Below are 144179 nucleotides of genomic sequence, written 5' to 3'. Positions count from 1 at the left end.
GGTGTTGGTTGAAAAATCAGGAAACACCTCAAAATTTCACCAAGTACGTTTGGAGAATGGCATCCAGATCAGAGAAAGGAGAGTAGCAGGTGAGGTGGGGTTCAATGGAAATCCATGCAAAACTGGTGAAATGCTGCCCCGCTCGCTCGTCGCCGAATGTAAAATACTGCTTAATGGCAGAGGCTTCAAGAAGTAGACGATGCGATGATCGTTTTTCAAATAAGTAGGTTTATTCTTCAGGTACAATCAGCATAACACGGGAGCACAGCTGTCCTGGTAGAAGTCCAACTGCTGAATGCTAGATCCAGCAGTTGGAGTTCTAAGGACAACAGAATCACGAGCGATGCACCTTTGAAAGTAAACATACCTGAAGGTGCACACGCCGTGGAATACTATGTGACAAAGCATGAATGAGTAATGAACATAAAAGAAGAACAACACAAAGTGATACATGGGGAAAAGCAGCTCATTGCACTGAGACTGCACTGTAGGAAAAACCGCTAACGAAGGAGTGTTCAAGAGCTTGAGGACAATAATAAGTTCATTAAAAAAAAGAAATAAATGTCTCAAAATGAGCCAGAGAGTATTAGTGAGACCCCCCTCACAGAAAACTCCCTTATGAACCTCTTTAGGAGTCAATTAAAGTCCTCCTTAAAGGAGGCAGTAGAAGAAGCTCTTATTAAAAGAATAAGAGATATTCCTGAAGAAGATACAGCTCTTTCCTCTGGAGAAGACGAAGCCCCTAGAAAAGGCGGTAATGTCTTGAAAAAATTGAAGCATCTTGAGCCTCATTGTAGCCTGCCCGCTAGAGGTGACCGAATTTTACCTATTGGTAGCCTGTGCGCTACAGATGGACCAGGTGCCCCGAGCGGCACAAAGAGAATGAGTGCCTTAATGGCACAAAAAGTACAGGTGTCCTTCGCGGCACACAGAGACCAGGTGTCCTGCGTGACACGAGATATCACCCCTACTGAGGATGATATTAATTATTTATCCCCAATCGAAATGGATGACGAGGCTGATGAATACATTTTCGATCCTCTGGAAACATTTGATAATGGCTTCCTTGATGACCTTCTTGTTTGAGACAGGAAGGGACATTCGTAAGGGTTTTGAATGCTGCCTTAAGCAGTGTCACGATAAACTCTTAGATACACTAGGTCCCCTCGCTAGAATTTTGGATCTGGCAGAGGAATCCTCTATGAATGGCACACTGGTTAACACCGAACTCCTTTGAGGATGGAGTCAACATGCTGTTTTCCTCCTTGGAAATGCCAATGCTAGCCTTACTTCTGAAAGACGAAGGGCCATTTTAATGCGCATGAATTCCAAGTTAGGGGACCTGGCAAATAAAGACATTCAGGGAGACCCGAATGAACTACTCTTCGGGGAAACATTTGTTAAATCCCTTGGCAAATACATATCTACTTTCTCCGCATTCAGCAAAGCCCAAACCAACATGAGGCGAATGTTCGGGTGTAGAGTTTTTGGTAGGGTTGACAGGGCAGGACCGGCTGCCAGCCGCGTATACAATAGGTCCTCTTTCTACTATCAGAACCAACGCGGATATGGGAGATATTTCCGTGGAAACAATACCTTCTTACCTCGAGGCTGTGGCAACCGGGGAAGATTCCAAGGCCAAGGACATCAAGGTAAGGATCCTTTCTCCTGGTTCTTCCCTCCCAAAGGTAGGGGGAAGGCTCTCTTTTTAGTCAGAATTGGTCAACAATTACCAACGATGCTTGGGTATTAGAAACAGTAAGAGATTTCAAAATAGATTTTATTACTACCCCTTTCCAGACTTTCCAACCCAGAGACTCAGGAACAATCAGTTCCGGTGGATGCAGAAGTGAGTCAAATGCTAGCCAAAGGGGTGATTTACATTGTCTCAAACATTGGCCCCGGGTTTGTGAGTACAGTTTTTCTCGTCAAGAAAAAAGAATAGGGTTGGCGTCCCGTAATAAATGTAAAGAATTTAAACACCTTTCTTGTGTACAGACACTTCAAGATGGAGGGTATCCATCTTTTGAAAGACATCCTCCAACAGAAGGATTGGCTCATAAAACTAGATCTGAAGGATGTATATTTTACAATCCCTATGGATCCCGAATCTCAAAAATACCTAAGGATTATATGGAGAGGTGTTACCTACCAGTTTCGTTGTCTCCCCATCGGCCTCTCTTCAGCACCTTGGTTCTTCACCAAGATGTAAATTGATACTTGTATAGCGCACTACTCACCCGCAAGGGTCTCAAGGCGCTTGTACGAATACCGCTGGGGAACCCATCCTGGCTTTCCCTGTGAGGTGTCCACTCCTGGGCACCCCCAAGGTGGAGGCCAGGTATCCTTAGCGTTGTGGGGGCCGTTGTGGAGATTAAGCAAGCTATTGCCCAGAGTTGCAGAGTGGGACTCCATGATTGGAATAGGCACCGAGGCGAGAATTGTCAGGTCCGTGGAATTTTGAGCCCAAGACCCGCTGAGGCGGGGAATTGAACCCTGGTCCCGGGCCAGACCCCTGCATCAGGGTCTGCCGCTCTAACCATTGAGCCACACTTCTCCACGAAGATCGTGAGACCAGTGGTTGCCTCTCTAAGAAGAAGAGGAGTTTGTCTAATTATCTACCTAGACGACATCGTACTGATGTCTCAAAGCCAGGAAGAGCTAATAATTCACAAGAAATGGACAGTGATCTTCTATAGAATTTAGGTTTCATCATCAACATAGAGAAATCTGTCATGACTCCTTAGCAAAGAATGGAATTCCTAGGTTTCCAAGTAAACACATGCTTGGCCAAATTACAACTTCCCTCAAAAAAATTATCAAAGATAAAGAAGGAAGTTTCTTATGTTTTATCCAAAGACACAGTGAGTTTGAGGGAACTAGCAAGAGTAGTAGGTCTCTTATCCTCATCCATTCAAGCAATCTCGCCAGGTCCACTTCACTACTGGGCCCTTCAGAGACTAAAATCTTTAGGCCTGAGGAAGGGTCTTTGGTACTCAGACAGCGTTCCCCTGTCTCCGGAGGTGCGAGAGGATCTCTTATGGTGGCAGAACAACCTAGACAGTTGGAATGGGAAAGCAATATTCGTAAATACTCTGGATTCACACACTGGAATCGGATGCAAGCAACTTAGGCTGGGGTGCCAGACTAGGAAAGATAGAAACAGGGGGGAAATGGTCCCAAGAAGAACTCCCTTTACACCTAAATTGTTTAGAGATGTTGGCGAGCTTGAATGTCCTAATGAGCTTCAAGTCACTTCTAAAAAACAGCGTAATTCTAATCAAACTGGACAATTTTACGTCCGTCTCCTACATCAACCGCGTGGGAGGAGCAAGGTCAAGAATTCTGGCAGACCTAGACAAGAAGATTTGGTACTTCTGCTGGAGTCAGAGAATACTCCTTAGAACAGAATTCATCCTGGACCATCTAAACACAAGGGCAGATTGTAATTCGAGATTCCTAAGGGACTTGAGCAATTGGAGACTGAACCCTCTAGTCTTTCACCGAATTCAAGATCTATGGGGCCCCTTCGAGATAGAGCTTTTTGCCAGCATACTGACCTTCCAGATAGATCAGTACTTCAGTTGGAGACCAGATCCCCTAGCATCTGCAGTGGACGCTCTTCTCCATCCTTGGAACACACTGAGTTGCTATGCCTTCCCTCCCTTCGCATTAATTCAGAGAGTTCTCTTGAAAGTTCGAATGGAGCGTTGCCACATTGTTCTAATTACTCCCTTTTGGAATTCTCAAATATGGTTTCCCAGTGTGATGGAATTGGCGGTAGAAGTACCACACCTTATCCCAGGGAATTTAGACCTTCTCCAGGGCCTAGAAGGAGAGGTACATCCTCTTCTCTTAGAGGGAAACATGAACCTTCTTGCCTGGAAGATTTCAGGGGTTCAAGAAGATATTCGGGCCTTTCAGGAGAGGCTAAAAGCCTTCTGGATGAGTCATGGGCTCCGGGAACAAGGAGAAGATACATCAGTGCTTGGAAATAATGGTGTAGTTGGTGCCTGGCTCGGGATATGGATCTTGTGGATGCACCTGTAGTAGAAGTAGCTAATTACTTAGCGGACCTTTTTAATTCAGGGCTATGTTATTGAACAGTGAATTGTTATTGATCAGTAATTTCTGCAGGGCATTCCTTATTAAAGGATTTTTCTATTGGTACCGACCCCTTAATACGTAGAGTGATGAATGGAATTAAACTTAAACGTCCTCCTAAGCTCAAATATGATTCCTTATGGAACGTAAACCTTATTTTCGACCTTTTTTCTTTATGGCCAGATAATTGCTTCCTTACGGGTAAACAATTATCCATTAAACTAACTACACTACTTTGCCTAATATCTTTTAGAAGGGTGTCTGATGGTAAAGCGTTAGAGATATGTAACAGAATTTATTACCTGGATGGGGTATTATTTGAAATATGGAAAAGGACCAAGACCATGTCTGAGAATATTTTCTACCCATATTTTTTAAATTGTCCCAAACTTTGTGTGGTAAGTTGTATGAAGGTGTATGAACAAGAAAATGATTGCTTTTAGACCTTGCAATGAAAGTCAACTACTGATTTATTTTGTCAAGCCCTATAAGGCTGTCTCTTTTGCTAGCATTTTGAGATGGGTCAGACTAGTAATGTCAGAAGCAGTTATAGATTTATCCATGTTCGACGCACACTCTTCCTGTGGCGCTATGGCCAGTAAGGTTTTCTGGGGTGGAGGATCCCTTTCAAATATCCTTAAAGCAGCTGATTGGTCAAATGCTTCCACTTTCGATACATTTTACCTTAAACCTGTAGAACATGTAAGCAGTATTGCATTGAATAGCTTTGAACTTGCATAATGTAGCCTTCGGTCTTTTAATGAAATGACGATTCTCCAATTATCATACAGAGAAAAACTTGATTTCATTAAAGGCAACGGAGGCTGACATTATCCCTCCCACCACTCCCTGGTGGATGGTTTGTTTTAAACATGTTTTATTGTCAGCAGTGTTCTTTTATGCTATTATACCTTTTAATACCATATTGACTTTATTCTTTTTGCCGTACATGGAAACGAGTATTACTTGCATTCCTTACTCTCTTTCAGATTCAGCTTGATTATAAAGTCCATAACACCGTTTTATTTGGAAGACGTTTGAACCTACAGTTACTTTACCTTTCGCAGCTCTAAGAGGAAGATAATTGGTTACCATGGCGCTTTGTTATGCTGTTTGGAATGTTTTACTTATGATGTATTTGTTACACTTTAAAGGGCTGCATGTCTAGGCAGCAATAAAAGTTATTGAATAATGTCAGCCTCCGTTGTCTTTAATGAAATTATGATTCTCTCTGTATGATAATTGGAGAATCGTCATTCTCTCCTGACTGTGGTGCCAATAACATCCTGATTTAAGACACCTGCAGAGCATGTATTGCTAAGAGCTGGTGACGACTCACTCCAAGAAGACTGTAACCAATTGGACCAGTCACATTGGTCTCCCTGAGTCTCTGAAGTTTCCTCAAGGAGGCCGCCTGTACATTAGAGAGATAGACAAGACTCCTCTGGTTCTTCCATCCCTTATCATCAAGAAAAGCTAAGCCTGTGCTCCCTTTTTTGATCTGCACTGGAGAGTAAAACTTAAAAGAGCCTTTACACACTTTTCTTAGTTTTTTAATCAACATCCAGTTACCAATTTGCAGATCCATGCTTTTTTAACTTTAATCTGCATCAAATTGTTCTTTCACTGTACCCTGCTTCTGCATCACGAGTGACTCAACAGAAACATTACTAGTTCCAACATCCTTCGAAGCAACCTTGCACCTTAACCATTCAGGAAATAGGCTAGTGTGCACTTTCCTGCCTCTGTGCAGGGTAAATGGTGGAACACCTGTGTTGCTGTGGGGTGTGATGTTGTAGTTCTAAATGTTGATGCTAAATTTTGATGTTAACAATCTCTTGCACATCCTGCCCTAAAGAAAGTGCTGTCTGAACTCCCTCTTTCACTATTCTGTTCACCCTCTCAACTAAACCCTTTGAGGATAGGGTATACAGAGCCACCTTAATGTGCTGTACGTCATTAAGATCTAGAAATGTAAGCATTTTATGAGACAACAAATGTTTGCCATTGTCCGTAACAATTGCTGTTTGCGAACCTTCCAGTGCAAATGCTTGTTCCAGAAACCTAATTGCATTCCCTGTCCTAGGGGCATCACAAAACAGATGATACATACACTTGCAATGATAATCTATCACCAAAAATAAGTAGCTGTTGTTGCTGGGTAATACCTCATACGGTATAAAAATATCCATGCCAACTTTGTCACATGGGTTCTCTGGAAATGGAACCGGTGAGGAAGTGTATCAGTTGTTTTCAACTTCTTATCAGACATGAAGGACTCAACACGTACAGTCCACGGATATGACTGAGTCTGCCTATTCATCATGCTCAACGAGAGAGGATACTTTTGTAAAGAAGGTGGAGCTAAGGTTGCAATTGATCCATTCCGGTTGCAATCTCCCTCTTTAATCAGTCAGTCCAGTTCACCCCTCACTGACGCACTGCATACAACATCCCTGTATACACTAGGGAAATCTAAGGAGTATCCTCTGTTTCAGAAACTGAACCCTAAGGCAAGCTTAGTACAGGCTGGGATAGTGCCAAGTTCGCAAGAGTTACCAAATCCAGGTCAGACTCAGGTGGTGACTACACCCGACCTACCATTGTCAGCAATCAATCATGGAATTTTAAAGCGCGGTACTTACCTGTGAGGGTCTCAAGGCGCTGGAGGTGTGGGGGGAGGGTGCAGCTCCGGGTCCGCCGAAAAGCCAGGTCTTGAGGCTCTCCCTAAAGATGTGCAGCGTAGGGGAGCGTCTGATGTTGACTGGGAGCTTGTTCCAGGCCTTAGCCGTGACGTAGGAGAAGGATCTTCTACCCACTGTGGTTCATTGACGAACCATCAATGTCACCTTCGAATCAGGCACTTTCCCCGACGACTGGAAACGTGCAGAAGTTAAGCCCCTCCTCAAGGAACCCTCTGCAGACCCCACGGACCTAAAAAACTACCGACCCATATCTCTCTTTCCCTTCGCAGCCAAAGTCACCGAGAAGTCACCATCCTCTACTCTTCCCAATCTGGATTCCGCAGCAACCACAGTACCGAGACCGCCCTCCTCGCCACCACTGACAGCATCCGCATGCTACTCGACCAGGGACACACCGCGGCCCTCATCCTCCTAGACCTCTCCGCATCCTTCAACAACGTTTCTCATCGCACCCTTGCAGCCAGACTTCACGACGCAGGGATACAAGGAACCGCCCTCGACTGAATCCGATCCTTTCTCTCCGCCAGAACCCAGAGGATCAGACTCCCTTCCTCTCAGAACCCACCGATATCAGCTGCAGAGTACCCCAAGGCTCCTCACTCAGCCCACGCTCTTCAACATCTACATGGCCACCTTCGCCGCCATCGTCAGACAGCATGGGCTCAGCATTGTATCCTACGCCAACGAACCCAGCTCATTCTCTCACTCATGAAGAATCTCGAAGACACCAGATTCTGCTTCCAGCAAGGAATGAAGAACGTGGCAGCCTGGATGAAAGAACGCTGCTTGAAGCTCAACTCAGAGAAGACCAAAGTTCTCATCCTCAGATTCTGCAACTCTACCTGGGACAACATCTGTTGACCCTCCATCCTCGGGAATCCACCCACTCCCACTGACTACGCACGCAACCTCAGCATCATCCTCAACTTCTCCCTCTCCATGAACCGCCGGATCAACGCCGTCGCCTCCACCAGCTTCAACTGCCTGCGCATCCTCCGCAAAACCTTCAAGTGGATCCCCCCCTGACTGCAGAAAGACCGTCGCCCATGCACTCATAACCAGCAGACTGGACTACGGCAACGCCCTGTACACCAGAATTAACAAGACCCTACTACACAGACTCCAGACCATCCAGAAAGCCGCTGCCAGACTCGTCCACGGAACGCCGCGTCACGAACACATGACCCAACACCTGCGAGACCTCCACTGGCTCCCCGTCAAGAAAAGGGTCACCTTCAAACTCCTCACCCACGCCTACAAATTCCTCTACATCAGACCCAAATACCTCAACGAGAGAGTATCCTTCCACGTACCCAAGAGGAACCTCTGCTCCGCTGACCTGTCAGTGGCAGAGGTCCCCCGCATCAACAGGACGGGCGGGAGAGCTTTCTCTTACATCGCAACCAAGACCTTGAACAAGCTCCCTGTGAACATCAGACGCTCACCAACCCTGCACACCTTCAGGAAGGACCTCAAGACCTGGCTCTTTGACTGATCCAGAGCTGTCCCCCCCTCCCTCGAGCGCCTTGAGACCCTCACGGGTGAGTAGTGAGCTATAGAAACCCCTGATTGATTGATTGATTGATTGATTGATTGAGGACAGATTTAAAAGATTCGATAAGAACATTCTCCCGGAATTAAACAAACTACGTCAGTTTGAAACTAAAGTGGAGGTGATGAAAAATCACTCATGACGTAGTAACATAAGATTTATTGGTATTCCAGAAGGAAGCGAGACGCAGGGGAAGATTCAGAGTGTTCCCCAGCTGATGAATCTTCTCACTAAGAAATGTATATTGCCAACAGGACCAAATGATTGATCTATTATGAGAGCACACAGGGTTCTGGCCCAGCGTTCAACGGACGCCAAGTACTCAGGGACGATATTAGTGAGCTTTGCCGATTTCCGCATTAAAGAACTGATCCTGGCCCCAGCAATCCGTCAAATCTTTCGCTATTTTTGATAACGCCCACATGAGTTTTTTCAGATCTAGCCTTAGTGACATCCCGGCGCCATAAAGCATTTCAGGGTCTGATTCAAGAATTTGAGCTGCTGGGGGGCGGGGGGGGGGGCTATGTCTTGGGCCCAAGTGCCCCACCATGGTACCAATGGGTAGAAGGAGGGTGAGGGGCTGGCAGATGGGGGGGTCCTCCAGCTTTGGAGAGGGGGTTGGGGTGGCAAACAAAAAATGAGTAGGGCAGGAGCAAACTTTGTACGAAATATTCTCTGGGACACATTCTAGGGACATTCTTAGGAATTGGGGGTAAGGTGCCACTAAAGGGTGGTCCAGATTTAGGAGAAGAAAAATAAATTAGGTGACACAAAGTATAAAAATAATTAGATGTAATGTGAACGGGCTGCTGAATCCACATAAATGCTGTGCTCTTCTTAATTGCTAGCATCTTTCTCCCTAGAAGTAATGTTCCTGCAGGAAACTCATCTGAGGACCGGCATCCTCAAGACACGTCTACCAACAAAAAACATACATCCTTATTTTTCCTCAGCGAATGTAGCGGTGCACGGGGTGGGAATTATATTCAAAATTTGACACTGGATACTTCCAACAAGGCAAATTGACAAGTAAAGCCAAAAACTGCAAAATGAATTACTATAAAACAGATTTTATGTTAACTGATCTGTGGAGTGTGGGGCATCCTGGTTTCTCCCAGTTTACCTGCTATTCTTCTAGACATAGGACTGCATCACTTTTGGATTTTACCTTGGTAGATAAGAGATTGGCTAATGGTAAGACAGATATTAGCTAATTCTTTCTCAGACCATTCTATAGTCTCCATTACGCTAACTCCAGGGATCATTCCAAAAAATAAATCGAGGTGGAAGTTCGATAAATTTCTGCTAGAGGATTTGACTTGGCAAAAGGAGACAAGAATTTTTGTTCAGGAATTTTTTCAAATTAACGAAAATCACTGCTCCAATCTTCATGGCTTGGGAGTCATTTAAAGCCGCCTGTAGGGGACACGTTATTTCGTACAAAGCTAGGATAAGTAGACATCGCATGCAAAAAGTTGTGGGACTGCAGGTCGCACGGACTACAAAATATTTATGAAAGTTTGGCCAATGAGAATTGTTCCAGGTGCCCAACAGCTAGCTGATCCACATTGATTAAAACGGTTTCCTTCCGGAAAGGTTCATGGCTACTAATACTCATTGTTTAATTCAAGCCATTGATTGCTTTTCGGCTAATCAGGTCAAGGCTGCAAGACTTATGCTGGATGCCGAAAGGGCTTTTGACCTAGTTGACTGGCATTCCCTATTTCTTTATTCTGGAAAGCTCGTATTTCCACATCAGCTGATGGCTATGGTGAAAGAATCATATAATCAGGCAGAGGCCAAAATTATAATAAATGGAAAGGAAGCTGGGTTGGTCAACAAAATCGGGATACTCTGAGACCCCGGCATGTTCTACCACACCCTATTAGATACCTTGGTATTTTTGTAACAAATAAATATGCTCAATGTGCCCATTAAATAATGGAAATATGCTGTCTAAAGTAAAAAGAAATTATTAGATAAATGGACTCTTTTGAATCTATCACTAATAGGACGTATTTCAATGATAAAAGTGTCAATACTGCCACTATTCTTATTTCTTTTAATTAACCTTCCCCTTAAAATTCCTGGTTCCTACTTTAAAGAATTGGATGAAATGATTCGAAAGTTTGTCTGGACCAACAAGCAACCTAGGGTAAAATTAGCTATACTTCAATTAGATATAGCACAGTGTGGTTTAACACTACCACATTTTATGATATACCATCAGGCCTCTCTGGTTAATTTGACAATACAATTAGCCAAAACAAATCTGGTTTATGATAATTGTTTATTAAATCATATGGTAAATGAGAGTGCAATCAAGTTACCAGTTTTTTTTACGGTCAGCAAAACTTCCAAAAAGAATTAGATATTAGGTCTTATTACTCATCCCCTTTGGTTTTGCTTTGTTCGCCCTAAGTTGGCAGGGTATGCCCAGACGTGGGTCCCTTGCTCACTTTGCCACTGGTTTCATGCTAGCCTGGCTGATGACGGCTGATTAGCCAGAAACCAGTCCCAGGATGCTTGTTTCCAGTCCAGGGAAGACATGGCTTGGCAGTTCGGGCTGGACTGTTCCCATGAGGGACAGGGTCAGACTGATTTGCATATGGCCATGTCTGAACTGGGGTGGCGGAGTGAGCTAAAGAATGGTGATGGATTAAACATAGATCAGTTGACTGGGGGTGAGTGCTTGCAATGTTCAACACTCCATCCATCATCCCCTTTGGTTTTGCATAAGGTCTTTTTAGCCTTATCAGTATGAATCCAGCTCTTTTTAAGATATTGAGATATACCAGCATATCATGCCTCTATCCCTATCCAAAACAGTGTGGTGGGGGGTTTAATGTTGTCCAGGGGGCTATACGACTTATGGCAAGATCTAGGTTTTGAACAGCTTGGGAATTTTTATAATCATGATAGATTAATCACATGGGAAATTATAACAGCACAAGATGGCAATCAAAGTGTTTCTTTGTGGATGAGTTTTTGCCTAACACAATTATGCTCTGCTGAGTGAACCAGCACGTCAGGTCATCAGGCAAATGGTAAATAGGATGGTGGGTGTGGGATCCTGGTATTATTTACTGCACTAGCAGGATAATGGGGATAAATGTATTACGGTGTGGCTTCAGAAAATTCATAATGTGACAGAATGTACATTTAATATAAAAGAGTGGCAGCAGCTTAGTGAGATGGGTCACATAGCACTGCAAGGGGCTAACTTCAAGAGAATTAATTTTCTATCCAGATGGATAGCATACTATATGCCATTGCGATTCTACAAATTGTTTACAACAATGGGTAATCAATGTTTTAGATGTGAAAAGCTGGAAGAAGGTGGCTGGGTGCATACTTTTTTTTAATGTATTTTTGGAAATATATTATTGTAACTACTAGTCGCTTTATGTCTATAACAATTTTTCTGTCTTGCATGGTGATTTTATTTGGCTTTTCAGGCGAGGTAAGATGTTTAAAAAAATATCAGCAGTATTTTATATCAATTCCTATAACAGTGGCAAGGTCACTCATTTTACAGAACTGAAGAACAAATATACAACCGACGATCGGGCACCGGATCATCAAGATGTGTAGGACCAATACATTTGAGGAGGCTTATGCAAAGAGGGTGGGTGCCGCTGTAAGATTCAGAGTGACATGGGCACATTTTTCCTCACACTTTATAAAGTAATGCATTCTGTTGTAAGCAGATTGTACCGATGTATGTAATTACTCTTGCACTTTTGTAATCAATAGGTTGCTAACCGTGAATGCACTTTATCAATTGTTATGTTAGCTGTGATCAAATTTATGCAGGGCTGTTTCGGGGTTCTGATATTTTAGTAATTACTATGCTGCTAGACGTATTTGCACTTTAAAGATTTCTCTCTTATGCTGCTATAGGTAATGGATTTTTATTCTTGCTGGTACAGTTATAGTACTGTATTCTGAGGGGAAAAAATGTTTTTTTAAACCATGTTGAAATTGCACAATGTAAAGTAGTGATTAATGTACCGCACTTACTCATGGGAAGACTTGATTTATATTAGTAGTGTGCCATGGTTTGGTGTCGATGGTTTCTAGGAACTTTAGCTGAGATATGCTATTATCGATATGTTGCACTTTTGATTATTTATACGATAGGTATTATTTATTTTCCTGTAATGTTGCACTTTGTTCTGCTTCAATAAAAAATAAAAAATGAGCCACTCAACACAACTATCAACCATGGACTTGACTTGTGTTTCTAAGGAAGGCCATTAATAATACTGCTTGAGGAGCTTACATGTCATGGTGACACGCAAGTATCCTTGATGTGCGGCCATAATTATGTCTTTCCTCAAGCCCTACAGCAGGATGAACAGATCATGACGCCATGTCATTTACCGCAGATAACTCAGTGGCAACTTGAAAAAAACTTTTCAACTCACCAGACAACTGTCTGCCTTCAGGCCAACCTTCTGTTATGAAGCTCTAGACTAAGCTTGGAGTCTATTGCATAAGCTTCCTGCCAAGCCTTTTCAGTAAAAGGAGCACACTCGACAGCAGCATCCAGTGCAGCCACTACATATTCACTGTTCTCTAACCCATCATGATTCTGCTCCTCTTCTAATGCCATACCCGATAGACAGTTGGGCAAGACATTTTTTTCTCCGAGCAAGTGTTTGATGTTAAAATGATACTCCTGTAATTTAGACAGCAACTGCACCAGTCTTGCTTTGGCTTTGCCTGCTCCACTACCACTTGAAATGTGCGTAAGTGGTTTGTGATCAGTAAAACTCTCGACCCTGAATGTAGGTCCTGAATTTGTGTATGGCCCAGATGCAGGCAAGTGCCTTGCGTTCTGTTGTGCTGTAATGTGTCTCAGCTGGTCTCAACATTCTAGAAGCGAAGGCTATGGAGTGTTCTTACCTACCACCCATTGTCCAAAAACAGCTTTCAGACCAGTTAAACTTGAATCAACACTGATGAAACACTTGCAATCATCCTGGAATGGGCGTAACGCAGGAGCAACAGCAATCAAGTTCTTATTTTTGTCAAATGTCTCAGACAGTTCGCCTCTCCATTTGAATTTTGCACCCTTCCACAACAAGGCTTGCAAAGGCTCTACCATCTGTGAATATCCATGTACAAAACGGCAGTACGCTGCTATACCCAAAAATGAGCGGTGAGCATCCCGATCTTTGGGGGGGAGCAGCATTACGAATGGTCTTGATCAAGGAAATCTTCGGTTTGATACCATCAAGTGGGATCGTGTACCCTAAATACTCGAGATTTTGTTTGGCAAATTTATATGTGTCCTGCCTTATCGTCATTCCTGCATTGGACAAAACAGAGAGTACTTTATGCAAAGTTGCATTATGTGCCTCCCAACTGATAGCAAAAACCAGTATGTCATCCTGGTGTGCTTTAACCCGAGATATGTCCTCCAAAAGATTGTCCATGAGTTTTTGAAAGACGCTAGCTGTCGAAGCAAGGCCAAAGCAAATTTTAAGATATTTAAAAACTCCAAACGGGATGACAAAAGTAGTACGTTTTTGTGACTGCTTCGAGCGGTATTTGGTGGTATTGCGAGTGCAAGTCAGTGATGGAAAAGAATTTGGCTAGCAACTCTTGTATTTTTAGGAAAGGGTGGCAGACAATCAGGATATTCTTGTTTAAGGAGCGCAAGTCAACGCAAAACATGACGTATGACCTCCTCAGATTTCTTCCTCGCCACCATGATGGGAGAAATCCGCTCTGAAGAGATGCACTGTGCTATGATACCTTCAGAACACAAATGTTTTTGTACAGATTTAAGTTCATCTCTTGCACTCAGCGACAGAGGACGTACCTTGGGGACAATGGCTGGGCCCCTGATTTGAGGTGAATTTGGTGTTCAAAACCCTTGATGGTCCCCATCTTGTCAGTAAACACTCTAGGAAAATGGTTAAAAATACTTTCAATGTCTGTGGCACATAAACCCTCTTCAACACACACCACATAGAGATCATCATCCATATAACCTGTAGGAAGATCACCAAATATTATGAGATTCTCAGTCCTATTTTAGCCAAATCTTGCCACCCGATGATATTGCACACTTTCATGGATACATACACTTTCAACGATGTGCCTACATAAACATTCCACCTGGACATAAAATACCCCAGAATATCTATCTCAGGTTTGCTTTGGCGTTTACATCCGTCTGTTTCAGCTTGATCTTACTATGCCATTTGTCATGAAATGTGACATCTGACAGTATGCTAATAGGCGATCCAGAGTCAGCTATAACATGAATCTCTATATCGCCTATTACCACAGTACACCAGGTCTCCTTGACTTTGCTGGAATCAAAGAGAATTACATTCAACGGTTAGTATGGCATTGTAGGAAAGTGGGGTTCTGTTGCAGCAACCCCCCACATTTTTTTGTCAGGTTTATGATGCACTTTGCCTTGATGTGTCCTGGGTCCCTGCCAATCAGGTTCCCAGGGCCTGTGTTCTTTCCCTTAGACTGTAGCTTTGTACTCACAATTGGCACATCTCTGGCTACAGGTAAGCCCTTGTAAAAGGTACCATGGGTACCAAGGGCACTGTGACCAGGCAAGGCTTCTAAGGGTTGCATCACCTATTGTGCCATCCTTAGAGACCCTGCACCTTAACACCGACACACTGCAATAGCAGGCTTCGTGTTTTGGTGCAGAGAAAAGTGAAGAGTTGACCTGGCACACATCCCTGTGTGCCATGCCTGCAACCCACAGCCGGGAGCCTAGGTAAGTCACCCCTCTAACAGGGTGCACGAGCCCACAGGTGAGGGTACAGTTGCATGAGCACTGTACCCTTACAGTGTCTTAAGTTCATTTTAACCCCTTCAGCGCGGCGCGGATTTCCGCGCCACTGTGGAAATATGGATTTTTCTGGTCAGTTATGTCCCCTATCTTGGACCCCAACGGTTTCATGTATAAATCACAAGTACATGTATGTTCCCTCCAGTTCCAGTTATGAAGACGCAAACACATGTGCGTCCGCCGCCAACATGTCCTCTTTCAGATCCGCCATGAATGGGCCGGATATTCCATTCCTGAGTACGAAAGGCCACCGGCTTTATATGGTTCACTTATGACATTTTACAGTCCAGGCAAGTAGGCCCTGATTCTGCCATCAAGCCTTTTCTTGCCTTCTGCCTCTGAAAGCTTCAGTCTGAGCTCGCATCTGTATCCATGAACTTTGTCCTCATTCTCTGCGCAGCTAACGGTGCCTGACGTCAGCCTGTTGCCTGCCAAAAACTGTATTTCACCTTCGAAATTATCTGCTCCGCTCCCTACCCAATGCATTCCTGTCTAGTAGTTTAAGTAAACATTCTTCCAGCTACCGAGCAAAGGGCCCGGCTTCTCTGTCTTTATGCAAGTAATTCATAGCCCTGTTCTATGGAAGATTTCTGCCCCGCATCTAGTGTAGACACTTAGACGCTTGTACACGCACTCACAGTCAGTATAGTCAGTATAGAATAAGATTCTACTCTAAGAGACTTCTCTTTTGGATAACATAGTTCTTTAAACATAGGATGTTAGATATGATTTGGGATTAGGTTGACTTGACCCTCCAGACTTCTGTCGCCACATGTAGAGCTAAATGTCAAGTCCCCTTCACCCCCTAGTTGCACGTCAATCACACGTCATGCTGCTGCGCGCGCATTTCTGCCAAGTATTTCTGCTGACATTGCGAAATTCTTTCATGGTACCACCCTATTATGACATCATACTTGATGACGTTCTCTAGTTACACCCAGTTACACCCACTTTTGCTACGCATGTATGTTTTATCTTTACTATCAATTGTTACGCCTCCTCCATTTGTTTCACTGTAATGCCTATTGTATAAAAATGATTACCTGTCAATAAAGTAACGGTCTTCACTTCCTGAACCTTCGTGGTGATGGAATATGGAGCTCCTCAATTTAAATTGATTCTGGAATAAAGCCCGTTCCGAACCTCTAATACCACGGATTCTGCCTCTTATTTTACTGAGCTATTGTTATAGATTTTCCGCATCAAATTAAGTCCCGGTAATTAAATTATTTACCACATAAATGGCGCCCGAACAGGGACACTTTCTCATCTCACGCGCCGGAGGTGCGTTGCAGGCCCGGTCTCCTGTCACAGCTGGACGGACAACAACGCGTACCCACAGGATTTCCTGTATCTCCCTCCTGCCGAGCGGGGGTAACTGAGGCTGCGATCAACACCCAGACGAGGCGGTGAGAAGTGCGAAGTATCCCGACCAGAGCTTAGCTGAGAGAGCAAGATCCGAGGTATACAGAGGCCCACCAGTTTTCCGAAGTTTCCGAAGTTCCGAGTCGAGTCCAGTCCGGTTCAAGTTCAGTTCAGTTCCGAGGCCTTCCGTTCCGAGCTACCCGGTGAGTACCATTATCGGGGAGGCGTTCTGACGTGCACATAGGTTGTGCCGGTCAAGACGGGTTTGGGTACACAAATCCGGTCTGCACTGTGTCAGCAGTGTATCTGTACTGTTTAGCAGTATATCAAGTATGTCTAGTATATAATTCAGATTTACCTAGTTAGTATCGAGTATTATGCTTAGTGACTAGTTCCCTAAAAGACCATCATTGTTTATTCATTAAATGTTAAATGTTAAAATGTTTTAAATACGTTCTGTATATTGTGGTGTGAATGACTGTTCATTATTGTGTTTTATGGTATTAAACGTGTTCAAAATTAGGTATCAGATCAGTTCTCAATATGCCGCTCTTTTCGAAATTAAGACAGATCAAAACCAGAAAAGAGGTACTCGAAGAAGCAGTTCCCATTCCTCCTAGGGACACTCCAGGGTACTTCATGTATCATAAACATGGCCTAGACGCCATATTATTTCTTGATCTATGGGTAGACTACACCAAGGAATTACCAGAAAGTCAGAAGTGGCCCGCAGCTGGGACCTGGGATGCAGATTGCATTATGAAAGTAGAAGAAGAATTATGGAAAAGGAAAGCTAGACAGTCACAGAAAGATGCCATTGAATTATGGCGTAAAGAATCATACAGACGTACAGAAAAAGCGCTCAGACAGGAAGAGAAAAGTAAGGAGAATTCAAATAAAGTTCGAGAAAGTGTATTAATTGAAGAAGGTACTCGAGTAAAGTCAGAACAAACAGACAGACAAAGAAATGCCCTTGTGAATGGTATGTATCCTCTTCTGGCCGAAGGACTACCTAAGGCTACTCCGGAAATACCAAAAGACTTGCCACCCCCATTGTTTCCGATAAAAGCACATCCCAAAGGGCATCCCAGAACCGCAGAAGATGTTTTTCTTTCCTCTTATTTAGACGACGCAGCTCCCGAGTATGCTAATGCTGCGCCACATAGATCGCCTGCCGAGGGGGTTCAACGCCAAGACCCTCCTCCGTCTGTACCTCTGCAACAGCAAACTCCGACACAAGTTCCGGCAAGCACATCTGTTTCTACATCCGCATCCACACCTATGGTTGCTATATCCCGTTCAACGAATCCTTTCACATCCAGCACCCCAGGTGGTGCTACCGGAGGTACATCAAGCATTTTTTCTACGCCACCCAGAACAAATAAACTTTCCTTTCAAGAATTAGCCCACCAACGTACGCCCAAACTAGTAACTCCCAACACGCTCAAGGAACTTCTAATAGACTGTAGATATGACCCTGTGCCCGGAAAAGGGGACGAAATGATGCTGGCATCATTACGTATCCGACGAGCTGCAATATATTTAGGGAAGCTACCAGGAATGACTGCACATTTAGAAAATATATATCATTTTGTTCAATCAGGGCGAGATCCTGAGAGTATTAACAGAGCCATGGAGTACCAAAAGGTGGAAATACAGGGGGAACTGTTACGTTTCCTCATAAACTGTGCGATCAGAAATCAAGATCAACCAGGGGTAAATCCGGAAGAAATGCAGATTCTTACCACATGGGGTAAGAATATATCAGAGGGGAGACATGATAAACGATCATGCATAGTAGCTATGAGCCGAAAGATCCGCAAAGAAATAGAACGAATACACAAGGAAAGATTAGCAGTAGACGAACCAGAACAAATCGAGGACGAGGAAGAATTAGAACTGCCCACAGGACAGTTAGAAACCATGGCCTATGTAGGTAGAGGAAGATCTTGCAATAATACTAGATGCTTTACTGATCCGATATGTCCGATACGTCCAGATAATAACAGAAAATTCCAAACTCCTATAATAAATATAAGGTCCCCCGAACATTCATTCCAAGCCGCTGACAAATTACTCCGAGAACGAAGGGGTTATCATATACTCGATTCTATGGACGAACAAGAATTAGCCAGGTCAGCCGTACACTGGGTTGATAGTCCTGGAAAATATGGTGATGATACACTAGTACATACGTTTTTGAACCTCGCCCCAGATGAACAGCGTTTAGCTGGTATCTATATGATTCAACAACTCCTTATATTATATAAAAGCCAACACTCTGATCCTGGCCCCTTACCTGATATATTGACTGAATTACTCACGAATAAATGGAGAGGTTCCGGTACTAAGTTAATTAGAGAAATACTAGAATCTAGAAGACAGTATATTCTTTTTGTATGTCCTGAACATGTCTCACTGCCCATCAAGGAAAGAACGACGTATTACATGGATAGACAGAATCCCTTACGCGAAGTGCACCCGATAAAGGGTGATGACAATGAGTTTAAACGTGTGTTTGTATACATACCCATATCCAAAATAGAACTATTAGAAATGAAGAAAGTGGTACCCAGTCATGATAAAGACCCAGCGGGTTTCCATCGTGAAATTAAAGATATGTTACTCATGGGAGAATATACCTACCCCGACATTATGACAATATTGAAGGTATTAATGCCTGCGGGCATTTACGAAAAACTCAAGGAAAAGGATTGGGAGGTGGGAGACCAGAAGATAGATTGGACAGCATTAGAAAACGAAGAAAAAGCTCGAGGTCCAGGTTCAGGGCTCGGGGACAAGACCAAAGCACTACCAGGTCTACTAGTACAGGTACTGCCACGTTTATTAACTACGAAAAAGGAAGACTGGGGTGCAATCTCAGCCTGTAAACAAAAATCAGATGAAGACACTAGTGATTTCTATTCCCGATTTGAGAAATGTTTTGGTATAAATAGTGGAATAAAAGCAAGTAGCGAGTCGTATCCACACCTGTTTGTGACAAAATTGGTTGAAAATGCCTTGCCCCAAGTTAAGAATAGAATATTGAAGTTCGAGAGTACCTGGCAAGGTAACACTCCGTCACAAATGTTACAAATGCTACAGTACCATCACAATAGAATTAGAGAAGAACAAGAACATGAACATAGACGCATGAAAGACACGAAAATGAAAATGCTAGTTTCCCAGACAGTGCCAGTTGACGGTCATAAGAAGGGTATAACACAGTCCAGTGGCTCAACAGGTCCTGTGAAAGGGACGTGCAACTATTGTAAACAGCCAGGTCATTATGTACACGATTGTCCAGTTTTAAAACATAATATTGCCATAGGTAACGCAAAAGAAAGACCACGACCACTTAGACAGGATCAGAATGAACAAGGAACTCCGCAGCATGCACAGTCCATGCCAGCTCCGCAACAGTCTATGCCAGCTCCACCACCGCAGCCTATTGCTGCCACACAAACAACGACCCGACAGATGTATCAGACCGCACAGTATGACTATCCTGATTATCAACGATACTCATGAAACAGCCTAGAGAGGGAAGTTGGCTTACCCCTTATTGAGGTCCCTGTAGATCAAGAAGGACCTTATGTACACAGTGAACTATTAGGTCAAGATAGAAAATTCTTACTTGATACAGGGGCAAGCCGAACAACAATAAAACGTAGTGAAGTTCCAGGGGCACCCCTCTCAGGCACACAGAATATTTCCCTTGGCTTTTCAGGAAAACCTATCATTAACGAAGTAACACAGCCTCTTCCACTTACGATTGGTCCCTTGACACGAACTACAGATTTATTGCTTACTAAATCATGTCCAGAAAACTTGTTAGGTATAAAAACTTTGAAAGCTCTAGGAGCTATTATATGTTGTTCTCCGGAAGGAGTAAGATTATTTTTACGTGATTTCAAAGGGCACTACGTGTCCCGAGACATGGATCACCGATTACAGACTTTACCGACACATTTATGGGCACAAGGCCCTACAGATGTTGGTTGCATGAACATTACACCATATCGAGTCACACTAAAGGCAGGAGTGGTACTTCCACGAATGCGACAATACAAGTTACCCCCAGATGCTGTAGTGGCTTTACTACAAATCATTGACGAGCTTATTACCCAAGGAGTGGTTGTGGAAACTGACTCCAATATATGTAATTCACCGATAATTCCGATTCTTAAACGAACCGACCCAACAGCCCCGCCAGTATATCGATTGGTTATTGATCTGCGCGAATTAAATAAATGCATAGTACCACAATACCCCGTAGTCCCAGACATTTCTTCATTACTGACAGCCATTGATTCCGAAGCAACATTCTTTACTGTAATTGATCTCAAGAATGCCTTCTTCAGCGTCCCAATAGATCCGGAAAGCCAATACTTGTTCGGATTTAGTTTAAATGGACGAAGCTTTAAATTCACACGCGCACCTCAAGGATTCACAGAAAGCCCCAGCATTTATAGCCAAGCACTGAAACGAGAACTCGACAGTATCCACATGCCAGTCAACACTGCCCTGCTTCAATATGTCGATGATCTGCTGATCACCGCTAGAAGCGAACCTGAATGTGAGAAAGCCTCACTGACGGTATTACAATTTTTGGCCGAAAAGGGGCACAAGGTGTCCCCTTCTAAGCTGCAATTCTGTGTCCAGCGAGTTGTTTACCTTGGTCACTCGCTGTCCAAGGAGGGAAGGCAGCTTACATCAGATCGCATCCAGTTAATTGCAAATATGCCGATACCCAAGACACAAAAGGAGGTGCGGGCTTTCATAGGCCTCACTTCATATTGTAGGCAGTGGATCCCTCAGTATGCATTTCTAGCAAAACCCCTCATTCAATTGACAACACAGGAGGCAGCCACATCGACTGTTCTCCCTTGGACTCAGGAACATACACAAGCTTTTGAAAGCCTAAAGAAAGCCTTATGCCAAGCACCTGTTTTAGCAACACCATGTTACAATAAACAGTTTACACTCTTCGTTACAGAACGCGAAGGTACTGCCTTGTCAGTACTCACACAGGAACAAGCAGGATCACACAAACCATGTGCTTATTTTTCTAGTACATTAGATCCCGTAGCTCAGGCTTTGCCTGCGTGCCTGAAATCAGTGGCAGCAACAGCCTTAGCAATCAGACAAAGCGATGCCATAGTATTAGGACATCCATTGACAGTACAAGTACCACATGCAGTAGAGGTTCTCTTGAACCGCACACAAACACAACATTTGACTATAGCACGACTCACTGGTTACGAATTAACATTGTTTCAGCCACATATAGAAATCAGACGTTGTAGTACATTGAATCCTGCCACACTGTTACCTATAAATGGAACAGACCCACTTGCACATGATTGTATTGAAGTTATCACTATCACGACGAAACCCAGACAAGATTTGACAGACGTCCCATTGTCAGACCCAGACCTGACGTTGTATGTAGATGGTTCATGTATGAGAACAGGTACAGGAGAGCTAGTGGCCGCTTACGCAGTCACAACAGACACTGAAATCATTGAAACAAATTGCATAAATACCTTGTCCGCTCAAGCAGCAGAGCTCATCGCTCTGACACAAGCCTGTATTCAAGCAACAAATAAAAAAGTCAACATATACACTGATTCACGTTATGCATTCGGAGTTGTACATGACTTCGGCGTGCTGTGGCGAGAGAGAGGTTATTTAACTTCTCACGGTGCCCACATTCAGCACGGACCCCTTATTCATGCCTTATTAGATGCAATACATCTACCCACTGCAATATCAATTATGAAATGTAAAGCTCATACGAAAGTTACTGATATCATTTCTCAAGGCAATGATCTAGCTGACAGAACAGCTAAACAGACTGCTCAAACTCAAACATCCGACATGACAAAGACAATAGTCCCGACACCAACACATTGCATGATGGTTAAGGATCCCGCTCTTGACGTAATCGACATACAGACACATGCTACACCAGACGAAATAAAGAAATGGACTGAGTTAGGAGGGATCCAAACGGATCAAGGATGGATGACGAAGGAAAAATCTGTGTGGTTCCTTCCTGATTCAATGGTCCAAGTCGTTATTAACACTGTACATAGTCCAGCACATCTAGGAGAAAAAGCTATGCTAGACAGCATCCAACACATTTGGTTCAACAAACATTTACGAGCAGCAGCTAAACAAAAAGTCCGTACCTGTATGATCTGTTGTCAGTTTAACCCAGGAAAAAGCATTCCCGTAGAACAGGGTGGATTTCAGCCTCCTGATCACCCTTTTGAAGTCCTCCAGATGGATTATATCCAGATGGAACGATGTCGAGGATTCAAATATGTTCTCGTAGTTGTCTGTGCTCTTTCCCGTTGGACAGAGGCATACCCGGTTTCAGATTACACTGCCCCGACTACTGCCAAACAGTTAGTTCGAGAATTCTTCCCACGGTACGGTTTACCACGTGCTGTCTACTCAGATAATGGCCAGCCGTTCTCATCCGAACTAATGAAACACGTTTCACTTTTGTTAGGCTATCAGTGGAAATTTCACTGTGTCCGACACCCCGAGGCAGCAGGTCTCGTGGAACGACATAACCAGACCCTGAAAATTAGATTGTCCAAAATATGTAGAGAGAAAGGTGTCGACTGGGTAGTAGCCTTACCCGTTGCACTCTTTTACATGAGAATGGTAGCACACTCTCGAACAGGGCTATCCCCTTATGAGGTGATCTTCGGTAGACCACCAAATATGTGGGGGACGCCTATACCACGCAAAATAACTGATGTTGACTGTAATATGCTGACAGATTACTTGGCTTCCTTGATGTCTGCACTACAATCTTGTTGTTCACAGGTAGCTGCAGCCTTTCCCGACAACACAGAGGTGAAACCCCATGACGTAATTCCAGGGGATTTGGTTTTAGTGAGGAGCTTTGATCGGAAGTCTCAGCTGGATCCTAGGTGGAAGTCGCCTCAACTCGTATTGCTAACGACGAGGACAGCCGTAAAGATCGAAGGACGAAAAGGCTGGATACATTCAAGTCATATCAAGAAATTTCATGGACTACCGTCAGACGTAAACGACACACCTTGCGTGTCTTCCCCGAGTGACTCAAAACTTCCTTTGGTTGAACTGAATAACCACGAACTATATAAACTAAAACTTAGGTCTAACAAGTCAGGCAATTTGATTGTTTAAGTCCTCTCCAAGGTGAATCGGTCGAATTTGTCTCTGACATGTATCCCTTAGACCTGTATAGAGAAAGAAACAGAAGGATAAAGTTGAAACGACATGCGTTCTGTAAATCACTGCGTAGTCATTGCACAGTGACGTTATTAATTTTGTTTTTCTTAAGTCTTTTAGTAATTACTGCAAGTATATTGTTGCACACATATTATCCTATTTCTAGACATGTTTATAATGTTACTGCTGAACATTCTTTTAGTGAATTACCTCCGCATGAATTGTCCTATAGATTTGCGCTGCGCAATAACACTTTTATTAGTATGTTACATCATTCCCATCAGGTTAGCAATGCTACAAATTGTTGGATATGTGGCCGACTCCCTCCCTATCAGAACTATAAAGGAATTCTACCTCTCTTTCCATACCCGTTCACACACAACGGCTCCTGTGGAGCATGGTTTAGTTTAATTAATTCCCTAGATTCGAATTCTGCAGTTTACCAGGATAACTGGGTATGGGGAAACCTGAACTTAGTTTTACTCAAAGTCTGCCACCCCAACAAGGAGGGACTTCCCAAAAGAACAGGAACTGATCTAGAAAATGAAGTATATGGATTAGGTAATTTTACGCTCACTCTCATGATCTTGAATGTCGAATCCGAAGCTACTCCAATTTTGCCCGCCATGTCAGTATTTCCAGTTAAAGGTGAATTATGTGTAAGAAAGAATGGTTCCATACATATGGGCCATAGTAGATGCACCACTGTAATAGAATTTAGTGATCAAGGCAAGTCTACATTTAGAGCTTCCCGCCATTCCTACTTCATATGTGGTCAGACGGCACACATACGTTTGCCACTAGATTGGGATGGTACCTGCTACATCGGATTCCTTTTGCCACCTGTTTTCCTAGCTCCTCCTGATTATCACAGAAATACTCATTTAGTACACAATAGAGAAAGGAGAGATCTCCCAATAGTCGATTACACTGAGACAGCATGGGAAAAATACACAGATTTCAATAAAGGTCTCTTTCCCTATATAGGTACAGTTACCAATAGTAAGCTGATACGTAGATTAACCAGAACCCTTGAAGCAGTAGTGAACGAAACTATTTCCGCCTTAGGCAATTTAACAGAAGAGCAGTCTGCTATGCGGATTGTTGTGCTTCAAAATCGTCTTGTCCTTGACGTCATCCTGGCCGATAGGGGCGGAGCTTGTAGGGTCATCGGATCAAGTTGTTGCATTTTCATACCAGAAAATTCGCCATCTGTATATAAAGCCATATCTCGCCTTCATAAGATTGTAAGCCAGATACACCAGAATCCAGGCACCTGGACTTGGTCCGGTTGGTTTTGGAGTGTATTATCTACCTTTGGATGGAAGGTCCTATCCTTCCTAGGTATTGGCTTTCTCATACTATTCAGTTGCTGTCTATGCCTACAATGTGGACCAGCGATCTGTGGTCTGTGTGCCACATCGTGTATTCCACCACCAAGATTTCATTCATCACGGAAGAAGAAAGAAGAACAAATGATGCTATATGAACAGATCGATGGATTAATGAAGATTGATATCTCTTGACGGGCAAGTAGGGGACAAGGAGGGAATGTGGAAATATGGATTTTTCTGGTCAGTTATGTCCCCTATCTTGGACCCCAACGGTTTCATGTATAAATCACAAGTACATGTATGTTCCCTCCAGTTCCAGTTATGAAGACGCAAACACATGTGCGTCCGCCGCCAACATGTCCTCTTTCAGATCCGCCATGAATGGGCCGGATATTCCATTCCTGAGTACGAAAGGCCACCGGCTTTATATGGTTCACTTATGACATTTTACAGTCCAGGCAAGTAGGCCCTGATTCTGCCATCAAGCCTTTTCTTGCCTTCTGCCTCTGAAAGCTTCAGTCTGAGCTCGCATCTGTATCCATGAACTTTGTCCTCATTCTCTGCGCAGCTAACGGTGCCTGACATCAGCCTGTTGCCTGCCAAAAACTGTATTTCACCTTCGAAATTATCTGCTCCGCTCCCTACCCAATGCATTCCTGTCTAGTAGTTTAAGTAAACATTCTTCCAGCTACCGAGCAAAGGGCCCGGCTTCTCTGTCTTTATGCAAGTAATTCATAGCCCTGTTCTATGGAAGATTTCTGCCCCGCATCTAGTGTAGACACTTAGACGCTTGTACACGCACTCACAGTCAGTATAGTCAGTATAGAATAAGATTCTACTCTAAGAGACTTCTCTTTTGGATAACATAGTTCTTTAAACATAGGATGTTAGATATGATTTGGGATTAGGTTGACTTGACCCTCCAGACTTCTGTCGCCACATGTAGAGCTAAATGTCAAGTCCCCTTCACCCCCTAGTTGCACGTCAATCACACGTCATGCTGCTGCGCGCGCATTTCTGCCAAGTATTTCTGCTGACATTGCGAAATTCTTTCATGGTACCACCCTATTATGACATCATACTTGATGACGTTCTCTAGTTACACCCAGTTACACCCACTTTTGCTACGCATGTATGTTTTATCTTTACTATCAATTGTTACGCCTCCTCCATTTGTTTCACTGTAATGCCTATTGTATAAAAATGATTACCTGTCAATAAAGTAACGGTCTTCACTTCCTGAACCTTCGTGGTGATGGAATATGGAGCTCCTCAATTTAAATTGATTCTGGAATAAAGCCCGTTCCGAACCTCTAATACCACGGATTCTGCCTCTTATTTTACTGAGCTATTGTTATAGATTTTCCGCATCAAATTAAGTCCCGGTAATTAAATTATTTACCACACCACGCTGAAGGTTCCGTGCGCGGGCGGGGCCATGACGGAACGGTTCCGTCATGCGCACAGCGCAACCGACGTGCATGACGGAACCGTTCCGTCATGCGCGTCGAACGGGTTAAGACATTGTAAGTGCTGTAAAGCCTAACAAAATATATTGTCTGGGAGTTGGCCATTACAAACCACCACCAGACAGGATTTTGGAGCCTGGATAGAGGCCCTCCACTCTCTGGGTCCAGAAAGAAAGCCCATCCTGGGCAGAGGTGCCAGGCCTCCTCCCCAGGAATGGGCAGGGCCCACAAAGGGGAAGCTTCAAAGGCTTGTCGCATTTGTAAGCTGTCCCTGCCTTTTGCTTTCCCCAGCAAATGGCTCCCACCGATTCTGAGCCCCACTTTGGGTGGGAAAATCAGTGGAAAACCAAGTTAGGAGGAGAGGTAGGCGAGATTAAGCACACATCTCAGTCCCCTCCATCTTGAAGATGAGGGGACCCAGCCGAACAGAGAGGCTAATGACCCCCTCCCATTGGAGGGTGACGTAGGGGGTGTACTCACCCCAAGTAAAGGACCTATTGCTCCCCAACTACACACCCCAGTAAATGCCCCTAAATTTAGCATTTTGGGGCGACCTTGAACCTTACCTCCTCAGATTCCTGCAATCTACGAAGAAGGATGGAAGAAGTTGCACAGCTGAGGATTCCGTAGAGAAGAACTGACTTGACCTCAGCCCTACCGGCCTGTCTGCGGTTTCCAGAGATCCTGCACCAAAAGTTGACTTGTCCTGCAGATAGCAACCTCCAGAACCCCTGGGGGAACTGGCTGCCTTCCACAAAGACCGGATCTCCTGCGAACAGCAGCTCTATTCAGAAGAGAATTGCAAAAACAGGCCCTAAGCCTGCTGAGTTCGAAGAAACATGATGCCTGGAATCACCACTGCACCCGTTGCCTACAGATGGAATCCAAGTGGCCTACCGGTCCCAGCAAGGTCCCCCTGCGCTCCAAAGTCCAAGGGTTGATCCCTTCAGGACTCCCTGACGTCGCCTGCAGCCTCTGCAGGGTGAACCCCCCTACCTCGAGTGGCTCTGTTAGGTGAAATCTGACCTCAAAAGGCACCCCTGCATCCTGCGCCCTGGAAAAGAGAACCTGAGGTGCACCTATGTCCCTGAGCCCTCCAACTTAGCTGCCCAGCTGTTGGTTCCTCCCGGAAGCCTTCCTGGACTGAGCCTGCAGCCAAGATCCAAAACCGTCAACCTCCATAGGTTTGCATTGGGCTCCCGACACCTCCTAAGCACCCTGCACCAGGCCGTCCCTGCACCAATGGTGGTGTGGACTTAGTGCCAGCCTGGGAGCCCCTTTGCCCTGACCTTAAACCTAGGAGCTTGGCTCCCAAGACCGAGTGGCCTGCCCGTGAGCAGCCCCCAACCAAAGTACCCCCTAGCCCCATTTGCTAACATTGGGCCTCTGCACTCGGTTGCCCTAATGCCACTGGTGGTGCAATCTGAGTGCCTAACTGGACCTTGGTGAACCTTGTCCTAACCCCGAAAAACTAATCTTGCAGTTTGTTTACTTACCTGCTAACCAATAGCCTTTTTTTCCTCATATGAACCAATGTTACGAGTTTATGTTCCTAAAAACGTGTTGATCTGTGTTTTGTATGAAAACAAAGTAACTGTGCTTCAAACCAAAAAGTGTCTTGCTTACCTTTGTATAGTAAGATCCACGGTGTGATATCTATGCATATCACCCTGAGTAGTCTATGTAATCCAAAAGTAATCTAAAAGTACTCTAAAGTAATTTCTATGTATTTTAAACAGTTTCAAAGCAAATACAATCTTGTAACGATTGCAATTTCAACCACAACTGCAATTTCTTGTAAAGTTTTGCATTTGAAAGTATATTTCACCTACCTGTGCCAAGTCCTGCTTGGTTCTACAAATAAAACATAAGTATACCTTTTTTATACTTATCATATTGGTCTGGATTCAGTCTTTGAGTGTATGCCATCAGTCTTGATTGAGTGAATAAAATAAATGCATAACGCACCCTCCTGATAAACCTAACTGCTCGACCACACTACCACAAAGAGAGCTGTTAGTGAATATCTAATTTAGCCTCTGCTATACCTCTGGAGATCCCCTGATTTCTGTGCACACTCTACCTTACTTTGGTATAGTATATAGTAAACTCACACAGAGGAACCACATTTTGGGAACTCTTCTGGCTGCACAGCCAAGTCCTGGACAACATGAATCCAATAAACCAAGTATTAAATTCTTCTTCTTTGTACTACTTATTTATATCGTACTTTTTAACCACTTTTTCAGTCTTCTACTCAATTTATGTTACTCATTCGTGTGTTGTACTGCAATGATGACACAAACAAGAAAGGAATGTACGTTTCCACAGGCCACGACTTTATTAACAACACCCAATGCATTTCGGGAATAACTATTCCCTTCGTCAGGGGTATCGTGACAAGAATCCAGTTTAAAATGCCACCATTTAAAAAAAACGCTGAATCGTATCCGTTGAACTCTTAACTCCACTGTGCCTCCCCATAACTGTGGTGTGCCAAAGCACACTTCTTTATTCGAACGAAACCCTCATAGTATATACGTAGCCAGCTTCCTACAGACATTATTCAGCTTACAACATGCCTTAGGGAACCGCTGGACTTTAAAGCGGTATAATTTACTATTCCAACTCTAGTCTGCTCAACAAGCAACTTTCCCTTAGGCATGTTGTAGTAACGATATGTGTGGTAAAGGAATGCATTGTAAAGACAAATTCGTTATAACGCCTGTGTAAAGGCAGAGCGCGGTTGGTGCCGTGTTGTAACTGCTGATTCCCTTTCCGCACACTTCTGCAGAAACAGACACCTCTATAATGTTGACTGGGGTAAATCTTTTGCTGCGTTTACATATTGTCTGAAAATGGCCCATCTTTTTGCATAGCGGACATCTTGTCCCAGTGGCAGGACAACTGGCGCGGTTGCCAATGTGAGTTTTAGACCTGCACCTAAAACAAACCATAATGCCTTTTTTTAAAGATTGTTACCCTTCCCTGTTGACTATATGTACAATATTGACAGTGTCTTCCAAGTCCTCTGCAGTCACATTCAAGGCGTTAACAGAATGCTCATCAATAAATTGCATTTGTTGAGATCATTTAGCATTCGATGCCCTTTGCCAGGTCAATAGTTTTCAACAACGTGGGGTTCCTGTAGCTGAGTAGCCTTTCTTATTTTTTTTTGGAAAAGCATGAAAATAGAAACTGGTCTCTGATATACGTGTCACTACTTGCCTCAAACTCACAAGTAGTTGCTAGAACCCTTAAGGCTGACACATATTCTTCTACACCCTCATCTGTGCTCTGCTACCTTTAAAGGAGTTACGTCTCTCGAGCATTATGCTTGGTTCCTCAGCATATTGCTTACTCATGAGTGCCAATGCCCCTTTGTAGCAGTCCCAATAGTCATTGTCACCAGAGTCTCCCAGTGGCAAAGGAATAGTTGGGAGGTTATCAAAGACTTGTTGTGCTGCAAAGCCAATGCAGCTGTACAAAATTGCTACTCTACATCCTGGAGCAAATTTTGCTGCGTCAATGGCTACCAGGTAGTTTAAAACAATTGTACCCACTAACACAACTGAATGCTGGGTAAGCCTGGATGCTGCAGGAAGGGAGGCGGCTGCGCGATATGCTGTGCTGTAGCCGTGTGTAAGGCAGTGAAACAGCAATAGTGTGATTGAGGAATGAAAAGAAGAAATTAATTGTTGTCCTCTTATGTGCTTGAATCAATGAACATAAGACAACCAACAAGCCATGACGTGATTGAGGTTTGATAAAACACGTCAGGTGCTGTTTAATCGACTTACACAGAACATCGTTAGTGGGGCGTAATGGGGCAGCCAGTCCGTGCTGTGCGTCTTGCCTTGCCAGAGACACACGGAGCATGAAAGTGTCTGTTGTTACGAGTACCCATGCACGTCACTTGCCCCGGGGATAAAAGAGCGCACGTCACTTGCCCCGGTGACAAAAGACGCACTGAAGCGGCGCACTGCCTGAGCCCCGGTTGCTTTGGAAACAATGAAGGAGGTTCTCCTCGCACTGCGACTCACTTCCAAAGTGTCTGTTGCTCTGGAAACGATTAGGGAGGTTCTCCTTGCGCTGCCTCATCGTCAGTTCACATCATCAGCTTACCGCTTACATGCATCAGCTACCAGCAACGTCCTTGCCTTCTACAAATGCCAAGCACCGTGTCAGCAAGACACCTGCTGTTGCGACAGTGTGCTGGTGCGGTCAACACTCATGTGGAGAACTCCAATTCCTTAACAAGAACTGGCGAATGAGCGTTTCTCAGTGATCCCGCCTGCAGTGGGGCTGACTTCCTACGGCGCTGACTTCACAGGATCGAAAAACAAGGTTTGTGGGTGTATACTCTTTAGCTGATTTGGGTTCCGCTCGTAGTCAAGATGTGTTAAAGGATCAACAGGAGCCAGGATGCCATTTGTAGGCTTATTAAGAGTAATCCATACACCCACAACCAGGAGCTTCGAGCATTTGCAAAGTACACCAGACAATTGACTAACGTTGCTGTGAACCCTGCAGGCACTGTTCAACTCCCGAGTGTGGAACACAACACAACACAAAAGATAACAAGGCGGCCTCACTCTACAATGTCGCATGAGGATGTGCCTAACTACAACGACTGGTTGTGTTGCTTCCTCACATTGGTGTACCTAGTGGTACAGCAGTCGTCGCTGCTGAAGCAGAAATCCTGTTCTCATCTAGAAAGCTGCAACTGCCAAAGACAAGTACCCATTTGAAATTAGCCCAGAGACGCAGCTGTTGAAAATGAGCAACTGCCTGGAATTGGCCTTGAGTCTGTAACTGTTTAAGATCAATACCCATCTGATCCTGGCATGGATGCTGCATCTGCCGGAGGTAAGAGCCAATTGAACAGGCCTGCTACTCAACACCCAACGACCCAAGTTCAGAACAAGGCCGCCACTGCAGTCGTGCATCACCAGAACTGGTGCTGAAGGTGCAGGTACAATTAGTACGATGACACACCTGCCAGTGCAGCACAGGTTGCATCTCTGTGAGTAGGCAAAGCAGGGCTTGAACTGCTCACATAGAGGAAAATCTGTCAGGAGAACACTAACTGTTGCCAGTGTGTTTTGAAAAGATTTGTTTGAAATGGTCTACAAATTATCCATTAGGTAATTGCTGTTGACTTGCACCAGTGACTAATCCATGTCAATTCTTGTACTTTTGAATATGTCACAGTAGACACTGGGAGAACTTCCTAGAATTGGGAGAGCGGAGGATAGTGAGGCTGTGGGTATTGCAGGAGATGTACCCAGGGGCCGAAATGCGGAGTTTGAACATAATGAGCATGGGAGTTTCTCCCTTATGGAAGTTAAGAATGCAATCACATACCTCCAAATTGGTAAAGCCCCCAGGCTTGATAGACTATCTGGAGATCTTTATAAATCTGAACCCAATATCTGGGGCCCCCTGCTGTTTTTAATGCTATTAAACGCGGAGTTCCCATACCAGATACATGGCAGGGTGCTGAAATTATCTACATATATAAAAAAGAGGATAAAGAGGACCCTGCAAAACAGTTCGACTGCAACAGGCTCTACGGGCTAATAATGAGAAGGCGCTGGAGGCAGCAAGGGCATGGGAGGCCATAGTGGTAGCGTTACAAATGCCCGAGGCAGACTCCGACGTAAGCTCGGTCCTGGAGGCCCAGGAGGGATCGCCATGAATCATAAGTGCAGTAGGGAAATCCGGGGCATGCCCTGTGGTGCAGTTGCAGAATTGGAATGATTGGTGATTAGGATGTACTGTCCCCCTGTAATTGTGTTAAGTATACCAGACGGCTTAGTGGTTCTCACATTTATGAGCGACGAGTAGTTAGGGCACACCGATGGTAGGGAAGGGAACTGGATGTGGGTTGGCTTATTATTTATTATGTTATTCTGATGACAGGACGTTATTGCTACATGATTAATAGTAGCACCTGGAAGTTTTTATTTATTTATTTTTATTGGCATTTTAAAGATATACAATGTCCAAACAGGTAAAATAAACACACAGACTGTAGTACAACAACATCCATCATCCAGTTATTGCATATTGTCAGTGTTACCAGTAATTAACATTTACTTCAATTAAACTACTGTGCACAACTAATCAGTTTGGTACCTTTGTAGAAAGTCAATCAGGTATGTCCAATAGTCCCTGGGTTTGGCTCCAGTAGGCATCTCCTCCTCGTATGTTTGTAGGGCGTCTTTACAATACGTCATATCCTGAATCCACTGTCTGCCTTTTTGAATCTCTTTACTATCCCAACACATCGAGATCCTTCGCTTTGCTAGCAACTGAGCAACTATGCAAAATTTGCGCTTAGTAGCGCGTACCCCTTGAACAATGCGAATGGTGCATTCAAAATTAATATCCACCATTTTCCCCAATATCTTCATAACGTTTATCCAGTAATCATTCACTGTTGTGCAATACCATGCAAGGTGTATAAAATCAACCCCATCCGCCTTGCAGCGTTTACACTTCGCATCTGTGCGTAGACCATATGCACATAGCCTGGCTGGTGTATAGTACGTTTGGTGTAAATATTTATAATGCACCATACGCAAATTACCGTTTGGCGTGAGCATACCAGTTAGGGTGCATGTCATGGCCCATTCCTCCTCCGTAAGTGGGTCATCTAGGACCTTATTCCACTTCCCCAGCGCGTTATACGTCTTGTCAGCTATGTCCTCCTGCAATTTAACATATAGTTTAGAGACCATGTGTGCATTGCTAGGAGTAGTAAGTATCAACTGTAATGCTGACAGCTGTGGTGGCTCCGCAGGGTAAGATGGGTATAATTTTTTGATCGCACTCTGCAGTCAATAATACGTGAAACGAAACAATAGTATTTGATTACTGATGTATGTAATGTCATTTGGTGCTCTAAAAATACCATTATTATAAAGGTCCCCCATTTTATCTACGCCTACCTGTTTCAGCAAATTCAGGCCTACCTCTTCTTGATTGACTGACAATTCTGGGTGGTGAGTCAGTGGTAATGCCGGAGCATATAGTGGGAGTCTAGTCTGCGTGCTAACCTACCCATCCTGTGCCAGGCAGCGTTTGTCGTGTCTATAGTGTTTATATCTCGATTATGGAGAGGGGGCCTACGATGACTTATGATAGCAGTTAATGGTATTGGTAGCGCGTCCCCTTCTTCATTTACTACATGTGTGATGTATGGGACAGTATGATACCAATAGTGTGCAAATTGCGCTTGTGCACATAAGTAAAGCAGAAAGTCCGGGACTGTAAAACCACCACGTGAGTATGGTAATGTGAGAGCGCGCAATTTAATACGGGCCTGCTTACCTGCCCATATCAGACGTGTCACCATTGTAGTCAGTCGTTTAAAAACCGCTGCTGGGGAAGTGATAGGGATGTTATTGAAAATATATAAAAAATGTAGGTAGTACGACCATTTTAACAATTGCCAGACGATCAGCTAATGTTAAAGGTAGTTGAATCCACCGTCCTATTTTATCCTCCATGGCGCTAATCGCCCTGCCATAGTTCATACGGATCACTACCTCTGGATCCCGGTGATACCAGACACTTAAATACTTAACTGGGTCTGATTGCCATTCTAGTGGGAAATCAGTCTGATGTGGAAGCGTTGAGTCCGTTAACGGTATTATGAGGGATTTGGACCAGTTAATTTGAAGCCCTGAGTGGTGACCGAAGCGAATATATTCCCTCAGCAGAGGGGCCAAATAATTCTCGGGATCCCGCACATATAGCATCATATCATCTGGATATATGTAATGGTCGTTGTGGAAATTGAAGTGCCGAACAATGATGTCCCTGCCTTATTTTACAAGCTAGTGGCTCAAGTGCTATCGCAAAGAGCAAAGGGGACAGCGGGCAAACTTGCCTCATCCCCCTTGCAATCGGAATGGCGTCTGATATATAGTTGTTAACTTTAATTTGTACTGTAGGCGCGGTATATAGTATTTGCACCCATAGTAAAAAAATATGTGGGAATCCCATTCTTCGTAACACAGTATGTAGATATGGCCATTCGATGGAATCAAATGCTTTTGCAGCAACTAATAGAATCGCAGCTGCTTTAGTGCTGGGGATTAAGTAATGCGAGAGTGCAAATAATGTTCTGGGTCGTTGCTCTAGTTGGGATAAACCCTGACTGATCTGGTAATATCAGTCTGGTCATCAGGGGTTGCAATCTGGTGGCCAGAATTTTGGCCAATATCTTAGTGTCTACATTTATAAGAGACAGTGGTCTATAGGATTTGCAATACTCTGGATCTATGTTTGGTTTTAAGAAGGCGATGAGCATGGCTTCTCTCAACGTCGGCGGCAACAGTTGTTTGTCATGTGCATCACCGTACATTTCAACCAGATAGGGCGCTAATTGATCTGCAAATGACTTATATAAAATTCACAGGTGAACCCATCAGGGCCAGGTGCTTTTCCATTAGGGAGTGATTTAATGATTTCCGTGACCTCCTCTACCGTTATTGGCAAGGACAAATATTCCCTATGGGTATCAGACAGCCATGCTATCGCCACATCCTCCAAGTATTTCATGACCTCAGAAGGTGTGGCCGTGGTCCGCGCAGCATACAGTTCCCCATCTGTTCTCATGATCTCCCGCAATATTCCCTGCGCATCTTGCTGTAACTCCCCATTCATATCCCTGACCGCCAGTACTGCTTGTGGTGGTCGACCGGTACAAATCTTGGATGCCAACACCCTTCCCGGTCTACCCCCTTCTCCATATGAACGTGCTATTTGTCGTTTTGTAACATACTTCAGCTCTTCCTCTGTATATGATTGATATTCCGATAGCACAACCCTAATGTCACCTAATATTTTTGCATTTTGTGTATTCTCATATTCCCGCTCTAGTGTTTTTAGTGTGGTTTCCTGTTTGTTAAGCTGTTGACGTAAGTCCTTTAGAATACCAGCGTTGGTGCTGATACATACTCCCCTAATTGTAGCTTTAAAAGCTTCCCAGAGTGAGCCAGGATCCTCAGTGTTGGGTTTATTTAACTCAAAATATTCAGTGATAGCCTGACTAATGGTGTCAGTGTATACTGAGTCCAACAACGCTTTCGAATTAAACCTCCAGGCGTAAGGTGGAGGTATATAGTGTGGCATGTTAATAGAAAGCAACACTGGATTGTGATCAGATAATGTTCTGGGCAGGTGACTCACAGCCCGCGTCCACAACAGTGCATCATTAGTACCTAACCAGTAGTCTATACAAGACCAGCTGTTATGGGCCGCTGTGGTGTGTGTGGCCTCCCTCCTACCTGGATTTCGGGTTCTCCAAATGTCATGGAGGTGTGCTTCACTCATAATATTTTGCAATACCCCCACTGCCCTCCGATGTGGCTCTTTAGAAGTGTTCGATCTGTCAAGGCTGTCAAACAGAGCAATATTAAAATCTCCACCACAGAATATAGCCATGCCCGTCAAGTCATTTATTTTATGCCAGAGTGTACAATAGAAGTCTGGGTCATCCACGTTTGGGCCATAGATATTGATTAATGCTATTCGCTGACCCCTAAGTCGCCCCGTGATAATAACATAGCGCCCCAGATCATCAGTTATAGTACTATCTACGTGGAGTTGCGTTCCCTTTTTAATCAAAATGAGGACCCCTCTGGAGTAGGAGAAGTATGATGACCTATATATTGCCTCCGCCCATTTGCGCCCAATGTGATTGATAGAACTAGGAGCAAGGTGTGTTTCCTGAAGGAGGGTGATGTCAATGTGTAGCCTGTCATGGTATGCAAATATTTGCCGGATTTTTTTCGGGTTATTAAGCCCTCTGACATTCCAAATAATCATATTTAAGTGAGCTAGCTGTAGCCTATTTGCGGACATCGTTAAATAGTAAAATATATCCTAAATTATTTGCAATTTCCACATCTTGTGCATCTCATGTTGCTTAGTAAAATCCCGGCAACAACAATCATGTGAAAGTCCGCGAGGTTTCTCAAGCACAATAGTCTGTATAACAGCTTCCAACTTCGCTCCCCCCACCCCCCACCCACTTCAGCACCCCAACCATGCCAAAGACAAACCCCTAGTGTAGAAAACAACATAACACAACCACTTCTTGGGGAACACCCGCCTGGGGGTACCGCCAAGTGCACACAACTCCATCCATCAAAGTGGATGTGGTCAGGTATACGTTATGCATGCAGATCTAATCTTTTCCGAAAATGTATCAAGTGGCACAATACCGCCGAATTACTGTACATATCTGAGGGCTATATGATGTAGAGTAAGGATCTGTGACCAACTGCCTAGGCTGACACAGTTCATAGCACTGTTTAGACTAAATAGACAAGTGTCCAGTGACAGCAGGGATCCCGAGGCACAGCAAATTACTCCAAGGAAATAGAAACGCAGTGTCCATGATCTCCACCAAAAACAGAACCTTATATGCATGGTATATACATTACCCCCTGGTGTACGCAGCGTCTCTGTGCGCCAACATGAATATATTGTCTAGTCGCAGTTCAATCAACCTCCTCTATTTTGCTTTTTGAAAATCCAGTGAGTCCATCTGGTTGGCATCAGTATCATACAAACATTACAGCTGGCTTCGGTGCAATGTACAGGACGAGCGACAGGGTTGGACCCACAGTGTAACCTGTTCATACCTTATACATCGTAATTCCTGACCCTCCATCTCAAGAATAGTGTTAAGATTAGACTCATTCAGAATCTTGGGTCTGTACAGCTTGCTTTCGCTCCTTACGTTGGCCAATCATCTTCTTAATGAAGTCTTGCGCTGCCTTTGGAGAGTGGAGAACCGTAGAGCGTCCATCATGTGTCACCTTCAGCCGAGCTGGATAGAGCATTGCATACTCCACTCCCAGTTCTCTCAGTTTCTTTTTCGCCGGATTAAAGTCCTTGCGTGCTAGTTGAACCGTCATTGTAATGTCTGGGTAAAACGCCAGTGTGTTGCCCTGGTAGGTTATCTGCTGTTTTTCTCGTGCCATATGCAAGATGGCATCACGATCCCTATAATTAAGGATCCGGGCAACTATGGGTCTCGGCGTGGCGCCTGGTGGGGATCTTGGGGCCAAGGATCTATTTGCACGTTCTACTATGAGGACCGTCGAGAAATGATTAGCACCAAACACCTCACGGAGCATGTCCTCCACATATGTCTCCATCCGTCCCGTGTTTGTGGATTCTGGAATTCCCGCAATTCTGATTTTATTGCGACGGGACCTCGCTTCCAAGTCCTCCGCCTTGTTTTTAAGGACCTCTAAGACTTTCTCCATATCCGTGCACTTTCGAGTTGTGGCATGTGACTCATCCTCCACTGTAGCGATACGCTTCTCGGCCTCATCAAGAAGTTCCCCTTGCTTATCTAGTTTTGCCGACATGTTGTCAACTCGGTGAGTGAGGGAATCCAGTTTGCCATTGATGTCCTGCAAACTTTGTTGTATCGCCTTAAGAACCTGTGCCATTACGCTGCTTGTCGCCTTTCCCACTTCCAATTCGGTGTACGAGAGAGCCGTTGCACCTTTGGCTTGTCGTTTCATTTCAAATGGTAATTTTGACTGTTGCTTGTCCGGCTTGCCATGATTACAATAACCAACCCTAACGATGTCGACGCAGGATGCCGTATAATACCACAGATGGAGTGGTATTTTGCCCTGTTGCTCCACTATTCAGTTCCCTGCATCCCCAGTCCTCGGCGCCACCCACAGAGTAATCGCAATAATATGCGCCACACAGCACAGCCCTCCGGTGATAACCGTTGTTAGCAGCAGTCAATATCATATTGCCTCAGTTTTAATCCACCACCTCAGACTTACAGAGTGCCCAATATATTCTGCAGCCCTCTATTAGCAGGTCACAGGGCCTCTATATGGAACAGCGCCTTGTCACGACATGCGTAGCATAGCAATCCGATAGCTCTGGACAGCAGGACACAGTCTGTTGAGTGGGGCCCATCAATGCTGTAAGGTATAGATGCTAGGCTTTACCCACTCACTCTTTCCATGTGCGGTGGCAGCAGCATTCACAATGCAGTCGTAATAGGATTAGCACACTTTGAACTTAACAGCGCTGATTAGGTACATTCCGTACCTTTCCTGGCGATCTTATACCCCTCATCAAAACATTGGTGCCTTTCGGGCGCTTTAGGTGAGGTTGGAGGGATAGGCGCCATCATGGACGAGACCCACGCTTTTCGCGGTCAGCGTCCCAGGTGTTGCACGCTGGTCGTCGAGCTTAGCCACTCCTTATATTAATGGCAACGGGACGTACGCGCAGCGGACGAGCGCAGCGGGCGCGCCGGTGGCGCGCCGAAGGCGCGCTTAAGGCAAGCCCGTCTGAGCCCGTCAGCACTAAGTCAGTGCGCAAGGCGAGCCACTCTGCCGGTCAATACTCGTGTGAGCCAAACGTCATATATTACTCTGGCGATTATTTGAAATCACTTAGACCCAATTCGTGCCCATCTCATAGTGTCAAGGGGGGAAATGATATGTGGAACCATACATGTGGTGCTTGTGGGTTCAGGTTAACGCCAGTGCACCGTTCGTTGGTTGGGACCATTAGGTCAGTCAATCCTGAGACTATTAGTGCTTGTCTTATTAATGCTAGATCAGTAAAAGAACACTATGTGGATGTGGCTGACCTGATCATAGGTAATGGCTTAGACCTCCTGTTTGTTACCGAGACTTGGCTGGATACCTCTTGTAACCCAATTGTGGCTTTGGCAACTCCTGCGGGTTTTAAAATCTCTCGGCTTGATCGCCCTGTAGGTAGAGGTGGGGGCTTGGCCATTTTTTATAGGGACTGCTGGTCACTGGTCAGTGAATCTTGTACTCCTTGGGGAGACTGTGAGGTCCTGAACTTTCACTTTGGGGGGCTCCCTGATCTACAGACCAACAGGCTCAGCCAGGGCCTTCCCAGAGTCCTGTGGTGATGCACTAGCTGAGCGTGCTCTGCGCTTCTCTAAGTTTGTGCTTCTTGGCGACCTTAATCTCCATCTGGAGCAATTTGAGCTGACCGACTCTGCGGTGTTTTTGGATTTTCTCAATCTGACTAACCTTTCCCAATGGGTCATGGATCCCACCCATGTCGGTGGTCATACTCTGGATATTATCTGCTCCAACTTCCCTATTTTAGTGGTGAAGCCAAGGCCAGTTGCCTGGTCTGATCACTTTCCTTTATTATTCTCTTGGGACACTAATAACTCGTGACGCTCCGCTAATCGTTATCGACCCCCTGTTACTAGGAAAGTGGATCCTGGGAGGTTTAGGAGCTCTTTGGCAGCCTCTCGCCCTTCTTGGCAGGGGGACTTGGTAGCAAATGTGTCCCAGTTCACTGACTGGCTCTCAAATTCGATCGAGACATTGTCAGTTTCATGTCGACAAAGGCTGAGAAGAGAGTCCCCATCTAAGCCCTGGTTTACACCAGAGCTGAGGATTTTAAAACATGAATGCAAATTACTGGAGAGAGCCTGGCGTGCCAGTGGATACTGTGCTACGGCCAAACGTGCCCTCAGAACTAAACAAAAACAGTATTACACGTCCATTGGGTTGGCCAAAGGGAAGTACTACTCTGAGCGCATCGAGAGGGCCAATAATAATCCTAAAGAAATTTTTGTTATTGTACAAAATTTTGTCGCCTACTGCCCAGGTGATAGTGACACCGTCCTCGGAGTCCTGGTGCAACTCGCTTGCCTATTCTTTTAGGGATAAAATAGTTAGCATTCAGGAGACGTTTTCGAACCCCCTGGAGATGAGTGTCGGCTCCACAGTGGTCCCGCTAAGGGGCAATACAGCTCCTTCCTTCTCTGTATTTAGCCCGATTGATCTTCCTGGCTCTTTTAAGATCCTTAGGGCTTTAAAGTCTGGCTCGCCTAAAGATCCATGCGCCGCAAGACTGTTGTCGGATGTGGCAGCTACCATTAATTTAGAAGTCAACTATTTGATTAACAAATCGTTGTCTGAGGCGCTAGTTCCACCGGGTTGGAAGCAGGCGCTGATTCTCCCTCTTCTGAAGACATCTCTTGACCCGTGCCTTCCTGAGAATTATCGCCCTATCTCACTCTTGCCTAGTTTGGCTAAAGTCTGTGAGAGGGTGGTCACGACTCAGCTGACTGAGTTCATAGAGAGCGCTGGTTTGCTTCACCCGGCCCAATCCGGATTCCGTGCCTCTCATAGCACTGAGCTTGCCCTTCTTGAGGTGACAGAGGCAATCCGTGATTGTTTGGATGCCGGTGGGAAAGCGGCTTTGGTGATGTTAGATCTCTCAGCCGCTTTCGACGCCGTGCCCCACTCTCTGCTCCTGGATCGTCTATCGGCTATAGGCATTGGCGGCTCTGCCCTGCAGTGGCTCCGGTCTTTTTTGGAGTGTAGGTCTCAACAGGTTTGGATTCCTCCTTGCGTCTCCGTTCAACTGCAAATGACTACGGGTGTTCCGCAGGGCTCATCCCTTAGCCCCCTGTTATTCAACATCTATATGACCCCACTGGTTTATCTGGCGGAGTCTTTGGGGGCAAGAGTGATGGCCTATGCGGACGACACTCAGCTCTTGTTTTGTTGCAGCCCAGGATATTTGGTCAAGAAACTGCAGGTGGTCCAGAATGCAGCTGCTAGACTTCTCCTTGGCACGGGCTCTAGGTGTAGCGTTAGTTTCCAGCTGCACTCTCTGCACTGGCTCCCAGTGGAGTCTCGTTTGAAATTTAAGATGCTCTCCATTGTGCATAGGGCCCTTTATGGTCTGGGTCCGTGTTATTTGCGTAAGAGGTTTGTCTTCTACACACCCGGGAGGACACTGCGTTCATCTGCTCAGTTTCTGATCCAGACCACTAGGTTTAATCGCCAAAGAATGGGCGGGAACTCCTTCGGCCGTAAAGCAGGCTTTGCTTGGAACTCCCTGCCTGTAGTGCTTCGGGCTACCCAGGACCCTCATCTGTTTAAAAGTAATTTAAAAACCGTGCTTTTTTAGCCTGTTGGGTTTTTGCCTTTCTTCTTCCTCTTGTCATGAGTTTAGCGCCGGGACACTTCCGAGTAGCTGCACGCTTTATAAATTAAAGATAAACATAACATAACATAACATCCACATTTTAGGAGGGTGGCGCCGTGAGTATGATTCCTGCAGCACGCTCACAACACAGGGCAGGGCAGGTTCCGCATGTATATATAATATGTATCTACGCTTTAAACACAATTCAGTGGCATGACCATTAACAAAACTACACATCCATATGACTCCTATGTCGCCATGTGTTTGCAGAGTGCACTACTTAGTGGCCAAGAGCAGCAGTTGGCGCCGTTATTATAATCCGCTATTTTGTGCTTGCGTTTTGTTTTCTCCTTTCTTGCATGGCACTCGCGCATAGCGTGGATACTCACAGTGCGTACCGGTGTGTTGAGTTGTCAGCTGCCTCCCCGTGGATGCGCTCGTGCAAGAGTAGTAACTGTCCCCGGTGCCCTTCGTTGATGTGCCTGAAGCTTGAGTAGCACCGGAGTGGCCGTACCTCAGGGCGCCGCCATCTTGCGCATACCAAACGTCGCTTCGCGGCAAAACCGCAAGTATGCCCATTCCTGCTGCTACGATGCGTGACAGGCTTCAGAGCTCCCGCATCTTATGCCCAAAGCATTCCGATCATCATTCTTGCCAGTAGCGGTCGATTTCAGATCCGCAATCCGGTCTTTAAGGCCAATGACCGAACCTGACCGGTGGAGCTGTCTCAATAGTCAGCCATTCCGCAGTGCGCCCTCTAGCGGCCCCCCGGACCTGGACGTTTAAATGATTGCAAAATGTTATTGCGCAAGTAGCGGGAGGGAGATAACTTCTAAGCCCATAGCATATAAAATTCCCTGATTGTACTGACGGGGGCCCTGAGAAAATTGACCAACGATGTAACAAGGATGCTATGCACTGAATCTTAAATTGCTGTATTAATAGCCAGATGTTATTTGGAAAATCAATATTTTTTTAAAAAGAGGACCCTGCAAACTATAGGCCTATTAGCCTTATAGATGTGGCTCAGAACATTTTCAGCAAATTAATTTTAACTCTTATTCAAGATTGGGCAGAGGACAACAATATTATCTCGCATTTGCAGGCAGGGTTTCGAGTTGCCACTAGCACTTTAGACCAAGTATTTCATTTTTTAATGCTTATATGGAAAGAGGTCACACTCAAGAAAGGTCATCTCTACATAGTATTTGTTGACCTGAAAACCGCTTTTGATTCCATTGAGCGCACCCGGTTCTGGACCACCCTGAGGGACATGGGACTTCCCCATGCCCTACTCCACCTTTTAACCAGGTTGCACAAGGATAATTATGCCAGAGTCGGATGGAATCAAGATGGGAGTCAGTCTGGAATTGTTTTAATTAGGAAAGGAGTACGCCAGGGGTGCGTGTTAGCTCCAACCATGTTCACCTTTAACATGAATGAGCTCATAATGAGCTATATGACTTAGGTGGTGACCCACCGAAGTTGGGTGATAAGCAAACACCTGCGCTTTTGTTTGCTGACAACACACTACTTATATCCAAAACCCCAAAGGGCATCCAAAATGTTCTAACTAAATTCTCAAAAGCGTGTGAATCTAGGGGGTTTGAAAATCAACTGTCTCAAAACCAAGTATCAACCCCTACAAATCTGCCAAGGGGAAAGTACTGTTGGAAGGATAACTCCTAGAGCAGGTTAAAGCCTTCGATTACTTAGGCGTTAGAATCAGCGAGAACCTGGCATGGTCCCCCCAAATTCTGAAAAGTTTACGGTGCAATTGTTAAAAGAGCCAAACTCTCAGCCTTTCGCCCAGTTTCCCCTGCAATAAAGTTACATAGGGCAAAAGAATTGTGCGCAGCACTCTATGGGGCACAACTCTGGGGCTTAGAGGACACTAAACAATTAGAAGTTGACGAAAATAATTTCTTAAGAGCTCTTCTAAACGTTCCAAAGAATACTCCCCTATTACCACTACGCACTGATCTTGGATTAAAATCAATCTCCCATTGTGCTGGCCTGAAGGTACTTATGTTTTTGGTGAGACTGTGGAGCAGCAAAACTCAAATACCCGTAAAAGATGCTGTGGAAGAATTGCTGTCCATACAAAGGAAATCAGGTCTCTTGCCCTGGTTCGGGAAGGTCAAGGGGTGGCTCAAAAAAATAGGGATGAGTACCCTTTGGGATGACCCTCGCGCCATATCAAGAAAAATGCATTCCTCGACTAAAAACAATGTATTGGAATTTTATTAATACAGGTTGTAATGAACTAAGGTCACCAGGCATTTTAACAACGCAATTTTTAAATGTTAAAAGTTGTTCCAAATTTGAAATGTATATGGATGATGTAGAACCCCCTCAAGCACGTGCATTTTATATTCAGTTTAGATTTGACTCCCTACCCCTAAACGCTGTGAGAAGTAAATGTTTGAACTCCATTTTTACCTCAATGTGCTTGTCCTGTAACTCTGCCAACGAAACCATCGCTCATTATCTTTTCTTTTGCCCTGCTTATGCTACATTGAGGAAAAAATGAATTGTTCCCGCATGCCATGTGCTGTCCTTTTCTTGCCACGCAGATGCTCTGCGTGTTTTTACTTTGGACACCACTAAATGGCTTATTTTTACTTTATCCAGATACCGCCTAGGTGGTTAAAAAAACTCTTACCACCGGGATGGGAGATATTCTAAGGGATAGCCATGATTGAAGCCCTGTGTAGTATGCTAGATATTTTAGACATCTTTTTAACAAATATTTGCTTTTGTATGATTGTAACTCATTCTGCACTAAAATCAAGATGGGTGATACAAGTTGCTATATTCTTTTTAAACAATCTTTTATCTGTTTGTTCTTAAAATCCTTCCACTGATTATTACCTATTTATATTTGCCGTATTTTATGTATGATATGTATGTATGATCTTGTTATTGATCGAATAATAAATATATATATAATATGAGATGTATGATCAGATACTGGAGTCATGAATCCACAGCCTGCTGGGAACTACCTCCTCCTGCTACAACTTCTTTCAACCAATTTTAGAGGTCACCCCACCCTACCTCTCCTTGGAATAGTATGTATTAATCCTTGGACCGTTGGAGTACCTATCCCCAAGCATGATTTGAAAAATAGGAGAAAACAGGCTCCCAGGCACTAACCCTCTTTTTAGATCTGTTTATACAGTCTTAATCTACCACTACGCTTTACTGACTTTAGCCAACTCAAGACAAGATGGTGAAGTCTTGGAGACCCAATTAATGCAGATTTCCCTACCTTCTATCATTATTAAACTAAGAAGCAATTGGTCTTGCAGTTTCCTTCTCTTACCTTTAAATTCGAATTAATCTGTAACCCTAAATATGATCAAAGTTAGGCTTACCTCTATTCTTTCTTTTGTAACTGCTGTCAAAAACTTACCCACATCTCGCCAATAGGCTTGAATCCCAGGACATTGCCAGAACATGTGTACATCATCCGCTCTCTCCAAATCACACTTGGGCAACGTTTAATTTTCTTTTCTCTCATTTTAGATAGTTTATTTGGGGACCAGTAAGCCCTGTGTAGAATAAACAGATGATTTCTTAACGGTGCGTATCTAACAAAAGACCAAAGTGTAACCATGAATACTTGCCAGAGAGATGTTAAATCATCTGCAGTTAGATCTTCTTTCCACTCTTCTTCTGGAAGTGTATTAGGACCATCTTCTTGAACCAACATCCAGTACCATTTAGCCACCTCTTTTTTGCAGATTACTGCTACAAATTACTTCCTCCCAGTCTGTTATAAGTCCCACATTCGATTGGTCTCTGGCCAAGCTCACCAATTGCAGATATTTGAACCTGGGCGACCCATTATTTGTTTTTTTTCTTAGATAGTCCCAAGCTATTAAGGTGTCCTTGTCCATAATCTGACCCCATTTCTGTATTCTCTCGTACATTAATGGGGTAGCTAACGAATCTTAAAGACAGAGTGGAGTACCTGGGACTCTCTAAATTGGAGCCATTTTGCTATAGTATGACATTCTTAGAATTCTTCTAACCTGAATCCATAATGTACATGCTGCTGTTAGCACTCTTTTTTGCTAAACACATTTTTATTGATTTTACAAAAGAAATATACCAGCCATTCAGCACGACCCCATGAATGTCCAGGATTACATAGAGGAATATGTGCACCCCACCCCAGACAGTATTAAAACACAATTTCTTAAAAAAGGAACAGTCCCCTTTTTATGATTAGACCCCCCCCCCCAGCCATTTCCCCCAGACTGCGATATTTCTTGGGACACCCACAAGCTTCATACATAACTTTCTCTTGTGTGGCACACCAGTCCATCCCAGTCCGCCATCGCCCGACACTCGGGGGTTCAGGGCGTCTCCAGGAGACCGCGATGTCTCTTTTGGCGACCACCATAGCTGTAGTCAAAAACACCTTCTCATTCCAAGACCCATCCAGCACCATCAGTGATGCCCAAGAGCGTGTGTTTGGGGTCGTGTGGGACCTCCCACCCCAGGATTTCGGTGAGTTCTTCTTCAATTTCCTACCAGAACCGCGCCAGGCGGGGGCATGCCCACACCATATGCAGGAAGTCGGCCGGGATGTGACTGCACCTAGTACAGGCTGGGGTCGAACTGAACCCTGCCCGATGGAGGCGCTCCGTGGTGAGGTATACACTATGTAAATAATAGAGCTGCACCAGGCGCAGCCTAGCGGATTCGGTGACTGTTCTAGGAGTCATGGGGGCGTCACACCAGTCTTCCTCCTCCATGAGGCTAACCCAGTCCTCCCAACGAGCCCGCAATCAGTCTAAGGAAGTAGATGTGTTATTGATCAGTGAACGATAAATACGGGAGATGCCTCCCCTCCCCAGGTCCCCAAACATTATCTGCGCTTCGGGTGGGCTGTGATCAGGCAGCCGTGTGCCTTGCCTGTTTTAAGGTGTGTATGAAGGGCGTGCCGCAGTTGTAAATGCCTAAAAAATTGTGTTGGGTGCAGGAGTATCTATTCTGAAGGTCTCCGAAGGAGCGCATGTAATCCCCCCCCCACCCACACTTCCCCCAATTGTGAAATACCGATTAGGTCCCATGCCCTGAAGCCTTGCAGCTCAGTAACGTCTTTGAGCCAGGTCCCTTGCCACAAGGGTGTACACTGGGTTAGTGCGTGTGTCCATTTAGTGTGCCGCAGAGCAGCCCGCCAGGCCAATAACACGGTACGCGTCACCTCTGGTAGGGAAGAAGGAATAGGGGCCCCGTAAACATGGAGTAAATCCTGGCAAGGCCCAACTCTCCCAGTTCGAGTCTGTACGCCGGGTCAGACCAACCCCCGTTCAACCAGTCGTGTATGGAGAGAAGACGCGTGGCGTGATAATATAAGTATAGATGAGTCATTCCTAGACCCCCATCAAACGGAGGGATCCGCAGGTTTTTAGCGCCAGGCGGGACCTACCCTTTCCCCACAAAAACTTGTAGATCATACCATCCAATTCACAGAACCAAGTTGTAGAAAAACACATAGGGGTGTTTTGAAGAACAGAATAAGGAAGCGGGGAAACGCCATCATTTTAAAAAGAGCCACCCTCCCCATGGGGTTGAGGGGAAGCGACTGCCATTTCTGAAGGTCTGCCTTGGCACGTTTCACCAGGGGATTAACATTGAGGGCCCAGCTCAGCTCAGGGAGCAAGGTCATACATATCCCCAGGTATTTAAAGGATTGGCGGCACAGGGATATATCAGATTGCCAGTCGAAGCATTCCCGGGATAAGTGGAGGGGAACCAGCACCGACTTGTCGGGGTACAACCGGAGGCCTGAGGCCCGCTCGAAGGAATGCAGAATGCGAAGACAATGGGGACCAGACCGGGCGGGGTCTGCCAAGTAGATGAGGACATCGTCCGCATAGAGAGCAATTTTATCTGGTTCGTTATGAGGCCATTCCCATCCCCGCATGTGTCCACACGACCGCACCAGGGACGCCAAGGGCTCCATCACCAAGGCAAAGAGCAGAGGGGATAGAGGACAGCCTTGCCTCGTTCCCCTGCGAATAGATATGGGCTCCGATAGGACCCCATTCACTAGGACCCGGGTTCGCGGGAGAACACAGAGAAACTTAACCATGGCCCGGAACCGGGACCGAGCCCCATCCATTCCAAAACATCCCCAAGAAACCCCCAGTCCACCGAGTCAAAGGCCTTCTCAACGTCTACAATGAGAATCACCAGATATGGAGTGAGAAGATGACGGTGGACCAAAGCAGACTGCAGTCGACGAAGACCATGCCGGGTGCCACGTGAGGGCATGAACCCACATTGGACGTGATGAACCAGCGTGGACAGGAGAGGTTTGAGCCGCTGGGCGAGGATTGTGGCAAACAGTTTGACATCGGTGTTGATGAGTGAGATAGGGCGGTAGTCGGCATAGCGTGACGATGGCGGTTGGGATTTAGGCAGAACCACAATGGTGGCCATATCCGTCTCCAGGGGGAAGGAGCCTTTTTCCACTGCTCCCTGATATAGACCCGCAAGATGTGGGACCAGAATGTCCCGATAATGCACATAGTATTCCTGGGATAAACCATCTGGACCCGGTGTCTTGCCAGAGGAAAAAAGGCCAATCACCTCCCCAATCTCCTCACGGGTGATGGGGCGGTGATTTGTTCCAACTGGGCCCGACATTGAATTTTGAGCTGGCCCTTAGCGACCCCTGTAATCGTGGCCTTGCCCGCCGCCCACAGGGTCCCGGGGAGGAAACAGACCCTTCATTAGCAAGTTGAAGTTCCCACCCCACTACCCTCCGAAACTCCTTATCCTGGAGGAACCAGGCGTTTAGCCTCCATGTTTGCCGAACGAAAGCAGGGGGGGGGGGACCCGTATGGAGCATCACCGGAGAGTGGTCAGAAAGACCCCGGAGGAGGAGTAAGGCATCTTGGATCAGCAGGCAGTCAGTCGATGGGAAGAAGATGGCATCTATGCGTGCCTGTGTATGGTGTGCTGCCGAGGTGTGTGTAAATTGTTGGTGTGGGTGCCATACACGCCAGGCATCACATAAGCCCAAGTATTCAGCCTAAGTCATCAGCTGTTATGCTTGTGCAATCCTACTGGTGGATGGATGACCAGTCGTATCAAGGTCTGGTGAGGAGACCACATTAAAGTCGCCCCCAAGGAATGTGGGACCCAGGGGTAAGGATGCCAAGAGATCGGCAGATTTGGCGAGGGTTGCCGTCAACATAGACGGAGGAGAATAAAGTGACACAAGGTTGAGAGGGTTACCATGTAGCGTGCCACTAAGGGCCACAAAAGTGTCCTGGGCATCAAGAGTCGTCTGGACAGTCACTAAGGGAAGGGAGCGTTTCACCAGAATCGCCACCCCTCGGGAGCCATGAGTGAACCCCGAATGCCAAACCCTGTTATATCCGTAGCGTACTAGAAAGGGACAGTGGTTACCCAACAAGTGTGTCTTTTGCAATAGCAAAATGTCCACCCCTAAGCGCTGTGCATAGCGCAAAACAGCCATGCGTTTGAAACGATCTAAAAGGCCATTCACATTCCAGGACATGATGCATAGGGAGGTGCTTAACGAAGGTGTGTCAGGCATGTGAGTGGCCGGAACTGTCTGATAGTGGGTACACAGTGGGGGACGAGAAAACAAACACAGACTTCAACTTACTGAGCAAGATGTCTGTAGGGAATGTTATCTGTCTCACTAGGCGCATATCAGGGTGTGTTGTGAGTGCTGGCGTGATGAAACGAAGGAACAAAAAGAACAAGGTTAAACAAATAACTCGAGGCAACGGTCCAACTCGAGGCAACGGTCCTGCCCCCCCAACCTACACTACAATAACCAATGAGTGAACAGCCAAACTACAATGCTTGGAAATGGAAAAACGTGGAGGACCCCCTCATACCAGGATGTGCCAAGTCGAGTCCATCGGAAAGGAAGAAATGTTTTGAGTTTTTGAGCACGACCCCTGGCGGAGCCAAGCCCGGCAGGCAGAGACAAGTTCAAGCATGGTCTTTCAGGAGCATCGGGCTACGGGAGAGGTCCGTGTCCGGGAGATCAGGCAGGGAAGATTGGGGCAATGCACCCCCATGGTCCAGGCGCCCAGATGAACCAGAGCGCCTCCCAGCCGAGGCCCCATCCGAGAGCAATATTGGTTGTCGGGGAGATTGCTCCAGCGGGGAATCCGACCGGGCCCGCCTCTGTCCATGACGTCTGCGGGAGCGGTGACGTTGGGGCAGAGGAGCAACAGGCGCGGACCAGACAGGTCCCCCCTCACCTCCCCCCAGGAGCAAGGGCTGGTCAGCAATGCACAGGGGGTGCTCCTCCGTCGCCCAGGCCTCATTAAGAGTGTCAAAGAACAGGGTCTTATTAGCGAACACCACTTGAAGGCGTGCCGGGAAAAGGAGCCGATACTGGATATTGAGTGCCCTCAGCCTTTGTTTAACTTCACCAAAGGAACGTCGCTGACCCTGAACCTCACGGGTTTAATCCGGGAAGATCATGATTGCATGGTTTTCGTAGTGGAGCCGCTGCTGTCTGCGAGCTTCACCTTGGATGGCATCATGATCCTTGAAATTGAGGATCCGCCTTATGACTGATCTTGAGGCCGCGCCTGTTGGTGGCCTTGGGGCGAGAGATCGGTGGGCCCGCTCAATCGCGAACCATGTAGAGAGGGAGCCCTCAGGGACCCACTACCTTAACCATTTCTCCAGGAAGTCCACCGTGCGGCTCTGCTCCGATCCCTTCGGAAATCCCACCAGGCGGAGATTGTTGCGCCGGGACCTGTTTTCTGCGTTCTCCGCACGGCGGTGCAGTTCCTGCGTGCACGATTGGAGAGTATCCACCTGCCCCTTGTGTTGCTGAACATCATCCTCGACTGTGGAGATCCGGGTTTCAGTTTCCTTGATCAGCGCCACGGCGTTTCGGAGGTCTTGCCGCATAAGTCATGTCCACGCGCACTTCCGCAATCTTGCCTTCAACCGATGTCTGTGAAGCTTGGATGGCCTGCAAGATGGTGGACAAGTCCGCGGATGTTAGGGTCTCCTGATCCACAGCCCCCCCAGTCGCCCCCACCTCCGAGGTGGCAAAGCGATCCATTTTTGTTTGGGTGGCAGGGTTCTTCGATGACCTGTCCGTTTTGCCCATGATGGTACGCTGGGGAGCAGCAGACAAACCCGGCAGCAGGGGACCAACAGACCTCCCAAGGCAGGCCGGAATCAAGCAGGAGGGGCAGCCAGTGCGCGGACAGGGCCCAGGTCAAATCGCTGCCGCCGGATACATGCCGCCGAGTCCGCCACCCCGGATGAGGCGACCCCACAGGAGTGAGCGAGGGAGAGGGGAGCGAGAAAGGAAAAAGAAGAGTCCAGACCCAGGGCTACCCCCGGACCCCCGCCCGCCCGGGCCACCTCACACCTGGCAGGGCAATAGCAAGTGAATTAGCAGGCAGCCTCACCCCCCCTAGGGCAGCAGTTCAATAGGTGCGATACAATTCCGGCCCAACAGAAGAGCCTCCGCACCACAAGAGGCACTGGACAGGGGGCCTCCAGCGAGGTCCCCTCACACAATATTGCACCGCTGGAAGTGCGCGGCCAACAAGCCCTAATTCGTGACTCCCTGGCCGCTGGTGTGGCCAGGGAGAGTGCCAGGAAGGATAATGATCCAAAGGAGGCCCCCCTCCTGCCCTGCACCAACCCCGTTCCCAGCGATGGTGACCAGGGCCAAAAGCGTGTGGAGGGCACACTCTGTTACCCCCGTGGCTCCAGTAATGCGGCCGAAGGGGGGGGCGATGCGGACGGCACTCAGCCCAGGGGGGGCGTCAGGCCAGACACAAGGCCACACGGGGCCAGCTCCCACCTCCGTCATCCCTCTGCGCGCGTAGGGCCCCTATGCAACTGTCCCGGACCCCCGCCGCTGGGACTCACCCGCTCCGGAGCTCTTCTCACTCGGCCTCGGGACGGTCAGGGCTCCCTCAGAGGATGCGAGGCTGCAGCCGCGTTCGTCCGCCTCCTTTTCCGCTGCCCGATGCGGCAGCCGATGGCGCGGCTGTGCCACTGAAGTCTCGGGCACGATCCGGGCCGCACTGCCGAGGCACCACGCACCGGGCCCGCCTCTACCAGCCTCGATAAGGGATCACCAGAGGGAGGGGAGCCTCCCGGGGCCGGCTCACGCCCCCGTCAGAATCCACGACCAAGGCGCCCCCGCTCACCCAAGGTCCAGGCGCGGAGCCGGGCAAAACACTCCAGGAAGGACGGCGCCGCAGTCAGCAGAGGGGAGCCGCCATCTGGGGAGCGAAACGCAGTGTGCCAGCTTGCTGAAACAGGACGACACCATGGAAGTTCTGCACTCCCGGGCTCAGCCAGAGCCGCCGCGCCAGGTACACAGCTGATGTTAAGGTCGGATGGCTTGAAATAAAGAAGTATTACGGGCGGATGGCGGAGGGGTCCGGAAGCTCTCTCAGAGTGCGTCCACCATTTTGGCTCAGCAAGCCACGCCCCGCTGTTAGCACTCTTAATCGTACCTTTTTGAAGTATTTAGGATGCCCAAATTTAAATAGGAAGTTGTTTCCTTGTTCTGCCCAATCTTTTGTTAAAGCACTGTAGCCGGTGTGCATCTGTTGGTAATTCTTCATTAGCAGTGATCTAATTTGTTTTTATTGAAAGGTCCAGCAGTCCAGCTAGAAATCTGGAAGGGCTATTCTTCCTTAAAGTATTTTCTTGCGCAGCTTTTTCCAGGCAATTCTTGCACCTTTATTATTATCCCATATAAAACTGCTCTCGTCCCCTTGTATCTTCTTGGGCCACTTAGTCTTAAAGTGTAGGGGTAGCGCATTAAATATAAAAGTAAACTTTATTAAGATCATCATTTTGACCAGGTTTGTCCTTCCTAAAATGGATAAGGGGAGATGGGACCATTGCTTTAATAGTCTTTTAGCTTCCCTCATGAGTCTAGTAGAGTTTACTTGGCCCATATCTTCCAATTGTTTAACCACTTGGACTCCTAAATACCTGATTTCCTTTTTTCCAGATAAGCAGCCACTGGTATGTTCCATGACATTACCTCTGTTTTTCCTTCATTGACCATGTACCCAGCTACATTCCCAAAGTCTTTCAAAATGATAGGGAATGCGCCGTTAAGATCTTTTGTGTAAATGAGCAGATCATCTGCATATAGAGCCTCCTTCTTAACCCAATCCTGGGGGAAACAACCTTTACAACGCAGTCATTACATCGCACTACCTTTACATAGCAGTCATTACATCACAACATCCTTCACATCGTACTTCATTACAACGCAGCCATTACATCGCATGTCACTACAACTCATGTTATTACAACGCATGTCACTACAACGCAGGCATTACATCCCAAGTCATTACAATGCATACCCTTACACTATCCAACACTTACCCTACTGTTGCACTCGCTGGAGTTAGAAAGTAATTGTTACCCCTATACTATCCAACACTTACCTTAAATGCGATGTAATGGTATGTGTTGTAAAGGTATAATGCGATGTAATAGAATGCGTTGTAAAGGAAGTTTCTGAAAATGCCATGTAATGGCATGCGATGTACAAGAATGCATTGTAAAGGATGTTGCGATGTAAAAACTACATTGTAAAGGCATGCATTGTAAATGTATGCATTGTAACGTCATACATTCCAATCCTGTTATTGGAATGGTAAAATTCTCTGCTCACCCCTAATTCTTGCGAGAGGCTCAATGTACAGATTAAATAATAAGGGAGACAAGGGGCTGCCTTGGCGAATACCTCTACCTATTTATCAGCTGAGAAGTAAGTGAGCCATTAACTAGAATCCTCACAGAGAGGAGTCTATATATATATTTTTTTTTTTTTTTTTTTTTTTTTGGAAAACCTTTATTTAACAGTATGTGCAGACAAATACGGGCCTACAACCCTCAGGCCGGCCTCGACATAAAAAAAGGGCACATCAGCAAGCAATTATACGATTCAGCAGCATATCAGTACAAGCACAAATAGACCAGATTACGTTATACACAATTGTGCCGCCGAGCGCAGGATGATGAGGTTTAAGTTTTATAAAGTTTTGAAATAAGTCCATAGCAACAGGTCTGGAAGGATCCGAATCAGAGCAATGCAGTTAGGACTATAGTGGGCAACGATCATCAGAAGAGTCAGCAAGCATTATCCGTAAGGTAATCAATCGCACTCAATAAAATCAGGATAGAAAAGAAGCATATCACATGACGATCCCCAAGCACTACCCACAAGTTCCCAATCCTCCCCCCGACCCAAGAAATAAGAAAGGAGAGAACAAACGGGAAAGGTAAAGAATAGAAAGGGAGAAGAGAAAGAGAGAAAAGAAAGAAAGAAAAAGGAGGCCCATAGAAAAAAAAAAAACAACAAGGAAATATACCCCCCACCCTACACGCATGCAGAGGCTACGGCCTACCCCCCCTAGCAGTGTGTCTGTCGCCCCAAAAGAGTACCCGAAATGTAGGAGAAGAGAAAGAGAAGAAAAAGAAAAAGAATGTCACGGTTGATCGGAGGAGGGCCAAGGATCTATTCAATACAAGCAAAATCGTTACCCGCGGTCACCCAACCCCAGGCCCCGACCTAACACCCTGCTAAATGTACCTCCAACAGTCACAAGTCCCAGTCCCAGCCATATACGTATCAATGTGCAACAAGAAAAACCCCCTTCCTCAGCCTTGGCCCCTTCGAATCTGCAGTCCAACAGAGTCCAATTGCAGTACAGCCAACCTGGACGGGATGGGCCACCGTGGAGTCCGTTGCAGCAATCGAGGGGTAAGAGACCAGTCAAACTGGAGCGAAGCTCGATAGTAAAGGACCACAGAATGCGCCACTGCTATGCGGTGGCTAGCACAACAGGGAGCAGGACGATGCATAAATCCCAGAGTAGCGGCCGGCCGATGTACAGGAAGCAAGTCCAGGAGGACGCTCAGAGACGTGGCACCAAAGGACAGAGGAGATGGGCAAAACGGCGGCTGAGGCACAAGCTCCGGCCATACCAAGGGAGCAGGATTGTCAGACTCCTCCAGGGCAGAGCCGAGGAGTACCGCAGCGGGCACTGGGACACGTCCCCCCGTCACCGCCACATACCTCAACTCGGGTGATCCACCGACAGTCGACTGAAGATGTGGCGTAACATGCCGCACTGGAGAATCATCATGGCCAGCTGAAAAAGTCCGATCAAACCGGTCCTCCAAACCAGTGGCAGAGTCGCGGAAGGCCAACCACCTATATATATTTTTAATTGCATTTTGGAACTTATTCCCAAGCCCATTTTGTCCTATGACTGCATGTAAGAAAGGCCAGCTCACCCTATCGAAAGCCTTTGCGGCGTCGACTGTCATGATTGCTAATGGGAGATCTTTAGCTATAGCTAAGTCTATAGCACACACTAAATCATGGACTAAATCGTGTAGCTGTCTGTTCTTCATAAACCATTTTTGGGATATATTAATCTGTTCTCCCATTACTATATCCAGTCTTTTGGCCAAAATATTTGTATATAATTTATAATCATTATCGAGTAAAGATATTGGCCTATATGACTCACATTTTTGGGGACTTTAGTTTGGTTTTAAAATTAAAGTCATTATAGCTTCATTCAATGTTTCTGGAACAGGAACTTCATATATGTATATAGTGTTAAAGTAGTCCGTACTAGGGTGATTTCCTCTGCCAGAACTTTATATAGTTCATTTGGTATTCCGTCTGGCCGTGGAGCTTTCCCCTTTTTTAAACCTGTAATTGCTTTAAACATTTCTTAAGGACTAATTTGTTTATTAAGATATTCCTATTCATCCTGAGCTAGCTTTTGTAAGGGATCCTTTTACAGCCAATCATGAATCTTGTCTATCTCTGGCTAAGGAATCTTCCCTACATAAATTTTAGAAAAAGCAGGTGAACTCTTTCCCAATGTCCTGATCATCTTGATGTGGTTCACCAGTTTCCTCCAGCACTACCTCTTTAATTGAGCTTCTGATCATGTCACCCCTTGTCTTCCAGGCCAGCAATCTACCACACCCCTCACCATATTCATAGTGTGCTAATTTGCCGGCATCCCATTTTGTTTGTACTATCTCTTCCAAATGTTCAGTTAGCTCGTTTTTGACTTCATCAATCTGCCTTTGTTTGTTTGTTACTATGACAGTATTGTCTGTCTTATGCAGGTCTCTATTTAATGCAGTCATTTTTGTCTCCGTCTCTTTCATTTTGTTGTTAATTTCTCTCCTCCTGTGTGCTGCATAGTTAATCAACCTTTCTCGAATAAAGGCTTTATAACCATTACATATTACTCTTAAAGGGGCAGAGTCCCTATTTAGCTCAAAGAATTCTAAGGTATTATGCTTCAGATTACTTTTTATCTCCTGCTCCTCTAATAAGGACCTATCCATTGTCCATCTGGACCGAGCCAGGCCACTTTCGAGGGATAGCTCCAACTTTACTGCAGAATGGTCTGAGAGATGTTCTGGAAGGTGGATAACTTCTGTAATCTATACTTGAAGCCTGGCCATATTTCTTGTTATAATGTGCATATTCTTTATTCTTAACAGCTTTATAACTCCACTGATCTATCAAGCCCCAATTTTTCATTGAAATGTGGATAAACTCCCTCATTTTGAGTGTATTAACCGTCGGTCTTGGGGAGGATTTATCCAATTTAGGGTCCAATACTACATTGAAATCTCCTCCCATTATGATAACATTCCCGCTATCTAACAACTGTTGGAAAATGTCTTGAAGCGGGATTGGGTCATCAATATTTGGACCATAATAACTTATAAGATAATATATGATATTATTAACTCTAACCGTGACGGTTAACCATCTCCCTTTAGGATTTGAAGTAGTCATTATTTTAGCTTGGCAGGAGTTTTTTTTTAGCAAAATAGCCACTCCTTTCACGTTGCAATTTTGATTTGTAAATGCAAATTGGCTAATCCATCTATGGCACTTTATTATCTCTTCCCATTCTTCCTGACGTAGGTGTGTCTCTTGTAAGAATATGATGTCATTCTTTGATTGTTTTAAAAATTAAAGAACTCTCCTTCTGCCTGGTACCCTTAGGCCATTTGTGTTCAATGTTAAAATCTTCAGGCTGTGCATCTTATTTGTTACTGTTTCCAGCCATTCCAACTCCTAGCACCTTCATTTTATACTCATTTGTCACATATGAGGAGTGTATATATTTTTTTAGATTTTCTCCCACTTGCTCCCCACCCAGTGCCTACCTTTCCTACTCTTTATAGCCAATGTGTAACCCCTCCCCCCTAAACCAACCCTCTCTCACCCAGGGGTATCTTCCCTTTGACCACACTGGGCAGTTCAGCATGCCCATCAGCTCTCATCTCTCCGGGATCAATGTGTATCCTTGATTTGTCGCTGGACAATTTATCTAATGATGCATTTTTAATTTGCCTCATTAAACGCTCAGCTTTTATATTGTAAATGTTATTATTCCACATTATTCCTAGTGTCGCTGGTAATTTCAATTGGACAGTGGCTCCTAGTGATTTGAGTTCTTGCATGAGTTTACCTAATTCCCATTGTCGGTTTTGAGTTTCTTTCGCTAAGTCAGAGCAAATGCGAATAGTCCAGTAATCTTTTGTGTGTGAGCCTACTTTCAAAGCTTCCGAGAGTATCAATTCTTTGATCAAGTAGGTATTGAAATTTATAAGGATTTTCCTAGGCTTGTCTCTATTGAGATTTCTTCTAAAGGGGTCCCTGTGATCTCGCTGTATATCCTGTTGAAGATCTAATGTGTGTGTTGCCGTTATCAGTTCTTTTATCAGATTTACAATGAAGTCCTTCAAGTTTCCTCCTTTTTCCCCCCCTAGAATATTAAGAACCCTTAGATTATACCTTCTTGAGTGGTTCTCTAAAGCTTCTATCTTCTCTTTAAGTGCTTTCTCACCCACTTTAAGGTTTTGTATCTACATGCTATTACTAATTACTTCATCTTTCATAACCTCTATAGATGTTTCCATATTGCTGATTCTTTCAGTCAGGTCTGTTAATTTAAGTTCAAGTGTCTCACAAGCCTCACAGATTTTTGCTTGATTTGCTTCTGAGTTTGCTAATTAATTTTTAATCTCTTCTGAAATCGTGAGTAGAAGACCTCCGATAGCTTCCTGATTCACGGGTGGTGATAATTTACCCTCTTCCACTTGGGGTGGAGTTGGCCCCGAGTCCAATGTGTTTATATGGCTTACTACCTCTTCAGACAAAACCTGAAACCTGTTTACTAGAGGCAAATCCGTTATCGCCCCGCCCTCATGGTGATTCATAAGGGTACAAGTGACTGAACCAGAGGTTATACCGTTGGGTACTTTCTCAGTCTCCCACACTTCAAAAAAAGATCTTAGTGAGGGTGTGATTTTTATTTTCCCTCCAGAGGTGTCTGTTGCACTCCTAGAATTACCAACTCTTGTTTTTACCAGAGTAAACAGGGGTTGACCTCTAATAGGCCCACTTATTGCAGGTGTCGAGACCTGTGTTGTGGGTATGATTATTGGAGGGGACCCATTCACCTCTCCCACTTCCCCCATTCTTAACTGTGAGGAATGTAAATCCACTCGGGAATACCTCAAAGTGTATCTATTTTTCCCTTGGGGTCTTACTTCAGTAATAAATGTTGCCTCGTGCCGTCCATTTTCTTCCTCTGGGCTTTTTTTGCGACGGGGGATCTCCCCTGCACCTTAGGTTTTGCTCCCGACTCTGATAACCTTTTACGGCTCATATGAGAAGGTCTCTTGCTGCACGGGCTGCAGTGTCACGTTTTTGCTGACACAGCTTCCTTATCCCCGGAGGTGGATCTGCGCCACTGCCCGCCGATCCCAACTCACCTGCCTGGCGGCCAGGAATGTATGTCGTTACAACGAATTCCGTTGCAACGCATGCCTTTACCACGCATGCGTTACAGCAGAATGATTTTTCCTCGCACAATCTTTACCACTAATATTCCTTTACCACGCATACTTGCATGGTAATGGAATACTCTTGGTAAAGGTTATACCCCTCCCCTGTACCCTTCCCCCAATACTTTTTATAATTACCCCTGCCCGTTACCCTCAATTAATATATATATATTTTAAATTTTTATTTCCCTTACCTCTTCACGTCGTCTCTTCGTCCTTCCTTCATGACTGACGTTATACGTCATTTCCTTTCACTTAAAACGACGTCGATTTCCTCTACTTCCCCACGTTATTTTTTTATTTATTTTTTTATGTGGGGGAACCCCTGCCCCCCCTTCTTTTCTCTTTTTTTGGGGGGAGACCCCCCCAAGCCCCCTTTCTTTCTTATTTTTGCCTTTAACTCACGTCTTCAACAAGCTGAAAACACACCTTAGAAAGTAAAAAAGGACTACACTACTGACGTTAACGCAGGACGTAGCAACGTAGAAGACGATGAAGATGGAAGAAGACTTGCGTGGTAAAGACGATCGTGGAAGAAGAACGTGTGGTGAAGACGTCTAAGAGGTAAGTGTTGCGTAGTAAATGTTCCTCGTTGTAACGCCATGGTGGTAAAGGATGTTTCCCGAGCAGCCCCTGCCACAGTGAACCAACTCCTGAGACCCGAAAAATCCTCCGAAACAACGTGCAGGTAAGTGTGCGCCCCAGAGAGACGAGAAGCTCACAGCCTGCTCTCATTAGCCGACCGCCATGTTCCCCGCCGATCTCCCGAGCCTCTCGTCCCCATTGAAGTTTCTAGTATTTTCTTTTGCTGCAAGATCAAAGTACTGTCTTTCAACTAAAAAAAATAAGCATCGGGCTGAACAATATGTTCTTGTGTCTTTTGGTTGCCTGCTGAGTTCTGAGCTCTGCTGCCACCACACAGCTGCATCTCTAAGACGCCTTTGGCTGCTTTCTACCTAAAAGCCAAGAATGGATGGAGTTAACTTGCCATAGGACAAGATTGAAATGGTGTAGGGATGGTATCTGTTATTAGTTCATTGACCGGTGTCGGTAAGAAACTAATTTCCAGTGTCATTCTTAATGTGGATAGAAGGGAGTAGGACTTGAAACCGGTGGGGAAACCAGTCTTCCTTGTGTGCTGCATTTGGTTCTGGATTCTTTTGTACTGGAGTGTATGGTACTTACTTAATGAGATCTACTTTATTTCAAGGCTCTAGGGGCCATATGCGCTCATTTCTGGTTGCAAAATACTGATCACAGTGTGCGACCAGTTAAGATTTTGAATAACTGACCTATGTGCTAATAGATGGGTTCTTCCAAATCCACATCGCAGGGGGTCGGAACCCTACCTACCTCATGCATATAAATAAGTTAGGTCTCAAATTCCAACTCTCTATAAATGAAGGTCATCATGGGTATGGCCGTACCTCAGGGAACTCCACTGATTTTCTGTCTTGAAAAGATGCCAGTTCAAGCTCCTGACCCATGCATATAAGGCCCTACACAACTGCGGACCCGCCTACTTGAACCACCTGAACTTCCATCAATCCACCAGATACCTCCGCAAATCCTTTCTCTAATCCTCATCCCGGCAAAAGACGTTGCAAGTGCGAAGGACGCTCCTCCTACCTAGCAGGGAAGACATGGAATGAGCTACCCTTTTATCTACAGACCTCCCCATCTCATGCAGAGTTCCGAACGTTCCTGAAGACCTGGCTATACAGCTAATCAACTGGACCCTGCCAGCGCCTCGATACAATCACAGGTGACAAGAAGCAAATCTACTGATTTGTTTATTTAGGGAGAGTGGCCTGCTGCAGTCAGCAGATCTCAATGCCTGTGATTGCTTTTTAATAATGCAAACTTTTTTTAAATGCAGCCTGTTTTCGGTTAAGGAAATGGATTCCATTTAAAAAGAAGAGTATTATGTTTTATTGTTCGTTAAAAAAGAGGCAGTGGTCCTGAATATTTTACTTTGACAATAGGGAATGCATCCCTAAGGGAAAGTTTCCTTCTTGTAAATGAGTTACCATGTTGATAAAATAGCAAAGTTTTGCAAGCTGATTTTCGTTGCAAATCATTGACACATTACATACCGACTCGGTATTTGGAAGAGATGCCTACATAACAGCCCTTCTAAATACAGAATTGGTATTTAGTCGGGATCCCATTTTAGGAGTTTCTGACTCACAAAATGGGATTAGTAAATGAGAAAAAGCATCTTAACTGTCACAAACTCCAATTTGTGTGGGTTTACGTCTGTTAAAATGCGTAGTACAACTGGCCTATAGTCTCTTCTTGCACCTTGATCCAGTTTTCGTAGAAAGGAAAGCTCAGCATTCCGTCGCTGGAACTCAAGGCTGTGCCTGAGTATGAGTGCAACTTCAGGAAACAATGGAAGCTGGCTCTGTGGGAGCCAGCTCCTCAAATCTTCCTCACACATGGCAAACGCTCCTTGAAACTAGGGCAATACAGTCAAAACTGTTACGCTATGACCTTAAAAAGCAACTACTCTGCTAATAACCAACTCAAACTCTGAATGCGTGAAAAGGATCCATCTTGCGATGGAGTTACGGTTGGACCCACTGCAGAGTCCAAAGTAGAACCTTAGAGACTGTTTCTAATCTTAATAGCTAAACAGAAAATTATTTGATGAAGTTGGAACACAAGATGGTGATTCGTTGAGGTCTGACACTAAGGTTGGGACATGGTCTCTTGGCCTGGTAGAATTAAATATGTATGTCCTGTTTCTGGAGTGTTGTCTTTTGCTGAAAACCTGTGCTAGTTGAGACTTTTTTCAACTTTATTAAAAGTATATTAAAACTGGCAAAAAATAAAAAAAAATAACAATGTGTAATAAGTATACATGCATTCTTGCAGAATGTAGAGTGCTAATCTGATAACCTCTGGCAAGTCCCCGGCCCCAGGTTTTCATGGGGATAGGATATTTATTTATCTAATCCCAGATTAGTGGTGGGAAAAGATTAGTTAAATTGTGAATGAACTGTTTTTAAGCTAAATGTTTTGACTAAAGACATCAAACTCATTTTAATTATTTACATTGGCTAAAAACATCCTGATCCATTTCTGGTCTTTTCACCGTCCTGCAAAAGTTCTAGAAGTTGAAATGTCACAAGGTTGTTCTATGATTAATTTAGATATACCCCAGTGGAATGTCCCTCTAGTCTAACACATAGTCTAATTGCTTCTTCTTTTGTCTTTGTTTTACAGCTTTGAAAATCAAGTCTCTTTCTTTGGACAAGGGTACATTATTAACCAAACAAGGTTCAAGACTTCTTATCCCTTGCCACTATGAGACAGACAGCAAGGATCACCCTACTGAGCTGGCGGTGGAGTGGGGTGTGGTGAAAGATTCATACAAATGGTACACCCCTGTGATCCGGGTTATTGACTCGTTTGTGGAGCCATTACCCCAGCCCGACACTTACAGTGCGAGAGCTCAGATGTTCCTATCCCTACTCCCCCTGGGCAACTGTTCTCTTGTCATCAACCCTGTTTTTGCACACGACAGCGGCATATACCAAGTAAAGATGTACTTTGGTGGGCAGCTTTATGATAAGTCGCCAAGTATCCACGTCCAAGTTCTCAAAAATGACGAAAACTTTGGTAAGTGCTTTTCACTTTTTTCCAAACACAAGATGGGCACTTAAGATGCACTTTATCTGGAACTTCCAATGGTAAATGGTAAGAACTGTTGCAAAAACAATGTACAGTTCAAGCTGTTCTTCACCATTTGCTCTGCTTATTATTATAATGAAGCCAGAATTTATTCCTCAGAAGCAATCACAATTCTGATGTTTTTCTCCTTTTCTATGCTCTTATTTTCTTGTTGAGTGAACATCGGCAATGAAGCAGAACTGATGACCTGCTTTTTGATTGGAGAGCATGTAGTGCCTACCTATTAATTTAGAAAAATTATTGTTTATTAGACTTTCCATTCATAAAAGAATTATTAAAACAAGGCAGTTAAATGCCTATTTTAAAACACAATTCTATTCTGAACCATAATATGCCTAAAAATAAAATCAGTATTCCTTTCCTAATTGTGTTAAAAAAGAAAGCCACAACAAGTACAATTCTCTCAGTTCCCATATCTAACCGTTATTCAAATGCCCCCTTCAAATTTCTTAATCTAACGATGTAAAAAGGTATCGGTTTAAAATAGGTTTTCCTTGTGACTCATGCAAAAGGACAAAAATGTAGTAAATGAGCTGGATCAGATGGACAAAGTCTTTCACAGTGGCAGGGTAAAATACTTCTCCAAAGAGTTGCATTATAACAGTTCTGACAAACTCCAAGGAGAAACCTTAGCAAGTGGTTTTGAAGTTGGGGATTGAAAGCCAACCTCTTTATAGATGCTATAAATGCTTGGTCCACCATATACGATCTCTTATTAGCCAAATATTTCACATTATTCGTATTAATTCATACTGCATGTCCTTTGCTTATTCTCTGATAGCCAAAGCTCACATCTTATTTTTGTGACAGTGAAGATATGTTTTTCATTATTCTTTTACACAGCCGAAATTATGCTGCAGCAGATCTTTAAATCATGCAATCATGTGCCGGACTACTGTTATTAGAGCTTGTTAAAGATACCAGGATTTTTTGCCTCACAATTGTAAGCATTTTTGTAAGGAGCATAATACCAATGAAAGACACATATCCTACACGCAACCCTGTTTTAATCTATTGTCTACATGATTTTGCTTATTCGATCACTGTTGCTATCCAGTTTCGCTTGAGCCCATATCTTAGAATGAAATTCAATTAAAAACGCTAAAAGAGCACTAGGAATCCCATCAGTCAATCAAGGATTTATAAAGCACGGCAAATCACCTCTGAGGATCTCTAGGCCCTGGACTTGCTGACTGCTTCATGGTGATCTGTTAAATCGAACAGCCAGGTCTTGAGTCCTTTCCTGAATTCCATGATTGATGAGGCAGTTCTGAAGTGCTGGAGAAGGACTTTTCAATCTTTTACTGCCAGGTTTGAAAAGGAGCACCCTCCGCTGCTGCTTCAGTGGATCCGGGAGGTGTCTGCAAGGGAGAGGGAGGCGGATTGTAGGTGTTTAGTTGGTTGGTGAAAGTGGTATGTTGATGTATGCTGGTCCTTCATTGTGCAGGGCTTTGTATGTGTGGGTCAACATCTTGAACTGGCATCTCTTCTGGATCAGGAGCCAGTATAGCTTCTTGAGGTGGGGTGTAATGTGGATTCGTCTTGGGAGGTTGAGGATGAGCCTTGCAACTGAGATTTGTATTGTCTGTAGTCTCTTTAGGAGGTGGGCACTGATTCCTATGTAGAGTGTTTTTCCGTTGATGTTGAGTCCTTGCGATCTGATGGTATCGGCCATGCATGTGTTGATGAGGGGGGGGGGCTCAGGGACGATCCTTGGGGAACACGGAAGATGATCGTCCTGGGTTCCGAGGTGAACAGGGCGAGACGTATGCTCTGGGTTCTTCCGGTGAGGTCTGAGGTGACTCATTTGAGGGCGTCTCCCTGGATTCCGGTGTGGTGGAGTCTGTTGTTCAAGATGTGATGGGAGGCGTTGTCAAAGATGGCTGACAGGTCCAGGAGGATGAGGACTGCTGTTGTGTTGTGGTCCAGGAGAGCCCTGGTGTCTTTGGCGGTTATGATCAGGGCTGTCTCAGTGCTGTGGTTGGCTCAAAATTCAAAGTGAGAGGAGTTCAGGAGATTGTTGTGTTCCAGGTGTTCAGTGAGTTGCTGGTTGATTGCCTTCCCGAGAACTTTAGCTGGAAAAGGTGCCATTAGTTCTTTGATTCTGCTAGGTTGGCGGATGATTTCTTCAAGAGGGCCTTCACTTCAGCATGTTTCCAGTCCTCAGGAAAGGAGGCCAAGGTGATGGAGACATTCATGCCTTTCTTGAGCTTGTAGCCAATCGTCTTGCTCCAGAGGTTGAAGATGTGGTGGGATTGGGGTCCGTGGTGCTCCAGAGTGCACGGATTTCATGATGGAAACAGCCTTAGACCACAAGGTGTTCCGCTTCACCATATGAAATGATAAAAAAGAAAATACAAGCACAGCATCCCTCCTACAAACATATTGCTCATGACTTAATGCAAAAGAAAAATGTGATGGGTGGTTGATTGCTTTTGCCTAAAGCCCACTTGCTCTTGTGGGATAACATCGTGAACGTTTGCCCAATATCCAGAATGCAGGACCACTTTTTAATTTTTTTTTAGAAATCATATCAAGCAGAGAAATGAGCTGGTGGTCAGCAGGGATGTTAACCTTAATCCACCTCTCCTCTTTAATATAAGGGTGATTAGTGATCTGGAATCTTTTTCGAAGCCGCAGTTTGCTCATAATGAGTAGACCAAAGTCTGTCCAGGCTGCAGGGTCCTTTTTGTGGTCAACAGTACATACACCATCTTGCCAAAAGTTCTACTGATCTCATTCTGAGAATTAACCCTTTTCTTTCAGATTCACTGTAATTGAGTGTTTCACCAAAAATGGGTGTAGTTATGACTGGATTACCACATGCTGCAGTAGGATGTGTAACAACAAGGCTAAGTGTGGTTTCCACTGCCAGTTCAAAATACAAGGGTCCTTGTTTGCTCCTGTCTGATAAGTTCCTTTTGAAACGAGATTGCAGAATTGTTTTGTCTTATTTTACTGAAGAGTTCTAATCATGTGGACTCAAGTCTGATCCCTAGACTTTTCTTTTTTTTTTTCCTCAGTAGTGTTTGTTCTTTTTAAGCTCGGCACAATAGCTGCATAAGCATGGTCAGATTCCCCTCTTAAGTAGGTTGTGAATGCTCTTTGAACCTTACAACTAATCCTTCTAGGGTCAGAGTCGAGCCACTTTGAGGAGAAACTTGATGTTTTAACACGGACAAGAAACCATTCCGAAAATTAATTAACGAATTACATTTTATTCGGGGATGGTGAAATATGTTGTTGATCAGCCTTTAATTCGTTACATGTTTGTTCCAATTTTTTTTAAATTTTTATTATTCAGCCCTTTATTTTGGCCTGATTTATGAATTCCAGTTCTTGCCACCTTCTGCGATAGTTCCAACATGCAGCTTATTGGAAGGTGATTAGTACCCACCCAGTCAAGAACTTTGAATGACAACAAAAAGGTTTGTGAAGACACAAATGTCAATGTAGTTATAATCAATGGGATAGTAACAACACTTTTAATAAAAGTTTTATGTGCCTGATGATCATTACTAAACAAGTGTTTAACGTTACCAATCTTAAATTATTGAAACATTTCTCCAGCTTTGCTCCTAGTCTGCACAGCTGGTCTATTGAGTAACGAGGACGAGGAAGATTTTCCTCATAAGTTCATGTGTTAATGTTAACAGTTTTCTCACCCAATAAAAAAGTACTCATGGGGACTTACAGTGAAGTTCGGAAATATAGTCTTCAACTTTAATTAGGAATGTTCTAAAAGGTGTATTGCAATTGAAATAATCATTAATATACATTGTTAAATTATTTCAATTATGTATAAGGATTGCTAGAAAATCACAAATCTAAACTGGTAAATTAGTAAATTAATCAACAATGTAAGGCCACCAAAGGGGCGTCCTTCAACACTAGGGACTCCAGGCTTCCAAAAGCTGCAGAAGATGGGAACTGAGGGCCTGATTCACAAAAGTAAACTTCCACTTTAGTGCAAGCCTCATGACAAATGAATGTTACGAGTAGTATCTTTACAACTGCGTATCTTTTTATGTGCAGAGACTTCGCACTCGTAAGATACTCGTCATGACCTGAGATTTTAATCTTGCTTCCTTGTCTCTTACAACATGACAATATAACAAATTCTCAAGGGAATAGTGATTTTGAATCATGAAGACCAACCCACCTGTTAAAATCATGAACATTCCATGCATCTATATTTATACAGTCGGAAATTGTTTGTGTTTCAAAATTTGACCCTGGTTAGAATTGATAAAATGTTATGCAAGTTTGTTAGTGTGGCTTGAGTTGCTCACAGACCTTTTTTCTAGACGGCAACTCAGGCTGTTATAATCTAGAGCACTGTGCTTGTTAGTGGCCTTTACTTGGGAAATGCTAACACTTAGAAATATACCTAAGAACAAAGAGCCTTCCCTACTGGGTGTCTGTTCAATGGCAACATTGATATTTGCCGAGACACATGTTATTACACAAAGGCCATTACTTATAAGAGAATTCATTATTTATTAAAACTGAATTGTAAACTAACTTTGAGAAAAAGTCTGGTCTAGTCCATTGCTTGCCATTTATATCCAAAGCAAAGCTCATGCTGTTTAAATTTTCAGATGACGTGTCGGCAAGATGGACATTATTATTACTATTAGTATTATTATTGTCGATATAAAACAATTTAGTAGCCGCTAAGGACCCACTACCCTATGTACTGATTGATAATTCTTGGCAGAATGCCCTGCTTGACTTTTTTAGAGCTGTGAAGGTTGCAATATTCACTCTTCCAAGCCAATTTAGCTTTCGAAAACAAGTGCCCTCTGGGTCACGTATTAATTAGAAACATCAGACATGCATTTGTGCCACATAGCAGTGCCCATTTCTTTGTTTATCTTGAATGACAGGTTCAATATAGTGTATCTTTGGAAAGAGCTGTAGACTCAACTCTTTAAAGAACACATTATCACAATGCATTAACCGTCCACAACCCAGCATCCTCTTCTGTTACTCCAGGACTTTGAGCGTGTCTTTGTCCTGCATACCTTTTGGCTAGTTTCACACTATAGAAATACCATATACATACATATACATTTTATTCATAAAACAACGGAATATCTTAGGATCGTCAGTGCTTGGTCTTCATTTTTCAGTATTTTTGCCATTGCAATATTTATTTATTATCTGCATTTTGCACTTTGCTCTGGATCTATTTTCTTGGAATAGAGGGTGGGAAACACTTACAACAGCGTGTATTCAGTGTTGGGACGGTTGTCCCTTTGTTTTCTTCACATGTTCTTGGTGCTTCCCTTCCATATCTTCTTACGATTCTCACTGCTCACCTACACCATCTGCTGCTCACAACTTCTAGTTACACCTTGCTGCCTTGATAATCGATGAGTTGGAATATAAGTGCAAAGATAAATACAAAAGGGAAGAAAATGTATGCATTTGGGGATGTTGAAGACCGAGATTATCTGTCCATTAATCTGTAAATGAAAGAGCTGCTCATTCATTTGCAGATTTATGAGCACTATCTTTTTATTTTAAATTGTTTTTATTGAGTTTTTCAAGCAGGAATTGAACTTCATACAACAAGGAATATTGCCATCTTACAACATGCATTTTTAAGCAGTAGGTGCTATCTGTGCCCATGTCTAACATTCATGTCTGTCGCCCACAGTATCGTAAATCATCACATAAGCCACCAGGTCATCACCTTGTAAGTCATCACATAAGCCACCAGAAGGTCATCACCTTGGAGGTCATCACATAAGCCACCAGACGGTCATCACATGGTAGTTCATCACATAGTTCATCACATAAGCTACTAGAATGTCATAACTGTGTAGATCATCACATAAGCCACCAGAAGGCCATCACCTTGTAGCTCATCCCAAAAGCCACCAGCAGGTCAGCACCTTGTAGGTCATCACATAAGCCACTAGAAGGTCATCACCTTGTAGTTCATCACATAAGCCACCAGAATGTCATAACTGTGTAGTTCATCATATAAGCCACCAGAAATTCATCACAGTGTAGTTTATCACATACCACCAGAATGTCATAACCGTGTAGATCATCACATAAGCCACCTGAAGGTCATCACCTTGTAGTTCATCCCAAAAGCCACCAGCAGGTCAGCACCTTATAGATCATCACATAAGCCCCAGAACGTCATCACTTTCTAGGTCATCACATAAGCCAGAAGAGGGTCATCACCTTGTAGGTCATAACATAAGCCCCAAAACGTCATCACCTTGCAGGTCATCACATAAGCCACCAGAAGGTCAGCAGCTTGTACGTCATCACATAAGCCACCAGAATTTCATCACCTTGTAGGTCATCACATAAGCCACCAGAAGGTCAGCACCTTGTACGTCATCACATAAGCCACCAGAAGGCCATCACCTTGTAGCTCATCCCAAAGGCCACCAGAATTTCATCACCTTGTAGGTCATCACATAAGTCACCAGAAGGTCATCACTGTGTAGGTCATCACATAAGCCACCATAAAGTGATCACCTTGTGGGTCATCACATAAGCCACCAGCAGGTCAGCACCTTGTACGTCATCACATAAGCCACCAGAAGGCCATCACCTTGTAGGTCATCACATAAGCCACCTAAATTTTATCACCTTGTAGGTCATCACATAAGCCACCAGAAGGTCATCATCGTATAGGTCATCACATAAGCCACCAGAAGTTCATCACTTTGTAGGTCATCACATAAGCCGGCAGAAGTTCTTCACCTTGTACGTCATCACATAATTCACCAAAAGGTCATCACCTTGTAAGTCATCACATAAGCCATTAGAAGGTCATCACCTTGTAGTTCATCACATAAGCCACCAGAAGGTCATTACATAAGCCACTAGAAGGCTATCACCTTGTAGGTCATCACATAAGCCCCAGAAGGTCATCACCGAGTAGGTCATCACATGAGCCACCATAAAGTGATCACATTGTAGGTCATCAGATAAGCCACCAGAAGGTCATCACCTTGTAGGTCATCACATAAGCCGTCAGAAGTTCTTCACCTTGTACGTCATCACATAATCCACCAAAAGGTCATCACCTTGTAGGTCATTACATAAGCCACTAGAAGGCCATCACCTTGTAGGTCATCACATAAGCCCCCAGAAGGTCATCACCGAGTAGGTCATCACATGAGCCACCATAAAGTGATCACCTTGTAGGCTATGACATAAGCCCCCAGAATGTCATTACCGTGTAGGTCTATAATAAATACTTTATTGTGTAGTTAATTAAAACCATTACAATTTTTAACATAACATACATCAAGTGTGACAGCATTCTTCTTTACACGTTGAGTTGTGCAAATGTGCAGGTTCATTCGATCTTCTTAAATTAAGGCCTAAATACATCTAAAACCAAGTCAATGGAGGGGCGTGGCCAAGATGGTGAGCAGGTAAGACGTGACTCGTTCATCTCCCCGCTCCCGTCCGCCCGCCGTGTAGCTCCCCGGCGCCGTTGAAACACTGTAGACCCCTGACAGCGGAGGGGAAGAGTGCGGTAATCTGGGAGAGTGCTTTGGGACAGAAAACGGATGAGGAAACGGTCCGATTCAGCAAGACTCGGCGACAGAGCCCCGTGAGCCAAAATGGCGGCACAGGCTGAGCCTTAGGGACCTATTTTCTGGGGTTGTTTGTGATGCAGCCAACCATAAATATTTAAGTGGATTATAACCTTGCGGTAAATGCTAACTTTAAAACAGCTGCATAGAAACATGTTGTGTTTGGTGTCAAACACCTTGGAATCATACCTCCACACCAGTAACTGGTGTGGGAGGTATGATTCCTCCCTTGTGGAACCACTACTGTGGGTCACGGGGCTACCCGGTACCAGCTTTCTCGACCTGGGCATCACAAAATGGATGCTGCCAGCCACAGACATGAGTCTGTCCTCCTGCTGCTGAGCCAAGCTCGAGCAGGAGAAGGCTTGACAATAGGTTTCCTGTCACAGGTAGATGTGACCACCTCCCAGACAGGATTTATTGTATTGGGGCTGGGTGGGTGCACTCTGAGTGTTTGAGGTCTTCACTGGGGGCACATTTGGTGTCCCTGTGCATAGTCCAGTTCTAACTGGTTGCAGGAGCCATTGGCTCCTGCTCTGGCGCGAAACTGGACGAAGGACATGGGTGTAGCCACCCCTCTGTCCTGACCCTCCCATAGGTAGGTCCCCAGAGTTTGTCCCACCCCTTCCTTGGGTATAAAGTAGAAACTCTGACTACAGGACTTTAGATTTTACCTGGACTAAACTCTACTACCGAAACCAAGTACTTTGACGATCTACACTACGCTGGATGACTGAAGAATCTCCCTTGGATTAAAGGAGTTACTCCCCTGCAAGGCAGGCACCTTTAACGCATCTGACTGGTTTGCATCTCCCGAGCTCCTGAGGACTCCGAAGATTTCTGCAACACAGGAGGTGGGTTCCCGAGCATCCCGGAGGTCGATCAGTTCTCTCAGCAATCCTGAGACCTGTATCCCTCTAGGGGACTGTGCAACCCGAACCCCTGTGCACCATGTACTTTTGAAGCAGCATATGCTTTTCGACAATCCTTGAGGCTGTGCTTTGGGCTACTTGTAGTCCGGACCCCGAGCAGTAATTCCACCGAAGATTTTTCGGCCTACACTTCACGAGTGTTCCGTGGGCTGGTATTATGTGATTCAGCTCGAGGTCCCTTCGCAATCCATGGTCCGTTGGCCTGTCGGTCACTCTGAAGGTAACTTTGACTTTCAGTGGGCTTTCCTGGTTGCTCCAGACGTGCCCTGACTCTCCAATGCTTGGAGAGTCCCCAGGACCTTGCTGGTCCTCACCGAAGCTTTCTTACTATGCCTGCGTGGGTTGCAGTTGCCAAGGCTTGTTGGTGTTTCATCCGGACTCTGACCCCCCCCAGCACTCGACATCCTTCGTGGGACAGCTCACCTCCGGACTTTATTCGTCGTCTCCTGGTCCCCCTGGCTGCAGAGTCAAGCTTCACCTCTTCTCACTTGAAACACCCGACATTGGTGGGCATTCGTCTATCGTGCCCCTGGTCACTGTGAAGTGACCCAGACTCTGTCCCCTCTGCTTTCAGGTTCTTCTCACCTGGGATCCAGGCTTGGATCCCACAGGACGCTTTTCATCTTCCCGGCAGCAGCACTTTTTCACATCATGCCATTGAAAACGACAAAGGTTTCCGACATCACTTGACCCCTATGCACCTGGCTCCTCTGGGATAGGTAACACGGGTATCTCTATACTCTCAAGGGTGCTGGCCTTTAGAACCTTAAAGTCCTCTCCGAAGTGTCCTTAATCTTTAAAATTCCAACCGCGACTTTCCCATAGGATTGTACACTGTACCCGTTCTCTGTGGGTCCCCTGTGTTACTACTTTGGTTGGTTCCTTGGTACTGTGTCTAATTAAGTCGTGGTTGTTATACCACTTTTTTAGTATATGGTTCGGTCTCCACCTGGAGCCCGCTGTGTATTGTGCTATTTTCTGTCATTCTAATGATTTAATATTGTGTGCATCGTGCTCTAATCTCTTAAAGAGGTTAGTAGAGAGTGTTTAGTAATAAATACATATATTTTATATATCTCTTGTGTGGTTCTCCTTTCATTTAGTCATTCAGGAGGTTCTGATCTGGTAAAACAAGCTGCTTTACATTCCTTCAAGACTTGGCCTGAAGGCTGCTCTCCATAGCTACCACTAGGATAGCTTTCAATAAAGGTTGTCTTTAACCTAATCATCAATAAGGGTTGTTTGGACTGGTACAAGGTGCCCACTTTAATTAGTGGTCAGCATATACCAGGCCAACTTCTCACACGAGAGGTCACGATCGTGCAGCCGCAGACAGCGAGACTAGAGAGCTCCGGTCCATGAGAAGACAGAGGTGAGAGCCCCGGCGGTCCTTCAAGCGAATGTTTTAATTGGCCAACCCCAATCCAGAACTGTGCCTTGCTAGGCACCGCACTTGGCGTAGGGAGACCTGGCAACACTGCAGTGAGGATATGGGGTTCACTGCGTACATTGCTAAGTTAGCGTAAGTTAGTATATGCTTGGCAGCCATGTTGCCGCTTTTGCACACATTTCTACATGACTTTGTTTTGTCAAATCATCTGCTTATGCCTGCTCACATGGGAACCATCTGCCTGTCACATTTCTTGCTGAACTCTGTGATCTTCGTCTGCACAGCGTGTTCAAGGTCAAAAAACAATGTGCTCTGTTAATCTGCTTTGGTCAGTTCCACGCATGTTAGACATAATACTACCACAGCTGTACTACTTAAAATCGAGTGCTTTTAATATGGGATTGCAGGCATGTTGGGCACTTGCAGAAAACCTTTCCGAGGAGAAGAGCTGTGTTAGTCCGGAGATGTAAATCTTTGCATCTAAACCTGGAGGTATGGGGTCCCCCTGACAAAGCCCAGAGGTCTCTATAATTATAATAAACTAGTTCCTAGCACGAGGAGGGTGGCAAGGCACATTAGGCCTTTTTTCCACTAGCTTTATAAAATGATATCCCCGTTCATATCTTATGGAATTGTAACAATGCTCACTAAATTGAGTTTATGCATTTTGCTGCTAGTGTTGGCTTGTGTACTGCATTATAGAGCATGTTAGTTAAAATTAACATTTTAAACTAAACTCTGTCTCTGATTACTTATGTTTTGGACAAGTATGAGTGAGTTAGCGAAAGAGTGTTCTTGCTCCCGCGGTTACTGAGAGAGTCTGAGTTGCATGTTCCAGGATGTCTAATCATTGGTTGCTTCGCTGTAGTACGGAGAACGAATGAGACACTATAGCTAGTTGGATTGGGGTTCCGGGCACTAAGGTGGGCAGTTGGTACACCACTATACACCGAGGTCCTGGTTTCTTGCGTGTGGTTCTGTATATGTGCAGAATCCCTGCAACAACACCAGGGGTACTGGAGGGAGACCGGACCGAGAGCCTCACACAGCAGCTGACAGCGTGTGGCGCTACATCCACGCAGGGACATGCAACGACCAAGGTGAGAGCCCCGGTGTTCCCTCAGGCACTCGGAAGGCCCGCACCAGGAGCTGCACACTACTCAAGGCCGTGCCTAACGAAGGGAGCTCCGGCAATAACAGAGGCGCAGGAAGGGGACCTGAACGAGGCCCCGTTCATCAACAGGCGGCACGCGATGATACAACCGCAAAGCAAGTGACGATGCGACTGGAGGGCCACGGGGCGTGAGTACAGGAGGAACGAGTAGATTGGACAACTGCCTGGCAACAAAAAGCTATTCAGCGCCGCAGTAGAAGTGATACGATCCAAAAGGTCCAACTACTACACAGCGGGCCTGTACGGTACTTGGCTGTAACAAGCTAGTTATTACATTGGCCCCAAGACGTAAGCAGTGCAGAGCGGGCATACAGCAAGTAGGTGGCGAGGGCTATCCAGAGCGCAGAATTTACCTCCCACAGACCCGGAAAAAGGGCCCATTAACTATATGAGACTGGGCGCAAAAGAGAGAGGGCTGAAGAGGACGGCTGACCTCCGAAGAAGACGAGCTCATAACAGAGCAATCAATAGAGGTGGGTGCTGATCTACCACCGGCCTAGCATAACGGAACAGGGACTGCACGGACCACGATTCGCGGCGTGAGTGCTAGCCCGGCACAACCTGCCAAGGAACGGCGTAGATTTAGACCACCACACGTGGCGAGGCTCACCAGCACGTATAGAGCCAGCGACAAAGCCTGAGCTAGAAAGACTGAGGAGGAGCGGCTGCTCAAGTATATTCTCCAGGCAGAGAGCGACAGGGCTTTGGATCATCACACGTGTCTTGCAGGAAGGCCCATGTGATCGTGCCGCAGCTTCATATACCTAGCCGTAGCCTGGTAATGACTACAACCCGGGGAAAGGACGACAGAAACGTGAAGGATATGTTCACTAAGATGGCTGGGGTAAGTGACGGAGATGGCCGCGCCTCACCAACTACACCAGGAGGGCAGGAGATGGAGAATCTGGAGGAACCAGTCACGCGGGCATTTCGAGCACAATTATTCTCGACCCTGCGTGGAGACTAAAAAGACTTCTCTAACGAGATGAAAGAGGTACGGCGAGATATGGATGCGGTGGGAGAGAGTGGCCACACTGGAAGAACATGAACAGACTCTCACGAAGAAGTGGAGCAGCTACAGCAAGAAGTGATCCGCCTCCAGGCACAACAAATAGAGATCCAGGCCCATGCAGAAGATTTAGAAAATCGCTCCTGTAGAAACAACATACGAGTGAAAGGAGTACCTCCCAAAGAAGAAGGCACAGACCTCACTCAGTATATTCAAGGCCTCTTTCATCATATACTGCAGGTGTCTCAAGACTTTGACATCAAAATCGACTGAGCCCACAGTGTAGGTTGGCAGAGGAGGGCGCTGGCACCTCCCCCAGACATCTTGGCATATCTACCGAACTTTCAACTCAAGGAACTCATTCTACGACAAGCAAGAGATACACAACCACTAACATATCAAGGGCATGCATTCGCCCTATACCACGACCTGGCCAGTTACGACACACCTGCGCAACCAAGGTATTTCCTACTCTTGGGGCCATCCCTTTCTCATCGTCTTCAAATGGGACGGCAAACTGCAGCAAATCAGATCGCTACAGGAAGCATGCCGTGTTCTGGGCATTGAGAACCCTCAGCAAGTCGAACCCGCAAATGGAGATCAAAAGAGACAGCGGGAGTGGTGGCGTCGAGTGGGGGGATGGAGTTTGTCGGAGGCACCGTTGAAGCCGAACTTAGACACCATAGCACAGGAACGTTGTTAGATTTGGGGGTCTCTAGTTGGCAGAGGTAGGTACCGTTGACCAAATAGGGGCCCTTGCGTCTAGTCAGGTTAAGCGGGTACACTCCTAAAATAACCCCTGCTCACCCCCTTGGTAGCTTGGCACGAGCAGACAGGCTTATCTCAGAGGCAATGTGTAAAGCATTTGTGAACACATACAGTAACCCAGTGACAACACTACAGAAGGACACCACACAAGTTGTAGTATAAAAATAAGTATTCTTTATATAGTTTTAACACAAGACCATAAACGACAAAAATCCACAATACTGTACTTAAAATGGTAGAATTAGCTTAGTTCTCTTTAGATGTTAAAATGCGACACTTTGGGTTCAATGTACCTTTGGATGCGTAACGCTATACAACGAAAGTGTTGCAGGGAAAGTGATGCGTCGGTTCCTTACACGCAGCAACGGTGATGCGTCGGTTTCTTACTGCGCTTCCGTGGCAGTGCGACCCGCAACGCCGTGATGCGATGAAGATCCGGTGCGATGAAACAAAGATGGCGTGTTCTTCTTGATGCGACACGATGCGTGCATGCCCGACGGCCATGCGGCGACTCAACGATTCTTCTGAGCTGCGACAGGCCCTGCGACACGCTTCTCCAGTGATGCAAGACTCTTCGGCGATGCGACAGCTGCAGCAGCGACACCCAGGGCCGGACTGGGAACTGAAATCAGCCCTGGCAAAATTTGGCAGACCAGCCCCCCGTCAAATTTGGCAGACCAGCCCCCGTCCAGCGTGTAGCGAGCGAGCGCAGCGAGCGAGCCCGACCGCTACTAAGGGGGTTTTGGGGGGGTTCTCCCCCCAAGAAAATTTTGGAAAACAACCGACCAAAATGGTGAATTTTACAGCACATTTTTCATTACATATTCAATTGTATCAACTTTCAAACCACAGTAAATAGTAGATGATGACCTTCAAGAGCACCAGGTTACGCACCCAGTCATATGTACCCATAGACATTCTTTCAGAGAGCACCAAAAATAGGCACGAGTAGTAAATCAGAGAGAAATAAAAGTGAGACCAGCCCCCACATGGTGTGTAGCGAGCAAGCGCAGTGAGCAACCACTATTAGGGGGAGTTTGGGGGGGTTGAACTTGTCCCCCCCACACAAGAAATTTGGGAGACAGAAAGGCCAAAAAAAAAAGTATTTTTCAACACATTTTTCATTACATATTGGATTGTATTAACTTTTAAAGCATAGTAAATGATTACCTTAAGGAGCACCAAGATACACAGTCATAAAACACAGACATTACTACAGAGAACACTAAAAAATGAAATGTCGAGCACAAAACATGAATTTAAATATAACCAATTTATTCTTCATATAAAATAGCATAAAGACATTTAAAAACGCACTTAACTTCAAACAATTGTGCCAGAAACTATGGAAATAGCACACATAAGCACCCAAGCCAGAAAGCATGTAAACGTCACATATAACCACCCAGGCTGCCAAAGACATGGAAATGTCTCAAATGGCACCCTGGCCAGAAAGCATGAAAAATTAACCCAAAAGCCCTGTCCTTGACATGACACATGTGGCAGTTGAGACCCGGAGGTATCATAGCGCTTTACATGAGGAATATCACTCGAGTGGGTGGCACAATAAGTGTTGCAAGCCCACTAGCAGCATTTCATGTACAGTGCCTCCCTGGGTATATGCAGAACCACATTTCTTGGGACTTACAAGTAAATTAAATTTGCCAATTCAGTGTCAGCCAATTTTACCATGTTTGAAAGGAAAGAGTGCAAGCACTTTAGTACTGGTTAGCGGATGGTGGTAAAGTGCACTGAGCCCTAAGAGCCAACAAAAATGGCCATTTTTGATGTAATAAAGCAGATCAAACCGGATTTTAATTTGGAGGAATCTGAGGCCAACAAGGACTTAGCTAACCATGTCTCAGCAGTCAGTATGAACAATATGTATCTAAAAACATTTTACATGTGCTGATGGCGCTGGGACTTTCTGTAGCTTCTCATTTTACGCCCAGCTGTTTCAACGTCTACAATGTGCGCATCTGTAATTCACATGCAAACAGTGAACGGTCATTGGGGTGTGGGCAACATGCCGGAAGATATCGACTGGCTTCACAAGCTGTACCACACCCTGATCATGGAGAAGATCTCAGCTACAGTAAACCACCAGCCACAACAGTTTGAGAAACAGTGGGGCCCCTGCTTGAATTTTCTCACAAATGCATTTTGAGAACTCTTGCCTGAAATATCTACGAGTGCTGCACCTCACAGGCCAGTGTTACTGTGCAATGGACCTGCTCCTAAAGGGCAAAATGGATCCTTTATCAAGCTTATGAGTGAACAGAGGGAAGAAGTGGTAAAACCTTGCGTAGGCCTCTGATGATCAGATGGCAGTTCGAGGCCTCTTTATTAACATGTGACTCCAGACTCAGCTTCTCATTGAAGCTGACCCCCAAGTTACGCACTGTCTTCACAGGGACCAGAGGTGTGTCCAGGGGAAGAGACCAAAAATTAGAAGGCAGAGCCTGCGGCACTTTGCCCACTGCACAGTGCAGAATCTCAGTTTTAGCACTATTAAATTGCAAAGCATTATTTTTCAGCCAAGACACCATTTCTGGCATACATTTGTGAAAAATAGTTAAGGAGTCCGCATGATACCCCTCCAGGGAAACAATCAGTTGCGTGTCATCAGCATAGTTGACCGCCCTTATCTCTCCTTAGTCTTACAAGGTACAGTAAAACACACTCTCTTTCTAAATGTTATCAATCTAAAAAAGTGCTTTTCTTCCATGTAATGTCCCTTTGATGGGAAGAGGAGGTTTCTAAGGTGGGAGTATCTAGCAAGTGACTCTACTCGGGCTCCCTCTGTGCGAACCTTCAGGGAGAAACCCTCTCCATTACTACCTCCACCTGACCCCTGACTGTGCAGCGCACTCCCTTACAGATTTGATGATCCACTTTCCTACCACCCCTCTACATTACACCTTATCTCACAGCTGACCTTGGGACCCAGCCCCATATCAGCCACCATTCAGTTCCAATTTCATTATTCCCAGTAAAAACAAAAGTAAAATCACCTTCAAATTTGAAACATTGAATATAGCAGTAAATGTAATCAGCATGCATGTTAAAGTATGCTCTACAGTTGTCCTAATCACATGACTGTTAATTAAATAAACAAAAACAGAAAGGCCCTGACAGGGCCGGCTTTAGTGCTGGTACAAAAGTCTTTTTGACCTCTTTCTCTGTAGATAACTTACCAACCACCCTCCAACAGTGCTCTTCATCTCTCCGTAGCCACTCCCCCTCATGGCCTCCTCCTCAGACTCCCTAACTACCGCCCTCCACCAGTGCCCCTCATGTAAATGTAAATGTAAATGTAAATGTCAAGGTACTTATAGAGCGCACTGTCACCAGACGGCCACCTTGCGGTGTCGCCTTTGCGGTTTCCTGGCGCTGATACTCATACCGCTGTGGAACCCCTCCTGGCTTTCCCTGTGAAGTGGCCACTCCTGGGCACCCCCAGGGTGAAGCCAGGCATCCTTAGCGCTGTTGGGGCCGGTGTGGAGGCTAAGCAAGCTATTGCCCAGAGTTGCAGCGTGGGGCCCGTGATTAGAATAGGCACCGAGGCGAGAATAGACAGGTCCGAGGAAATTGAGCCCGAGCCCCGCCGAGGCGGGAATTGAACCCTGGTCCCTGACCAGAACTCTGCTTCAGGGTCTGCCGCTCTAACCATTGAGCCACACTCCTCCACTGTCTGTAGTTTCCCCTCCATCCCGTGACCACCTCCTCGGATTCCCTCACTGCTCCCTTCACTAGCGCCCCTCATCTCTCTGTAGTTCCCCCCCCTACCCCGTGACCTCCTCCTCGGATTCCCTCACTGCCACACCCACCAATGCCCCTCATCTCTCTGTAGTTCTCTTCCAGCCTGTGACCCACCTCCTCCTCAGATTCCCTCACTGCCACCCTCCACTATTGCCCCTCATCGCTCTGTAGTTCCCCCTGCCCCATGACATCCTCGTTGGCTTCCCTCACTGCCACCCTCCATTAGTACCCCTCATCTCTCCTGTAGTTCCCCCACCTCATGACCTCCACCTCGGTTTCCCTCACTGCCACTCTCCACTAGTGCCCCTCAGCTCTCTGTAGATCCCCCCCACCCCGTGACCTCCTCCTCTGACTCCCTCACTGCCACCCTCCCTCACTGTCTGCCACCCACACCCTTCATCTCTCCGTAGCTCCCCCCACCCCATGACCTCTTTCTGGTATTCCCTCACTGCCACCCTCCACTAGTGCCCCTTATCTCTCCGTTGCCCCTCTCTCATACCCATTCCATTCGTTGTATAGCACTACTCATATCAGTGTAAGGTGTCACAGTACTTTACATAACAGCAGCACACATTATACAGAGACAATAAATCAAAATCAGTTTACGCGAAATGTCACATAAACTAATGAGGATTACAAGGTGTAGAAATCACTTCATCCATTCTGGTGGGCAGTATATTTTACGGGGGGTTGGTCGGGACTCGGAGAAGCACAAAGTCAGGATTTAAAGAGTACTCCAGTGGTCAGGGTTGGCTTTACTGATAAAAATGTATAACTGCCCAAACAAGCTCTTATTAGTAACATTAGAATAATGAAAGAATGGAGAAGTTCTAACTACATCACAACACAAAAAAGCGAAGTTTGTATGCAGTTTTTTAATGACAGTTCATTGGTCACTGTCTTATGTTAACTTCTGAACTGCAAGTAACACAAGGATATCTGTGACAGAGGTAGTAACCCACTGAGCTATTCCCATAAAATTCAGTTTATCTGCATTTACGAACTACCAACCGACAAATGGTTGCTCTGCAGCAGGATCGTAAATCACAAGTTAACAGTTTTTATTGTTGTTGTACATCGGTGGCAGATTCACTGCGACTGCGAGGGCTAAGGAGGCTCATGTTTGGTGGGCCTGGCCCACCCTCTAGAACCGGGCCTGGTAGGTAGTGGTGCAGCCTGCTAGCATAGCCGGAGTCTTGCTCGCAGCCTCAGGCACAGGCAGGCCTGGCAGCCTGAGCCAGCCAGTGGCTGGCTCAGGCGGCCAGGCCTGCCTGTGCCTGAGGCTGTGAGCAAGACTCCGGCTATGCTAGCAGGCTGCACCACTACCTACCAGGCAATGGCATCGCCGCTGTGTTGTCCGCCCCCTGGCCCCTGCTCACGAACAGCAAGGAGGCCTGCCTGCAGTGCTCAGTGATCTAAATGCCTTGCCTGGCTGGCTCTAATCTAAGTAAATCCACAATCCAGACTCAGGCCAGGGGCCCCCAGGGTGCTAGTGCGCTGCGCTGACCGGCCGGGCATCAATAAAAAATAAGGGATAGGCCAAGGAAGGCCCTGGGCCGGGCGGGAAAGCAAGGCCTATACGCTATACCCTTTGTTTAATCCCGGCCCGGCCCACAGTAGTGCCAAACAAATACCATTCAATTTGCCAACCAATGCCATGCATGCCATGTAGACACTGTCACAGTGTCACTGACTCACCTCGGCGGGTGGCGGGCGACGAGTCGACGGCGGACAGTCGGTGTACTAGTGAGGGAGGGACAGGTGTCACAGCAGCAGACAGAGGCTAGAATTAATTTAGAAATAAATTATGGGGTGCCCGTGCCTCTTTCCCTCAGTAGTCTCTGTCTTGTTCTTAGTGGCTGGCTGTTGTGTGTTGGTCTCTGGATTCTGGAATGCTCCTTGGTTGGGCCGGGGTCACGCGCACTTTTTATTGTGTCCGCCAATGCGCATGTCACCAGGCCGCCCCACCCTAAGGTGGGGGTGGGTTGAACTGACACCGCGGTCTGCGCACACGCGCGGGCTGGCGCAGGAGGAGATTTCTGCGACTGCGCGCTGTGCGCCCGAGTGACGACCCACCCACCCACCCCCTAATACTAATGCATTGCAGGTCAGGTGATATAAATAATAAAATTATTGCAGCAGGCGAAGGCAAGTGATGATGACAGTGAACTCTGACTGGTGATGAATAAAATTGTGCTTTTTGCAGACTGTCCCGCACCCACGCGGAGTGAGGAGAGACATGACGTGACACACAGAGAGTCGATCAGAGTAGTGATTTCCATCTTAGTAACGCCGTCGGACCAAAAAATCGGCCCCAACATTGAAACCGGCCCCCTGCCAAAAAACCGACCCCCACCCCTGGCAGCCTACCGGGGGATTGCCCGGTGCCCGGCATTGCCAGTCCGGGCCTGTTTGCTATATCGATTCACATTGATCACGTAGCAGGCACAAAGGGCAAAGTACAGGGCGTGTACATAAAATTAAAATGGAGGACAGCTGTTATTTGGCATCCACTTGTACACAGCCCACTTTTTTATCCTCCTGTTTTTAAGACATATATCTCCATCATTTTTAGACCTGTGCTAAGATATGAAATTACTTATTAGCAGGGGCCCTTTTAATAATGGCATGGGAAATTTTCCGGACCAGCCTAGTGGCAGACACAAAAATTGATCAGAGTTTCTGTACAATCTCAGCGAGTGTAGTCAACGGTCATTTACACATTCTGGTCATAAATGCGTTGACTTGGTTTTATGTTTGAAATGTGTTTATTAGAATTTTCAATATTGGAAAGTAAAAAAAAGGCATAAGCAATACAGTGCACGGCAATTTACACTCCGCATGTGATCTTGTACCTATATAGTCAAATTGCATTTTTAACATAATGCACAAATTAAACAGTTCCGATGTACCATTTGTATTGCATTATGTCCTATCTCTATCTCCTTGCAGTAAACCAATAACTTTAACTCCCCACCCCCCCCACTTTCCGGTAGTCCCATAGTCCTATCTATTGCTTCCCGTTCCTGTGACGTTGGTGTCTCATACTAATCGGTTTGTAGGCGGTTGCTGTTCTCTCCCTAGGTCGGACAGTCGCAGTACTCTTAAATATTTGGGCTGGGTGATTTCTGTGGAAAGCAGTTTTAGAAATGGGCTCCAAACTTTCTTAAAGGAATCGTCGGTGTTGTCTAAGGTTGTCCAAATTCGTTCCATCCCCAAGACATGCCATATCCTGTGTAACCACCCCACATATGTGAGAGAGGTAGATGACCCCCAGTGTGTCAGTATATTCTGCAAGCCCCATCTGTTGTCCTCTTATGCCTTTGAGTAGATATGTGATTGGGTTAGGGAGGCCTAGAACTACATTCACTGGAAGCCTCGGAATCTGCATATCTAAGTAATTAGTAAGTAACAGACACTCCCACAGTAAGTGTATTAGTGTTCCCTCCTCATCACAACCTCTCCAGCAGGTAGGGCTCCTGTTCGGATTACCCCTATGGAGGCGGGCCGGCGTAAGGTACCAGTATGTAGATATTTTCAGACCTGTTTCAATACTGGCCACGTTGCGAGCTGTGTGTTTTGTTCTGTAATAAATCCCTTCCCAGTCTTTTTGTGTAAGATCACCACCCAGTTCTCTACCCCACCTCTTCTGACTCGGTATGGCTGTGGACAATGCCGAATCATGTCGTACATTTCTGAAATCAACCCTTTATCAGTTTATTTAGCGAGTAGCCATTTTTCGTATCAGGTCAGTCGACAGCTTGCCTGATCACTCATCCCCGTTTGAAGTACCCAGTGCCTTAGTTGCATATATCGCAGACGTTCCGACTCTGGGATCCCAAACTCTAGTTTTGGAAGGTCTTGTCACATTCATGTCACCAATAAAAAGACGCATTCTTTTTTGTCATTTCTCGTAACAGTATACTGACCCTAGCAAAATCTTGTATGTATCTAGAACAGTAACTGGCCATTCCAAAAACTGATCATAACATAGAAATGGGGGACTGGCAGTAGACAACCCTTGCACTTTAACTGGATTAGGTTTCATACCCCTATCGGAAAATACATGGCCAAAGAATTTCAAGTTTTTCTTGTGGAATTCACATTTGTCAGCATTTAGAGTTAAACCTGCATCGTTCAGCAAACGACATACTTGTATAAGATCTCTGTCATTCTCTTTCTGTGTGGCTTCGAAAACTAATATGTCATCGCTATAGTTAAATGCATTTACTAAAGGCTGTATGATACGTCGAATGATGTCTTGAAAAAGTTCTGCAGTAAAGGATACACCAATACTCAATTGCTTGTAGTGAAACTGATCAATATACGTGCAAAAGGTTGTAATGTACCTGGACTTTTCTTTAAGCTCCCATTGGTAATAATCTTTATTCAAGTCAAGTCGAGAGAAGTACTTCACTCCATTCAGTTGAGTTATCATATCGGCAATGTGCGGGCCTGGATATCTCTCATTCAGTGCCTTGTTGGCCTGGCACATGTCAATGCATATTCGTACATCCCCTTCAATGTCTCTTTTAGGCACTACTACAGTGGGAGAAACCCATGTCGTTGGACTAGTGGAGCGTTCAATGATGTTATGTTTAAGCATTGAATTAAGTTCCTTTTCAACATTCTCTTGCGAATGAACGCAATTTGTATGAGTCTTTGTGCAACAGGTCGAACATTCTCATTTATATGTAACTTCAATTTAATTGTTATGAGTTTTCCTAACCCGGGAAATAATGAAGGAAATCGACTTACAATTTCATGATGGGTGTTTATATTGTAGTTCGCTGATATCGGTTCCATAAAAGCAGCAGTGTTAAAACAGGCAGTTGAAGCTGTTCCATGAAGCAAATGAATAGGTGCTGGTACCATAGTTTTCTTATATTTTATCATAGCTACAAACAAACCTTGACTCTTTAAGAGTGTGCGTCAGTCCATTTGTATACTTTAGTCTTTGACTTTGGAAGATGAGGTAAAGGAGATAACTCTTGATACGTCTCCTCAGGCATGATATTTATCGATGCAGCACTGTCAATTATGAATGGTATAGAACACCCATTTATCTTTAGATTGAATTTCGGAAAATGTTTGAATGTTTGTGGAGCCATTTTGTGTCAGTTTTTCATCACTTTAAATTTTTCCTCACATTCGACTAGTCCCACATGTGCATGCATTTCAGAAGTAAACCTCAACATTGCACAATTGTCATTGGCACTTTCACTAGAAACTGATACTGGGGAACTCTTTGTCGATGATTTAGACGACGATTGAGTTCGTTTGCTGTGGATTTGCCTCAGTTGGTATGACCGTTTGGCCTTGTGGGAGCGTGTCGAATATCGCTGAGATAGCGTTTGGTCTGCCAATTTGTCTTCACTCTGTTACACACTCGCTTTTCACTTTGCCTTGCAAGTTGTCACAAAATGGTTTGCTTTACCACAGCTGATGTTTATTTGTCCGATTGCAAGACATCTGCCTTCATGTGGAAATGAGAGTCCACATCTATTACACGTTTTCTTCTTCTGTGGAGAAATCACCTTGTGTCACTCAGCCTTATGCTTTGATCTGCTCTTCATGTTCATGATTGACACACTGTGGGTGCCTCCGGCCTCCATGTCAGCGATCGTGAATGCACCATCTGCATCCGGCGTTGGATGCCGATGGTGCATTCACGATACTGATCCTATCGTGGAATGGGATGGGGGTATTGGTACCCCTACGCCTATTGGAAGCTTACATAAATGCTTGTTAGATTGGATGCAGAATGCCACATTAGACTGTGTGTACAAAATCTTAGCTCTCTCTGTCTTGTTGACATACTCAACTCTATCTTAAACAGTAATTAGGATTCAGTTTTATCATTTGTCATCATTTTGTGTTGGCAGACATTGGATAATTGAAAGCAATGCCCATAATGTTTTTTTGAATTGAGACCAATTGGGTGGCATCGTGCTGATTGGGTTTTTCGAAACGGGCAAGGAATATTTAACTAGGGGTTTGATAGCATTCCGGTGGTATGTGTGCAGTTGAAAACTGGAGAGTCCAGCAGAAAACAGAGAAGTTGTGAAGTAAGTTATTGAAATGTTGTAGAATCAGCATCAATTGAGTAATTATTTTTCATTTGTGAGTTGTTTTGTTATGTATTTGGACTGCATTATTGGGTTCTATTTAAAGACTGGTGGTTTTATTAATATGGACTGTTTGACGCATTTGGAAGTATTGCATTTACAGCGGAAAAAGGGTACTGAATGAATTATATAGTTTGAGTTGGGAACTGATGGTAATGGAGGGAAACTGATATTGATTAACTAGATTTAATGTTAAGTTATTGAGACAATATGTGGAGTATTATGTAGATATACAATTTTTTTTTTTTTTTAATATTTTTATTGGGTTTATCAACAAAACAGAAAAACAAACACCACTCGTATAGTGCAAGGCATGGCATACAGGGGTTACAAGGTACCGGAGCAATGACAGTACCGGTGTCACAGAGAGAAATAAACAGCCCAATGACAACACACCATCGCTCCCTTCCCCGCCCATCTCCAGCAGTGGAGCCATTAATCCTGGTCACTGAGATCCGAGTCCGCTGCATCCGGTGGGGGCTCACAGATATTTCCCCGGTATACATTCCATCCACCCCAGACCTGGGACCACTTCTTGGGGCACCCTCTATGGACATACACAGTTTTTTCGGTCACCATTACAAGGTCCATATCTCGGATCCACTGCGTCAGGGTAGGCCCCAGCCCCGATCCCCATTTCTGGGCTATGTTACGCTTTGCGAGCATGAGTCCCAAAGTCACCCAAAGCTGGGTCACCTTCTTGTGGTCCGTCTGTTCCCAGACATTAAGGAGGCACAGCCGAGGTTCCGGCAGCGTGGGAATTTTTGTTACCTGGGAGAGAATACGCAACACCCCTTTCCAATACGTCGCCACGACAGGGCACTCCCAGAGGGTATGCAAGAAGGTCCCCTCGTGGCCACAGTTCCTGAGACACAGCGGGGACTCCACCCGGTGGAGTCTGAATAGGAGGGTGCGGGTGTAGTATGTGCGGTGCAAAATTTTGAGTTGGACCAGTCTGAGCTTGGAAGACATGCCCACCTCCCTGGGGGATGAGAGCGCGGAATTCCAGTCCGTCTCATCAAATTCTCCAAGTTCTGCCTCCCACTTCCCCTTGAGGGCGGAAAAAGGGTCGGGGCGGTTATTTAGTATCTTCCGGTACGTTAGGGACGTCGCCCTCTGGAGCAGATGCTCCATGAGGGTAGATATACAATTTTAACATAACAAATAATGTTAAGTGGACTAAATAGAGTTATACAATATACAATTATGGTGGCATTGAATAAGGCTAAATGCAAACAGGAGTATCATTTTCATTGAAGAGAATGGACTGTTTCCATCATTGGTTTAGTGAAAATATGGTGAGCAGCTTTGTTATGATTCTATAATAAAGACTGTAGTGTAAGACTGACAAAAAACAAAATTGTAGGTGCCCTCTTTTTCATTTCTCTTTTGTCTAATTTTGCTTCTGTTGGATGGTACTCATAAAGTCTATTGAGAATTACAAAGAAGAGACCTGGTTTCCTATAGTTTGAGTGAAGTGGATATTGTCCCAGTGTAGGACAGCCATGTTTGTTGCATATTGAAGGTAAGAAGGCAACTTTGAATTGATAATAAATATCTTTGTTGGGTATACATAAAAGGATTAAAATATTAAGAAAATTGAGCAGATTAGATCAATTTTACAATACTGGTAACATGACATAGGGTGGAGTGTGCATATGGATCTATATTTATGGAAAATATCAAGGTACAAGATATAATTGGAAATCCTATAAAATGCACCTTTTGGTGCTTAACATCCTTAGAATGTATATAAATATCGGGCATGTGTGTTTCTGGTCACACTTGATGAATTATGTTTTTCCCTATCAATCTTTCTACAGCCCTGAATAAGCAGCATGTAGACTAGCCCTAAACACTTGTTGGCTGTATTGTTGCAGTGGTCAAGTGGGCTAATCAGTTGGGATCAATAACTACCCATTTAATTGAAAAAGAATATCACTTAAATTTGTGTATTTTTAATTTAGTGTTTTAATTGATCAATGAGCCTAGCAACTTATGAAGAGTTTTTAGCATTGGTTGTAAATACATTTATTGATTGTAAATGAATTGTGTCAAGTGAAATGACTGTTCTTTACTTATTGATTCAAAATGAATTGTGTGACATGAGTTAATGAATTAGATAAATACAAAATGTAATTGTATTGCATCTTTTGATTCTGCACCTATGGGTAAAATGTATTGTTACAGTGGAAATTAATAGTGGCGTAGTGTTAAATATAAAGTTAAACTTTTAAGGAATTTATGTTTTCAAGATGATAATTCTTCAGAATTAGAGGAATCTACATTTCTAAGAAAAGATTTACTTCCTTACAGACGTTCTGTTAAGGAATATCAGGTACATGGCCATTCAACACACACTAGTCAAAGTTCTCTGGTTTACCGACCATGTCTGCTGTGGGTGGCTCTGTATTGCCAACCAGGAAAGTAATGAGCAGTGGTGTGCCCATGCACCCTTTGCAGTCAGTCTGGCTCGATAGTCCGGAGGTGTTTTTCTCCTTCTTGACAGGGTGTTTTCTGGTGTTATTAGTACTCGTCTTGTTTGCATTGTGCATTCGTCTCTTGACGCGGTTGTTGAATGAATACTCAGACTATGTGCGTGCTTCTACAGAACTCTGATTGTGGCTCCTCCACAATCTCCTGCCCATCTCTGGTGGTTCAGTGTGGATGCTGAAAATGTATCTCCCGATCCTGGCTGTTTGACACCTGAAATCCCTTGCCATGTTTTACCAATTGGGTTAGAGACATTTCAGCTTAGAATTTCTATGACATCATCTCAAATCAACATGGCTTGAATTACATCATGTTATATTTCCTCTCACATTTAAAGTTTTTCTATTTAAATGTCTCTAGAATGTAATTCAGTGTGTCACACCTCGCTCTGTGTTGGTTGCTTGCTCTGGATTCTCCTGGAGCGTCTTGTTCTTGCTGCATCTGTTGTTTATGTTGCCTGTATTGGGCCACTTGCCTGAAATTCCAAAGGTTTTTCCTGCTCTTAGTTTTCATCTGAAAACTGGAGTTCATCCTGCCTGCATGTCTCTTACTCTCTGGCTTCAAAGTTAACATGTCATTTGGAGAAAGAAACAAATGAGAATAGCTGGCTGTCACTTCTTTGAATCAAGAGAAGAAATACAACTTTAACTTCAAAAGGACTAGCTATTGACACTTTCTTTATATTAATTAATGCAGTTATGTTTACCTTAGGGACTATATTGAATGCAGAATATTGCATCCTCTCTTTGATAGTGTTAAGGAGATATGTGGAAGTGTCATTCTTATCCTTATTCAGTTTAGAACCTGTTGTACATGAGAAGCTCTCTTTGATACCCTCTACTTTTGGGATACTTACTTCAGGATTAGTTGACAGAACCAAAAGGTCACCTCCATGTGGAGCGCTCCTCAGAGTGCATGCCAGTAATCCATTGTTTAAGGTAAATTACATGGGTGGGAGTGGGCAGCAGTGCCTGATACTCGGGTAGAGATATGTATGAAGAAAGGATGCGTTGAAATGCAGAAGGAGGTGCAGAGAGTGGTAAGATAGAAAGGAGGTTGTTATAGGGAAGAATTGACAGAGATCGAGACAGAGGTAGTGAGAAAGGAGTAAGTTGGTGGTGAAAGGTGAGGTAGAGGGAGCAGAGGTAGAAAGAGAGTGGAAATGGATAGATGAGGTAGCAGAAAAATAGGTCAACTTAATTGTCAGAAAGAGGGACAAATTGAGAGGGAAATGTGGATAGAGCAATGCTCAGGTGAAAGTAGTAAGATAGAGAGAGAAATGAGGTAGAGAAGTCAGCTAGACAGAGGGTTACATTTAGAGCTGAGAGGTAGAGAAATGTGTGATGTAGAGAGATTAGAGCAAGAGAGAGGTAGTAAAGAGAGCAATGAGATTGAGAGATAGGTGAAGCAGATGGTAGATACAGCGTTGTGAGGTGAAAGCAGAAGTGAGGCGCAGTGAGGGGTGAGATAGAGAGAGACATTTGAGGTAGAGCAAGGGGGCATGCTATGTTAGTTTATTTGTTTAGCGTTCTATTGCAAAGCTTCTTGTGCTGAATAGATGTTGAGGTAAGGACATAGAGGCCGTGAGAGATGTAGAGAGCGATGGGGTTGAAAAAGCTGAAACAGACATAGGTGAGGTAGAGAAAGTTAAAATAGAGAAAATAGGAGTAGGTACATAAAATGTCTAGCTAGAGGGTGAGGTAAAGAAAGGATGCTGCAGTACCTGAGGAGAACTAAGGAGTAAGACATGAGACAGCACGCTTATTTTCTAATTTAATTGCTATGAATGCAATGTTGTAGATTGGAGTGGTGTAGAGTACGGTGGCAAAAACTACAGTGGCGAAGAGTACAGTGGTGCATAGCAGAATGGGGTAGAGTGCACTGAAATAGAGTAGAGAGGCATAGATTGAAGTGGCGTAGACTGCAGTGTCAGAGTGCGGTGGTGCGCAATAAATTAGAGTGGCGTAGGGTGTATTGGCATAGAGTGCAGAAGAGTGGTGTAGAGTGGTGCAGTGTTGAGTGCCGTGGCATAGAGTAAAGTGGTGAAGAGTAGACTAGCATAGAGTTCCCTGGCAGAGAGATCTTAAAGAGACAATTAGTTATGGATTTCTCACCTTAGAATTAACCCCAGATGTCAGACTGAATCTGGAGAATTTTTCTTCAGCAGTACTCCTGCACGTTGTTAGGTGGCGTTGGTTGACTCCGCTTTGGTTGATGGCATCGTGGTCGCCGGAATGACGTTGCAGCATCTACTTAGACACCGCCCCTGTGCGCTGACGTCAGTTCTTTCTTTTTCTGCACCAGCCAGCGCAGATCAGGAGAGAGCAGTACCTCAAGTCACTTTTTGACTCTCTTTTTGCGACTTTTTGTCGACGTCTTTTCGAGTCGTTCAACTCCTGGTGCACGCAGAGATGTCCCGTCCTCAAACCGGCTTCAAGGTTTGCGACTCCTGTCGCAAATTGATGTCGGTAATGGACCCGCACCTTGTGTACCTTTGGTGTTTGGAGCGCGACCACGACCCAAAGTCGTGCTCTGACTGCTAGGCCAGTCTTTGCGAGAGCGGTCCTGAAAGCTTTTCGAGGCCCGGTAAGTAGTCCGCTCCACGCCGCTCGAGGTCCCAGTGGAGAGGGAGGTGGCGGGACCGGTCGCGGAGTCATCACCACCATTCCTTGTCGAAGTCTTCGTCTTCGGGTAACTCGAAGCACAAAAAGAAGGTGAAGAAGCACCGTTGCTCTTTGCGTTCTCCCCATCTGTTGGCCGATGCAACGCGTGTTGAAGAAGGTAGTCATCCAGCTCTGCCCACGGAGCATGTTGGGTCGACTCCGAGCCTCCCTCCCTTCCAGGGAGCCGGGGCGGTCCCCACCCAACTTCTTAGCTTTTACGAAGCCCTCCATTTGATCTTTGGGCAGCCCGATGCATCTTCTGGCCCAGCGGACTCGGCTGGAGGCTCTAGGCCTTGGATGCCGGCGACTTCGGCTCTGGCACCACAGGTCCCCCAGGGATCCAGGCCTGGATCCGGATCGGCACCGGTCGACCTCGTGACACCTCTGGTGCCGTATCCAGTGACGACACCTCTGCCTCCTACGACACCGCTTGCGTCTCCTGCCGACATCGACCCCAGCCTCCCCCTTGATGTGGACACAGAGCCGGACAGGCGCCGACCGGTACATTTGTACCACTGATCTCCCCTGGTGTTCCCTATTGCCCTGAGTGGCTACCAGAGGAGGGTGAGGAGAACTGTGAGGGGTCTGTGGACCCTCTGGCAGACCAGTTAGAAGAACCGGACTGGAGAGAGGAGTTGGGTGAAGCCAGTGGTCTGGACACCTCCCCAGACTTTGGCATGCTATCTCCTCCTACCGTGGCTACGGAGGAGGGTCCGTCATACGCAGTGGTGTTGCGTAGGGTGGCTGAGGCCTTAAATCTTGAGCTTCCTATGGTGGCGTTCAGGCCTGACCTTCTGACCGAGGTGCTTCAACCGGCAGCAGCCTCCTCGGAGCCCCTGCTGCCGTTTAATGAGGCCCTCACAGACATCCTTTTGAGCAGTTGGTCCAAGCCCAACACAGGGGCTCCTGTGGATAGGATGATTGCTCGACGCCACAGCCTGGCCCTAGGCGACTTCGTATTCCTCTCCCAGCACCCCACCCTTGAGAGCTTGGTGGCCCAAGCCTCGACTTCCAAGGGCGCATTCCCTACTTCACCACCTGATAGGGAATCCAAGAAGCTGGACCACCTTGGGAAGAAGATGTTTTCTTCCTCCAGCTGCGGTCGGTGAACACTGCATGTCTCTTGGGCTGTTACTCGGTAAAGGATTACACTCGGTATAGGATTTGGTCGCGCAGGTGCTGCCATAGTACCCGGAGTAGGCCTGGGCCATGCTCTCCCGTGCAGTTGCCGTAGGGAGAGACGCAGCGAAGTTCACCATAAGATGTGGGCTGGACACCGCCGACTCATTAGGCAGACCGATTTCCATGTCAGTAGCACTGAGACGCTACGCCGGATTGAGGTCCACTGGCTCTTCGGGTGATGTCCAAGCTACGCTTTTGGACATGCCTGTTGATGGCTGTTGCTTGTTTGGCGATGAGGCAGACAACGGGCTCGAGCGCTTTAAGGATTCCAGGGCTACGGCCAGATCCTTGGGCCTCACTTCCACCTCCTACCCAGCGCAGTCTGCTTTTTGCCCCTTTCATGGCTACGGAAGGGGTGCCCCGCCACGTTCCGCCGAGAGCAACAGACCTGCACAAGCTGTCCAGCCACTGTACAGCCGGGGACATGGATCCCACCGTTGTGGGTCCGGGTGCCAGCGGGCGGGCCAGTCCACTAGCGCCCCCTCTGCATAATTCTCCAAGCCCTCCTAGTCCGACCTTTCATGGCCACCATTCACCAGTGGGCGGCAGGATCCGCCATCACCTCCCTCACTGGCAAACCATCACGTCGGACAGGTGGGTTTTGCAGATAGTCCGAAGGGGCTACTTCCTCCCCTTCGAGACTTCCCCTCCATCCATGCCACCTCAAATCCATTGCATGTCAGAGGATCACTTGGCCCTTCTCCAACAGGAAGTTACGGTTCTCTTGGCCAAAGGAGCCTTCAAGTGAGTTCCTGCCTCAGATGTAGGTCTTGGTTGTTATTCCCACTACTTTCTGGTGCCCAAGAAGGACAAAGGTCTGCGTCCTATCGTGGATCTCAGGAACGTCAACCACTTCCTCCGGAAGGACAAGTTCAAAATGTTGACACTGGCTCAGGTACTGTCTGGCCTCGACCCTGGGTACTGGATGGTAGCGTTTGACTTGCAGTATGCATATTTTCACATCCCCATCCTGCCTGCCCATCAGCATTAACTACAGTTCACGGTAGGCCATGAGCACTTTCAGTTCACCATGCTCCCATTTGGCCTTACCAACGTCCCTCGGGTGTTCACGAGTGATGGCGGTGGTCGCAGCTCATCTGCGCAGATCAGGGGTTCCAGTCTTCCCCTATCTCAACGACTGGCTGTTGAAGGTGGGCTCGCCCCAGGATGTCGTCTCCCACCTCCAGACTAAGGCTGGCCTCCTGCACTCGCTGGGGTTCACCATCAACGTGCCGAAGTCACACCTGATTCCCCCTCAGAAGCTACTTTTCATCAGAGCGGTTCTGGACACAGCGCAGTTTTGGGCTTATCCTCCCAAACAGCGAATCCAGGATATTAGGGCTATGATTCCGATCTTTCAGCCTCTAATCCTGGGTTTCGGTCAGAATGACCTGGAGGCTACTGGGCCTCATGGTCTCCTGCATCCTCCTCGTGGACTATGCCAGGTGACTTATGCGGGCTCTGCAGTGGGACCTGAAGTTCCAGTGCGCACAGCATCAGGGGAATCTTTCCGATTGCGTCCAAATCTCGGAGGGCACTGCACGACAATTGCAGTGGTGGCTAACGAACTGGGATTGGGTCCCTCTCCCTTCCCCAGCCAGAGATCACAGTGGTGACAGATGCATCACTTCTGGGATAGGGCGACCACATGGGAAAGGCAAAGATCAGAGGCCTCTGGTCTCTGGCAGCGTCCAGACTCCACATCAACCTTCTGGAGCTTCGGGCGATCCGTCTTGCGCTGAAAGCATTCCTTCCTTCTGTCAAAGGGAGAGTAGGGTATTCACGGACAACATCTCCGCCATGTGGTACTGCAACAAACAGGGTGGGTGGGGTCGTGACCTAACTGCCAGCACCTGCTAAGATTCTCGAAAAGGAAGTGCCAAACCAATTATCCACATTCCTTGAATCCAATAAACTACTCCATGACACCCAGTCGGGATTCAGAGCAGGATACAGCACGGAGACAGCACTACTCGAAGTAGCAGAAACTGTCAGGGAGACTATGGATAAAGGGAACTGTGCAATGCTGGTGTTATTGGACCTCTCGGCAGCATTCGACACAGTCTCTCATAAGATCCTCTTAGACAGGCTTCAACAGTTGGGAGTAACGGGGACTACTTTACCTTGGTTCAGCTCCTTCTTAGAAGGCCGCTCCCAGAGAATCCGGCTGCATCCCCACACCTCCAACTCTCGCCCTCTGATCTGTGGAGTGCCTCAGGGTTCGGCACTTAGCCCAACCCTTTTTAATGTCTACCTCGCCCCCCTTGCCCCTATGGTAAAGCAACGTGGTGTTGATGTTATCTCATATGCTGATGACACGCAGCTCGTGTTTTCCTTCCAAGATCGCTCTGAGGCCGTATTTTCAAACTTTAAGCAGTGTCTCATGGACATCTCAGCATGGATGACAGCTAACTGCCTAAAGCTGAACACAGAAAAAAACAGAGGTGCTATTCTTCAACCAGCCCTCACCCCCACTATCGGATCTCTGGTGGCCCACAGAACTCAACCCCCTCCCCTCCCAGTCTCGTCTGCTAGGAATCTAGGGTTCAAACTAGATACTTCCTTGTCATGTAAGACCCAGATAGGCCATGTTTCCTCGTCCTGCTTCTGGAAAATGAAGGCCCTTCGGAGATTCCTCTACTTCCTACCAATGGACTGTAGGAAAACAATGATCCATGCGGTGGTTACATCACAACTTGATTATGCAAACAGTCTGTACTTGCGGCTGCTAGCATACCTGCTCAGAAAACTGCAAACAGTGCAGAACGCAGCAGCCAGGCTAATTAGGAACATCCCACTAAGACATCACATATCCCCTCATTTGCGTAGTCTCCACTGGCTGCCTGTCAAGAGAAGAACTGAATTTAAGGCACTAACTCTTGCATACAGAGCACTCAATGAAACTGGCCCGCAATACCTAAAGAAGAGAGTTTGCAAATACCATCAGTCTAGGACCCTAAGATCTAATCATCGTGAGTGTCTTGTCATCCCCCATTTTCCTAAATCCAGAATTGGAGGACGGTCCTTTTCCATCAAAACCGCAACCTTATGGAACTCCATGCCCGATCACATCAGAAAAGCCAAATCGGAACTCATCTTCCGGAAGGCTCTGAAGACTTGGCTCTTCAGCCTCCCTTAGCAAACTAGGGATCGACAACTCTAACTTGCCTTCACCTTTCACTGTATCCGCAAGCGCTGGGACACCCCCGTTGGGGGTAGCTGTGCGCTATATAAGCTTAAATACATACATACATATGTCAGGAGACACTTCATCTCTGGAAGCGGCTAGAACATCAGGGCATGTCCCTGGTGGTTCACCACCTGGCAGGTTCCCTGAACGCCAGGGCGGGCGAACTCAGCTGCCGGTGCAAAATGGATCACGAATGGTGTCTTCACTCGGAGGTGGTGCAAGGTCTCTTTCAGCAGTGGGGAGAGCCTTGGTTAGATCTATTAGCCACCGAAGAGATCGCGCAATGTCAGCAATTCCGCGCGTTGGAATTTCCAAGGTGGCACTCACTAGGCAATGCTTTTCGTTGCGAGTGGAGTTGCGGTCTTCTACACGCCTTTCTGCCTATACCACTTCTGCCCAGAGTGCTGAAGAAGATCGAGTTCAACTGGGCCCAAGTAATTTTTGTGGCCCCGGACTAGGCACGAAGAGTCTGATATCCCGAGCTTTTGTACATGGCCTTCGATCAGACTGCCCCTTCGGGAGGATCTTCTGTCACAGCAGCAGGGGACAGTCCTCCACCCGAACCTGTCCAGCCTCCACCTCCTTCCGTGCAGATTGAGCAGCGACAGTTGACAGCTTTCGACCTTCCTCCCAAAGTCTGCGGCCTGCCCCAACTGACAACACTGACCTCGTTGAACCCCACACCATCACCTCCACAGACTGCATCCTACTCGGAGACCTTAATTTCCACCTCGACAACCACAATGACCCCTACTCCCCCGCCCTCCTCGACAACCTCTCCAACCTCGGACTGAAGCAACTCGTCAACACCTCCACGCACAAAGTACGACACACCCCTGGACCGACCACCACTGCGTACATTTCACCTTCAGCACCACCACTGCACCCAAACCAGCACCACGTCAGCCACGAAGGAACTGGAGCAAACTCACAGAGGAGCACCTCAAATACACCCTCCTCCTAGACCCCCCCTCTACCACGACCGACGCCAACTCTGCAGCCAAAGAACTCCATCGATGGATCGCCAGATGCGCCGACAAGATCGCCCCCCTCCGCAACCCGGCCAACAACTCCCCCTGAGGGCTACCTGGTTCACCACCGAACTCCTAGTCGCTAGGCGCACCCACAGACACCTCGAGAAAATATGGCAAAGCCGGAAAACCACAGAAGACCGAAACAACCACAGAAGCGCCCTAAAGGAATACCACCCGCTCATAAGGGACACCAAACGGACCTTCATCAAGAGTAAACTCGACACCAACCCAACGAACGCCAGAGAACTCTTCAACGTGATACAGCAATTCATCAAACCCCCCAGTGAGACCACTGACGTCACACCATCCCAGGAACTCTGCAACAAACTCAGCACCTACTTCCATCAGAAGATCAAGACCCTCTACGACCACTTCAGCGACCAGACACCGCTCACCACCCCGTCCCCCTCCGCCGACCATCACCACCTGGACCCCGCAACGTGGAACTCATCACCACGACCATGATGAAAACCAGGTCTGGAGCACCCACGGACCCCTGCCCACCTCACATCTACCAGAAGGCCACCACCTCCATCGCCCCTGAACTTGGACGGACCATCAATGCCTCCCTCCAAGATGGCACAGCCCCTGACGACTGGAAGAAGGCAGAATTCAAGCCCCTCCTCAAGTAGCCCACTGCCAACCCCACGGACCTCAAGAACTACCGGCCCATCTCCCTGCTCCCGTTCGCCGCCAAAGTCGCTGAAAGAGTTGTAAATGCCCAGCTGACCGCATTTATCGAAGAGCACTCCATCCTAGATGCCTCCCAGTCCGGATTTCGCAGCAACCACAGCACCGAGACTGCCCTCCTCGCATCCACTGATGACATCCTCATGCTACTCGACCAGGGACACACCACAGCCCTCATCCTACTAGACCTCTCCGTGGCTTTCGACTCCGTCTCACACCACACCCTCGCAGCCAGACTGCACGACGCCGGAATACAAGGAACCTCCCTCAACTGGATCCGTTCTTTTCTCTCCGACCGAACCCAGAGGATCAGACTCCCCCCTTTCATCTCCGAACCCACAGAGATCAACTGCAGAGTACCACAGGGATCATCGCTCAGCCCCACGCTCTTCAACATCTACATAGCCCCCCTCGCCGCCATTGTCAGACAGCATGGGCTCAACATAGTATCTTACGCCGATGACACCCAACTCATCCACTCCCTCACGAAGGATCCCAAAGACAGCAGGCTCAGCTTCCAGGAAGGAATGAGGGACGTCACGGCATGGGTGAAGGAAAGCTTCCTGAAGCTCAACACTGAGAAAACTAAGGTCCTCATCCTGGGCCCCTCGACCTCCGCCTGGGACGACACATGGTGGCCCTCCGCCCTCGGGTATCCTCCCACCCGACAGACCACGCTGAAACCTCTGCATCATCCTTGACTCCTCTCTCACCATGACACGCAAGATCAATGCCTTCGCCTCCACCAGGTTCAACTGCCTCCGCATCCTCCGAAAGACCTTCAAATGGCTCTTCCCCGAAAACAGAAAAACCGTCACCCACACACTCATAACCAGCAGACTGGACTATGGAAACACCCTCTACGCCGGCATCGGCAAGAACCTGCTACACAAGCTCCAAACCATCTAGAACGCAGCGGCCAGGCTCGTCCTCTGGACCCCACGACACGAGCGCATGACACAACACCTTCGTGACCTACACTGGCTCCCGGTTGAAAAGAGAATATCCTACAAGCTTCTCACCCACACCTACAATTCTCTCCACAACATCGGACCCAAATACCTCAACGATAGTCAGTTTCCACGCACCCAAAAGAACTCTCTGATCCGCCGACCTCGCCCTAGCGGAGACACCCCACATCTGCAGAAGCAGAACAGGAGGAAGGGCCTTCTCCTACCTCGCAGCCAAAACCTGTAACAAACTCCCGGTCAGCATCAGACGATCCCCTAACCTGCACATCTTCAGGAAGGACCTCAAGACCTTTCTCTTCGACTGATCCGGAGCTGCCTACCACCCCCCAGCCCCCCTAGCGCCTTGAGACCCTCACGGGTGAGTAGCGCGTTTTATAAACCCTTGATTGATTGATTGATTGAGTCTGTAACGTTATCTTGGCGGCCAGGCGGCCCTCCACCAAAACGGTACACGCCTGTAGTTGGAACAAGTTTGTGGCATGGTGTGCAGCAAAGGCTGTGGATCCCCTTTCTGTCCCCCTTTCAGAGGTGTGAGAAAGTGCCATATTTCTTGCATGGTATGCCCCCACTTTTTGCTGAACTGCTGAATGTACTTTGACTGAGTGTGCCCTGGATTCCTGCCAATCATGTGCCCAGGGCCTATGTTCCTTCCCTAAAAACCTCAAACCCAAATTGGCAAACCCTGGCCACATGTCAGCCCCTGGTAAATGGTACCCAGGGCCTTGTGACCAGGGAAGGCCTCTAAAGGCTGCAGCACTTATTGTGCCACCCTTAGAGGCCCTGTACCCTAACACAAACACACTGCCCTTGCAGGCTGAGTGTCAGGGTACAAGACAAAACAAAGAGTCGACATGGCACACATCCCTGTGTGCCATGCCCATAACCTACACTGCCCTGGCATACATCAGCCACCCCTCTAGCTGGGTGTCCTATGCCAGTGGTGTGGGCACAGGAGCATGAGCCCTGTGCCCCTACAGTACCCAGGTCCATTCCTGGGCACTGTAAGTGCAGTGCTGCCCTTTAAGAGTACAAACACGAACTCCAGAGCACCATAATAGCAACACTGAAGACTGAGAAGTTTGGTATCAAACTTCTCAGCACATTAAACCCGCACTGATGCCAGTGTGGGATTTAATGTACAAAGCACTACAGAGGGCATCTTAGAGATGCCCCCTGAAAACCTAACCTACAATCCACGTCTGGTCTGGGAGGCTGCCTAGGTTGCCACACATCAGACATGTTGCTGGACCCCTGGGTGGAGAGCCCCCGCTCTCCTGGGCCTGCAACAATGCACATCTCCCGGCGCTCGCCATCTTGAAGATGGGAGGCCCTGCCCAATCAGGACTAGGCTACTGCCCCCTCCCACAGGAGAGTGGCAGGATAGGGGGCGTACCCACCCCAGGGCAGGGACCCCTTGGTCCCTGCCCTTTACCTACCTGTAATGCCCCTAAATCTCGTATTTAGAGGCACCCTGAACCTTCCTTCTCCAGATATCGAAAAAGGAAAGAAGAGCAAGAAGAAAGAAGACCTGCCATGCAGCTGCTAAGAAGAGGAAGACACCAACTGCTTTGGCCCCAGCCCTACCGGCCTGTCGACCCTCAAACCTGCTCCTGCTACATCCCGGCACCTCTTGTGGCCAGCAACCTCACAAACCCCGGCTGGACCTGGCTACCTTGTGACTCTGAGCATTTGGGACTCCCATGAGAAGTGGCTCTGCTCAAAGCAAGTTCTAACCTCTGGTATCAGCCCGGAACCACGAACCCTGGAGACTCTGCACCCGTCAAGCCTGGCCTGTGCCGGAGTGAACAAAGATCCCGAGGACGTCCCCCCGGCGACTGTGACCCCGAATCCGGCACCCAAGGACTCACCTCGGCGCTCCTGACGACACCTGCAGCCTCAGAACCAGGTACCCCCCAACCGCGATCAACAGAGGGTAAGATTTCTCGACATCAAAAGGCACCCCTGCACCCGGCGCCCTGCGGCCCCCTGTGCCCAACTCCTGGGTACCTACCTATCCTCCAACTACCCAACTTACCTCTCGAAGTGGTGGTGGCACCTGAAGAATCCTCGTCCCCGAGCTTGCAGGCTTTGTTCATCCTGGAGCTTTTCCATTGAAATCCATTGAGCGCCCGGAGGCTCAAAAGCACCCTGCACCCAACCGCCCGAGTGGCCCTGGCAGTGTAACCTCTACTCCTATCTACTTCCCCATTTGCCCTGAGCAAGTGACCAGAAGCCCAGCTCCCACAGCCGCGTGGCCTGCTAGTCAGCAGCCACCAACCAAGGACCCCCTGCCTCCCATATGATAACATTGGGCCTAACTCACTCTGCACCCGGTTGCCCCTGTGCCGCTGAGCGTGTAACAACTGTACTTACCTGACCCTGGGAGACCCCTGAGTCTGTGCCCAGAACCTTAACTCTGCCAGTCGAGTACTTACCCAAAAGCCGATAACCCAATTTTCCTCTATAGGGTAAGATTGACTGGTTTCTTCTGAAATTTCTTCTATGTGTGGAGTTTCTAAAACTTAAAATATTCACCTAAAATCAACTGAGTAACGAAAACGAAAATACTCACCTGCTATTAGGAGAGATCCCTGTGCTGGATCTTGGTGCCCAGCACTGACCCTGAAAAGTACTCACAACCGTACTTACCATTAACCCAATTTTCCTCCATAGGAAATCATTGACTGTTTTTCTGTGAAATTTCTTCTAAGTGTCAATTTTTGCAAACTACAAATATTCTTTGAAAATCGTACCCACTGTGAAAACGTAATTGCTTACCTGTTTTAGATAGAAGTCCCAGTACTGAGCCTAGGAGCCCAGTACTGGATTACAAAAGTAACGAGAACATACTATACCTGTAACTTGAATTTTCTCCCGTAGGGAATCATTGACTGTTTTTCTATGAAATTTCTTCTAAGTGTCAACTTTTAAAATAGCAAAATATTGCCTACAAATCACAACAGTAACTAAGTTGACTTTACTCACTTCTTTCCAAGAACTGTCCCAGGACTGAATCTAGGATCCAGTCCTGGAGTTAGAAAAGTAATCCTGAAAGTAATATATTGCAAATAACTTAAAACTCCCATTGAGCTCAATGTATTATTGTGTTTGAAATTGTGTTGCCTATTGCAACAACCTGTAACTATTACCTACAAAAGTCAATTGCATATTGCAAAAGTATTTAACCAAAGCATCTCATTCCTCAGAAAGTATATTTTAATACCTATTGTTGGTTCTAAAATAAAACAACCATATATTTTTTGTATAAACCATTGGCCTAGAGTTCAGTTCTTGAGTGTGTGAGACCATTTGCTGACTGAGTGTGTACAACAAATGTTTTACACTGTCCTCTGATACTGCCTTACTGCTCAACCAAGCTACCACTTTAGAGAGTAAGGTTATATCTAACTTTAACCTCTGCCAAACGTCTGGGGACTGTGGACTCTGTACACACTGTACCTATTTGGGAACAGTATATACAGAGCCACTTTCTCACAAGAGGTTCTCCTCTTCATTCTTTCTTTGGCCCTGCAGGGCTCTGCTCTGGGCACTCTCAAAGGCTATCTTTCCGCCATTTCAGCCTTTCTTCGGCTTCCTGACCAGCCTCCTCTTTATAAGTCTCCTTTTGTAAATCACTTCTTTAAGGGGATTACTCACTTGTTTCCTCCAATTTCTTTTGTAATGCCTTAGTGGGACTTGAACGTGGTTCTGACCTATCTTATGTGCGCTTCTTTCGAGCCGCGACATAACTGTCCTCTCAGACTTCTGGCTCTTGAAACTTCCTTTTTGGTTGCCATCACCTCTGCTCTCAGGATGAGTGAGCTTCAGGCTCTTTCTTCCAAACCTCCTTTCCTGGCTGTTCATCCGGACAAAGTTGTCCTTCGCACTAGGCCTTCTTTCCTTCCCAAAGTGGTTACCTCTTTCCACATAGGACAGACCATCACTTTGCCCACCTTCTTCCCGCCCCCGCATCCTTCTAAAGAGGAAGAGAGGCTCCATCGTCTGCATCCTAAACGTGCGCTTTCATTCTATCTGGATCGCACAAAACAATTCCGGGTGGATGACTAGCTCTTTTTTGGCTATGTGGTTGCCAAGAAAGGTCGGGCAGTGCAGAAGCAGACCATCTCTCGATGGTTCGTTCTTTGCATTAAAATCTGCTATTCCTTAGCGAAAAAGGAACCTCCTGTGGGGTTGGGCGCCCATTCCTCCAGGGCGATGGCAGCCACTACTGCTTTGGGACATGGATTCCCCCTTCATGACATCTGTCCGGCAGCCACGTGGGCTTCTTTGCTCATGTTCAGCCTACCCGGAGAGACGGCTTCTTTGGCCATTCAGTTCTCCAGGACTTTCTGGTGTCGCAGACCCACCTACGGGGTTGGTATTGCTGGGGTCTCTATTCTAAGGTGAGGAATCCATAACTAATTGTCTCTTTCAGATGAACAAGTTACTTAGACATAGTTTAGTTATGGATTCCTCACCGCCCCACCTATCCTCCCCGTTCTGTAAACTGACTTCTAGGGTAAGGGACTTCCCTTCAGGGCCCTAGTTTTGTGCACCAGTATTCAGTGTCTTGCATGGCTCTGCGCTTCTGGCGTAGAATGTCGTGTAAAGAACTGACGTCAGCATGCAAGGGGAGCATCTAAGTAGACATTGCGGCATCATTCCGGCGACCACGACGCCCACAACAAAAGCGGACTCGACCGGCACCACCTTCGACGCGGTGGGGTACTGCTGAAGAAAAATTCTCCGGATCCAGTCTGACGCCTGGGGGTAATTCTAAGGTGAGGAATCGATAACAAATCTATGTCTCTTACAGATATATCGTTACTGAAGGTAAGTAACTTGTCAGAGAGTGCAGTGCTGTAGAGTAGAGTGTTGTAGAATGTAGTGCTGTAGAGTGCAGTAGCGTACAGTTATGCAGAGTAAAGTAATGTTGAGTGCAATGGTGTAGAGTGCAGTGGCATACAGTGCAGTGGTGCAAAGTAGATTGGCATAGAGTGCAGTGGCCTGGTCTGGAGTGACGCAGAGTGCAATAGAGTGGCGTAGACTGCAGTGGCAGAGTAGATTGTTTCCGAGTAGAATGAAGAGGTGTAGAGTGCAGTGGTATTGAGTAGATTAGAGTGGCTTAGAGTAGATTGGCGTAGAGCTCAGTGCCTTACAGTTAAGTGGAGTAGAGTGGCAGAGAGTGCAGTGTTGCAGAGTATACTGTCCTAAAGTGCAGTGCTGTGAAGTAGAGTGGCATAGAGTGCTTTGGTGTAGAGTGCAATGGTGCAGAGTAGAGGGGCATAGAGTGCAGTGACACAGAGTAGAGTGACGTAGAGTGCAGTAGCACAGAGTAGAGTGGTGTAGAGAGCGGTGGCATAGAGTACAGTGGTGCATAGTAGAATAGAGTGGCGAAGAGTAGAAAAAAAGTGCCATAGAGTGATTTGGTGCAGAGTATATTGGCATAGAGTGCATTGGTTTTGAGTAAAGTGGTGTCGAGTACATTGGCGTTGAGTTCAGTGTTGTAGAGTATGGTGGCATAGAGTGGAGTGGCGTGGACTGGTGTACAGTACAGTGTAGTGGTGCATAGTGGAGTAGTTTGGGGTAGTGTGCATTGGCATAGAGCAGAGTTGCGTGGTGTAGAGTAGAGGCGTAGAGTGGCGTGGTGCAGAGAAGAGTGCAATGATGCAGTGTAGAGTGGCGTAGTGTTGAGTGGTGTGGAGTGCAGTGGCGTGGAGAGAGAGTAGAGTGTGGTAATGTGGAGTATGCATGGTATAGTAGTATACTGCCATTACAGACAACACATCTTCAATTGAAATGACTATTATATTTGCACTAACATACAGTTTTAGTGATAAAAGTACACAGCGCACAAATGTTAATGTGTGAAAATGTCATCACCCAATGTATTGATTTGATTGTAAGCACAGTTCATTTACAGACATTTACATCTTGTTGTGTGGTAGAAAAAAATACCATCTGTACAGCCTTCGTCAATCAGACCCCAACTAGGCAGGATGATTGTCACATAACTTGTTGCAGGGATTCTTCACAAACAGAACTATCATGGGACCTTAGTGTATAGGGACTGAGTCATCCAAGCACCTGAGTACCCATGAGCCCAGGACCAACTAGCTATAGTGTCTCACTTGCTCTCCTACTCACTTGCAGAGAAAAAAGTGATTAGACACCCCAGAACACAACACTCTCGACTCTCTCAGGTATTGCGGTTGCAAGACAGACCCTTTCGCTCGCACTCTTGTACTTGTCCACAATAAGATCTGAAAGAGACACAAATGAGTTTCAAATATTTATTTTAACTAACTTGCTCTAACAAGCAGTACGCGTGCCACAACAAGCAGGAAAAACACCAATATGGTAAGCATAGTAATTAGTCCGTATGTCATGAAAGGAGCTGTCGTTATAAAAAGTAACCTATTCTCCCTCCCCTTGTATAGAAGCAGACTGATTATATAACAGGGGATCTCTGGGCATTATCTTCAGACCCCATACCACACTATATAGATGGCAGATCTACATCATAGGTGCTGTCTTGCTCTTCTCCCTGTAAAGATCCCTCTCCAAGTGTGTGCTACCTATTTGTGTGTTCCAATAAAACCAAAGTACGTATTCCCAAACAGATGCATCTGTATGTTTTGTCTAGGTGCTAGGGCCTGACCAGAACAGAATAACAAGGTGCGTTGTTCTCAGACCTTACTCACAATGTTCAGACTAAATCCCAGGAACATGCCGAATGTGAACACAGCTACGGGTTCTCATGTAAAAATGTCAAAAGAGGCAGTTGCGCAATAAACTTGTGTAGTAAAGTGCACAAAACAGCTGACAATCCTCAGTGTGATCATGCTAACTTAGAGAAAACAACAATGTCCCCATGGGCCATGTGACACCCTCCCCTTGGTCTCTTAGGTGGGCGGTGATGTGGCTGTGGCGAGAGATTCCGAGGATGAGGCATGCGGAGGCGTTCTGTATGCGTTGGAGTCACTTCTGGAGTTTGGCCGTGGTTCCCGCGTAGAGGGCATTGCCGTAGTCCTGCCTGCTGCTGACGAGGGCTTGAGTGACCGTCCTTCTGGTTTCGGTGGGTATCCATCTGTAGATCTTGCGGAGCATGCGGAGGGTGTTGAAGCAGGAGGAGGAAATAGCGTTGACTTGCTGGGTCATGGAGAGCGTTGAGTCCAGGATGAAGCCCAGGTTGCTTACGTGGTTTGTGGGTGTCAGGGCAGCTCCCAGCACGGCTGGCCACCAGGAGTCGTCCCATGCGGAGGGGGTGGTGCCGAGGATGAGGACCTCCGTTTTGTCGGAGTTCAGTTTCAGACAGCTGCTCTTCATCCATTCTGTGACGGCTTTCATTCCCTCGTGGAGGTTGAATTTGGTGGTGGCCGGGTCCTTGGTGAGGGAGAGGATCAGCTGGGTGTCATCGGCGTACGAGATGATGTTGAGATGGTGCAACCGGACGATGTTGGCGAGTGGTGCCATGTAGATGTAGAAAAGGGTCGGGTTGAGGGATGATCCTTGGGGTACGCCGCAGGTGATCGTGGTGGCTTCGGATCTCAATTGGGGAAGACTGACCCTCTGGGTTCTGCCGGTGAGGAAGGAGGTGATCCAGTTCAGGGTTTGGTTGCGGATTCCTGCGTCGTGGAGGCATGTGCGTAGGGTGTGGTGGCAGAAGGTGTCGAAGGCGGCCAAGAGGTCCAGGAGGATGAGGGCCGCGGTTTCACCCTTGTCCAGCAGGGTCTTGAAGTCACTGGTGGCGGCGATGAGGGCGGTTTCGGTGCTGTGGTTGCTGGAAGACATATGGAATTTGCTAAATATCTGTAGGACCATATACATCGAATGGTACTTTATCTCAAACAATACCATAAGCTTCTGGGAAAACCGAAATGTTTGCTAGGGCTTGATCTCGTTTCATTCTGTAAGATGAAGTATGTGGAGCCAGAACTTCGTCAACCAAATCAGCAGCAGAACATCCAGGTGAATAGTGGGCGTTAATCAAAAGGAAAAAGACAATAACGAAGCCTACCCACACTAAGAGGAAAACCATCGACAACGCAATCCAGATGTAAGTCCATGGTGGGACCGGGTAAGTTCTTTTTAACCAGGTGATGAAAACACAAATCCATGTAGGTGACTCTGCCACAGTGGAGGACACTGAAGATGTGTCTGAAGAAAAGTTATCTCTGTCCAAATAGTAACCACTGGAATCCAGTTGTAACAATGGGGGATGCTCCTCATTGGAAGATGAAGGAACGATTCTCTGTCCCCTTCATTGCTTCTGAAGGGCCTTCTTTAGCTGTGAGATGAGTTTCTTGAAGAAGTGCAATCTACACTCCTTGCCTGTTGAGATAGGAAAAGACTTTGTATCATGTAACCATATTATGCATACCCCGTATGTTCTAGGTGACACACTTGTATTTTACAGCATTAGCCATGTGTATTTCTCCTCCCGTTTTCTCTCTCCCCGCATCCCCCCATGCAGTCCTCGCAGGACTGGCGCTTCAGTCCTTTTCTGCTGGTGTGAACCTGTAATGCGACTCGTGGTGACCCAACTTGCAAATAAAATAACATTATAACTTGTCCCCCAACACCCTTTCCCCAGGACAAGCAGGTGGTACCCTCCCATCCAAACTACCAGTCTGAGTTCTTGTAAAAACGTTCACAAGAGAAGAAGGCAAGTCAAGTGATGCATCAGACGCATCCGCCCGCCAGGATGCCGCTCGCCCTGAGTACTACATTCAATGTCAGTGAGTCTGCTCTCCTCACGGTTAAGTTCGGCCTTGTGTCCCATTGTTCCTCTTTAGCTTTCAAGCTCTCTCATAGCCCCCTACCTGCACCTTCAGATGATCTTGTCTGCCATTTCAGGTATCACTACAGGGAGCTCACAACTCAGAGCCTCTCAAATGTTTGAGTCTTGTTCCGAGCTCGAGTCTGCTTCTGAACTGCTGACCTCCCGGTCGTGCTGGCCTGGTCTTTTCCCGCTGATCAATGCCACAACTTGCATGGCACTTTGCCGCTCCATCCATATCGCTGCTTGCATCGGCACCATAGTGCCTCTCCTTGGTCCCTTGCTGCGAGATCTCCCACTTTGGCCTCCTCGGCGTCATTGGTCTCTGGGGGGTGACACTCCTCGGTGATGCTCAAACCAGCTCCATGCTTCTTGTGAGGTGGTAAATTCATTCCCGCTCGGGGTGGACACCCCCAGTTTGGCCAGGTACTGCAAGGCACATTTATAATCCAGTTGTCAGAGTTTGGACTTGACGAATTGGAAGGAGCTCCTCTGTTGTTGTACTTCCCTTGAGATGTCCGGGAATATCCACACCACCACATTATTGACTCTTATTTACCCTTGCTGCCGGGCCTGTGCCAGTATGTGGTCCCTATCTTGATAGTGCAGCAACCTTGCTATCACCGGCCTTGGAGGAGCTCCTGGGGCCTATCAGGAGGAGCAATACGAGTGTCAGCTGTTTCAACGGTAATAAAAGTGTCAGTTGCTTTCGCATTCAGATGCTGGTGGAGTGTCTGCCACACTATGGTAACCTCCGCCGCGATGTTGAGGAGAGTTACTGCCCAACTCCTGTCGAGGTGAAGGGTTTTCATCGTCTGAGGCATACTTTGCAGTCAAATGCAAAAAGAACAATTGATGGACAGAATGCAGAACAATGTCATACATTCACCCCAGTACAGCGATCTGGGCCTAAATCCATCATTTTTTGCCCATTCCAGTTGGAAGCCATCCATATGCAAATCAGTCTTGACCCTGCACCCCATAGGAGCAGTCCAGCCCAGCATACCCGTCCCACTCGGGGTGACAAATGCAAAAAGAGCAATTGATGGACAGAATGCAGAACAATCTCATACATTCACCCCAGTACAGATATCTGGGCCTAAACCATAATTATTTTGCTCACCATGCCATTCCAGTTTGATCCCAGCCATATGGGGCATACCTGTCCCACTTGGGGTGACAATTGCAAAAAAGACAATTGATGGACAGAATGCAGAACAATGAGCTGGGTCTGAACTGAGGTGGCGAAGTGAGCTAAAGAATGATGATGGATTCAACCCAGATCTGTGAGTGGGGGTGAGTGTCTGAAAAGTTTCAGCACTCCGTCTATCATTCTCTTGTGTTTGCTTTGTTCGCCCTAAGTTGGCAGGGTATGCCCAGACGTGGGTCCCATGCTCGCTTTGCCACTGGATACAAGCTAGCCTGGCTGATGAGGCGTGTTACCCCGAAACCGGTCCCAGGATGCTTATTTCCGGTTCAGGGAAGACCTGGCTTGGCTGTTCGGGATGGACTGTTTCCATGAGGCACAGGATTTTCATATAGCTGGGTCTGAACTGAGGTCAGAAAGTGAGCTAAAGAATGATGATGGATTCGACCCAGATCTGTGACTGTGGGTGAGTGTCTGAAAGGTTTCAGCGCTCTGTCCATCATCTCCTTGTGCTTGCTTTACTTTTCAGTCAAAGCTGCACCTTTTTTCTTCTGAAATGGGGCTTGATATTGAGGTGGTTCCTCCTGCTTGACTTTTACATCAAACTGGCGCTGCTGGTCACATCTCACTTGCGTATAGACTCGCCTTGTTTGCCATCCTGTCGCCATCCCTGCCGATTGTTGATCCGACGATTCCTGGAAGGAACGAAGAGAACGAGGATCAAGAACCTGAAACCTCTTTTAATTTTAGAGTGGTCGCGCAAATCATATCTACGTTCAGAAGCGTCAGGTGGAGGCGAACCAGCACGAAAGAAGGCTTTCGTTGTTGCTGCTGCGCATTTTTATTCCAAGCCTTTTTAGGAAAGACTGACCGACCCTTCTTCTCAGGAGGGGGTTTACTCTGTGCCTGTGTTAATGGTCGAACCGCCACACTATTGTAACCTAAGGATGTATACACATCAGCAATAATAAACGGCAACTGTCGTTCTCGATCAGCGTCCGCCACCTCCACCAGGTGTTTACGCACTTGTAAGCACACTGCTTCACCTTTAATGTTGGCCAGAATCATATCGGAGACAACAGGGAACATGCCCACTAACTTTATCCCCAAATCCAGGGCTGGACCTGCCCTTTGTCCTGTACCTTCTTCAGAACGCTCATGGAGGGAGTGCCAAAGCACAGTGTATACACCGCAGCAAATACCGTCCCCCAGGTTGTGCAATCAGCTAAAGGAGGAATCAGACCACTCGGCAAACTCATGATAAGGATCCTGTGTTTTTCAACAGGAGATGTATGTGGAAAAACAGCCTCAAGTGTCTCAAATTTCTGTGCGAGCCAAAACGGCAAGTCATCACGATTTTGAGGACTTTTATCCAACAAAGAATTAATCCTGACGGGACTAATCACAAGACCTCTGCCCTGACCTGGTGCAGGAGGAACCGCCCTAGCTGGAGCGGCATGAAGTGCATGAGCCATTAACTGTATGACCCGTCTATGAAGATAAACCAATTGGGTTTAGTACCTGTAGCTCCACGATATTAACATTGAGATAATTGGGATGCGGTGTAAAACCAGCCAAAATAGGCCAAGTAGCCCCATCGATGGACAAGGGGCCCATTCGAATGAAAGAGATAGGGTGAGGAAGGGCGCCATTAAACCAAATGGTATGCTCCCAGGACGTCAACAAAACTTTAATTAATGCATATGAACGATGCACTGCTGGAGGAGCAGCAGCCGTATAATTATGAAAAAAATTATCAATTGCATTCACTGCAGGAAATGTAACCCAGGAATAAAACACCTCAAAGCGGTATGCTGGTTCTGCCTCAACCACGAAAATAATGTTAGCCCCTGCATTGGGGACTCCTTGTTGAGTTCAGTAAGCTGTAACTGCCGCACCGGTTGTGCCGTGTGTAAAAAGCAATGAACAACTAAAACGGCAGTGCAGAATAGGGTAAACAAACCTTTTAAATTTCAAGTTTAAAAAACCTACAGAATTGGGTGTACCCTACAAATGCAGGAGGCTAAGCACCCCTACCACGGACGTCTCCGGGAACTGGTGAGAGGGTATCGTGCACAAGCACAAGATACTCAGGGGACTCATGAATAAGTACCAGACCAAACGTTGGCGACGCCATGTTGCAGGGATTCGGCACAAGCAGAACTATGCGTAGGATAATGGGACCTTAGTTTATAGGGACTCAGTCAACCTACCACCTGAGTACCCATGAGCCCCGGACCGACTAGCTATAGTGTCTCACTTGCTCTCCTACTCACTCACAGAGAAACAAGTGATTAGACACCCCAGAACACAACCCTCCCAACTTATCTCAGGATTCGCGGTTGCAAAAAACACCCTTTCACTCGCACACTTTCCTTGTCCACAATGAGATCTGATAAAGACACCAACGAGTCTAACGTGCTCTAATATGCAGTACACGAGCCACAACACGCAGGAAAATGCATAACACCAATATGGTAAGCATAGTAATTAGTCCGTATAACATGAAAGAAGCTGTCATTATAAAAAGACAGTGTAGCCTATTCTTCCTCCCCTTGTATAGAAGCAGAATGATTATATATCAGAAGATCTCTGGACGTTATCTGCAGACCCCGTACCTCACTCTGTAGATCATAGGTGCTGTCTTGCTCTTCTCCCTGGAAAGATCCATCTCCAAGTGTGTGCTACTTATTTGTGTATGCCCTTAAAACCAAAGTACGTATTCCCAAACAGCTGCATCTGTATGTCTTGTCTAGGTACTAGGGCCTGCCCAGAAGAACAAGGAGCGTTGTTTTTCGCATCTTGCTCACAATGTTCAGACTAAATTTCAGGAACATGCAGAATGTGAAAACAGCTACAGGTTCTCATGTGAAAACGGCAAAAGAGGCAGTTGCAAAAAAAAAAACGTGTGTAGTAACGTGCGCAAAACAGCGGACAATCCGCAGCGTGCTCATGCTAACTTAGAGAAAACGACAATGTCCCCATGGGCCATGAACAAAATCCTCTCACTTTGAAATCAGAGAAAGAAAAATAAACCTCAAGTTCCTTGGAAGACGCAGCCTGACATTTGACCTCTGTCTTTGAATGCACAGCAAATGTGACAAGATAGGAACAAGATTTAAAGGCCTGTTTACAGAAAGTAAGTTTGGGGAAGAATACAGTAAACAAGGTTTGGACAACAGGAGGGATGAACATGACCTGGACATCCTAAAGCAAATAAAGCCAGCAAATGAAAAGCCAGAAAATGTGAGCCACAAAGCCAATGATAATAAATCGGCGCAATGCATTCCTAGGTCAACTTTCTGAATGTCCCCAAGATATCTTTTAACAAACCAGACAGCAGAACTGTCTGGTAAGCTGTGACCTTAAAAAGGAGGCAAGTTACTTATACTTTTGAAGCACTCCTTCATCCAAGACAGACTGCATCTTCACAAAGTTTTTTCAAAGAAGGGAAAGGTAGAAGACACACCTGGTGTTAATTGGTCAAGCCGAACCAACTTTAATATCTGGCAATAGGATCTACCCTAAAAATGTCTTTAAAGGAACCCAGGTGGCACACTCCATTCGAGGAGTCACAGGGCAAACAGGGGGCACTGGCTTCAGCCATATGGGCTGAGGCTTACCTCTGATGTCCCCAGTGCCTATCCTACTATTTCTCTGCAAACTTGACCAGGTATAATTTCTTCTGTACTGGAAACTGATTGGTAGTGATGGTGCTCTGTCACACACAACCCAGGTAGGTAATGTGAGGGTGCTCGAGCTCAGAACTCTACAATCAAACAGCAGTGTAAGAACTAATTGTCCAACCCAGTGATTTACTTTTAAAAAGAAAAGTGCTTTAATACACATCAAAACTAAATACTGCACATACCATAAGGGTCAGTGTAGGAAGGAAAATAGGGTCTGCTTTCATGGCTTGCCCCACTTTTTTCCTGGTATCAGTGTGTTTTTGACTAACTGGGATCCTGCTAATCATGACCCCAGTCACTGTGCTTTCTCTGCCAAAATGGACCTGGTAAGTACTTTGTACCTCCAGATTGGCTACTGGTGTGCCCTTGTAAGTCCCTATTATATGGTACTATGGTACCATGGCATAGATACACCGGGGGTCTCCCATGGGTTGCAGCATGTATTGTGCCACCCTGGAAGGCCACTTAAACCGTGACTACAGACATGCTATCGCAGCCTGTGTGAGTTGGTGCTTGCAACTCTCTATCGACAGATATACGTTTCCTTAAATCTGAGGTCACTACACTTAATACCTTAAGTCACCCCTATGGCAGGCTCTTCAGTCCTGAGGGCAGAGTGCTTGGTTATAAGTGTGAGGGTGCCTCTGTATGAGCAGGACACCCGTGCAAACATCGGAGTCGATTCTCCATGATTTGTAAGTGCGGTCAGCCATTTTACTACATATAGTGGACATCGGTCATTATGAGATGTTCAACTATATAGTGGCTGCTCCGAACCCGGTCATGTTTGGTATAAAACATGTTGGAATCATACCCCAAAACTGATTCCAGTGTTAGAAGTATGATCCCATGTACTGGGGGATTCCCCAGAGATACCCCCTACACTCCCGGTAACAGCCTTTCAGGGTCTGCCAGCAAGCTAGTGCTGCTGCCGACCACATAGACAATTCTACCCTCCTGCTGTTGAGCTGAACTCGAGCAGGGGAAGGTAGAATAATTGGTTTCCTGTTACAGGGAGGTGTGGCCACCTCCCAGACAGGACTTAGTGCCACATGCATTAACAGAAGGAATTGCCATTCCTAATTAACGATTTTTAAGGGATCGCTATTTAGGAATCACAATTCCTTATGCATGTAGGAATCGAAAATAAATTGCGATTCCGAAACATTACCTAATAGCGATTCACAATTTGCGAATCGCTATTGGGTAATATCACTCCTATCATTCCATTCCTATGGGCCTATACGCCCATAGGAATGAATGGGAATGCATTCGCAAATTACGATTACCAAATTGGTAATCGCAAATTGTGAATGCAACTCCAAGGGTGCCAGGGAGCCTAAGGCCCCCCTGGTGCACCCCCAAAAAAAGGTTAGTGTGCAGATGTGCAGCGCACCCATGCCCTAAGGGCATGTGTGCACTGCACACCACTTTCAAAAATTCACTTTTGTGCATTTTTCAAAGCATGCACAAATTAATATCAACTTCAAGTTGATGGTAATTAGAGTTTCCTAAATGCACAGTTTGCATTCAGGAAAGGCTTGATGCATCACAATTAGGAAATCGCAAATTGCAATTCCCTAAATCCACTTGCAGTTTAGGTAATCGCAAAAAATTGTGATTACCTAATTTGCAAATTCAAAGCCATTGATGCATCGGAAAAGGCCAATTCTGCGAATCTGCCCGTTTGTGACTGAAAAAAAGTGTGCTGCATGTGGCCCTTAGTATATTGGGCTAGGATGGGGGCACTTGTCAGTGGCACTATACTGCTTTGAAGAGCACATTTGGTTCCCTCCTTGCATACTCCAGTTTGAGCCAGTTCAGGAAGCTCTTGCCTTCCGTCCTGGCGCAAAACTGGACAAATTACATGGAAGTATCCTCCCCTCTGTGCAGATCCTCCTCTGGGAGAGACCCCTGAGTTGCTCCACCCCTTTCCTTACGGTACTTAAGGGTTTACCCTTGGGTGGTTGCTCAGATTTGTCATAGGACAAGACCCGACCCTGAAACAAAGTCTCTCTGCAACCGTCTAGACACTTGGACTTCGTTGGACTTCGATTGGAACTGAGACTGCACCAAGGAAGACTTTTGCTGCTCCTGGTGTCGCTGTTCTTCACGTCTTCTTTGTCGTCAGTTTCTGTACTTCTTCCAGGTTCCTCAACACACCTGTGATCAATAAGGACATCAGAAGAAATCTCCCTTGGAGTGAAGGAGTCAATCCCCTGGATCTGCAGGTACTGCAACGAAGCTGACCGGTCTGCTGCTCCTGTTGACCAATGGACACCACGAGGCCCACCAACACAGGTGGTAGGTCTGCAATTCCCTCAAGGCCTGACCTGTCCCCTCTGCAGTTTTGAGGCCAGTATCCCTCGTCTGAACCACTGGGACCAACCGTTGACTTGCCGTTGCTAAGGCTTGTTGGCTCTACAATGCATTGATCTTCGCACTACAAGAAGCTCCAGCCTCTCTATCCTCCAAGATTAGCGTCCTCACCGCACCCTCTGCACCGTGGGCCTTTATCCTTGGTGAGCTACTCTAGATCCTCTTGCGGCTCCTCTGCCTTTGGCATGTATTTCCTCCTGAGGGTCTTCTCCTGCTGCAGTGGACTCCCCTGCTTGCCTGTTCTGACCCTCCTGCTACTCGTGAGTCCCTTGGATCTTGCTGGTCCCAATGTTGCTCCTTCTTCGTCTCCCACGTCAGTTGCAGCTACCAAGGCTTGTTGGTGCTCCCGCCCAACACCGACCACCTAGTAACCAACGTGGGACAGCTTGTGGTTTTCCTCAGCGTCGCCTGGTCCTCATGCAGCAACAAGGTCACAGTTGACTCTTTTGAACTTCCCGACATCGATGGGCATTGTGTTTCTGTGCCTCCTGGTCACTTCCGAGTGGCATCATAGACTCTGTCCCCTCTGCTAGCAGGTTCTTCACTTCCAGAATCCACCCTTGGATTCCACCAAACTCCTTCCTGAACTTCTCCAGAGGCACTTTCTTCTAAGTCTTCCATTGTTGTCTACGGAGGTTTCTGACGCATCTTCACCCAATGCACCAGACTTCCCAGTTATGGGTAACCTGATTCCCGGGGCATCCAATGGTGGGATAGCCCTCCAATCCAGGGGATTTCTTCGGGGTCCTCTGGGAAGGGTCCTTCGTCTCCAAAACCAAGTCCTGTTCTCCTTTGCAGTTCTCATTCCACTTTCTTAGTGTATGGTTTGGTCTCCCCCTGGTGACCACTATATTTTGTGCTACTTACCCGATTGCCTTTGAAGTATTCTAGTGTATTGTGTTGATATCTCCGGGTAGGAGATATACCAAGGTGTTAGTGAGTATTGTGTAATGAATATAAGTATTTTTATATAAACACTGTGTGGTTCTTTTTCACTTAAGTTAGACTACAGATTAAACTGGTAAAACAAGCTGCTTGTCGCTCCTTCAAGATAAGTCTGAAGGCTGCTCTCCACAGTTACCACTTTAAGAGCTTTCTAAGGTTGTCTAAGACCACTAAAATTACCATAAGTGGTGTCTGGATTAGTGCAAGGTGCATCACTTTAATAAGTGTGCACCATATACTAAGCCAGCCTCCTACAGTCGGGTACAATTTAGTGAACTGGGTGCTTGGGCTAGGTGCACCTCATTAGGCTACCCTAGTCTTGACCGTTCAATTTCCCTCCATTCTGGTTGAGATGGTTCCTCCTCTTGTACGAATAAGGATATTAGCGTGCATTTAGGCTCAGGTGCCAATTACTCTCCCTCATGAACTGCCAACGCGTTCAGTAGTACAGTTCATACAGTCTTTCTTGCACCATGCTAATAGCTGACGGCACGCAGCTGTCGGGCGACATCCAGCTGATAACAGCCCCTCTCCTGCTTCTGGCACTTTATGCACACCGTGGTACCAATGCAGCCTTCTCCAGCTGCAGCACAGTCACGGCTCAAGAGGGCAGCAGAAGCAGACAATGCAGAGTACTCGTGTCACAAAATAGGTAGCTGGGAGTTGCGGTGGCCCCATGTGGGCAAATCTCATCATGGCCAAACTCGAGCCAGCAGTGCTTGCAATCCTCATTGTAGCGGTACTGGGCAGCTGTGATTCAGTGCTCCCTGTCTGGAAACATAAAAAGGCACTGGGGTGGCAAAGTGAGATAAAGAACGATGATGGATTCAACCCAGCTCTGTGACTGGGGGGCGAGTGTCTGAAAAGCTTCAGCGCTCCGTCCATCATCTCCTTGTGTTTGCAATGTGTGCCCTAAGTTGGTAGGGTATGCCTAGACATGGATCCCTTTCTGACTTTGCCACTGGATTCAAGCTATCCTGGCTTATGACTGCGAAACTGGTCTCAGGATGCTTGTTTCCGGTCCAGAGAAGACCTTGCTTGGCAATTCAGGTTGGACTGTTCCCATGAGGAACAGGGTCAAGACTGATTTGCATATGGCTGGGTATGAACTGGGGTGGCAAAGTGAGCTAAAGAACGATGATGGACACAACCCAGATCTGTGACTGGGTGAGTGTCTGAAAAGTTTCAGCGTTCTGTCCATCATCTCCTTGTGTTTGCTTAGGATAGTCTATAGCCTGCTCAAACTTGGAGACCTACAGATCACTTTCTGTGCCCGCTTTTCTCTGGCAGAACCCACCAGCGTCAGGGACTCGCTGCACTTGGCTCTTACTGGACAGTCTCTCCTCCTGTAGGGTTGTCAGACTCCTTCACTTTTTTATCAAGAATGCTGGCTTTTAGGCACTTCAGGTCAGATAAACATCAGAAAAGGAACAGGAGTCTTCTCAATGAATCGTAAACATCCTAAAAGCATATAATCCTGAATAAATTGTCATTGTCAGTGACGAATATGTGCATGGTGCTCAAGCGTGACACACAAGGAAATATGTGTCTATCACACTTGGTTATTGGATATACGGCCCTATATTGCAAAATACTAGCTATCAAGGGCGTTTCCATTCTATAACAGTAGGGGATCATCATCAGTTCCTGAACTAAAATGACATTGACTTTTAAATGTATCTTATCCTTAACAAAACCTATATAGGTGCACGGTATGACAGTCCTAGCAGAAGTATTCCTTATAAAATCTACAGCAAATCTTGCCCAGATACTGTGATAAATGTTGGTAGCCTGTGACCAAAAGTTTAGAAATCTAATAAACTTGGTTCTAGCAGTGCTGGCTTTTGCTGCACTCTTTGGGGAAAAATTCTGCTTGACTCGAACAATCGCTTCTATTGGGTATTAATTCCAGGGAGCGTTTCCTTTGAGTGTCTGGTTGCTCCATATCATCATTTTCCTGATATGACTCTAAGACTATGTTTCTGCTGCTACTCGCTTGAGTGCAGGGTGTGACAAAGGGTCAGCAGTGCAACTGTTTCCTCCATGCTTTCAGCAAATGAGCTGTGTTTCCTACCTCCTAAATAGATTGGATTATATCCTGACTTCTAGAGTCTCCTAGCTATGCAGACACTGTTGGACGACTCTGCTTCTTTCGGACAGCTTTTTCTTCAACAGCTGCTACTGGGATGAATGGGTGATGAACGCCTGGTGGTGGGTGCGTCTTCATCCATCCAGCACACTTACTGTTGCCTCACTTTTGGGGACCCGCTGCAAAAGTCTTTTGTGATATCCATGTGGTTACATATGGAATCTTGACATGGGTTCCAGGTCACAGGACAGGGAAGACATGTCAAATACGGCATCCTTCTCTTAGGTGCGTATTGATTTGAGAAGGCTCTCGGGCTTGCTACACAGACTCCACATTCCAGGTGTAGCAGGAGCTCTTTGTCTTTCTTTTCACCTCCGGGTGCTTGCTGCACTCAGAGGTTGTCCATATTTTGGGCTTCTACACCACAATTACTGTAAGCTAGCAGTTGTAGTGTTGCTGCTCTGGTGACAGCTTGTTTTGTGGGTTTGTCAGTGTACCTTGGTGTTTTACTAGGATGTCTGATCCTGCTCCATGTTTCCAAGCGATCCTTGAAAGGTTGTAACCATCTCACTGGTTGAGACTGCCCCTTAGTGGCTGTTAAAGCTTTTGATTCTTACCCACAGAGGAACTGCATGATGCTTGCTTTACTTTCTCTGGGTGAGCTTGTCCACTCTGTTCTCCATTTGGGTAGTATGCGCTGTCATAACTACAAAATCAGTTTTTTATTTTAAAAATTGTTATTATTATTATTAAAGTTAGGGCAGAGCACAATCACAGGAATATCTATACAAATGCAGTCTGGTGGTACATTATCAGACGTCAACGCTCATAACACTGTTACATCAGAATATTGGTCAGAGCTCACCTACGGACCCCCAGATAGCGCCTCACCCCCTCCCCGCTTCAGATGGAAATATCCTCATTCGGCAACTCCGGTGGTTCACATATAAAGCCCCTGTACTTGTTCCAGGCACCCCAGACCTTCCCCCATTTCTGCGGACAACCTCGGTTAACATATGTAGTTTTCTCTGCTACCATTGCCTCATCCATGTCCCCACACCATGCCCCGACCCTCGGCGGGCGTCTGGAGCCCCACAACCTGGCTATATTCCGTTTGGCAACCATCATGCCTAATGTGGCCCAGTCCTGTGCCGGATGGTTTAGATCATTTGGCTCCCATATATTCAACAAACATCTTTTAGGTTCTGGTGTTACCGATGCCCCCTCCACTTGTGAGATAGTCCGCATTACTGCCACCCAGTATGTCATAATCCTTGGACACTGCCATGTAGTATGATAGAAAGTCCCCTCGTCTCCACACTCCCGCAGACAATACGGGTGTGAGGCATTCCCTATTTTGTGTAAGGTTAATCTAGTGAAGTATACCCGGTGCAGTATCTTCAACTGTATGAGTCTCAATCTAGAGGGTATTGCAACTTCCCACGGTGACGAGAGTGCCATCTGCCATTCCGAGTCATCCATGTCCCCAAGGTCTGCAGACCATTTGACCTTCAGCGCCTGTGTCGGGTCAGGTAGGTTATTAACTAATTTACGGTAAGTGAAGGAGGTGGCTTTTTTCGTCATGTAGTCAGTGAGGAGTCTGTCCTCTAATGGAGAGGCCTCCGGCAGGACGGTGTCGGCCGGTATTGCTGCCTGCAGTGCATGCCTAATCTGTAAGTACCTGAATTGTTCAGCAGAGGCCAGCTCGTATTGTTCCTGCAGGCGTTCGAATGCCACCACCCCACCCCTCACCCATAGGTCTCCCACCGTAGAGATGCCTATGGCGTCCCAGGCGTTGAATCCTTTACTCTTTCTAAGCTTTCCCAGCCTTCCTGTATCCCAAAGTGGTGTAAGCTGTGTGATAACCCCCTGCCATCCCAGTTTCTTTTGCGCCATATACCATACGTCTATTGTATGTGCCATCGGGCCAATCAGTGGGTTAGGTCGTTTTTTATTGTATAGGGCTGCCATAACTCCTCCATCTCCTAATAGATATCTGTCCGCCTGGAACGCAGGGTCGGACTGCGGGGCGGGTATCCATTGATTGATTATTTTTAACTGCGCAGCCCAATAGTATAGTTGTATGTTAGGTAGTGCTATTCCCCCATCATACCAACCCCTAACCAGCTTTTCCATTGCAATTCGCACTGGTTTGTTTCCCCACAATAGACTAGAGACCTCTGTGGCTATTGCTTTAAAATAGCTCGCTGGTACTGGGAATGGAGTATTTTCCAGAGCATACAAGAATCGGGGGAGTGCCATCATTTTAAAGAGTGCTGCTTTCCCAAGCAGCGTCAAGGGCAAGGCGTGCCAATGCGCGGTATCCCGTTTTAGACGGTCCAAGGGGGGCATTACATTTTTGTTAATAAAGTCTTCTGGCTTAGGTGTCACATAGATCCCTAAGTACTTAAAGCAGTCTGTCGTGATTAGGAGGTCACACCCTTTAGGCAGTTGTGGTGGCGGACCGCTAAGCATAAATAAGACCGATTTAGACCAATTTATGGTGTAACTCGACACCCTCCCATAGTTTTCACATACGTTCAGCAGTACCATAAGGGAAAGTCTGGGTGAGGCCAGGTATAGTAAGATATCATCTGCATACAACGATATGCGGTCCTCCCACCCTGCCGCTCACTTGAGCCCCCTGATGGTTGGTTCCCACCTGATCAGGGCTGCCAATGGCTCCAACACCATGGCAAACAGCAAGGGGGATAACGGGCAGCCCTGGCGAGTGCCGCGTCCTAGCGGGAAATCTCCTGACATGTGCCCATTGGCCGTGACATGTGCAAGCGGCTTCGCGTATAACAGGCTCACCCATGCGCAGAATTTAGGGCCCAAGCCCAGATGTCGAAGGTCCGCAAACAAGAAGGGCCACTCCACCATATCAAACGCCATGCGGGCATCTAAGGAGAGAATAACAGCTGTTCTTCAATATAGGGCGTACGGGCCAGTACCCCATGGAGCCGTCGCAGGTTCAGGGCCGTGTTGCGACCTGGCATGAAGCCTGATTAGTCCGGGTGTATGAGGGTCGCCATATGCGGCGTTAAGCGTGTTGCCAGAAGTTTTGCGAGTATTTTAGTTTCAGCATTAAGTAATGATATGGGGCGATATGAGGTGCATTCCGCGGGAGGCTTTCCCGGTTTCGGAATCGCCACAATGGTCGCTACCCTTTGGTCCCTCGGTAGTTCTCCCGCTTCCAGACTTTCGGTGTACATGTTTAAGAGGTGAGGGGAGAGCGTACCCACCATCTTTTTATAATATTCAATGGGTATGCCGTTAGGCCCTATCGCCTTCCCAGACTGTAGGGACTCAATTGCTGACTTCAGTTCGTCCGCCGTGAGGTCAGCTTCCAGCGTGGCTGCCGCCTCCGGTGTAATGTGGGCATTTTTATGTCGTGGAGGTAAGCCAGCGCCTCCTCCACCGTGTTGGTAGTTGCAGGGGTGTACACCTGGGCGCAGTACGCGGCTAAGCCGTCTACAATTTCCTGAGGGTCGGATACCATCCCTCCCTCCCGAGTGTTAAGCTGCGCTATCCAGCTCCTTGCTCGTTCTTTCTTGTCCAGCCAAGCCAGAAGCCTACCCGCCTTATCCCCAATTTCATATATCTTATGTTGTGTACTCTTTAACTTGGACTTCGTAATCCCTTTTAAGTGTTCTCTATATTCCTGCTGCTTAACACAGAGGGATTGTGCCGTGTCTGGTGTTGGGTGCTGCGTATGGTGGTCTTCAGCCTGCTGCAGGCTCGATTCTATGCCTGCTAAGTCCCGTCGCTGCTCACGTTTATGACCAACTATGGAGGCAATGGCTTGCCCTCGGATAACAGTTTTGTAGGCATCCCAAAGTGTTACTGAAGATGAGGCTGACAGTGTATTTTTTGTAAAGTAGTGGTGCGTCGCCTTGGTGAGGTCGGCAACGATTTTGGGATTATTTAAATACCCTGGGTACATGGGGTAAATGCGTCGCCTAACTGCGCGGTGACACGTATATGTAAGCATCAGTGGGGAGTGATCCGATATCCCTCTGGGGCGGATCTCTATGGCCACTACGTTCTGTAGGCTGTCCGCCGATGTCAAGAAGTAATCTATCCTGGATAGACTATTATGAACTCCCGATTGGTAAGTGAACTGTCGGGTCGTGGGGTGACGGCACCTCCAGGCATCTAGGAGACCAAGGGCATCTATGAAACTCGTTATGTGGGACAAAATCATTTTTAACATCTTGGAACGCAGCTGCTTCTTAAAATTGTGCATCTCCTGTGCTGGAGGTCTGGCCAGGTTTGAAAGGGTCTCTCCTAGCAAGAGATGATGGGCCCTGGTTATAGCACAGATTATTAGGTGCAATTTAAGGGATATCAAAGGGTATCCATATAACTTATACTTCTGTTCCTCAGCAGTCAACTATATTTACAGTAAAATAGGAAACCTCCCTCTCGGTATTTTGGCCACAATATCCGGTTCACACTTTTCTCAACCTCCCCATGAAAATGGACCTGGTGGTGTTTAGTTTTAGTGGCCAATCAAACTGTCGAATACAGAGACGGTTCCCCGCTTCACAGACCCCTTTTTTTGGCACATTGCTTTTTTCTGTAATACAGTATATGTGAGTAGCAGGGGTTGCATTGAGTTCTGTCAGCTGCAACGAAACTTCTTGTTACAGCCTGCCAATTGGATTGCATGGATCCAGATCTTAGATGCTGAAAAGGCTGAATGATAAAAATGCTTCCTCATCCAATCAAGCTATAATGTTTTTCCTAAATGTTCACGTTTGAGTCCTCCTCAGATCTGGACTTTCAGATATTAAGTGAGTGCTATTATGGTTGCATTGCTAACCATAACTGGCAAATTTCATTGGATATATTAGGTTTTGCTTTCTAACCATAATCTCTCTTCAGTTGAGTTTTTTAGGAATATAGTGACACTGTAGTTTCTTAATGACTTTGTCACAGTTTGATCAGTCTCCACAAAACATTTTTTAAAAGTTCTTCCGATATTGATTCAGCATGGCATGTTTGTGCAGATCCTTTAAAGATGGGTATGGGGAGGCTATCAAAAAGTTACTTTCCCATTTTAATTCTAACAGGAACCTTTGATCTCTGCTACAGAAAACAAATGAAAATAGAATTGCACTCAACCGAGTGCCTTAGCTTGGTTTGGTGTAAATGCATTAATGTGTTTTCAATAAATTAGCATTTAAAAATTGCGCTCTGGTGGTCTTGAAAGGGTTTCAAAATGACAGGTATGTGGACCTTTACTCTGCAGTAATCCATGAATCTGAGTTTGCAAACCTACCATCAGCACACATTTGAAAAATAAACAAATCCGATTAAATCAGGGAACTTTTTCTCCCGTTGTTCATTTCGGTGCTGTGGTCCCAATGATTTCAAAAGTATGAAACCTAGAATCAAGTTTGAGAAACCTCTTTCCATAACACATAAATCATACACTTTCCATACTTTTCTACTTGAGAACAATACTTACACGCATCTTTGATTATCGCTTTTTAAATACAGAGACTCGGCATTACACAGCACTCTCCCTTACTAGAGTTCTGTGCATGGGCTTCCAAAATAAAGCAATTAACTAACCTTCATTGTTTCCCAATTTCTCTGCTCAAACATGCGGTAGTTTCTTATGTTCACCCTATGTTATCCTACCTACAGGATACTCAGGATGTCCTATCTGTTCTGGAAGGACTGGAGTTTAATGACGACACTGATTTTGTGGTTTCATTCGACAAAGAATCCTTGTACATGTGCATACCACAGGACCAAACATTATGCACAGTGGAAGCGTAACTTAAGAACACAGAACTAAACACCATCATGTCTTTGTCATTCATTGTGAGATGTGCGACCCTGGCGATGAAGGAAACTTTTTCCAATTAGAGGAGACCTTGTTTCTGCAGACATCTGGCACTTCGATGGGTGACACATTCGCCCCTAGCTTGGCAAATTTGTATATCCACTCCATAGAAGCTAAAACCGTCCTTATCTCCCACAACCCCTTTCATTCCACGTCTATGGAAACGGTACATAGACAATATCCTTGTGATATGGCGAGGCACTGTTGAAGACATTAAGCTTTTCCATCAATGTCTTAACTCTTGTAATGAGTTCTTGAAGTTTACATGTGAATATAGAAAAGAGAAACTTCCCTTTCTAGACCTCCTGATGTATACCACTGAGGGGACCCTCAGCACAGAACTGTGAAAAAACCTATGTAAAAAAACTTGCTCCTCTCATACTCCAGCTATCATCCCAAATCTTTACGAGAGAATTTGCCTTTTGGACAATTCTTGAGGATTCGGCGTAATTGCACTGATATAGCTAAATACAAAAGTCATGCTTCAACGCTGGTAGGACAAATTCTAGATCAACAATATCCTCACTGGGGGGGAGGAGCCTAGCGCGCAACCAAGATGGCCGCGTAGGTGCGAGGCTCCCGAGGACCTCCGCGACCTCCTGCATAAATCCTGACTATATCCTGTCCTTGACGAGGGGACTGTGTTCGTGAGACCGAGCTGAGGTGCCATCCGTTTTCCGTTTCCAAATCGGACCGCGGACACCGGCGGGAGCATCGATTGAGGTTTGCGGCCTTCTCCACGCCGGCCCCCCGGATTGGAGTTGTGGGGCGATCCGGAGACAAAGTGAACAACAGCGGCGGGCGAGGCTGGGCGACTCGCGTACCCCGCACTTTCACTTTCGCTTTCGCGCCCTCCTTGCTGCCAAGCGAGGTAGGGTCGCGAGGCGGCGTGCGGTGGTGTGACTTCATCGGGGTGCCCTGCCGGCCCGCCAGCTGTGATCTGCCCTTCGGAGCTGTGGTCGCCCTCCCCCGGAGCCCGTGAACCGGTCTGTCAGCCCCTTTCAAGGAGATTGGCACGATTTGGGGACTGGAGCCATGTCCACGAAACAAGATGGCGACCGGGCAAAGGTGAAATCGACCCGCCGTGGCGCAGCCCCTCAGTCTAACAGTATGGACCGCTACACCCTCCAGAAGGGATCTCCAGAGGCGCCGCGTAGGTCCCCTGTTGGCCCGACTGATGCTCCTGCTTTGCCCGCGGATCTGACCCTCCGGGACGTCATGGGCGCCATCGCCGAGATGAAGGCCTCAGTCGACCAGCACTTTGACACTCTGGCGCAAAAGATTGACTCGGTCCTCGTGGATGTGGGCCTGGTGAGGGCCGATCTGTCCAAGACGAATGACCGGGTCGACTCTTTGGCCCACACCACCTCGGGCCTCACAACGGACGTGGCGGCCCTCCAAAGGGAGGTGCGCCGACTGGGCCAGGCGAGCGCCCTGATGGATCGTCGACTGGAAGATTCCGAGGGTCGGGCCCGGAGGAACAATGTTCGCATTGTCGGGGTGCCGGAGGGACGTGAGGAGGAGGCGGCGGATCTGTTTGTGGAAGACCTGATCCTCACCCGTCTCCAGCCCCGGGGGCTGAGTAAACTCTTCGCAGTGGAACGTGCCCACAGGGTCCCCGGAGGGAGACCTAAGATCGGAGCCCCTCCGAGGCCTCTCATTGCCCGGATCTTCAACTTTCGGGACAGAGACGCTATCCTGCAGACTTCTAGGCAACAAGGACCGGTTAGACTCGACAATATGGATGTAAACTTCTATCCTGATTTTACTCCGGCGGTCCAGAAGCAGAGACTGAGTTTTCTCGGAGTCAAACGTCGCCTACGGGACTTAAACCTCAAGTATGCGATGCTTTTTCCAGCGAAGTTGAGGGTAGTGGTGGATGGCCGCACGCACTTTTTTGATCGTCCCGAGGCGGCCGGGGACTGGTTGGACACTTTGCCCGGGGATCGGGGCCGGGGGGGTGGGGGGGGGCGCGGTTGGTGGGGAGGGCTTGCCGGATCAGGACTGAGGGACTAATAGTAGGCCTTGCTCTGGACAACATTATTGTCATCATTGACTGATTGTGTAAGTTCCCCTCCCGTGGAGGTCGTACGGGGTCTCTTGGGGGCTTTCCCTCCTCCTCTGGGGGACTAGTTAGTGTTTTCATCTATGGGGCGACAGGCACACTGCACTTTGGGGGGGCTGTTCGGGCTCATGCAGGGGTGCAGGGAGGGGGGAGTTCTGTTGGGACGGGTGGGTTGGGGTGGGGTGTTGTTCGTTTTTACCGCAAGGCAAACCCTTTACTGTATTGGTGTTTTTGATGTGCTCTCGGGGGGACGAGTGATGGCTTCTGTATGTGATGGGGGGTAGGGACTTGACTTTGTTGTCCTGGAACGTTAATGGACTGGGGGACAGGATTAAGCGAGGTGTGGTCCTGCAGTATCTGAAACGAATTTCGCCAGATGTGGTCTTTCTGCAGGAGACACACCTAATTGGTAATTCCTTCTTTGCCATGAATCGGCGTGGCTATCGTTTGGTGGCCCACTCGGGCTTCACGTCTGGCTCGCGGGGGGTGGGCGTCATGGTTAAGAACTCGCTCCCGCTGGAAATAGATGAGGTGCGCCATGATGAGAGGGGACGCTACACTGCCTTGGTGGGGAGAATGGAGGGCAAAGTGGTTGTCTTTGTTTCAGTGTATGTCCCACCGGGGCTACAGTCTACCACTTTTGCGGACCTGGGGCGCCTCCTCCTTGACCTTCCGGGGGGGCTTCTGGTGGTTGGGGGGGATTTCAATGCGGTGGTTTCTGGGACTATGGATCGTCACCCCCCTAGGGACCTCCCCCGGGCGCAGGCATGGCTGTCCGGCCTTTTAGATACATTGGGATTGGTGGACTGCTGGCGCTTAAAACATCCCACGCAGCTGCAATATACCTTCCATTCGGGTGCCCATGGTAGCCTCTCGCGGCTTGATCATATCCTTGTCCCTGCGGCCTATGCTGGGAGGGTGGGAGAGGTGCGCCATCTGGCGCGGGGTATTTCAGATCACTCCCCGCTCCTGTTGCACTTTGGTGTCCTCCCGAGGGGGGAGGGCAGGGTAGCTCCAATCAATGCCTGGTATCTGCGCGACCCCACTATTCGCGCTGACCTGATTAAATCCTTGCAGCGGTATTTCGAGGAGAATGTGGGGTCTGTCCCTTCGGCTATCTCCCTTTGGGAGGCCTTTAAGACAGTTATTAGGGGGGAGGCCCTCTCCTTCATATCCCATGCCCGGAGGCGCGAGCAGGAGGAGGTGACCCGAGTGGAGGCCGAAATTACTGAACTGGAGGGTGATTTGGGGAGTGGGGTGACGGATGCTGCACTGCATGTTTTGCATCTTAAGCAAGCGGCCTATAGGGCCCTCGTCACGGAGGCAGCCAGGGGCCTCAGCAGAGAGCAACAGGGGCGACTGTATGATGTGGGTGATAAGGCTGGTAAATTGATTGCGTGGTTGGACAAAAAGGAGAGAGCGAGTCGTGTGGTTCCGCTGATTGAGAGGATGGATGGTGTACGTGTCACCGAGCCAGAAGACATTGTCTCTTGCTTCGCGGATTATTTCCGCGAGGTGTATTCCCCGGTCTCTCCCTGCTCGGAGGCGGATTCTCATGCCCTGCTTCGAGATATCGCGCTGCCCTCCCTTTCGGTGGAGGATAGGGAGTCTTTGGATGCTGCTCCTACCTCGGACGAAATTGCCCTCGCTATACGCTCGGTTGCATCTGGCAAGGCCATGGGCCCGAACGGCATCCCTATCGAGTTGTATAAGCTGCGACCGGACGTACTGGCACCCCACATCCGCGCGATGTTCCTTGCGGCCCACTCGCGGGGTTCCCTCCCGCCGGACCAACGTCTGGCTACAATCGTGGTGATCCACAAGGAGGGGAAACCCCGAGACCGGGTTACCTCCTATCGGCCTATCTCGCTCTTGAATGCGGAGCCCAAAATCCTTGCCAAGGTGCTTGCCAACCGGCTGGTCGGTGTGGTGGGCGATTTGGTCCACCAAGACCAGTCTGGCTTTATCCCCCATCGCAACACGGCCCTCAATCTGCGGCGCTTGCACGGGGAGCTCGCGCGTGTTCCGTTTGTGCGGGAGCCGGCCATCTTGGCGTCCTTAGACGCCACCATGGCGTTTGACACGCTCGAATGGCCATACATTTGGGCGATGCTGGCGAAATTCGGATTTGGACCGGGATTCATCAGCTGGGTCAAATTGTTGTACTCGGGCCCGTTAGCGCAGGTGGTAGTGAATGGGCGAGTCTCGGCCCCGTTCGCGCTGGGACGGGGCACGCGACAGGGTTGTCCCTTGTCGCCGCTCCTGTTTGCATTGGCCTTGGAACCCCTGGCGGAGTGGCTACGGTGGCAACCTTCCATCCGTGGTCTCCGTTGGACCCCTGAGTATGAGGACCGCGTGTCCCTCTACGCTGACGATATCCTTTTGTACCTAGCCTCCCCGCGCAAATCACTGATTGTCCTGGTTGATGTCCTGCGCTCCTTTGGCCGTAACTCAGGCCTCGTCATCAACTGGGCTAAATCGTGTGTCTATGTGCTTTCCGGGGAGGCTCCCGTCCTCCCGCGGGGATGTCCGATCCAGATTGCCTCGCAGGGGTTTCGGTACCTGGGTGTCTATATCACGCTGGACCCGGCGGCCTGCTACGAGCGAAACTTGCTTCCCCCCCTCCAGCGCTTGAAGGAGGACGTCGCGCGCTGGCGGCACCTGCCGCTTTCGCCGCTCGGCCGGGCGGCATTGTTTAAGATGATGTCGTTGCCGCGCTTCCTGTACGCTCTCCAGAACACTATGGACCTAGTCCCGGCGCGCTACTTCCGTGAGGTGGAGAGTCTACAGCGCCGCCTGTTCTGGGACGGGAGGCCGCGTATAGCCCTGGCGAAGTTGACGCTCCCGTGGTATGACGGGGGGATTGCCCTCCCGGACATTAAGCGGTATTACTGGGCCTCCCAGCTAGCTGCAATTAATCACGGCCTCTATGGGCCCGCCTTGAACCCGGCATTTGAAATGGACAAGATGCTCCTGCCCGGTGGCGACTACAATCGAGCACTCTACTCTGGCGCGCCGGATCCCCGCTTGACGGGGCCCACGCGTGTCATGGTGCGGGTGTGGCACGCGGCCAATGCAGCTATGGGGTGGAAGGACCGTTTGACCCGGGCGTCGCCGTTGTATGCGCCTCAGCGGTTGGGCTCCCTGTGGACCTCGAAGGGCTTCGAGAAGTGGGACACGATTGGCATCAGTAAAGTGGGGGACCTCTGGACGAGAGGGGGATTTAAAACATTCGAGACGCTGCAGACGGAGTTTCAGCTGCAGGGCAGTGAATACTTTCGGTACTTGCAGGTCCGTCATGCGCTGGGCTCCGTCTTCCCAGACGCCGCCTCCATCCCGGAGTCTTCCCCCCTGGAGGATAGAGTGCTGGATGGCCACGTTCCGGATAGCACGATCTCCCTCATTTACAAAAAACTGATTAATGACCGCTCGGGCCTGCTGACCGGCCTCCGTGAGGCGTGGGTTGCCGACGGGCTGGAGTTGGACGACGAAGACTGGATTTCCGCGGTGGCCTCCCCGAAGGAGGTGGCCATACCGGCTTGCCTTCGCTTCGTCCAGCTTAAGATACTCCACCGGGTTTACATGACGGGGCCAAGGCTTCTGCGTATGGGTTATGCTGAGGATGGGTTGTGTAAGCGTGGGTGTGGTGCTTTGGCGACTTTTTTGCATATTCTGTGGGAATGCCCGAAGGTGGAGCGATTCTGGCGTGGTGTGCATGAGGTCCTGCGTCTGGTTACACATGTCGCACTGTTGCCTGAAGCGAGGAGATGCTTGCTGAATGTGTGGGAACCAACTGATTACTCGGTTCCGCAGACGCGATGGGTGACTCTGGGATATATGATAGCTAAGCGTGACATCGCTCAACTGTGGGGATCCCAGCGGCCCCCGGCGGTGTCGGCCTGGAAAGAACATATGGATTGGTGCATGTTCCGAGAAAAGGTGGTGTATGTGGCGAGGGGCAAGCCTGGGGCGTGGGTGAAAATATGGGGCCCCTGGAACGCCTACCGCGGGGGTATTTGCGAGCCACCACTGCTGCCTGCTGCCTCACCGGCTCCGTCCCCCTAGTTGACCCCCTCCCCCAGTCCCGGGCACAGAGTTCCCCCAGTCCTGGACTTGTTTCCCTTCCCCCTCTTCAGATTCCTGTGGATGGTCGGGGTCCCTCATTCGAGGAGCACGTGTGATTACCTTCGATTGCGGGTTGCCTTGCGGGTGTGTTTTTTTATGTTGTTGCGTGTGTATAGAATGAAACCGTATTGTGGGCTTAGAGTCATGTGGCCCACGTCGTTGATGTCTCCTGATTTGCTTCTCTGTAACGCCAAGTGCCCTGTTGTAAGTTTGTCAGGTGCTCCTGTCACTCTAGCGGCCGGCCGGAAGGTTGTAGGCCCATACTTGTATATACTTGAGATTGCAATAAACGGTTTAAAAAAAAAAAAAAAAAACAATATCCTCACTCTCTCCTTAGGAGTTCAATGAAAAGAGCAAGGAACAACCATTGCGAAGCTCTCCTTGAGACACCCTCCATCAAAGAAACCACTGACAGGATGATCTGCATTAGCACATTTAGCAGCAAGTCTTTTCTGCTGCAGAAGTGTGTCAACAAAAATTGGAACATCTTGAATAAAGGCAGTTGCAAGTTACCGAAACCTATGTTTGCCTAAAAGCAGCGGCAACCTCAAGGACAAGTTAGTCCACACTAGACCACGGGGCAGTCAAAATCTTTATTCGGCCATGTACCAGCCATAAAAGAACACATGAAAGAACTATTTTTCAGAGCAATTAACACAATACAATTGAAATTTAGCTGACCTGATCAATACACAGAAAAAAGAAAATCATTTTCCGACAATGTTACGAAGCCCTACTGCAGCGGAGATGTACTTATAAATCATTAAACAGGTAAATTCATCATTTAAGAGAAGCAAATAGTTTAATGCGGGCCGACACTTTCTTATATTTAAAAATATTAACAATGGTTTTAAAAAAACGAGTCTTGGTTTAAGTTAAAGTTTGCGGAAAAACATAAAATGCAAAGTGCTCTGTGTAGACGCTGAATCACATGGACACAATTCTAGTTTGGCATTGCAGTATGTATCACATGGATATGAGACTAAGAGATGAGAAATGCCTATCCTAAACCGAATCAGATAAAACATTTTGGCGTGGTTAAAATAAAAAGAGAAGTAGGATTCAATTCCTGGTGAGCTTAATAACAATGAGTGCTCTACGACCCTTTTTTTGACCATCTCTTGTCTATCTCTGGTAAGCTTTAAATGGGAAAGAAAATCTCTTTTCAGCTTGGCTCTTGGGATTGTGGATATATTTCCAGGGGTGTCAAACAATCCTTCAGTCCGAGCTTCTCCAATTGTTCTTGTATATAAGACAACCAGGGTATTTTTTTTTGTACATGATCCAGATTCAAGCAATCCATAATGATATCTCGATTTAAAACTGGTTCCTCTTTTACCCAGATGTTATGCAATAACAGCAAGGGTGCTAGTTGAATATGAAAGGATAATGGTGTTAGACTCAATTCATTGTGACTGATAATAGCAGGAGTGCTTTTGGGTACTGTCAACACACGTTTTAAAATCATGTTTTCTACTTTCTGAAGACCTAAAGTGTTGCAACAACCCCAGGCCCCGGCATCGTACAAGGTGACAGCGCACGTATGTGCTTTGTAAATATCTATAATGGCTTTTATGGGGCGAGAGCCTAGTTTTTTTTATAAATCTAAAAATGGCCTCCACGTTTTTATTAAAACCTTCAATCCTTGCGCCAACTAGGTGAGACCAGGTATTTTTTTCATTAAAAAGAATACCTAAATAAGAAAAAGTTGGCACCTGAAGCAATTTTTCATTCTTTATATAAAAGCTTTTTGTTTTTGAGGGATGTTTGCTCTCCACCATTACATTTTGAAACCACAGACAGGATGATCTGCATTAGCACATTTAGCAGCAAGTCTTTTCTGCTGCAGAAGGGTGTCAACAAAAATTGGAACATCTTAAATAAAGGCAGTCGCAAGTTACCGAAACCTATGTTTGCCTTTAAAAGCAGTGCCAACCTCAAGGCCCAGTTAGTCCACACTAGACCACGGGGCAAATGGTTGCCCCAACAAAACACACTTTGGAGTGTCTGACCAATTAAGGGGCACTTTCCATGTGGAAGTTGCAGTGTCTGTGCACAAACCTCACACACTACCACCATTGACATAGTTACGGGTCGCCCTTGGGAATTGAGACAGCACACCAATTGTAACTCGAAGTGTCTAATTTAGCTCACTACTTGTCCTTCTGGACTGAGGTATCTGGAATGACAACTAGGAAGGTGAAGACGCGAATGCTTGAACATAGGAGCACAATACGCTCCAAAAACCTGATTAATAAACTCACCACACACTTCCTGGATGAAGGTCATGATGCCAATTTTTTTTACATGCGTTGTTTTAGACAAACCAAATATTACACAGGCTATCACCAACATGTCCCAGTTTCTATCCAGGACAGAGCAGTGCTGGGTCTTCAGGTTGCACACTGACACCAGGGGCTTAAACTATTACATTCCCTGGTTCAGTTGAATCCGCTCGTAGTGGTCGTTGCAAGTATATTTCCTGTTGACCCTGTGTCCACAGGCATACCATCTCCTCGCTCACCACTCTGTATGCCAGGGTCGCACCTCTGTACATTTGGGCTGTCCTCCCATTTTGGGTCCCCTTCGACCATGTCTGATCACAGATGTCCATTGGCAACTCCATCCATATGATTACATGCACCTCACCCAGGTACCCTTCTTTGTCTCACTGACAACCCTTTAGGGGGACCTTTATGCCAGCCCGGTCCATGGAGCATGGCCTTCTTGTTTCTATCCCATGCAGTTGTCATCTGCCATCTCAATAAAGCTTTGAGACTCAAACTCTCTTACCTCGTCTTCTTAGGAAAGTGAGGCCTCAATGCCAGCATGGCCACCTTGTTCCTATCATATGCAGTTGCCTTTTGCTATCCTTACAAAGCTCAAAGTTTCAATCGCTCCTGAATTATTTCAATAAAGTTTTCCAATACACGTTGGTTTGAGACTGGTACTCTCCTAGTTTGGATTGTGCAGATGTTCTAGACTTACCCCTTTACCTCCCCATGCCTCCATCACCCTGTTGAAGAACTCAGTCATCTCATTAAAGTTTATTGAGATTGGCCCTCATGGACTGCTTGTCTGTAGCTCCAATTCAGACTATTTATTTATTTGGTGTTTTATATCGCGCGAACATGACCCTAAGCAGGGTATCAGAGCGCTTTACATTTACATCTTCAACTTAGAACAACATGAACGTCACGTAGGTTTAGTACCATACTCCATGTACAGCAAATTTCAAGAGAACAGTTATGTTACCAAGTCATAAGTAATTGTACATTGATATGTGAGAAAAACATTAGAGTTTTAACATTCATATATACAAGAGCAAAATGAGGTTAATGTTCGATGAGAGGTAGCAAAAGTATGATCAAGGAGGATCAGTGATAATGTCTGGACTGCTGAGATTATGTAAGAAATTTGCTCATATAGAAAGATTTGGCTTCATTTTTTAATGCAGCGATGGACAAAATTCTTCAAATGTTCGGTGGAGAGCATTCCATATTCTTGGCGCTGCACCAGAGAAAGCTCGGTCATAAGTTCTTTTTTTATGGAAACGGGCTGGTTTCAGTAATAGATCTCCATGACTCCGGGTAACACAGCATCCTCCAAATGGAGTGATTTTCAGGTACACAGGTGTTTTGTAATGTATTGCTTTCTGAGTGATACATGCCATTTTTAGTTGAATTCTTGCTTCATAAGGCAACCAGTTAAGCGCTTTCAGATGAGGGGTGATGTGGTCGAATTTTCTGGAGCCAGTTATAAGTCTTGTGGCCGCATTAAGACAGGCTTTCAGAGGCGCTGTTTGCCCTGTTCACATTGTTGACTCTCCCTAGACTACACCGGAGTCCTTCATTTATGTTTAGGACTCAGACGGAGGTTCTCCCCCTGTGCTGAGTTCTTTGTTAGTTTCTACGCTTTTGTGTGTATGGGCGGGGCTTAGGCTCTGACATACGCCATATACCAGGTGTGCCGGGGTGAGCTTGTTCCCCTTCCCGGTTGCACGAACTGGCCACAAGGAGTCCATCTGAAAGGTAGGCACTGGCAAGGGGTCTCTGTTGCCAGCAGCTTTTTTCCTCCACTTGTTCCTTTCTTGCGTTTCCCTCTTGATAGTGCTGCTCGGCGGGCTCAGATTCCTGCCCTCATGGTTCTTACCTTACGGCCGAGCAGCGCCTGACCGGGACTACTGTCCCGAGTCCTCCCGACCTTGGGGATTGTTTCACCAGGGTCATTACACACTGCTTGGCGGGCTTAAAATCCCTTCATATAACAGAGCAACTTTTGACCTTGATTATCAAGCCTTGCCGCTTCTCCCTACAGGGGCACCCGGTCTCAAGCTATTTTAGTCCAGTCCCTACACCGTCTTGGCCCAACAGGACTCGCCCATTTGCATTCCCCTGCACACCAGGGATTTCACTCCACGGCATGGTGGCATTCTGTGTGTATGAGCGTCCTGTCGTACACCGACACGGGAGCCGCATCAGGGTGTTTGCTCATAACCAGGTAGCACCTTCTGCTCCCAGAATGTTCATTTTTTATTTCATTTTCTTTTTTTCCTGCCCTGAGTTATGCGGCTGCCAGCAACCTGGACAGTCACAATAAGGCCCCTTTATTGCCTTTAACATTCTGTGCTGCTCATGGGCCCACATTCTGAGCTATCTCCACAGGGTCTGTTGTTCATCTACCACTCCTCTGGGACAGTCACAATAAGGCCCCTTTATTGCTTTTAACATTCAGTGCTGCTCATGGGCCCACATTCTGAGCCATCACCACAAGGTCCGTTGTTCATCTACCACTCCTTTGGGCCATTCCACACTGCAGTACCTTGCCCCCGGAGGGATTGATCACCTTCCTATGCAATCCCTCCAAGCTAGAGATATTAAGACTAGTTCCAACATGGGGTTTCTATGAGCTCCTGTGAGCCGTGACCCATGAGCTAGTCCTTTGGCCTCCACGTTGTGAGGCACACGCCCTCATGCCTCGCGTCCTGTTCTGCCTTGTTTTCCACCATCTCTTTACTGGGTGTTCTAAAATAGGATAATGAGGACTTAGCCCATTCTATCTCCAGCTATCTTCCATGTGAGACATTATATCCAGCCTATTATCTGAATTTGTCCTATTTTTACCCTGCAACAGACATCTCAATTAGGGTTGGTTGAGCCAGGACATTGATTGCCTGGTCTGTTTTGCTCTCCAGTTGCTCTCCGTCTGATACATGCTCCACTCAGCATACACATTCAACACTTAACCAGCTGTATATCTGTGTAAATGTATGACTGCATGCTACAGTCAACCTTTCTGTCCCCCCTCCTACTATAGGGTTTGGACGCCACCTTGATTGCGTGCGTCGAGGGTAAGACACTACTAGCTCACCCGACTATGTGGGTAAGCATCACAATTGATTTTCTAACCATTTTGTATAGCCACATTTGCACTGACAATGTATGCATATAGCATTTAATTTAAGGAATGAGTGTGGAATGTGTTAAACATTGTTCTTGTAACATTTGCCTCTTTTCAGGGACGACGCTGACCAACTGAACTCTTGATTGGTTCAAAAACCTACTAGCTGGTTGTATCCTTTTCTAACACCAACTAGATTTGGTATGTGTGGTTAACTCACCTTATTTTGCACTTTCAGTTGGTCCTGAAGAAATCTGTCACCTCCACGGAGAGCATAAGTTAAAGCCATTTGCTTTGCTAATGGTATTGTATAGCAAAGCAAATAGCTTTAACGTAATCAATGGCGAGACCTGTTGCATTTTCAATGCTTGTTAACATATACAATCGGTTTGACAGCCCACATAGACCCTCAGGGACAATAACATCACTGGCTAACTACCTTGATTCGACCATGGGAAATCACTGTTTGATTGTCGCCGGAGATCTTAATACGACCTTTGAACCGGTGAATTACATACAGGACTATATCCTGGAGGGGAATAAAGCTAGGGGGATTGTGAAACTCCAGATACCACCCATTAAGAAACCCACAAGGGTGGGGCAACAAGTACTATCGTTTACTATTGCCCATGGTGTCAGAGCCTGTAATGGTTGAACTGATTCTGATAGAACAGCAGGTCACACATTTAAGAGGGGGGCATCAAAAACACGGATTGACTATATCCTTGTCGACCTAGATCTGTGGCCCTTAGTCAAGGATATGATCATTATAGCCCGGGAAGATAGTGATCATAATGCTTTGGTGCTTACGATGACGGGACTAGTTACCCAGTGTAGGCACCGTAGGCCTGAGTCCACACAGGTCATTATAAATAACAACAATAGGAGAGTCAAATGGCCAATGATCTTAGCCGACTCAAACTCTCTCCCCCAAATATATTCTGTGCTGGAGCGGTCTCTTATAGATCTAAGTATCCCTACTACTGGGCTAGAGGCTGTCATGAGTATCTTCCAGGAATTAACTGCAAGTCTAAAACAATTTTTTTCTAAACAAAGCAATAGAGTTAAGCAGAAAACAGCACCCTGGTTCAACGATGCATGCAAAAAAGCTAGGAACGAGCTAATGGTGATGTTAAAATCGAAATCCCCTGTAGAAATTGCGAACAGTAGGAGGTTATATGAACTAACCCAAAATAAAGCACAAAGGGACTGGGAGTGTGAAAATTGGAAATTGCTTCTAGAAGCCGCTAAATATAAGAACAGTCAATATTTCTGGCATCTATTGGCAAAGGGATCACCAAATTTGGTAGCACAAACTGATTTCTACATTCAGCCCCACGTATGGGAAGAATACTTCGGGCATTGTTTGCAGATCAAGGGCCGTCGTTCGCTCCAGCCTTAAGCATGAATCCTTGTGAACAGGTAGTGGTTGATGTTGAAAATATCACTCTTGCAGAAACAATCATGGCAATAAAGTTCTTGCAGAGTGGCAAAGCACCGGGTCTTGACAAGCTTCCTGTTTAGGGCTGAACCGACTGTCTGGGGTCCGCTGCTTTAAAGGGTTTATAAACCACGGAGCCGATACCCGATGTGAGTTTAGAAAGCTCGAATTTGAGGAACCTTATGAAACTGTTCATTTAAGAAATTAGTCTTTAACATTGGGAAAGAAGAACATGTACCCTAGAGGCTTTATGCTCTATTGAATTCAAGATATATATACATCCTTTAACTGTTCTATCCCAGAGAAGTTCTTCACTTAAGATAGGCAGATTTAGAAGCCAGTTTTTAAGCACGGCTCCAAGGAGTGACATTAGTCCCCTGTTCAAGATTCTTACAAGGTTTCTTACCTGCATCCTATCTGACGTTGCACAGTATCTCGGATACAGATATAGTTTTTAATAAAAGGAGTATATTTGGGAGGAGTTTATTCTTGTCCTGAGGAAGGTGGTTTCTAATCAGTTATATCCACCAAAACGCGTTGACGCAAGACTAAGAAGCCAGACTGTAGATTGTGAAGACATTTGTCATTCGAACAAATCAAGTATCTTGAATTACTGTCTTGAGGAGAACGAATGATCTAGATCTAATGTCTGTGCCTTCTCTATTGACAAGAAAATATTTTTCTTGCATGGTTTTCCCCCAGTTCATAATATGTGCATTTGCTGTGAAATTGTTTCTTAATCCTTTCTGTTTTTTAAACATTTAATCATAGTTTTTATTTTCTGTTTAATCATAGGATTTTTCATTGTTAATGATGATGGTATGATGAATTGAAATGAACTTGTTTTAAGGAAAATAAATATTTTTAAACTTGTAACACTTGGCCTACGGAGGGTTTTGGTGTCTTATTCTGGTGATTGAATGGATTTGATGTGAGTTATTGCTTTGGTGTCTATCATTGCCGTAAGGGGAATTTCTCTCTTTTCTTGACTTTGTCTATTTGGTGCCCTACCCCCCTTTCTGGTAAATAAGGACCCCTCTCACTTTATTGGTGGTTTATAATACTATCCTGAAGGGGGGTGCTATTCTGGAGACCTGGCGGGGTGCCAAAATTATTCCAATTCATAAAAAGGGCGCTAAAGGGTCGCCGGGGAATTACAGGCCCATCAGTCTTATCGATGTATCGCAAAAAAGCTTCTGCAAAATCATTTTGACCAGAATTCAAAACTGGATAGAGGAATATAATGTTCTGTCTAACTTACAGGCAGGATTTAGGGCTGCAACTAGTACCACTGACCAAGTTTCTAGGTTCCTCCTGTTAATTTGGAAAGAAGTTACAATCAGAGGAGGTCACCTTTATGTAGTGTTCGTGGATTTAAAGACCGCTTTCGATTCCATCGACCGGTTCCAACTTTGGCTAGCGCTGAGCACATTAGGATTACCAGTTTATTTGCTCAGAATTCTTGTCAGGTTACATCAAGACACCTTCGCCCGGGTCAGGTAAAATACTGAAGGCTGTCTGACTAACGCCAAACTGTCCAGAAGGGCGTTCATCAAGGATGCGTTCTTGCCCCTACACTGTTTATCCTTTACAGTAATGGTCTAATAGGAGAACGTTTTAATTGCGGTGGCGATCGCCCAAAACTGACTGGCAAGGTAGTGCCTTGTCTGCTTTTTGCAGATGATATACTGCTTATTGCCAGAACACCCTGTGGCATTCAAAATCTTCTAAATAAATTTGCCTTAGTATGTAAAGATAAGGGTCTAGAAATAAAAGGGGTAAAAACTAAATATATGATTTTTAATCCATATAAATCAAACATTAGGAAACTTACCCTGGGCACGCTAAGTTTGGAGAAGGTTAGTTCCTTTGACTACCTGGGTATTCGTATCAACGATAGGCTGGCATGGACACAGCAGATAGAAAAGAGCATTGCGCCCCTCCAGCATGTTGATTGTGCTATAGTTCAAAGGGCTAGAGCTTCCCCTTATCGGCCAATATCCCCCATTATTGAAATTAATAGGGCTAAGGGCCTAGGTGTGGCCCTGTATGGGGCCGAATTGTGGGGGCTGGAAAACCTGACAGACTTAACTTGTGCTGTAAGTAAATTTATCAGAGCCATCATGAACCTCCCAGTGAATACACCACTCTTGCCACTTAGATTAAATCTTGGCCTAAAACCTATAGATCATCATGCCACTCTGAGGTCAATTCTGTTTTGGATCAGGGTGTGGATAAGTAAAACACAGGTGCACCCGAGGGAGGCAATGGTAGAGCTGACTGCCTTGCACAATCAAACAGGCCACATCAAGTGGTTTAGTAAGATCAAGGTCTGGTTTGCAAAAGTTGGGATGGCGCAACTCTGGGAGGACCCAGGGTCTATGACTAAACTCACGGTCCCTCTAGTTAAAAAAAAAGGGTTTGGGAACTAATGATCTCAGAAAGGGTTGACCGGTTTGCACATGGCACTTTGACTGCTGGGTTTTTAAATGTTAAATGAGTATTTGCTTTTGAAGGGTTTCTGGATGATATTGAACCGCCCCAGGCATGAGCTTTGTATGTCCAGTTCAGATATGGAACCCTTCCTTTGACTGCAATGAAGAACTCATGGGGAAACTTGTCTGTCAATCCATTGTGTCCTCTATGCCATATCTTCCCTGAAACTATCAAGCACTTTCTTTTCTGCTGTTACTTTTATGCTGAACTTAGGAAAATCTGGCTGGCCCCTGTATGTCGCACTTTATCTTTTAATTGTCCATTGGAAGCCATACGTATATTTAAATCAGATACTACAAGCTGGTTAGTATTTGCTGTCTCGAGGTTTTAAATGTTTGCATGGTGGAAAAGGTTAAAAACTGGCAAACCTGTTATGTCGTAGCATCATTAATGTAACTTCAATCAGGCTTAGTGATATTTTTCAGACGCATGTATATTGGCTATGAAAGATTTAGAAGTTTGTTTTACTGTATTGTATAACTTTTTAATGGCTTTTATACTGGTGTACATTTTACTGTTTTTATTGATTATGTTCTGTATTTAAGATGTGAATGATCATACTTTTGATCGATTCAATAAATATATATACTATAAATCAGGCCCTTTAAAACACGTAAGTCTGTGGGTATTCTCGAACTCAGGTGCGCTACGTTTACGGAAATGCAAATGCAAATGCAACATCCTTGCTCAATAAAAGGTTAGATGAAGGGGTTCTCCAAAGCAAAAAAAAAAAAGAAGAGTTCAATGTGACGTTGAATGTTTTCGTTATAGTTCAGTAGGCACACGTTTCCATTACGTGTGAATTTCACACAGCTAAATGTCAGCCTGTGAGTGCTCCTGATTGTGTCCAGGAGCACTTCAGGAATTCTTTGAGAACTCCCTAAAAATTGCACACATGCTGATTACAAGGGGCACAGCTTTTTACCGAACAGATGTGGTATCACCTGATCGCTGTAAGAATTAGGTCGCACCATGCTAGTGGAAATTACTTATTTTCTCTAAATGTTGTTTTGTGAAAATGTTGATGAGGTGCCTCAAACATTTCACTGAACAAAAACACCAGTTTATTACATTTGCAGTGTGTGCATTTTTCATTTGTACTGGGGTAAGTAAACCTGACCAACGTCAGTTTTTTTCAGCTAAACTTTTGATAATAGTGTTCACACATCTTCAAATTCTCTGCCATTTTAACTATAATTTTGTCTTCTTCTCTTAAACATGTAGCGCATTCTTGGTGGACTTCATGGAGCTTAGAGCAGGTCATGAAGTCTACCATCTCTCACCATGATTAGATTACAAACCTACACTTTACCAACCAAACCCAAAATGCAGATGCCTTCATACACCATGAACACCCTGAAGACGACACAAAGGCTAAGAATACCCAAAGCGGTTTTACCTCTCTTAGGACTTCCTTTGGAGCTGAGACGAGCCACTCAACTGCTTAGGCGGCAGAGACAACATCTCTCTACACCACTAGAGTAGCCTAGAGGTCCCCATCTGGTCGGGGAGAATTTTGTGTGAAAACATGCTTCTGCCCAAGAGGAAAGAGCACTTTTTCTGAAACCACACATCGCCAGCTGGCCCACCATGCCATGGTGGTGTGGCAGCATCTTCTTCATTTTCCAATATCAAACCACACAAGGAGGGTTTATTTTCTTAACGTGAACAATTGGTATGCCTTTTCTCCCAAGACGGACCGCAGTGCTAAGCATGCTGTGCATGGTGGTCCCAGACAGGAAATAATCCAGTTGACATTGTGTTAGAAGCCACATTCTAAATAAGCATTGGCATAGCCAATAGGTCTCGCCTTTGGGACCTTATAAGTGTTTAGTTATCCAGCACAATATCCTTGGTGCAACAACATCACCTGTTTCATGGCTAAACACTTATAAGGTGCCAAAGACGAGACCTATTGGCTATGCCAATGCTTGTTTGTGTTGTCATTCTACCTTGCCGGTCCAGGAGGCACACTACATGTCACACAGGAGGTTCAAACTACTGCATCCTGAAGATGGCCGGCGCTTAGTTGTCATGCAATGTCTATAAAATGACATAATAGAAAAATGCATTGATGATGCCTATCCTGTTAACTCCTCATTCCCTTCTTAAAGCATTGAACACAAATGTTTATTATGAATTGTGCTCAGTATGACTCGAAGGAGCGTGGAGCACAGGCTTCATCTCGAGTTAGAATGGGTCTTGCTAGTTTCTCTCTATGATCTTGGTGGAGCAAGGTGTTTAGCACCCACAAGAATACCAAGGGGCACTGAGTTTGGAGCATCGGTTACTCTTGGTTCTGTGTTGATATGAACACAACATACATATATGGGAATTGGCTTAACCAAGTTTGTGTCCTGTTCGCAGGTTTGGCCGAGCTTTGTACATTTGAGCCCTACTGAAATCCAGTTAGGAGGCAAGGTTTGACATGATGTAGTGAAGACAGCATGGGGGTGATTTTACAGTTATTTCAGAGAGTAATGTCTTTTCCAGGTCATTATTTACAATGTTAACTGATGCTTTTCATTTTGTTAGATTCGGAACAAAGAAGTAGAGAAAAGACCGGTCAATCAACTCTCGTTAATAAAAGCTCGATGAAGAAGAAAACGACAGGCATTGACAAAACAAAAAAAAAACTGATTTTACCAGTGGAGTGGTACGAATATGTGCCGGAGATTAGATTACAGAGCCCAAAAAGTACGATGAAGAAGAGCAAAACAGGTATTGACAAAAGAAAAATGAAACTGATTTTACCAGTTGATTGGTACGAATACGTGCAGGAGAGAAGACTGCAGAGCCCAATAGATCTGACAGATGAGGACATGCCAGAGACAACAATTGTGCATTCAAAACATCAAACCTATGAGGATTTGTCTGAAGTAGAAGAAGAAATTGGAAACGTAGAGAAAAACACTATTGCGATGAAGAAAAGAACTCGCAATACTGCCATTCTTTGGAGTGACAAACCTGTGCAAGTTGACAAAATCAAGACCAATCAAGTAAAAGATCTGATGTACGAAGATATGCCTGAAGAACAGGAAGAGGTTCCAAAAGCATGGAAAACTATTGTCACGGTGAGGAAATTAAACCCTACCTCTTACATGGTGGGATTTGAGCGCATGCAAAAAGACAAAGTAAAGACCATTGCAGTACAAGAGCGGTTCTATGAAGAAACGTCAGAGGATCAAGAATATATTCCAAAAGTAGAGAGAACTACTGTCAGGGTGAGGAAAACAACCCGCAGCTCAAAACAGAAAAAGAAAGACTTTCCAAAGGAACAAGAAGAGAATCCAACAGTTGGAACACGCACCATCAAGGCAGTGCATAGAACACAGAGCTCTGACGTGAATTCCCATCTGATGCAAGAAGAGAAACTGCAGGCAACTCTAGTAGAAGACCTAACCTACAAGGATGAGCCCGGGGAAGAACCAGCTAATAAATCACAGAAGACCAGAAGACGGCGGAAGAATAACAAGCAGATGTCTACGGTAGTGATGGTAGAAGATGAAGAAAGGACCACGCCAGTGAAGAATCAGAGAGACAAGGACATGCCTAATGTACCTGAAAGGATTGCAAAAATGGGACATTCCACTACCAAGGGGAAGAAAGTAACCCAGCAGTATACTTTTGTGGTGAATGCCCACATCCTGGAGGAAGACGAAATGAATACCGTTCCTGTAAAAGATCAGACATATGAGGACAAACCAGAAAAACAAGAACAGACACTAACATTAGGGAAGGCCACTCACAAGATGAAGAGAAGACAACAGAGTTCTACAGTCGTAGTGGATGACTACATTACAGGGGAATAGGAGTCAAGACCAATCCAGTGCCAGAGATATGGGGAATGGTCCTTGGTTGGTCCAAAGCCTCTCATTCTGCATGGCCATAGCGATATTCAGTAAAAAGAAAACATGGTCTTGCGCCATAGGGCTATTAACTGAGCGCAAACATCTTAGATCCAAAACACTTGAACACCAAAAATGAAGAAGGATTCCAGAAATTCACTGAACTGCCAACCATGACCATTGCATCTATTGCACTGCATGATCTGATGGCTTTAATGGTACGTGCATCTCTCTTGAGTTTTGATAAAGTACTGTGATTAGGAAACATCAGTTGCACTAAATCAAGGTGTTCCCCGCTCATCTGTTGATCATATTTTTATGCTTTAAACTTTTATGAAAACCTCTTCAATAATATTATTACAGGACAGGAAATAATTAATACATATCTGTGCCTGGTCCCCTATAATAAATTCTAACTAGTCTTTGAGTTGTGTTCTTACTTATGTATGAGTAAAGCTTCACTTTTTTTGTTTGATCACCACATTTTATTGATTTTTTTTTATTGAATGTGACAATATGCACAGTGCTGTGACATTACAGATATCTCGCGAGTCTACACACATCATACTTAATTGGCTTTATCCGACTCAACTAAAATATTCCCACCTATTTTACGATGCTCTTAGAGGCAACCTCATGCCACACATAAAGGCTTTTCCTGATTTGTGCATCGGTCCATGGCTGACCGCCATTCCGCAAGGGGGAGGCTGTGTTGAAGAGTTCCAGCATTTCACTATGTCTTTTTGGCAATTATAGTTCCAATTCCCACTGGGGTACGTCCTCCCAACCACCTCCCAAGTGTTCCAGGATACCCAGCAATGCAACCCTGTGATGGGGTTTCTAGCAGTATTCCTATTATTTCCAATATGGTAATAACGATAACCTTCTAGTATGTTGCAGTAATAGGGCATTTCCACACTGCATGAAATAATTCTCCTTCTTCAGTCGAGCATCAGAAGAATGTGGGCACCAGGAGTTTGTTCGCACTCCACAGCCTCTGGGGTCTGCTGTGCTAGTATGTAAATATTTAAGCTGTATGATCCGGAGTTGGGTCGAAATAGCAAGCAACTGCGGGGTCATACAAGCATTCCTTCAAGTCACTTACATCTAAGGGGCCACGCCTCCCATTTTGCTTTCTGTCCCACATAAAGGTCAGGCAAGTTTATGACCAGGTGACTTGTAAGTCTGTTATCTCCATCCTTTCCCCAAGAGCCTCCTAAGGATTTTTGCTTTTTATGGGCTGTATTCATGCATGTTGGCGAGGGAATCCTGATGGTGCCCAAGGGATTGTGCAACTGTACTTATTGAACTGGGATTTATGAAACTCAGATACTGCCTGGAGGTCCTGGAAGGACTTCATATGGTTACCGTGCCAGATATACTCTACCTTTGATATACCAATTATGTGTCACATTTATCAAAGCTCCATAGTTGTAAACGGTGCTTAAGCCAGTGGCCCCACCATAAGGGTGTTTCTACTGTAATTCTTTGGTTCCATGCACTCCACCTCCGGACCAATGTCCATGCCAGCAATGCTTATCTGGTTGCCTTGGGGGGGGCCTGGGTGATAGGGGCTCTATATAGCATCCCCAAGATATTCTTAGTTGGGAAACCTCTCAAGGCTCACCAGTACGATCAGGAGTCAGATGGGCCCCAACCTGCTTAGCTACCCAGCGAGAATCTAAAAGAAAGGGGTTGGCCATATGATGGCATGATAGCATGGCGCACCTTCAGTTATCTGGAGGGGCTCCGCGCCATAGACCCCGACAGGGACCCCAATGGAAGGTCTCCTTCAGGGCATCGATCTCCCTAGCACCAGCGGTTTTCCTGTCCCTCAAGATTTTCTCCAGGAATCCTAGGCCATGCAGGTGCGTCATCTTTTCATCAGAGTTGTGGGGGCCAGCGAATCGGCGAGTGATGGTGCCCCCAGGATTAAAAGGAAAAGAAAAACAGAGGGCTGGGGGGAGGGGTGTTGTCTTATCCTCCTCATTCATGGATACCCCCCTGCGGCGTGGGCTCCGCAACACACCCACTTCTGCGGATCCTCGTAGCGGCGGTACTATCAGTTCTCTGGGGGAAGGTGCATCAACACGCTTGCAGGGCTATGCCCCTATGGAGCCCTGGACAGGGTCAGGAAATCACACAGACAAAGTAGCACTGGGTGTGAGATGTTGGGTCCCCCAACATCCACATGACAGCCAACCCCTGCGGCCCCTCACCAACTGGACCGCAGTCTAGGACCACCACCTCCAAAGCCCATGACAATGAACTCAGCGTTCGGTATGTTGGCAGCCCATTCCCCAGATTAGGGCCACAGTCTCCCGCTTGGGCATCCTCTGTGGCCCACTCAGTCGGCCAAGTCCATGGTCCTCCAGGTATACTTCTCCCGCTGTACGCTGGACCTCTTCAATCTCAGGTTGGTCTGGGTGCCCCAATTTTGCTCTGTAGCTAGGCGTGTAAACCACATTTCAGGATCCTCGATATACCGAGCAGTCAGCTCAAAATAATAGTCAGTTCTTGGACACGATGGTTCCGCCTCAGTGAGTGGGGTCCGGGAGCTCATCAGAGTGTGCCAGCAACTAGGATTAGTACCACTTCTCTCCGAGGCCGGTCAGTAGATCTGCACCAGAGGTCCGCCGTCTAGGCCGGCTAAGCCACAGCTGATCGTGAAGCTTCACATTTTAAACTACAAATAGCATCACTGCCTTTCCTTTCACTGTATTTATTTATT

General features: G+C 46.4%; 1 protein-coding gene across 1 annotated transcript; it reads left to right on the top strand.

The window, feature by feature from the left end:
- Positions 1-30723: 30723 nt before the first annotated feature.
- On the top strand, positions 30724-141808 carry LOC146783200 (uncharacterized). The gene is made up of 3 exons (XM_085634018.1): positions 30724-31466; positions 61749-62144; positions 140136-141808. Exons 1-3 carry the CDS (start codon positions 31445-31447, stop codon positions 141410-141412), a joined length of 1695 nt encoding a protein of 564 aa, XP_085490144.1. The 5' UTR covers positions 30724-31444; the 3' UTR covers positions 141413-141808.
- Positions 141809-144179: the final 2371 nt, after the last annotated feature.

This window comes from Triturus cristatus, chromosome 11 (assembly GCF_964204655.1).
Source record: "Triturus cristatus chromosome 11, aTriCri1.1, whole genome shotgun sequence".
NCBI lineage: Eukaryota > Metazoa > Chordata > Amphibia > Caudata > Salamandridae > Triturus > Triturus cristatus.
Note: the sequence above shows the minus strand (reverse complement) of the source record. Positions and strands in the feature narration are given on the sequence as shown.

What these genes read in the sequence shown, in the direction of transcription:
- LOC146783200 (XM_085634018.1), top strand. Translation starts at nt 31,445, where the DNA reads ATGGATGCTGCATCTGCCGGAG. An exon ending in GGATGCTGCATCTGCCGGAG is followed by an intron (nt 31,467 to 61,748) that starts GTAAGAGCCAAT and finishes TTTGTTTTACAG; the next exon opens with CTTTGAAAATCAAGTCTCTT. An exon ending in CAAAAATGACGAAAACTTTG is followed by an intron (nt 62,145 to 140,135) that starts GTAAGTGCTTTT and finishes TCATTTTGTTAG; the next exon opens with ATTCGGAACAAAGAAGTAGA.